This window comes from Lipophrys pholis (genome assembly GCF_963383615.2).
Source record: "Lipophrys pholis genome assembly, chromosome: 3".
Lineage (NCBI taxonomy): Eukaryota > Metazoa > Chordata > Actinopteri > Blenniiformes > Blenniidae > Lipophrys > Lipophrys pholis.
In genome coordinates, this window is record NC_137627.1 from 20,715,819 (window position 1) to 20,859,997 (window position 144,179).

Below are 144,179 nucleotides of genomic sequence, written 5' to 3' on the forward strand. Positions count from 1 at the left end.
GAGATTTACACCATGACACCTGCTGTATCATGTAACGAAAGCATTGCATCATGGACGTCGTCTGTCATTCTGCAATGATCTTCTTTTTTTTTTTTCTTTTTTTTTTCCCACGCTGGCTCTGCGCCGATGTATTTAATGATGTGTTGTAGTGTTGTTGTGTACTGTAGGTTTCACTTGGCTTGCATCACTCCAAAACTGTCATTTAACTTAAGAATCAGCAGTCATTTCAGGTTCTTTTCCACCTCATTCCCCATGAAAGTTTTAACATCTGCAATGGACTATTAGTGCTTCAAAACCTCCAGGCACACTTTTTACAATGTTGAAAACAAGGTATTGTTTAATATTTAGACTAGCAGGCCCTGTCTAGGGAAGAGCATGAACCAATAAGACCACTTGAAATGGCTTAGAGATGCCTCTTACCTGCACAGATGACAACGTTCACAGACATTAAATACATAGAATGTGACTGTAAACCACTACCTTTAGCAATAAGGTGCTAGCAACTGATTACTGCTATTAAATGAAGTTGTTGAAGTTTGCATTATGTCAGTTTGGGACTTATGAGACTGGTGATGGAGCTACTGTCCTGCTCCCTGAAGAAGCTGTGCGCTTTAGTTCAAGCTCATCGTCAGCTTGCATCACAGCCCCGAAATAAACATTAGCTCTCTGCTACTCTACAAGTTGGTCATTTATCTCGTCTGTTTTCTTCTCATTGCCCGTATGTTGATTAATTATTTTTCTCTCCGTGAATGGGTGTTATGAAAAACTGAAATTATCCCTATTGCAGGAGCGCGTGCAGCTGTGAAATGTAAAATATCAGACTATATTAGTGGCTGATTAACTTAGCCAGACTGAAATGGTGTGTATGTTCCACCTTTTGACTTCAAAATAACTGATGTAGCTTCAGCTTCACTTGCAGTAATGAGTGTCGACTACTCAGCCACTTTTTAAAGGGGAAAGGAGAAGCTGTGTTGAATTAAGAATTGGTAAGAACACCTACAACACTCAATGAGTTTAGAAGCTATTTCTTACGGCCAGGAGATTAGTGATCACAGCACATGCTAGTAAAAATGAACGCTAAGAATAGTTAGAATATCACAACTTATATAATGTGTTAATACTTTCAGAAAACACCATATTGGTCCATTTGTAGCCCTTGTAAATTCGAAAAACCTGACTGCTAACACTAACAGAGGAAGTGGAACGGCGGACAGTTGCTGTTGTCTTTCCTCTAATGGCCGTGATCGTCCTGCACATACATGAACAGGCAGGCCGACATCTTGCCTGTGACCTTCAGCCACCATAAATCGGACTTCAAGAGAGAGGGCAATGCCCAAAGCAGGATGTGGAGCGCAAATGTGTCCCTTTAAAAGCTGCCAGCCAGAGTCGAACAGAGGGAAGGAATGTTCTGGGCCCTTAACAAAACCAGATGCCCCGGCTTACTCTCCCTCGCACACATGCTCCGTGCTGCCTCCTCCCGCTCCCCGAGCTCTTACTTAACACCACAGATGGAACCGAGCACTGGGCAGACTCCTCCAGCTCGTCTGAAGTACATCGTCTTCTTTATCGACGACTTTAAACGCCAGTCTGGCTCCTGGCTCCTTGTCTGTGCCCCAATCTCCTTATCTTCTTGTCTGCTCCTCGTTACCTCTACGCCCTCATGCTTGGCAGACCTTCGCCTTCCACCCTCCACCCCCACAGTCCTCCTTCACTCAGGTGACAGAAACACAGGATTATTCCTCTCCCCCTCCTATACATCCTCTCCAGGTAGCACTGCCAGTATCCTGCATTAATGCGTCGTAACGTTGCATTAGGAGGGTCATGCCTTGACCTTGTGTGTTGTGTGGGTTTGTATCATGTCAACGCTTTGGCCTCCTGAGCTGCTCTGAGGGAATTGGACGACGGCTGCATTAACAGATTGCAGAAATGGGGGATGGGTGAGGAGGCGCATCACAATTGAGACGTTTTCACCCGACGAAACAGGATTGGACCGGCCCCGCACTCGGCGAGGAATAATATTTGTTTGTGTACATGTGTGCATCCCCCCCCCCCCCCCTTTCCAATTCAGACAATCCTAACTGTGCCACTCAGTCTGGGTGGCCTGTATCTGTGCCAACAGTTTCTCCAGCTGTGGACGGTGAGAAAGTGTAACAGAACGGAATGAACAGACAACTGCTGCGGACAGAAATATGAATGAATCACAAATTACATCATCTCAGGTCAAGGTGTGCCCCCCTTTAAGGGAATTACTTTTATTGCAGGGTTTACGAATATCTATCTCACTTTCAGAATGATTAAAGGTACTCCACCAGAAGACCGAACAGAACAAATGAGGTACATGTATTATATAATCCAAGTAAAGTACACCTTCCAAATATCACACATAGACTCAAAGATCTCACGTGGCATGTACGTATAGTCTCATAAGTCCTACTTTTTGGTTGATGTTGGACTTTTCAAGTAATCTCACATAAAATATTTTGTAGTTAATTTCCATTTGGATCAATACTGCTTTTTTGCTGGCGTTAAACTCTCCCACCTGACCTCACGGTCATTCACTATATCTTATTCTGCCATTTATTGAATCGTCATTGGATTACATTCAGTTGTAAGAATGTCTTTTAATAAATAAAAGTTAGTTTAAAACTCAACTTTTTTGTTTTCATGTTGTGAAAAGTACTTCTTCCTCACCTTTGTGTCAATCTATAGATCAATTATAATGTGCTCATTATTATTTACTCTGTGATTTCCTATTATTATGCAAGTGAAAGTTGAAGTTGTATAAGCTGTGAAAGAATGTGTGTGTTTCGGTGTGTAAACCTCCTCAAATTACCTTTTAATAAATGAAGAAAATCGATTAACAAGATCTGCCTCCAAGGAGACTCAGTACAGTATTACATTGAAAATAATAAATAATGTTTTTACATGAATTTCTAGGAATAGGCAACACTGTGTTCTTTACTCAAGACATCTTGTGTGTAATGGCGGGTTTGGACTTACATACGTGTCTGACGCTGAACTGCAGCATTAGCGATCCAGCCTCCAGGCTTATGGACTTAGCAAACACACTTCCTGCTGGACACATACATTATACTGCCAGAGGGAACATAAATAATAATCTGCTTACAGTGTGAGCTGTTCCGTGAGCAGTAATAGCAAGCCCTTACTCAAGCAATTTACTGTATGTGAAGATGTGACCGTCACGAGTTCGACGCCATGCTCTGAAGCTGCGGCGCTCTTTTCCTGCTCAGTCGCTCGCTGAAATCATCATGATTAGGTGTCGATGAAGACACATTTCTCTGTGAGTTTGCACGACACAGTGGAGCCACTTCACTTCCTAACTGGAGCTTCAGAGAGTGCCCTTTGACTGAGTATCAAAAAGCAAAGATTAAACTAATAATATAAATAGAAAGCCACCCCCATGATCTCTAATGAATATCATTGATTAAATCCAAGCTTTTCATGCTATGACATGACTCCAGGCCTGGGGGCTTTTTTTCCTCTTCGATTTGTCAATTTTCTACTATTGGCAAATGTTTCCTTGTTGCAGTCCTAATCATCATCACCAGGGTCGGTTATTGCAAAGACAACTCAGCAGGCTTTAATCTGTCTTCGCTGTTGAGGTGCTAACTGGACTCTGACAGACAAGGAATCCAAAAAGTGCCAAAGCATTTCTTTCACACAAGTATAAAGACACAAATAAACAAGAAAAAAAGGTATTAGTTGTGGTGCATTTAGTTTTGATAAAGGTTAGCTTCTAACAATGATTTACAGGTTCAAACATTTTGAAAACAAGAAGTTAATTTAGTAAAAGTTGCATTCACATATTTTGTATTTGATTCAGATAAAATGAATTATTTCAATCTTTTTGTTTTATCCAGTAAGTTAATAATATATTAATATTATAGTAACATTGTTTTAATGCTTAGCACCTTTTACAAGATATTTTTCCAATTTAGATATACATTTAACATATTCCCAATTATTGTTTGCTTGAAAGCTCAATTCCATTACATTAAAAGGTTTCATAAAGTTAGAATGTGGGTCAATTCTATTCTACTGAACTCCAAGAATGGATTTGTCTTTATTGTCTAAAATAATGTAAAATGATCAGTTGCAGGTCCATCAAAAGCCAAAGGTGAGCGCTCCGCCTCGGTGAGGCGGATTTGGGCCCCGGGCGCGGGGCTGCCACTGCCCTTTAGCACACGCAGTACGAGTCACATCTCTGCACAGCGTGCAAAGACTCCAGGCCGCTGACTTTGACCCCTCGCTGTTAGTAGATTAACTTCAGATCATCTGCCCCTTCCAATGAAGGTCACAGAAAATGTCCTGTGGTCTATTCCAGTGGTAGAAGCGCTCTGCTCTCTATCTGTCGCAGAGATATTGTCCCTCAGGACGTCTATATAAGATCTGATCTTTGTTCCCTATCACCTCTCATCTAAGAGTGGTGCTTTCAGCGTAATGGCTAACGGAGAGATACAGTAGGTGGTGTGTTTCATACAAACACACAACAATGTGCTAATGTACAGGATGCACATATTCTGGGAAAAGTTAATAGGCTGTGTAGTTTAAAATAGAACCAAAATGAGATTAACTTCTTTTTTTTTTTCTTTTTTTTCCCCCAAGACATACGTATTCTCCATTGTAGTGTCTGTGGCTCAGGCCTCGTCCAGATCTTAAGTCAAAGCAGGAAGAAGATCCAAGGCCAGGTCTGAAGAGGTTTACAAACCTCTCCTAAATTCTTCCCTGTGGGTGAAATCATGTGAAAGCTGCTTAGCCAGATTATCCCTGCCTCGACGGCAGCTGGCAGCGAGATCCTTGGGAGTGCACCTGACTCAATACTCGCGGTGACGCAACCGCAGCCTGTGGTGCGGCGTGCTCCCACAATCCACAGTGACCTTTAGCCCCAGAGAGAGACATGCAGCTTGTGGTTAAACACATGCAGGAGCTGAACAGGAAACTAACGTGCTAATCAACATATGGGCGATCTGATTACACAAACCTTAGACATGTTTAATCTGGAACAAATTAGGCATGGCAATCAGGTAATTGGATTTGTTAAGGAATGTGTTTAAAACAGCTTAGATTGCAATCATGAAAAAAACATTAGAATATTAAATAATTATGAGCCGTTGCAAACACATTTTACATTTCTTTTGAACAAGGTGATTATGAGTAGGACTTGTTATTTGGTCGTTATTTTGGTTTGTTGACAATACAGATGATTTAAATTTATACAATATAGCACCTTTAACATATATATTAAAAAAAAAAATCTGGTATTAATGGCGAGATTTACAATTATTAAACAAAAAAGTCAGTAAAGCAACAAGAATGACAAACATTTGTAGGACAAATAACAACACTTAGTACTCGGTGTTGGTGAAAGTGTGACACTGTGTCTGATTAAATCAGCATAAAAAACACTTTTTACTGCTTTGGCAATTATTTAGTTTTTAATTTTATTCACCAATCACGCCAAACAGCAGTGAACATAGTAAAGTAAACTCTACAATAAAATGTTGGAGGAATATAAAACAAAAAAAACAAACTCTCACATGAGCAAGCGGAAATGAAGTCTGGCGAGGGCCAACTTTTAGCGCCCACTCTTGGTTTATGGTTTTTAATGTTGATGCAAACGAAGTAGAGGTGTCCAGGCAGGATCAGCACAACTCTCAGTTCACTGTGATTTCCAAGAGGATATTCTTGTTGATGAAAATAACACAGGCAGACACAAATGACCGCACACAAAGGCTGCAGTTGATTCGACAAGAAAACAAAAAATGTTGTAGCCACTGGTGAACAGAGAAAATATGGATCCGACACAAATATATAAACAGAAAAACAGTTGAAGACGAAGCTGATCTACAAACTGGGGCCACTGAAGATGGTGAACGGACAACTCGTCCACCAAACTGCAACCCCGGACAACTTGTCCATGTGATTCCGGACAACTCGTCCATGACTATTTTTTTCAGCATTATGGACGAGTTGTCCTACAATCACTGAAGATTGTGTCTGACGGTCAGCCATAATAACACAAACTGAATTTGGTATGGCTGCTTTAGTGTAATAAATATGGATTATTAGGTGTGTATTTTTTCCTGAATAAGCAACATACTGGGAAGAATTCAAACTAACAGACCAATCCACAAGGAAAGTGATCGGCATCTAAAAACAGTTGAGTTGTTTGTGGTTTCATCTGTATTTAACACGTTAACTTACACAATTAAACGTCATTTTTCTGGTTGCAGGCATTGACCTCTCAACCCAATCGTCGCATTGCGGAGGTAACCAGCAGCGGTTATGAAACTCAAATGTAAATATTCCTGCTGGCACGGCTTATCAGTGCTACGCTGAGGCCCCGTCTTTGTGCATCGTGAATGCATGTAAAGGAGGAGGTGCAATTTGTCAGCGTTATGACGCAAATCAGTGTGCTGTAACTGAGATCTCAGTAAATTAGCCAAATGAGTGCAGTCATTATGTCTTTTTTTCTTGGTGTCGTTAAGTCAGAATAATCCTTCCTATTTGTGGTGAAATGTGGTGACTCTGTTCATATTGGTAACGTCAGTGTACTCATTTTTAGTTGTAGGATACGATATGAGGGGATGTCTTATGATCTTTATTCAACATTATTAGCATTTCATGACTGAGCCTTACCTCATTGTGTATTGGAGAAGATGGGAAAAGGACAGGAAGTGCAGATTTCAAACAAATAGTCATCTTTAATTAATGAGATCAGTTGAAAAATAAAAACAACAAAATCTAGACTAATATAAAAATGGCTAAAATCCATAAGTCGACAGGCAACATGACAAGGACAACCACGGAGCAAAACAGGAGCAAAGCAGTGAGGGAAAAACAACAGATAACAAAGAGACTAATCTGAGGAAGATTAACAAAAATTCAAACAAGGACGCAAGAAGACGCACAAACACACACACACACACACACACACACACACACACACACACACACACACACACACACACACACACACACACACACACACACACACACACACACAGCTCATCAACATGTAGGAGGAGAACGACGGAAAGGTGGAAAACAAAACCAAAAATTATCAGGACATGAAACCAGACAGAGGATAAACCCCGGACAGGTTACCAGTTTGTCACAAGACAAGCAGAGAAACAAACAACTACACACACACACACACACACACACACACACACACACACACACACACACACACACACACACACACACACACACACACACACACACACACACACACACACACACACACACATACTCACTTTCCCACCCATTAGCTATTTCGGGTCACCAAATAACCTCACAAGTATGATTTTGGACTCTAGAATGAAACCGACCCAGAACAAAACCTCAGAGAAGCACATGGAGGACATGCAAACACTCAAGCAAGCCTTCTTGCGAAGAGGCAATAGTGAATTGTGCCTCTAAAGGAAAACAACAGAGCATGTAAACACAAAATAGGAAACATTGTGAACTGATGAACTCACTTGGAAAAGGAGGAAAAGGGGCGAAACATCTTTCAAGATATACTTTGAACAGCTGACCCGATTGATTTGCTTTGAAGATCCTCCTTTTCCTGGAAGATGACAATATACATAGACATTATGTTCATAATTGTATCTGTTGGAAGAGAAGAAATGTGTCCGAGTATCATTGTGTGCTCATATAGATAAGATACTAACAATATACACATAGAAATACAGTGTCCGTTCAATCTTTTTTTTTCTTTCTTTATCCTTCCAAGGACTTTTCAATGATGAGCCAGAAGTACTGTCACTTTGTGAGAAAAACACAAGGATCTACATTATCTAAAATACACCTCCTATCAAACTCGCAATTTTGTTTAAAAGTGAACAGACACATTAGGTTTTACAAGACAGAATAAGAGACGACAGAAGAAAAAAAAACCCACTGAGACAAAGCAGGTGAGAAACGTTCAGGTAAATGAAGGTGCTTGTTCAAATGCTTTTCATTCCTGGAAAAAAAACTACAATTATAGGATATATTACACAACCACAAGCTGAATGTATCAACACACTGTCTAGACAACAGCTGCAGTCTCTTATTTGAAAAATACAAGCAAAAAAATCTGCAGAGAACCACATGAAGTAAAAAAAAAAGAAAAGGCATGTCATTACTGGAGATAAAGATGATATAAGATTCATTTATTTATCTATTGTGCCCTTTTCCCCCCAAATGAATTGGATCTTGTCTTATGTTAATCACGTTCAATTTAAAAAATATCCACTAAATCTATACATACATACAGTTTATTTCCAACAACGTACGATTTCCATCAAATTCTATCATTTATCAAACTGTGTTTACATGAAATGATTCTTAATTTTACACTTCCGTTAATGTTTTTCTCATAATTCTTCTCCAAATATTAAAAGAGTTGTTTGCAGTCTTGCCTCACACTGAGGAATCCCCGGTCTGAATCCAGGTTTCAGGCCTTTTTGTGGGGAGTTCACATGTTATCTCTGTTTGGGTCGTGTTTGCTCTGCCACGGACTGGGGGCCTGTCCAGGGGGCACTCTGCCTTTCACAGTCAGCTGGGATCAGTTCAAGCCCCCGGTGACCCAAAATTATATAAAGCACTACAAAAAATAGTTATCGGGATGAAATCACACTAAGAAAATGGATCCACTGGCACTCATATTTCTCCAGCCACCTTCTGAAGCTCTCTTTGATTGACAGTCATGGTTCACCATTATCAATCACAGATTAGTTAGTTTTTCAATGGATAAGATATTGTAGTTGCATGTACAGTTATATCAAACTGTTCAAGTTTATTGTTTTGATCAATGACCACACTAGCCTGATTTGTAAAAAAAAGAAAAGAAATTGAGACACAAATATGACAGCAACTCGGTGGTGAAAACTACCGGGTAATCTGGGAAATGGCAGCAGCTGAAATGCGGTGAGGTCTGGTTTCCCTCACAGTTGTTTTAAGTGTAGGGAATTCATCATGATGGCCCTCTGTTTTGCCTCATTCAACTCTTCTGTCGGGGGTTATTCATTGAAACTGTCTTTAAAGCTCTCTGTTATATTTCAGTGCATAATCAGAATAATCATTCATCCACTGAAACCCATTTATATTAGAAGAAAAACCACTGACAGCATTCTTAGAGTCTCTCCGCTTTCAGACGCAGTGAAAAATAATCATCATATCATGAATGTTTTGATTGTTGGAAACACACAGATGTAAATCCAATAACAACCCAAAAGAGGTTAAACAGAAGCCCTTCATACTGAACATATTTGTTAAATAAACAATAAAAAAATTTAATTTAATGTGACTAGAAAGGTCAAAGTCTGATTTCAGCCAACGCACAGTTCAGGATTGAGAGATTATACAAAGTAGCCTTCACCCACTCACCGTGGCGCTTAAGCCAGAACGCATCCTGTCTCTATGGGGCCTCTACTCGTGATGTGTTCTACACATTGCAGTTGATACTTGGCCGGCACCGTCCTCCCAAAATAGATGGTAGTTCCAGATAGGTGGGCTGTGAGGAGAGAGAGCGAGAGAGAAAGGAGAGAAAGAGGAAGAGGAAGTCAGAGTGGGATGCAGGATAACACATCAGACCCTGACTGAAACGAGAAGGTGTGTGTGTGTGTGTGTGTGTGTGTGTGTGTGTGTGTGTGTGTGTGTGTGTGTGTGTGTGTGTGTGTGTGTGTGTGTGTGTGTGTGTGTGTGTGTGTGTGTGTGTGTGTGTGTGTGTGCGTGCGTGCGTGTTCATTGGGTGACGTCACGACCGGTGCTCTTGTCAGTCTGGCACTCTTCAGTCAGCGCTCATTATGTAACACTTCGGAAAGTCTGACCAGTGGTGGCCAGACAATCTTGTTAAATGGCTGCGATGGGTACACACACACACACACACACACACACACACACACACACACACACACACACACACACACACACACACACAATGAAACATGCAAGTGTTAAATCACCGTTCCTCAGCACTCTACAGATGAAAACATCTTCACTAAGAAGACCACCGGGTCACTTTTCCTTCCGAGCCCCATAATGAGGCGGCGCACAGACGTCCATACATGTCGCTGCACTGAAGTGGGCCTTAAAGAGCAGAGGCTTACCCTGCAGAGTTATAAATAGCTGTATGGCCTGCACCTTAAGACGGTTTTGTCTGGGTGGAGGGCGCTCAGAGTTCAATGTAACCTGACAACTTAATCCCTTGTAAGAGAGAGACAGAGCGAGAGACGGACAGAGGGAGATCAGTGAACGTGGGGTCGTCTTGGATTTCTGAGCTACTGATGCTTATTCGCACTTCCAGGATAAACGCCAACACGGGTTCTTTATTTGGATACAGATGTGCATATCGTGGGTACATTCACTTCTCAACAGTGTCACATTGTTGAAGGCCAATATAGACGTACCAACCTCCTTACATGACTTCTAGTGATGTGATTACTGAATGTTTGCCTGCGATTATTCTTGATAAAAAATAAATAAATAAATAAAACAAAATTATTCATATGATCAAAATGCATATTTTTGGAGCTGAATGTAATGTATGTAATGCCATAAGTGTAACAGGTACAACAGTAGCAGACCTACATATAAGCACCTACCTACAAACATCTCACATGTGATCTACCAGTTAATTATGTGACTTTTTATCGTATTATACAGCATTTGTGCCACAATAATGAGCATGCAGTGTGAAATTGTGAGTGCAGAAAACATAAACTTGAGCAAAGAAATACTTAATCTGAACAAACAAAAATCTATTTTGTGCTCAAAACATTTTTTTTTTTTACATTTTTAACTATCCATATACACACACAACATTTTTCATTCGGTTTTATTATTTGCATCTCTACACTTGCTTGGCCTTTCTCGCTTGCTGGACTTGGCACAATGCTACAGATGTGCCAAAACAATACCTAAATCAAATGGAATTTTGCTGTTTGTTCTGGATTATTACACATTCTCAGTGAGTATTTTTATTACTGATTTACATCAAATAAAGGACTACATTTTTAATTGTTCGGATTAAGTTTTTCTTTGCTCAAGTCTTTTTGTCTGTGCTCAAAATCTCACACCCCACACTAAAGATTGTTGCACAATTATAATTCCATAGACTTTAACTCTTGATCCATGAGGTTTGGCAGCTTAGCTATACTTCAATTTTATCTGATGTGTTTTGTCTGGTCTGCTGTTGAAGGAACTTTAACGAAGGCTCCGTTTAAACCGTAACCTTTTCAAGTGAAGACAGAAAGGTTGTGTTGCGTTTTGGGTGTTAGTTTGCATAACAACGGTGCTCGAAGCTGCTGAAAACACAACTTTTTGAAAATGCTCCAACTCCGTCTCCATGGAAACAGAGAAAACACGACTTTTCTGAAACGCTGCTCGTGCACATGTGCGTCACGGACGTAGTAAATAGTGACAATAGTAACAATGGCGGCCCCCAGAGTGTCATGACTCCCAGTCAGTGAGACATAATAGCGATTTAACGCTGTCGTCCGTCCATACGAATGTCCGTGTACTCCCAGTGGTAATGATTATAGCGTATTGTTCTCCATGTGCATGTGTGTGGTTTCATAACAAAAACAAACAACAACAACCACTTGTGGCCCTACATGAAAACTGCATTGTTTTATAATATTTGTGTTTCAATGGGCATTGATTTTTCAAAACATTGCCGTGTAAACAAAAAACGTTTTTGTCATGAAAACGCAAAAATTATCAAGTTTTCACTTGAAACCTTGTCATGTAAACGAGGAGTTACTTCACTGTTCAAGGGATTTAAATGTTAAACAAGTTTTAATGTTACAGATGGTGTACGAAGGCTGTCGGAGCAGGACTGGCCTCTTGATGCCTCCTAGTTTCACAAATCTTGCCTGTAGGCCTCCTTCATTCTAACCAGACTGCCAGAGGACACAGAGGAAATTGCTCCTCAGTATAATGCTCTAAACGAAAACCAGTCATAACAATATGAACAAAAAAGGTTTTTGGGGCTCAGAGTTTTAAATAAAACCTCATAAGTAATTGTAACCTTGCTGCAACAATACTATTTTCAAACTGATACCATCTTGGTTTTTTTTTTCAATGTGAACATGATGTTGCATCACAGTTTTTTTTTCTCATTTTTGTGACAATGTTGCAACTCATGACAAAATATAGTGTAAGCAATTTTTATTCTTTTTCAAATTGAACAGTCTACAATGTTTTGCCTGCAAACAAATATGAAACAAATCTTTAATGGTAATATCGGGATTTCAGTCATTTCTCACTGCAATACGAGAAAGTAGGCCAGCAAAGCATCAAGTTTTCCTCTGATTTTACTCAAGCAAGAAAACGGTGGAGGCTGAATCCATCCTCCAGTGTCACCCTTTGGAAGCGTGCCCACTAACAGATGCAGCTTTTGAATGTTTGAAGTGGAAAGGTTCAGCAAGCAAGAACATTACTAGATAGTGGGAGAGAGAGCGGCAGCTGGATAGATGGGTAGAGAATAACTGCATGTCTGCTCACCACATGCAACATCGGGACGAGTGTGGGACGAGTTTTAGATTGCATGCGACAACTTCAATGGAATGGAGGGGGGTGGGGGTGGGGGGGGGGGGGGGGGTGGATGGGAGGGGGCGGGGGCGCATCACATGCATGCTTGAGGAAATTGTCAATAGTTGCTCACGAAGAAATGAGGAACAGGACCAGGCTTAGCCTCCTTCTATGCCCCCCCAAAAAAGCACATGGTCCACATTAAAGTCGGTCATCCACTGCAGTCTACCCCCACAAGGGCGTGACCCCCCCCCCCCCCCCCCCCCCCCCCCGCCCGCCATCAGTCTAATGTCTGGCTGTTTCAGAGGGCTTCCTTGGTCAGGAAATGACATTGGGTTTGAAACAGGACTTCTGAATGGATAATCTCTCCCGGGAGTGTTGGCAGAGGCTTCCAAGTTCACTGGGTTTGTGTTCAGCCATGCAGACTGTACCAGCGGGCCGTGATACAGTAAGGCTGAGATCGATGCATTATTCACATAACTCAGTTTAGCTCCAGAGCTCCACGAGCAATATAGTCTTGTCCCCTTTCCAGAGATATGCAGAGCACCTTGAGGAGGCTGAAAATCAAACGGAACTGTGCAGAAGCTTTTCTTTTATTCTTTTTGTGTCAGATTTATTTGTAAGTTGAGGCGCTCAGTGAATACCTGATTCTCTTTCTTTTGTATTTTTCTCTAGATTAAACTAACGCTATCAATGCAGTTTTAACTCACAGCAACCTGATTCCCAGACAGGCAGACGATTTGTCTTGAGGACAGGTCCTAGTTAGGTCTATTGAGGTCAGAGAGGATGGCTATTGAGCAGCCCTACTTTAATCCCTTGACCTGGTCTAACCAACAGATTAGACCAGATTGTTTGGGGGGAAATTCACAGGTTGATCCGCTTCACTTCAATCCCATTCAATATCCCGCTTCCTCCTCTCATACCCTGACTGGCTGAGCAGAAAAGGTCAATACCGCATCATCACATAGCTTGATCACTGCGGTGGACTACTTTAAACAATGAGTAATGACAGTGGAGCAGGCGGGATTTCACAAAGAGGGTGACTTAACACAAAACCAGACAAGGGCAAAGCAATATCAAACCAGAGCGCTTCCATTTGAATGACCCAAAAAAATGGAGATTGTGACTTTTCTCTTAAGCTGAATATTGGCAGAAAATGTCTCATTTTATTTTTTTTAACTGACAGAGCTGATTTGGGGGCATATTTTGTGCTGACTGAAAAAGTATAGCTGCAAGTGAAATGTTGTATGTTAAAGTTTCCTGTTCCCATTCCTGTTCAGTCATTTCTACATTATGCCATATTCCCTCCAGACCTCAAAAATCATTTTCTTTGTCACTTGCAATTGTAAGTTTATGCTTTTCAAGTGGAAATTAAAAATAATGTCATGCATGTGGTTTTCATTCAGGGCCGACTGTTTGCTTCAGAGAATGATGCGTAAATTAAACTGGTTTTATTGCCTCTAATATTCCTGTCTTTACATGCTACTAAATGAAGACCAGTCACCAAAATGAACATTTGTTGACGTGCTTCTGTAGCAACGCTGCCATACGGCGATAACATTAGAATTTGGGGCAGGCTCGGATGCACGTCACACAATGTGTCCACTGTTGAAAGACAGTATCCTAAGACCAATGATTTGTCTCTGTAAACACACTTCTTTTGGATTTCTCTGTCTAGCAAGTTGTGGAGAACGACGGTGGCAGTGGATGTCCTGAGAGCGACGTGAGCTCTTGTTGAAGGTAAACAGTGGGATTACGTCCCTACAATCATGTTAGGTCTGTTGGGTCAATTAACACCATTAGCTCACGGCTTGGCACAGGAGGATTTGCCTTCTTTGTCAGTCTCTCCTCCAACTATACCCTCAATTATTAGAGCAGATATAGACGTTCAAACTCCAAATGAACTATTTAATCAACAAATGTGCCATGAAACCAAAAAGGTTAAAGCAATTAAAAGACTATTTTAACATGGTGCATATTGTGTTTCAATGTACAGGAGTATTTTCATTGTATGAGATGTAAAGAACGCCTCATCCATAAATTGTAAAGAGAGGCGCCACTGATTTTCACCGTGGAAATTCATTTACTATCATAATTGTGGAGGCAGCGTTTGTTTTTTCAATCAATTCAGTTCAGTTCACAATTTGGAGGAAAAGAAATAGGACAAATTTGAATCAGAATTGAAATTGCTGACTGATGAGAGATGTCCTTTGGTAGGTAGAAATAGACAAAAATGGTATGTAAAAAGGAGAAAAACCTTTAATATTTAGGCTTTTAGTAGACTTTTCTTGTATCTTTCAGACAGATTTCTGAGGTAAAAACAAAAACAGAAATTATTAGACTTGGGTGTACAAATTAAGAATAAATGTCCTGTTTGCTTTGGACTGGTTGGACTGTGTCCACTCACAAGGCTGAAACCAAAGTTCCAAACCTTTACAAACAACCGGAAGACAAATGGCTCAAAGCTATTAAATTCAGCCATACAGAGACTGTGAGTCATTGGTGGCCATTCATCAACAAGGACGGTGACAGATAGTTTCAGGATGGACGCGTTATTGCCCCATTCAGCGTTCAGAGTCTCTTTACTCTCTGATCAAAGTTATTAAAACTACCACCTGTAACGTCATTGTTGCAGCTCTCTATCAAAGTTTCTTTTCACAAAATTATTACCATTCTTAATCTCATTTTGAGGGAATTTGAATGAGGCTTGACGCACAAGGTCAAGAAGAAAGATCTGTACCTGCACATTCTGTGCTTACATTCTTCAAGAGAATATGTAATCTCCTGCTGCCCTTTACTTTGAGTGATTCCTACTTTCCCTCAATGCAAGAAATGCCCAAATGTCAATTATATTATCTTAAAAAATAAATTCAACTATGATTCATATGTTTAAAAAACTTTTTTCACAGCCTCAGAAGTCTGAAAGCCATGCAACGTTCAACCAATGTTCTGGCTCATTAAAATGAAGCTGCCATTATTTGTTTGCTGACGGTCTCCAAATGCAACCAGCAGTGACGTCGTCACACCAGAATCAAAGTTATCACAGTTGACCTGAAAACAGATCGATGGCACAAAAACGAGTGTCAGGCTTGGCAGAGGTCACATCACAGTCGAAGTCTTTAAACATTCATGTTTCCTTGTCATAAAACAAGTTCAGTGATTGTTCCTAAAGAAGAGAAATTCTCATCAGTTGTTCTACACAACAAACTGGATTCTATTTAACGACAATGCTGGTTACGTATCGGCTGTTCGTTTAGATGACAACCAAGCTCGGAGTCGCTGCAAATCGAGCTTTTAGAAAACGCTCTGGCTCAATGAAAACAGTGAAAACTTCGTAGTAAATATGGCTGGAATAAATAGTTCTGCTCATGTGTGAGTAGATCAGCAATAACAATGCACAGTGTTGTTTGTGATGTTCAGCCATTTCATTATTAAGTGCACATTTACTACACCATCATCCTGAACACATGTGGAGACACATGTCTTCCATATAACACATACTGAGTGGACCAATATGTCAGAGAAAGCCATCTTAAAGAAACTCCACTGTCTGTGTGTGTACATGGGTGGTTGTATTACAAAACCACACCACCTACTAGTGGCATTACAAGGACACTACATCATTTTCGGCGTTTCTAGCAATCATGTGTGTACAGCATTGTTTTCAACATGTTTCTGTCTGAATGAAATACTTTACTGAAACAAAGACGCACAAATAGTTTGGTTTTCCGTTGATCTTTGTCATGGAAACATGACCTAAGACAATGGATTGCCTCAGGAAATGTCATGTTTGAAACTGCTACGTTCCTATTCTACTGTTTCGCCACTTAATAAATGTGCTTTGTGCTTTGACCTCCCAGATAGACACAATCAGAAAGAAGGCACAGCAGAAGATGTACTTCCTGCATCAGCTCAAGAAGTTCAACCTGCGCCAGGACCTGCTGGTCATGTTCTACACCTCCATCATGCAGTCTGTTCTGTGCACCTCCATCACTGTCTGGTTTGGATCTGCAACCAAACTGGACAGACACCGACAACAGCAGACAATCAGGACTGCGGAATAGATCATCGGTGTCGACCTTCCCACCCATCCAGGACTTATACCCCTCACCCCCCGGACAAAAACTGTTGAAACTCCTCCCCTCCGGCAGGCGTTACAGATTACTGTACGCCAAAACAGCCCGTCACAAGAACAGTTTCTTCCCCAGGCTGTCACCCTGATGAACGCTACACAGTCACAGAATGTCAGACCTGCCGCTGTGGAATAATGCAGGAACCAAACTGTCAGTGTGGATGTATATATACGTATATTATTTAATTTAAATGATCATCTACGCACTCTATAATGGAAATACTGAAAGTTAACTACCTCATGTTTACCTCATCATCCTTTTGTACTATTCATCATCGCACTATTATCTATGATCTTATTTAGTATTATACATATTAGTCTTTAATTACTTTTTAATGTATTTGTACAAAGAGAGCACAGTCTACAGAAGTCAAATTCCCTGTATGTTAAACATACCTGGCCAATAAAGCTGATTCTGATTCTGATCAACTGTCGGTGAGCATAAGTGACCCTAAACCATAACCGTGCATCAATAATTGAGTAATTAACTCCATGAGCATACAGACTAGAGTGTTTCAGCAGAGTTTGACATGAAATAGCATTTTTTTTTTATCACAAAAATGAAGTATTTTACTGGTGTCAGAGTTATAATTCTCTCCACAGCCTTTAATATCATTTGTCAGTCATGTAAGGGTCCACTAGTTCTTTTTTGTTTCAGAGTAAGACCTTTGTAAAAAAGCATCATGTGAATTTGTGTATGTTTATTTGATATCCTGTGAATATGACACAAAAACCAGAACCTCCTACATTATTTTATCTTGTTTCCTTGTTCCTGACAAACCCTAAACTCCTTTAAGTTTCCTATTGTGTGTTTTTGAGAGACGTTAGTCAGGAATAGAATCAAAATTTAAGTATCTAAACGGGGAGAAGTTAAAGGTTAGTTAAAGGTAGCGAAAGGATCATTTCAAAAGTATTCCTGAGAATACCCAAGGACCTCCATGAAAGCAGGTTTTTGCAGTTATTTAATAAGTCAGTGTTTGTGCTGTGTGTCGCTCTTCACCAGCGGTGAACCAATATCTCTTGTGCAAAATGGACTTCTGTGCATCACTGTGTGCGTATGAAATGGCGCCTGTATGTCCTGTATGAGTACGTTTGTGCGCCGTGTGCATTTGCCCTTTGTCCTTGATGCTATGTTTTCTGGTATGTAGCTAAAGGTCGGGGCCAGGCAGCGAGCAGGACTGCAGGGGCCCGATCGGGGGGAGCTGACGCTGTGAAGAGCTGCAGAGCCAAAGTCCGGCAGCTCTGACGGGAGCTGAGATTAGACCTGCCGCGAATATCAGCGCAAAAACAATAGATAAAAGATTACAGAGTATGCATGCATAAGGAACTGTGTGTGTGTGATTCAGACGCTGCACTTAAATATATCGTGAGGGTAATTTAAGAGCGGCACTGATCTGCACACCTCACGCATCGGAGCTAATGTGTCATTCTAGAAGCTTCCCGCCTGTCATTACCCACTGCATTTCTTCAAAAGAGTCCGTGCAGGCTGTTCCTTCTAAATTCTGCAAGCCGGGACACACAGCGAGAGCGAGAGGGAGAGGGAGAGAGAGAGAGAGAGAGAGAGAGAGAGAGAGAGAGAGAGAGAGAGAGAGAGAGAGAGAGAGAGAGAGAGAGAGAGAGAGAGAGAGAGAGAGAGAGAGAGAGAGAGAGAGAGCGCTCAGTGAGCTATGCAACCGTCCTCCTGTTGGCCAGAAGTAGCATTGCAGGGTCAAAAGTTCTGTGCTTCAGAGAGCAGTGACCTTTTAGGCATCGTATTGTTTCTTTACCCATCAGCAAAAGAAACACATGCCATCAAAAGCCTCACAGTTAGTTCCTCTGCTCTCTGACGAACAGTCGGCACAGCAGCAATACAGGACTGAGGCAAAGCAGATCTTCTTGATAGTGTTTTACAGCTTCTTCCAGTTCTGTGTCTGGGTCAAACACATAGGGCTGCACCGTTGTTCATTGTCCTGTTGCCATATTTTTTCAAATAAACATGCTGGTTGCCATGGCGAGCAGCTCATTTGCATCCAAGGAGACAAGCAAACACACAAGTCAGCTGTGGAGTTTTATACTTTAGTGTTTCATCTTAAAGCACTCAGGACTGCCATCATTGTTGATAAAGAAAAATGTAATTTAATGCTACTTATAAGCAACTAAAAGTGACTGTCCTAAACATACATAAAATCCAGGCCACAGTAGGAAGATTTCTGATTGATTAATTCAGAATTTTTACCTTCTTACCACCAAACATGAATGAGTTTTTAAATGATCACCGGACACATATATAAGATGCTGAAATGCTGATTTATTGGATCGACCTCCAGCTATTCTAATTTCACATTAGTGAAGTTACAGAAATAAAAAAGTAATATTGTAATGGGTCCCAATACACAACTATGGCGTCATAATATCTTTGTATCACAGTAGCTGAGACAATGGACTGTGGCACTAAAGCGGTTAGGAGCAGGATGTTGTTGAATACCTGCATTTCCACATTTAACAGTTCTGCAGAAAACCACGAACGGTGTATAACCTTCATTACAAAGAGCTATTTATATGTTTTACGAAATTTCTTGTGTGTGATTTTTAAGTTTACTCTCATACATACTACACCCGTCAGTGAACTGTTGAGTGGCAGTGTGACTTCCTGCCTCCTCAAACTACTGAACTTCGTGAACTTCCTGTCCAGAGAAACACTGTGGGTCTGAAATGAAGAATGGCCTGTAGCTCCTTCACCTGACTTCTCTTATTCATCCACCAATCTTTCTTTATCTCCAATAAACATTCACATGTAGATGTAATTCTGTTGGATCCACTTTCAGGAGAAGCTTCGACGTCTCCTGTTCTGTCTTTGTCTCAATGTTGTGAAACGTTACAGGGCTTTTAATCTCAAAGGTTTTCCCGTTCATGCCAAAGTTAATTAAAATGTGATACGTTGATCACATATTTCTGTATGAATGTTTTTTTTTGACATCATGTTCATACAGAAATAGGTCATCAACGTATCACATTTTAATTGTAGTCAACACAAACGCAGCATTTCCATAAATAGATGGTTTTCTTTCGCTGTTCGTATTTTTCACATCAGTGAAATTAAGATGCCAAATGTCACCAGGTGGGAAGGTCCCATTTCCCAGTTTACGGCATTCACATGACAACAAGACACAACATGGCGGCCTGCAGAAGAGGGGCTTTATTGCTGCTGTCAGAGTCCAGAAAATGGACAAAAAGGTTTATGAGAGCACAAAACACTAACAAAGAGAGAGGTGACATGAAGCTTGAGAAGTCGTTTTATTGTACACTCATGCCTCTCTGTTTGATGCCGTCAACACACCCGACAGCTGTTATGACGGTTGCTATAAAAGTTAATAATGACAAAAAGCAACTGTATTTTACAACTCATTCCTATGACGATGGTGTTGTTCCAACTTCCTTCCTTATTTACTTTTTGTAAATCAATACCACTTCGTAAAGCTCCTTTTTTGTTGCGGTGCTGAATTTCTTTTCTATATTATAAAATAAATTCTTCTTTTTTTTTTTTTGTTTAGTTTCTCATCTCCTGGATAACCAAGGAATGTAACACAGAGATAAACAGAATTTGTAGGATTTCATTGTATCTTCTGGTAAAACACAGAAATTCAAACTGATCAAGTAAAAGAGTAATATAGGCTTTTGTAAGTCAGGTGAGTCACTCTTAGTGTTTGGCGTGTCTGAATGTAGGTTGGAGGCTTCTCATATTTTCCTTCCATTTAGCACAGATCAGGCCTCCGGCGAAATGTCGTCACTGAAGATATTAGTGATTGTGTTACGTATGTACGCGCTCTCGTGTTCCATCTAAGGCCAAGAGCTCTGAGCTGGACAGCGTCTGTGCTCTTTAGAAAGCAATCCTTCTGTGTGTGTGTGTGTGTGTGTGTGTGTGTGTGTGTGTGTGTGTGTGTGTGTGTGTGTGTGTGTGTGTGTGTGTGTGTGTGTGTGTGTGTGTGTGTGTGTGTGTGTGTGTGTGTGTGTGTGTGTGTTGCAGGTCAGAGACCATCTCTACTGAAGTGGCCAGTGAGGCTGTGATTCACTGTGTTGCCTTCCACTGTGTCCTCAGACACACACACACACGCACGCACGCACGCACGCACGCACGCACACACACACACACACACAAAGTGATGGATGTCATGTGACATGGGGCTTTGACCCAGACCCTGTGTTGTGTTCATCATCATCCGAAGTATCTGAATCCTACATTTAAGATAAAATATAAAGTAACAGCACTCATAAGGCAGCAGCACGCAGGTGGAGCTGCTTTCTCTCTTCTATTGATTTGGAAACATACTGAGAAAAATCTGGACGGATGGAAATTTGACTTAATGGAAATATGTGACATCAAATTCAAGTTAGTATCTTTTTACAAAAATATTGAAGTCAAATTTATTTTGTTAAAAACTCAAGACACTGGGTTTTTTTTATGAAAATGAGCAATTTAAATAATGTGATCCAATCGTTTTAAATTCATCCACACAGCAAAAAATTATCTTATTATCTTTACTGTGTTTCATTTTGTATTTCAAAACATCAAATACTACAAGATCCATACTACAAGATCCATAAGCCATCAGTGTTCCGAACAGAACCAGAACAGACCAACAGAATGAAGATACACAAAGAGGAGAGCGATGTTGAAGTATTAGTGGTAGTTACACTACGAACAAGATCCTGAAACAGGAAAAACACTCAGTTCACGTTACTTTATTTTTCATTTAAAAAGAACTAAGTAGTTTAAACAAAGAACAATCTTGATCAACAGAAATAACTTGTGCAAAAAGTTGCCTTGTTTTTTTAAATTATATCTCGTAGAATTCTTTTATTTCTATCATCGTAAAAGTAAATTAATATTTGAAGATTATTGGGTGTACATATAAAATCCAGTAGATATGACTGTGGTTGACAGCTTCTCTATATATGGAAAGATCATACATTCTTATAAACAAGAACGACCCTGAAGGTCAAACGTGGGCAACAAATGTTCTAAATGAGTCCCGTAAAAAAGTTAGACTGTAGTGGAGGGTGGAGTCATTAGTTTACTACTGTTATGACTGATATAAATATACCACCTAAAAAAAAAAATCTGCTTGCTGAATAGTTTAATGAGCTTCTGTTGACGCTCTGCATCAGTCTGAAATTCACCTTTGAGTTCAGTAAATGAGCACTGAGATGTCCACATTTTGGTAAAAACCTTTTTTGTTTGTTTGTTTTAAATCATATTTTATTGTGTCCCTCTTGTAAAATTAATTTATTTTTTACCTGGATTTAGAAAAAAAAAAGAAAATTCCAGATCACCTCCAAAACTTAATGTTATCTTCCATGGCCTAATATCTATCTGTGGCGAAATATTCAACAAAATCTGTGCAGAAGTTCTGACGTAATCTTGCTCACAGGCTTGCAGACAGACAAATAGACACTGATGATTTTATTACGTCCCTGACGGATGTAAAAATCCGAGTGACAGTACCCAGTTCTGCTGTAGAGGTCATAAGGATTCAGATCCCAGGTACATGTGAATATACAGCGAGTATAAAGTGAAAGAAACCAGAGGAGCAGTACAAAGATCGCCCTCCTGTCATAAAAAAGCTAAAAAGCCAGTCCAAAGACCAGCTCTATAATCCAACCTGTCAGAGGATAAACACTCTTTAGACAACAAAGTGGATTATTTAGCACTGTGAAGGACTATCTGACGTATCATGTGCAACCGCCGTATTTGTGGTTTGCAGCTCTTTGTCGGGACTTCGTCTCCAAAGCTACCGGGACTAAATGATCCTGTCAACATTTCAAATGTTAACTGACTTTATGTCAAAACGTTAATAATAGGCTCATAGAAGAAAACAGCAATTATGATGTAATTCTCTTCATGTCTGTGTGTTGAAGTTAGAAAGCAGCCAGCGGCGTCTGTCCAGTCGTGGTAAATTTCTTAGGTGAGGCTTTTCATTATTATTCGATACCAGCCAGTGTTAACTTAATTTAAATACAGTGCGTCTATAAACCACATTACAACAATCTTGCCTTTTTTAGATTGAGAGAGGCCCCGAGTGATGAAACATTATGGTTCTTTGAAACAGCGAGTGAATAGAGAGCACTCATTAAGACTCTTTTATTAACATACTAGTAAACAAATACAAACAGATGCTTCATTAGTCCTTTTTAGAAAATGAACGTGTTTTTGTTGCTGGTTTACTTGAAATGACAGTTAATCTAGGTTTAGGGAAAACAAAAGGTATATACCAGCCAGCCTAATACTGGGCTGGTGAGCTGTTGCCTCGGTAGGTGGGTCTGACGCGCTAGGCAGCTATTGTTTACCTTTTTGCTTTGTGTCCATCAATTGAGTCCAACGATCCGGTAAGATACAAAAAAATCTCTTTATTTCAGTGCAAGTTATATTACCTCAAAGTTCAATTCACCAGAGCACAAAACACAAGCATATTCCGATAAACTCCGCCAGAGCGGTCAAAAACCTGTGTGCCCTTCCGGGGGCAACACCTGTCTCCTCCTTCATTGCCCCAGTCTATATGCGCATGACGTCAGTGACACACCCACACAGGTCAAACATTTGTACACAATCCAACAATATCACATTTGGCTCCTACAAGGTATATCAGATATATTTTCAAACAACACATCAGTTCATCTTTCAAAGCATTTTAGAATGTTTTGGAAAAAAAAACTTCCTGAAACTGAAAAATAAACAGCTTTTTTTAAGCTCTTGGATTTTCAGTCATTAAATATAAGCATATCTAAACATTTATAAACATTAACACAACCTGGACACATTTGCAAATTTCTGAAACACATTTCTGTTTGTGTGCATTACGTGCACCCTGGCGCCCTCTACTGACCAGCCGCCACTGGGTCCCATATAATGCAAAATTCACTTTATAATGGTTTTCTAACAGTAATATGTGTCCCCGTAGCCTGTGTATGAGACCCCTGAAGAGAAGAAAGTCTTTCATGTCCCTCACTTCCTCGCTCCGCCTTTTAGCGAATGTGTGCTCAAATAGGAGCGACTTTCCCTTCATGACATCATCTGGGGAAATAACCACTCCCTCTGGTAGTGGATACTCACTTTGACCCTCCCACAGGTAGGTGAGCACTACTCTCTAAAATTACAAGCGGAGTAGCATGGAGTAGGCGAGAACAGACACAGCTTATTGGCATTTAAAGCTACAGACACATAAACTGCCTGTTCTCAGTAGAGCTTGCTAGAGAGACTTTTAGACTCTCTGAAATTCTGGACCATGGCTGGATTTGGAGAGATACACTATGAATACAATGCTGTTGGACCTCGGAGAGCTATTTGAAACTGTTCAAAAACTGTATAATATGCAGCTTTTAAAGTTGAACTTGAACAATCTAGAAATCTGCTGCAGCTGATGTTTGGATGTTTGCATCTTTCCATGCTTAGTTCAAGTTTCCTGGAGATTATTTTTGAAGAAATATAAAACTATACAGTGTTTTTTATTATTTCATTTGTAAAATGCTCACAAAGAGAAATCCTGAAGAGGAGTAAATGACAATAAGTTTTAATCTAATGTTAAAGTAGCATGTTGACGTTGGTACAGTACATTTACTGCAGATGATCATGGACATCAAAAACAAGGTCTAAACATCAATGCTTCACATTTGCAGCGATTATTTTTCTCAGATGATAATTAGTTGTATTTGCAGACATCCGTCAGAGCCATTCATGAAGAAATGATTGCGTCTTTGTAGTCACATGCACTTTAGAGTTTAAAAGTAGAAGCACTTATAAGAAACGTAACCTTGGCTATAAAAGGTGATTCTAAGAAAAGTTAGATTCATATGTTTGTACCGTCTGTTTATATCAAGGTGAAGCAGCTGCATCTATTAGAGAGCAGGGATTGTCGGTGTGTGGGAGGATGAGCATCACTTCACTCCACTGGCTCCACATCAGTTGTCATCTACTTTGGTTTTATGCCAAGCTGTCATTTTCACTTGAGACTTCATGTTTTTCACATCATAAAATATGACCTCAAACAGGTATGGGGATCAATCAACAACAACAAAAAACCCTAACTTACAATATTTAGTTTGTATATGTGAAATAAGTGTTGAATCTTTACATTTAGTCTACAACCTTAATAACTATTACACTGATGCCTTTGCAATAAAGCTTATTTCACTTATTTTCATTTATATCCATTACTCTCAATTAATTCAGTTTAAAAAAATAAATGCTTTGGCAAATTGAAAGAAAGAATCCCCCTGATTTTCCCTGCGATTACACACTTCCCTCTTGAAGCTCTCCAAAGTAGGCCTGCATGCCACTGCTGTCAATTCAATTATAAGAACTTTTTCATTTTTTCATTTCATTTATTTCCATGTGTCAAACACAGTGGAAATGAATGAGTGTTGTCTTCTAAACCTGCTGACTGACGCCTCCGAGCCGTTCATCTTCTTTCTGCATCTGCTTGGTCAGCTCTGTGTGTCAGTCATGGAGGTAAAAGAGACTCCCTCCCTCTCTCTGTCTGTCCCTCCTTGCCCGCTTCTTTTTGACTCTCTCTCTCTCTCTCTCTCTCTCTCTCTCCCTCTCTCACCTTCTTTGTGCCTCTTTCCCACAGCAGAGGCACAAAAGGTTTACACATCCATAAACATTATGCTATGTGCGTATATGCTGTGCGTCATGGAAGGATCCCTCCCCTGTGTGTTATGTATATGAATGAAAGGCTTTTACACGGGGCATGGCTCCTCCCCAGGAAATCCATGACTGAACTTTCCAGAAATAGACTATTACTTGCTTAAAGTGGAACTACAGCATCAGCGGTAGCTTTCCAGAAGGACTTAACACGATTGAGACTCTGGGCCCGGCGTCCTCGTTGGCAGGACTTTCAGTTGTTCGACCTGTTGTCAAAGATGTGCATGCGTTCGTTTCAGCACATGGCTCATCAAATTTAACGCGGTACACACACACACACACACACACACACACACACACAGATGCACCTGGGCACGCACAGGCAGATCACCACAGAAAGGTGTAGGAGGCATGACGCAAAAAAGAAATGAGTCACTCTTATATAAAAGCGTCACAACGCACGCGGCCGTCATGGCATTGTCTCTCCGGCGGGTCAGATGAATTGCTCCTCCGCTTGTCCTGCATGAAAGGACCAGAAGTGACGACACCGGTGACATCAAATCACCTCGACCACTCCGAGATTTCCTTTCTGGCTCATAATCGAACACGGAGATGAATAACCCAATTTTAAAGCTGCGGATATGATGATGTAAAATGCTGTAACTATAGCAACAAAAACCTGTCATCCAAGAAATACCCACCGCCACCGCCACCACCATATGCCCATGTTGGATTTTCAGTGTTTCCAAACTGAAGTGGCTGCAGAACATTGATATGTCCTCATAGAATGTTTCACTTACAACAGTTTTACAAAAGTAAATAATAGTTTCATCCTTCTCATATTACAAATTTTCCACATTTTCTTGTCAAAAGCCAGACTGGGAAATGTTTATTTACAAATCCAGTCAATGTTATCTGTCTTCCTGAGGCAACCTGCTCAAATACCTCAAATATTTTCTCCCTATTTTGGTGTTTTTCCTCTAAAATTAGAAGTTCGTATCTATCCAATACTGAGCTGAAAGGATAAGATAGCAGCAGAGCAGGAATGTGCACACAGCTGGATTCAAAACTTCACTATTTACTTGCATATATACCAGTACTTTACTACATTTCATCACGTAAAGCAGTTGAAGCTTTGAAAGAATGGGAGTACTTTGTTCCACCTCAGGGCATTTAGAATCAGGCCAAATATGATCAAGAACAGGATCCGATCGCCCTGCTATGTTAAACTCCTCCACAAGAGGGTAGGAAACCTGCTTTTCCTTGGAGGGCTGCCAAGCACGCGCTGAACTGTTGCCCAATCCTGTGTGTGTGTGTGTGTGTGTGTGTGTGTGTGTGTGTGTGTGTGTGTGTGTGTGTGTGTGTGTGTGTGTGTGTGTGTGTGTGTGTGTGTGTGTGTGTGTGTGTGTGTGTGTGTGTGTGTGTGTAGGGGGTGTCTGAACCTGTATATTCAAGCAAAAATCTCCAATCCAGTTGACATTGCTTGATAGAAAATGAGACAAGCAAGCTTGGCTGATTCATGCTGAAATACTGACTGTTGCATGTTGTTCCTCGGAGGAAAGACAAAGCTGTAAAGTTATATAATCACGTGCAATGCCAAAGAGCAGTTATGGGGTTTTCTATTTGTACAATTAGTAAGGAATAAGGCATTAACACTGGGTAATGTTTGAGAATAATTGCCCCCTCAAAGTGCTTGCAGACTTTGTTAGCAAACACAACAGGGGCCTTGGATTACACACTCACACACACTCACACAAACGCACACTGCCCAGATGGGAGACAGATGTTTACTAGACCAGGTCAAGGAGTCCATACAGTAATTGTCTGCCGCACCATTTCTCAGTATTCTCTGTGTTTTTCAGATCACCACATGCACACAAATCCAGGAAATTTCCTCTGGAATGGAAACCACTTCCTATACGCTCACACATTTGTGTTTCTTTTCTTGTTTTCATTTCGCTTTTCCACGCGTGCGCACATACTTACACACACACACACACACACACACACACACACACACACACACACACACACACACACTGCTCTTCTGTTTTTGTGGTATGTTCTTGAACATTAGTATCAAACATGTGGCTCGTGGGCCAAACTTGGTCAGTAAGACCTTGTCCACACGAGCCAAAATGATCTTTTTTCTCCCGGGGTTCAGGGCATGTAGTACATATGCCAGGCCTTTAGGGGTGCTGTGACTCACCAAATACACCAAAAACGCAGAAGACTCCTGCTCATAGACTTCTATATAACTCTGAGTTTTATAGGTCTATGACCCTGCTCCTCCTCCGACTCGTGTCAGTCATCTTTTTTTCCACAGATGATCGTCCACACATCGGTTTTTAGAATTTTCCCCACTCTGGGACCCATGTTCAATAAAACCTGCTTTCGGGCTTCTAAAACGTTGTCTTGTGTGGATGATCGGCCAAAAACGGTGCGTTTACGTGAAGCGGGGTTCTCGTGTGGACGCCCCGAAGAATGTTCCTTCAAGCCAGCAGGAAGATCAGAAAAGTACCTGCCGTTCTTGTTCTGTCCACTGGGGGTCGCTGTTAAGGTCTGTGGAGGAAATTGGTCAAACTGAGACCCAAAACTAAAACTGCAGAAGGGATCAGAATGGCGGCAGTGAAAATGAGCAACTTCAGTGACAGTGACAACATGTCAAAGCCGCAGGATGTTGAGTTTGTTAAATACTGAGACGTGATGTGCTTTTACCATCATGACTCACAGTGGCAATGTTAGGATGTAGGAATTCAGATTGCCCTTCCATTTCTCAACAGATTTTGTGCAATAAAATGCAATCAATGTGAATAATTTTTGGACTGTAATTCTTTAAACTGTAGGTATTCACAAGCTATGATAGAGTCATACTTTCCTTACGAGCCAAAGTAGGCCTTCTGAAATGATGGCTTTAAATTTCATAACATATGTGTTTTATAATGTTTCTTTAAAGGGACTTGTAACCTGGTGCTGTTGCCATCTTGGCCAGGAATGTGGATTCTAAACGTCAATCAGCTGTTGTCAGATTGACATAATCGTCTAAAAACATAAAGAAAGAAAGAGAAGCCCTTCATGAAAGACTGATGACAATGTGTTTTTGTATGATTATCGCATGATAAATTTTTTCTTGTTCTGCCTCTGGGTTATTCTCTGCTTTCTGGAAGTTTCCAGGAAAGGTGTTGATGGTGACTCACCATTGGTGAGCAGTATCACCTGAGTCAGGGATGTAACACTCATAAGACGCCTCAGAGACATAAGGAACAGGAGGAGAAGTTTCTAATCTCATTATCTCCACCTTCCCTAATCCTCCACAATCATCCACACACTTTTTACATGCGTGTACCCCCCCCCATGCATCACAGACTCATTCATAAAATACATGCTGGGAATTACATTTGGATCAGGGTAAAGAGAATAAAACATGTCCGACATGCAGGACGCGATGCTGCTGGGAATGGAGGGAATCAAGAAAACCATCCTACATGGAGGCACCGGAGATATCCCCAAATTCATCACTGGGGCAAAGGTACTGTACGCCTCATTCACACATTTACACATTCACACATTTACACACGGTGGTCTGTGCAGACAGAACAATGTGAAAATTAGAAATTCTGGTACAAAACTGTTTTATCACTATTTTAGGATTTTTATGACTTATAAGCAAAATAACAGGGAATAACACAAAAGCTTGCATGTAATAAATCTAAATAGTGTCAATCTAATGATGTGTAAAATTAAATATGAATCATTCCAGATACACCTCAGGTCCACTGTGCATTTTGGACAGATCACATCAGGTGAGTCAAAACATAAATCAAAAGCCTATATTAATACTATTAATCTATTAAAGTAAATGTCACTTTACAAATATCTCAATTTATGTACTTTTTAAAAATGTTGACGTGAATTACAATTCATAGTTTAGTAGCGATTAAACGTGAACGTGAGCTGAGTTTAGACCATCATGAGACAGGTTAGTTGTACCCCACTGATGTTGTGTTGTTGAAAAAGTAATCCTGCTCTGTGACAACACCTCCAACACCTCCAACACCTCACATGGCAGCTGCCGCCATTGTTTTGTGTATACAACAAATTTGCAGATTTTTACTGCTTATTGAAGGGTTATAGGATGACCCACTCCTCTTACTTATACACTGACTGCCCACATAAACACAACTGAGACTGCCGAATAGAATTTAATAAAGTGGGATTATGCTTCTGGCTCATTTGTCTTTTGTTACTTTGATTTTTTAGAATACATTTGCCCAGATGCAAAGGAAAAAAATATTACATACTAAACAAAGGAACGATGAAAGGAAAGATGCTTAATCATTTTCCAGCAGTGATGTGAACTGAGTTTATCTAATAATACCTAAAAAGCACGTTTAGACGCTTCTATTCCAACGATCATGGTGCGTTTACTAACTTAAGGAGTGTACTAAAAATTTTAATACTTGCTTAACGACTGCAGTGCTTCCTGGTGAAGACGTCGGGGTGTATGAAAGCATCATTCTCTGGTTCATTTACTGTAATGTGCTCAATTTAAAACTTCCGTGGCTGAACCAGAGGCACGTGGAGAGGCTGGTTATAGTTCCCCAAGGCCAGCAGAGGGCGATAGAGGACGTGCAGTTCATCAGCACAGTCTTCGTCTACTACACTTAATGAATGTCAACCTAAAAGAGACTGTTGAAACAAAACCTTTAGAAACTGAATGCACAATATTTTTTCCAATACTTGAAAATTTAAAACTTGATTGATGCAAATTAAATAAATAAGACATTGTTTATTCTGCAGTAGTCCTGTGCAATCATTTAAGCACAGTGTTCTTATGCATCTTGGCACCTTATCACTTCTTGAAAAAAATTATTTTTACTGTATTGTTTTCAGACACTTTTATGTAAATTATGTTAGTGCTTGCTTAATTCTTACCCAAATGTTAGTTATGTTTACATACTCACACATATACGTCTTCTTTTATCTATACTTTTATTTTTGTTTTTTAACTGTTAAACACTTTTTAACCCTGCTTTTAACAAGACATGTATGAATAGAACGTATTATTATTCAGTCATCATTAGTCAGCTTTGTGGCATCGTGACTTCATTAAATCGCTCAGTCTGGTTTTGTTTGTAGAGGTTAATACAAAAATGCATGAAAAGCTTCTAAAAGAATCAAGGTTTTTTTTTTTTTTTTGCCCAGCAGGATGCACATGTTTCTTTTCAATTTCACTTTCCCTGGATATTATAAAGCCAGGCGGCGCTGGCATGCGCTTCCTCTCTCTTTCTGTGGCGCACATGTGACGCTTATGACATAAGATCTGAGTTAAGACGGACGTTGGTTGGATGAGCGTTTACTTTTTGTTTATTCTTGTTGCATTCAGAGTTGATCTGGATCCTCATTCATAACATACAACCTATGAATATAGACAGGACAAGCTCTCAACATATAAAGACATGGCAGCACAGATTTCTACACTAAATGACTCCAGATGACTGTTGGAGCCATAACCTGGTGATGGGAAGAAAACAAATCTTTATCTGTGCTTCTCTGTGGTTTCAGGTGACTTTCCACTTCCGCACTCAGCTGTGTGACGACGAACGCACCGTCATAGACGACAGCAAAGTGGTGGGGACGCCCATGGAGATTGTGATTGGCAACATGTTCAAGCTGGAGATCTGGGAGAGTCTGCTGGCCTCCATGAGGATCGGCGAGGTGGCCGAGTTCTGGTGTGACACCATTGTGAGTGCAAAAACACCACGACGTTCGATTCCCTTGTTTTTGAGGCAAAATTGGAAGACATTTTGTGGAAAGTGCGACTCACTACAGATGTGGACGTCACAAACGCTGCTTTCAATTAGAAACTATCAAAACAACACGACAGGACATGTCGATGTTATCCAGTTATGAAGTAAAAGCTGAAGTTGAAGACGTGTTTGTTTCAGTACAGAAGTGACTGTGTAACCAAATCACTCTGCTCACCAAGGTCTGATTAAATCTTATAAGAGACGTTCAAAGTGTGGGAGCCTCACAGCGTCTGAACCACACTGCACATGCAAATACATTTCAGTCAGACAAATTCACATTTTTCAAACTATTAAACAGAAAATAGAAAGCAGAACTCATCTTGTGTTTGTTAAATCCTTCAATTTCAAATATCTGACAGTCCGTGACTGTGAACAATGTCTTGTTTGATTTGATTTGATTACAATAAACTCAATAAAAAAAAGTACAAAATGACCATGTTTTATCAAACACTTATCGATTAAATGTTGTTGTCTAAATCCTAGAAAAAGGTCGACCCCCAAATATTCCCGCCTCACTGCTCGTCGGCGCCCCCCAAAGGAGGCCCATCTCTAACCCTGACCCAGCATTTGACCTTTTCACATTTTGTACAAAACTCATTATTTCATTATTGATCACGTAAAACCACCACAAGCAGGGGATCATACCAACAAGCATGTATTTAAATCAGGTTTGGGCTGATTTTCAATGATAATTTCAAATTTGATTATTATGGGCTTATTTTATGCATGACCACTTCCTGTTACAAGACCAAAGCCACAGCTCTCACCTGATTCTGTCTATAACTTAGTCCACAACACCACGTCTCTACAAACAAAATAGGTCATGTCGAGTGGAATGATGACAGTGCCAACAAATGCAGAGATTTTAACATTTTTAACATTGTCACAGCAGAGCTTTTGTGTGAACAGTCACAACACACGTCAAATTAAGTTTATTAACTCCAATATTAAAGAGCACGCTGCCTCTGAATGTGTGCCTATCCTGCATGTGTACCTTATCTAAAACTGAGTGTGTGCATGTGTGTCTGTGTGTGCATGGCACACTGTCAGAGACAGATGGGTTGAGGCACACTGTCATTAATCTGCAGCAGCCTCACTTTTCCCTAATCGGCTCTGACGACTGCTGAGTCAGCACGACTGACTCTCCTCCACTCTGATTAGATTTGATGGGGCTTAGTGAATTTATTTCACCCTGAACAACACGGCGACGACACACTCTCCACTGGAAATGTCCTGCACTATCACTGAGTCTTACATTTTCAACATTTTTATTCAGATTTTAGCCACTGAATCTTACATTTTGGTCAACGTTTCATTGCTTGACAGTCTGAGAGCCACGAAACGCCTGATTGACGTGCAGATTTATTCCAAAATATCACTTCTTCCAATACAGCGTAAATGTTTATCAATTCTGAAGTTGAAATGTCAATATTTACTTTGTTCATTTCATCAATTTAAGCAATATTATTCAATTTAAAGCCTATTTTCTGCTTTCATGTGGGATTGGTGATGCTTCTTTTTTATTTCAATAAATTAAATAAATGTTACACTTTGTGGAAACTGACTTTGCTCAATAGTAAAATAGTTTTGGCACGGCTGAAGCTGCTTCCTGTTGAATATCTCTATTAAAATTAGAGAAAAATGTAACTAATGTGACATGTCCAGCTTATTATCAACAGAAGTGAATTTCAAAGTGACATACACCATCTTTATAAAGAGAAATAATTATATTGCTAAATGAAATCAGGATGGAGAAAAGGAAACTAACAGCTCAGTGAATTAGTTTATTTCCACTTGCAAGTATAAATATCAAAATATTTAAAAGAGAATTCTGTTTCAGCCTTTCTGGTCGTCTCCATCACCGTTGGTACTCTAAGCAATTACAAAGGTTGGATTAGAAATAAAACACAATTACAACATGGAAAACAAACGTGTTGACCCAGTAACTGTAACTGTTGGTTCTTCCCAGTGGTGAAATGTGTGTAAAGTGCAGAAGATGAGCCAGAGTTCGACATTAGACAATTTAGGCAATTGATAAGGGTGCCGTGGCCTCCAGGGGGCGCCAAAACATCAAGTGGGAAAATTGAACTTCAATATTATTATATTACCTCTAGTTATTACTAGTATTACCTCATTGTATTAGAAAAGCTCACAGTGATTCAAAAGTAAAACAATACTGATTAACAGTACTACAAATGATAATACCAAATAAGTCTGGACGAAGGCGTCAGCGTGGAAATTGTACTAGATTATTAGTAACTGGGGGAAAAAAATCAGGAGAAACTGACTCACGTAATTCTAAAAGGATGATTGCTTCCACTGCTTCTGCTGCAAAATGGTTTTTTTTTATTTAAAATAACGTCACAAATTAAATAGGGAAGAACTAAAGGAATAGAAAAATGCAAAAAACTTGCTCAAGCAAAATCATTTCTTAAAAATAGTTTGAATATACGTATTTTATACAGATTTTTTTATCGAGTTATTGCAGTTATGTTATTGTAAATGTTGCTTAAGAATAGTTGTTGTGTGCAAACTGTGTGGTTCTTTAAATCGATTGATGCTGATGATAATTGTTTATTTACTTATTGATGATTTTTTGCGGTGAAGCAATTTATATCGTATTTCCCATTTTTTGTATTTATTTGTCAAGCATGTAAATTGGATTACATGTTATCTTATAAATCCGAGACAATGGTACAAACAACGCTATTTGATTTATTCTGAATGTAAATTTCCAATGGAGGAGGGGGGGGGGGTCCATTTGGGACACCCAAATATAAATAGTGGGGCCACAGTGGGCACAGCGGCATTGTGGGTTTTATACTCGTCTCAGTTCAAAGCATAAACTTGGAGCATCAGCTATTCTCACTTCTGAAATAATTACAATCAAAATCATACATTAGGATAATGAAAATGAATCTTTTTGTTTTGCTGGTTACCAACTTTTGCATGATCAGAAACGGGGTCATCTTGTGTTTTGACCCGATACTCTTGGATTATCTCGCTTCTCTTCAGCACACTGGCGTTTATCCGCTTGTGTCAAAGAGCATGCGACGCATCGCCGAGGGCAAAGACCCGGTCGACTGGCACATCCACACCTGCGGCATGGCCAACATGTTTGCCTACAACAGCCTGGGCTACGACGACCTGGATGAGCTGATGAAGGAACCCAAGCCGCTCTACTTCGTCCTGGAGCTGCTCAAGGTGAGGAAGGCGGGAAGCGAAAAACTTGGCCGGCAAGCAGATTCCACACACGAGCCAAAGTTTAGGAAGCACATCTGTTTTGGAGCGGGATGACTTTTATGTGTCAAGACAATTCAGTGTAAAGAAATAAATCAATCTGGCATTTTTTTTTTCTTTCTGACTGAGGATGGATAAATACTTTGTTTACGATACTGGACATGTCGAGGCTCGCTGGAGAATTTCATAACTTAAGTACCAGTGTGTGTGTGTGTGTGTGTGTGTGTGTGTGTGTGTGTGTGTGTGTGTGTGTGTGTGTGTGTGTGTGTGTGTGTGTGTGTGTGTGTGTGTGTGTGTGTGTGTGTGTGTGTGTGTGTGTGTGTGTGTGTGTGTGTGAGACGATCAGGTGCAGCAGCCCAGTGAGTACAACAGGGAGTCCTGGGCCCTGAGCGACGAGGAGCGGCTGAAGGTCGTTCCTGTGCTGCACGGCCAGGGGAACAAATTCTACAAGCAGGGGCGTTACCAAGAGGCCACTCTGAAGTACAAGGAGGCCATCATCTGCCTCAAGAATGTCCAGACACGGGTGATTAGATCCACGCTGTGAGGGTCAGGGGAGGTTTTGTTGTTTTTTCTTTTTCATTTTTGGAAGAAATGCTGATCTTTCAATTATTAATCATTACGTTAAAATGTTGTGAGTGTAATGGAGCGAAATTAATATTGTAAACAAGCTTTGATCTAAATACAAGAGTTAGAGTTGTTGCAGACCTGATATGAAGACTTACCAGATATTTAGTATTAAAAGCACCCCACAAGCAAGTTTAGTTTAGTTTAGTTTAGTTTAGTTTAAAGAGAAAAAAAAACCAAAAAACAATACAAGAACAAAAATTTCTAAACTTCTGAACGACACGAAGCAGATATAAGAAAAAACTTATGTAAACCGCTCCTTTGTATCAAACAATAAGTTTAACATAATCATTAAAAACAAAACAACAAACAAAATGACTATGCAGTGGACTCTCATTCATTTCAGAGTTTTCTCATATAACCAACACTATTAGTAATTATTATTTTTACTTCACTTCTTTGTATTTTAATAATATGCTGGTTTTCATTTTTAAATCTTGCATGTGATTTTCCGTTAAGATGGTCCTAAATATTAACGGAACAGTTAAATCTCATCAAAATTTCCGTCCCTTTTAAGTAATATTTACTTTCTCTTTTCACAAATCAGTTCTGGACATCGACTGGTAAAGTTTGTTTGTGAGCTTTAGGTATAATTTGCTGAATATTCTACTATATCGTGAAATTTCAATAAATTTGACTAGATCAATAACAGGTTTGTTGGATCTCTATATTTTTTTTTCCACTAATTATTCTTATGGCTCTTTTCTGTAAAATGAAAATTGACAGGATGTTTGTCTAACAAGCCTTTCCCCAAACTTCAATGCAGTTGATCAGATACAGAAGAATCTGAGAATTATATAACATGTACAATGCCTAGTTATCCAACGGATGCTTTACTCTGTGTAATACGGCAATGATACCTTTGGGAAACACTTAGAAAACCTCACATCTCAGACTTTATTTATGACTACACACCAAGAGGTGTCACATTTTACTGAACTAATCAGATGTGAATCCTGTGAATCTGTTTTCCTCTTCAGGAGAAGTCGTGGGACGTCCCGTGGATGAAGCTGGAGAAGATGGTCACCACCTTAACGCTTAATTACTGCCAGTGTCTGCTCCGCATGGAGGAGTACTACGAGGTCATCGAGCACACCAGCGACATCGTCAATCACCACCCAGGTTTGTCACTCACAGACACTAACACAGGCGCCATAAAGCTGAAAGACTTCTCATTTGTTTGCTCTGTTTTTTAACCTGTGTCCCATGGATGCAGCAGATCAACGACAGGAGAGTTTCAGTTTTGGACAAAATAATCTAAACCCAGCCAGTTGATTTATTAGTGAGAAGGACTGTCGTGCAGCATTATAGTTTATTCTGTGTTCCATATGTCGGGCATATTTCTTAGAGAGTGTGTGAAGCTTTTGATTACAGCTGTAAATGTACATTTCATGTATTTAATAAAACCAGATCCAATAAAAGGGTTGGATGTGTACACTTGTCCATGGGCAAACTAGATTGAGAAATTTAAACCAATACAAGACAATATACAATCTATTGTATTGTATTGACCCTGTGCAAAATAAACAAACGTCAATAAAAAAAGAGTCACTCAGAGTCACTGGTGTCCCTGTCCATCCGTGTGGTTTTTGTCCTCCAGGTGTAGTGAAGGCCTTCTACCTGCGAGGAAAAGCCCACATGGAGGTGTGGAACGAGGCCGAGGCCCGGCAGGACTTCAGCAGGGTGCTGGATCTGGACCCGGGCATGAAGAAGGCCGTCAAAAAGGACCTGGCTGTGCTCAATATGCGCATGGAGGAGAAGAACCAAGAGGACAAGAACAAGTATAAGGGCATGTTTTAATACTGAGATGGTGAAGCAGAAGTTTCTGTAATGAATGGTCGCCGCTTCCCGTCCTGACCTACACAGACTGAGACTCTCCCGGGCGTGTGAAAGACCCTTTAAAAATGCAACTGCCTAATAAATCGGGAAATTGAATTAACCCTTCCCTTTCACACTACCCTTCTCTTTCTTTGAGGTGAAAACAATAAAAGTTGATTTGAGAACTTTTCGCTGTTAAAATCTCATTTATGTCACCCCGGGTTATATTCAGATTGTTTTTTTTGTTTTTTTTACTGCATTCTATCATTTCTGTATTTGTGCGATATTGTTTACCACAGCTTGCCAAAATATCACTAGAAGCACAATGTTAGCAGACACACACCAACGTACAGAGGCAGGAGTAATGATGAGTAGTTTTGTCACTGGTACACCCAGAGGAGGTCGTGGACCTCAAGGTGGGAATCACTGTGTCTAATGCAGCATCCACTGCAAACTGAGATTCTAAATGCACAAAGTGCTTTTTTTAAAATGAGCATAATTACCACAGAGCTGGATGAAACGAAGGGCATCTTTTTATTCTGTTCCTCTCGGACTGCACTGTCACCACTCATAGCTTGGCATGAGGATTGGCGAGTGTAGCCCCAAAACACAGTAATATCCTGTCGAAATGAACGTTTCACCAACGTCACTGTCCATTGTGTTAACACTATGCTTGTCTGTGTGTTTGCCCTCTGATGGGCAGGCGCCCGGTCCAGGCTATCTTGATCAATAGATCAATAGTGGGCCGGGATCGGCTCCAGCTCTCCGTGACTCTCACAACAAAGTGAGTATAGAAGACAGATGGATTTGTTGGATTTTGTTTTTAAATGTTCCCATGGTTTGGCTTCCAAAAAGATGCTGGCTGTCTCCCGGCTGAAGCCTCGGGCCCCGACAGTGACATGGAGAAGAAGGATGTTTACTACATGGAAAACATCACAGCAAGGTTACAGATGAAAACAGAGATATTCTTGTCTAAATGGTCATTGATCGTGTCTTCTCTTTCCCTCCGACCAGTGTGGTTCTGATTTAAATGTGAACAATCTAATTTATTTTTATCTTGAATAACGGATACTTGGACAATAGAGATGGACAAAGGATAACAGACATGGTGATTAAGACATCCAAATAAGTGTCCCCAGGCCCTGATTCAACACGGGCACTGTTGCATTTTCCGTGTTGACTAAGATAGTCACTATATTGTTCGTATCACCATTCAATGGCATTACTTTAACTCCGGGAATTGCAGACCCATTGGTCCTCCACAAGGTGGAGCTTTAGCCACAGTTATCCATCTGCATCAGCCCAACTCCTGCCTCCAAGCCTCAGCAGTGTTTGCATCTTCATCAGGGACTCATACACACAAGCTGCTCTTTCTTCTTCTTCTTCTGCTCTTCGCACATCAGCAGGAAGCATGCCAGAAGTGAGGGCGTGGCAAAGCTTTACCCCCAGGAAAAGGGAAGAGTCCTCACTGAGTGCACAACATGACTGAACACTGAATATATACTGAATATAAGATCAGCATGACATCACAGTGAGTGCTCGGTTTTCATTCAGGGAATCCCCATTCATCACTATGAGCGCTGCCCTCCACCCCCACCAACACCAGCACCATCTCGGGCCACAGTGGAGTGCAGCAGCCACCCTGGGAAATAAGGCTGACGCTAATGCACCATCTAATGATGAGGGGGATCAATAAGAGCAGATCAAATAAAAAGGGAAACGACAGGGAGGATCACGATCAAACATCCTGCCATCCCCTCGCAGCCGCCTCTCTGCACGTCTTGCTGCTGAGAACATCCCACTCTGAAGGCAAGAGACTATAACCGCATTGGGCACCAGAAGCAGTTTATCTATAGAGACTCTGCTTTTTAAATACAGGATAAAAAGACGCACTAAAATGACACAGCTAGATTTATTTAGCGCCTGTTAGAGAATTGACTTGCACAGCGTTGATTTATGATGTGGGACTGTGCCTCCGGAAACCATGGGACCACTGTGAATTCTGCATAGCAGCACATTCTGCCGCTGGCTCTCCTCCATGAACCTCTGGTGCTGATGTTGGGAGGAGGAGGAGGAGGAGGAGGAGGAGGAGGAGGAGGAGGAGGAGGAGGGAGCGCAGCTTTGTCCTGCTCCAGCATGGGATGCGTCAAGTTACGCGCAGAAACACAGAGTCAGAGTAGAAGCACGAGGATCCTGCAGCCAAAATAAAAATCTAGAAACGTCAGATTGAAATATGGAATTTCAATATCAAACTAACACGCACTGATTTCTCCAGAAGGTGTGGAGATAATCCATTTAATCCATTCTGTGTCAAACTGACTTCAATCTTATTCTTTCAGAATAATAAATTAGCCTTTATTCTTCCCATTGTGTTCTCACAATGCAAAGCAAAATGTGTTTTACCCTCCAAGTGAAATATATTTCACTTCCATGGGAATTTCAGAGGTTAAATATTTCAGATTTATTTCAACACATACTATTCAGCCATTCACAAAACGCTTGTTTGAATCCATCTGATTCGGTGTCTATTTTAATAACATGCATACCCTAAACCTTGTAAAGAATATTGTAAAATCTCAACAATACAATTGGTATTAAACTGTCATATTATGATTATTTCACATTGTGTCTAGAGAGATAGATAGATGGATGGATGGATGGATAGATAGAAGAGTACATCATTCATGAAATACACTAAGAGCACAGTAAAATCCACTAATAGTACTTTACAATCCTATAAAAATACTCTAAAATCCACTCAAAGCACTATGAAATACATCAAAGGCACTAAACTTACATTTGCAGTCCATTATGCATTCAGTCATTGTCATTGCACTGATACTTTATAAAACATATTGCACATCAAATGTGTCCTTCTGTATTGGGTGTGGTGATTGCTGCTGAGTAGAAACTGTTCTTATATCGGTAAACTATGGTTTAAAATCTGTATGAGTTTTGTGAGGTACAATAAACATGACAATTTCACGAGGCCTTCCTCACAGCGGAAGTCCTGCACTTGATCATTATAGTTTTCTTGCTTTACGCGCGCATCGTTTTGCCTCCTAATTTAGTAGGATCAAATTAGATAGAACGACTTCACAGAAAGCGACTTATAAACAAAATTAATCCTGAGGTTATGACTGCCTGGCAAAAAAAACAACCTAGTAAAACGAATTTAATTGTATGGCTGCATCCGTTCACACCCCGGTGAATGACTGGGGGCTTTTGTTTTGTGATGCGACACAGGAGATGCTGAGATCAGATGTGCGCACTTTACGCACGGTCCCAAGTTTGAGTCCAGTCACTAAGGAGGAGAACTAGAGGAGAGAGGAGCGCATAGTGGACACACACGCTTCTGCTCCATCCTCATTTCTTTCGATAAAAGAAAAGAAAAACTAATTTGAGCTTCTTTTCAGTGAAGGCGGATGAAGACGGCTGCAGGACGTCCTGGATGGATTTTCTCAGAAATGAGTTGGAGGTGAAGGAAGGAGAAGGAAAGTAATCCAAAAGGAGGAATGAGATCTGGAGGAATCACGCTGCTTTCTCTCATCTCTTTTCGGGGAGTCATCCGCCTCTCCTTCTCATTCTCCTCATCCTCTTCTTCCTCATCCTCTCCGGGTTATTCTTCAAACTTGATCCTCCAGCCTGACGGATCGCGGGCGTAAAAATCTGGATTTGGGTGTATTGCGGAATGTGATTGCGCCGTGTTTTCTACCCAGCTGTAAAGAGATTTCAGACTTTAATTGTTTTTAAGTGAGACTTGACCATGGCCATTAACACGGACACCGACTTCCTCAAGTCCAACTTGGGTCAGGGCGGCGGAGGCGCGCAGTCCGCGGACTTCCACGAGACGGAGAAGCTTCTGACGGTGACCACGGACCCAGGGGGCAACGGAATGAAGATGTCCACCTCCTTCACCGCCAACACGGCAGGAGAGAAGGACCCGGAGAGCGACTTGAACGGCCACGGCATGGCGATGCGCTCTGGCTCCGCCGGACAGCTGGCCGCCGCCGTCCCTCTCTCCCCGTCCAAGGCCAGCCTGAGCCGCTCCTCCACCGGGAACGCCACCGTGCAGGAGAACGAGAAGCCCAAGGACTACCTCCTCGTAGTCATCTTCTCCTGCTTCTGCCCCGTGTGGCCCGTCAGCATCGTGGCCCTGGTCTACTCCATCATGGTGAGTCGGCCAGGCTTTATTCAGAATAATGGATCAATCAAAATAAGGGATCAATCAAAATAAAGAAAGAAAGAAAGAAAGAAAGAAAGAAAGAAAGAAAGAAAGAAAGAAAGAAAGAGCACGGAAAAATTCTCATATTGCTGAAACTCTCATAAAATAATAGGAGTGAAATCGACATTTTTAACCCTAGTGTGATGCTGAAGGATATTTCCATACTTAAAAAACTTTAGTCTCTTAAGATTGTACTTCGTCTAATAAATCGCCACTTCCACATACAATTTCTAAAATTGTAATATATTTATTTAGTAGTACTGCAATGCAACACTGTGTTATTTAAAAAAGCACAGTAAATATAATCCATTAGGCATATTAGGTCCATACACTGTCACTTGCAATTGGTTTAATGTGTGGAGTGTTGATGTTAAAGCAAAGGTTTTCCCAATGTTTTCTTGTAATTGTGATAAATGCAGATGTACTAATGCTTAGCTAAAGTTAGAAGGGCAAACACAATGAGGTTTAGGTTTTTATTAGATAAAATCACATGATGTAAATTGTACTTAAATGTGAGTAACATTACTGTGTATGCTCACAAATCCATTTAATAGTTAAACTTTTTGATCAGTGTTTTATTCAGCGAGTAATATTATTTTTTGACAGAGTACATTTGTTTACTACATGTGTTACTAGAACATGATATTTGATATACTTTATTGTTTGTCTGATTATGTGGAATTGAGTGCCATCTAAGTAATGTACTGTGCCAAAACCTTCAGTACTCTTTTCACTGATGATGGATTTCCGTCATACTGCCAAACTGCTGATGTTTTTTTTATTCCACTTTGAATGTTTACTTTAGATAAAGGTGTGTCAATACGTTTGTTTTATTATCTGAATAAGATGTCCTACTAAAAATCACATGTTTTTGACATGCAAGTAGTAATGTATATATATATCATTGCAGATGAAAAAGAAAAAGTTTAAGTTGACAGCTAAACATCATAATTCCACAAAGCCCTGTGTAATGTAACTGTAATCAACAGTTCAGAGTGTAAATAGTTTTGGGTTTACAATAACAGAGACAGAAAATCTGTAAATTGTCACGTTTGATCAGCGGTGAGAAACACTGACGGTCTCATCAGGCCCCTTAAAGCTGAGGACTTCAGGGATCTCGGGTCGGCTGCTGCTTCATTAATCCTCTCACATAAAGTCTCGGGACGCTGGAAATGCTGATGGAGGATGCAGCTGACATGCAGATGCTTGATGCACCACCTCTGTCGACGGCTCTCTCTTCAAAATAAATGCAGCATAAGGGGCAGAAACCTTTAGTTGTATTGCACCGTGTCGACTCAGCACATGCTCCACATTTGAACCGAACGTGTTGTGGTCTTCTGCAGAGGAGAGACGCCTCCAGAAAAGACGGGGGGGCCATAGTTGATGGCTGTGACACTGTAAAGTTTGGAAATGTCCCTCATATCCAAGTGAAACATCTGTGTTGGTTAGCTTGGAGTTTGCATGTTCTCCTCCATGGATTTTTCCTGGCGAGTACTCTAGTTTTCTTCCCACAGTCCAAAAATGACTCGAGGTCAATCGGTGCCTGTAAACTGCCCGTAGGCAGGAACGTTTGTCTGTGTGTTCCCCAGGGCCATGTATTTAATAAGCGGTATAAAAGATGAATGGATGGATGGTTCGATTTCTCCTCATCAAATATGAGCAGGTAAAGTTCAATGTACCCCACAAGTGGGTGACATTGACGTAAACCTAAACAGATGCGTGAAGAAGTCTTAGACATCCTGAGAATTTATACCACATTTTGACAGGAATCACAAACTTTACCCTAAAATGATTAAACACACATAAGCAAACATCAGTGGTAAAAATTTCAGACAGACCTGTGTGGTTGTGTAGTAAAGTGTGTAACTGTGAGTAGCAACACTGGCAATGCCATCTGAATATTTGAAATACTTCATGTTGACTGGTGTTCAGTTTTAGTTCTCACTTGATACTCATAAATGTTTGTTCAATTAAAAAAAAAAAAATCCTCCTTCAGAGGCTGTAAAATGTATTTGATACTTGCTGGCAGGATTTCTTTCATCTGCTCTCTGAGTGAGGTCAAGGCTAAGACTGAGGCTATCCCTGCCAACAGAGGACAAAAGGTAGAGTACATCCTTGATAGGGTCTGGCATCATTTCACTGTCCTGCTTCCCTCTTTCTACATCTCATCCTGAAATTCAAGCCTGATAGATTAGGAAGCAGAACACCAAAAAAAAATAAAAATTACATTTTGAATAGCAAATAGTTCAACACATTTTCAAATGAAGTTGATAATGAAGTCTAAATACATGTTGACTCGTCAGCTAAAATGTAACATAACAACTATGTCATCTGACCACTGGATTTCACTGTAGTTGACCTTTTTTTTCCCCCAAAGCCAGTGTCGTCCTCTGTGTCCTCATGAATAGAACGTTCATAAAATACTAAAAACACCAAGCATTAAATTTCAAACAAGTCGGCCAAATCATATTTGAGATTGCCACGCCCTCCTCCTGTATACCATGACTGTCTCCATGGTAACCAGTGTGTTTCCTTGAAAGTGGGACGACAAACAACGACATCGCCCAACATGTCTGACCCATGGTGAGACCCAGACCCAGAACTGAAAAAAATGTATTTACATTGTTGTACACAGTCACAGTGTTGTTTACCCCAAAAAATGAAGATCTGCTTCACCACAGACTATATTTAAGTTCACTATTTAGAGCGAAACTTAGATTTCGTAAATTCATGTTTTATTTCTATTCATTCCTATTTATTCCCATAAATTCCTCTTTAATCGCATAGAAAGTTTCCAATTTTGAAAATTCCCAGAATGCAACTCTAGTCACGACTCCCCAGAGTCCAAATACAAATAAGTAAACAACATTAAAATGCTCACAGTTGCATCCTCTGGTCTTTGACGGACAGCGGTCACTTTACCTGGACTGATACATGTTTTGATGCATGTCCTGAATTGTACTGACCAACAGTCCAATTGTTAGATTAAGACGGGAATAAAAATAATTCAGACATCAGGGTTAAGCCCAGACTGATGTGGATTTTTTTGTGATCAATATTAGAGAATGAAACATTCAGATAACCGACATATCGGCTGATTAAATTTTTTTTGTGCTGGAGTGTCGGGTCAGCGTGAATACATCAGCTGGTAATCACGTGCGTGACATCAAAGATGGCGACGTCCGCTCAACGTGGCAGCACCGATAAACACATGGCCGGAGAATGAGTTAACGTATCAGTCAAATGTGAACGACTCATTGAGGCAGGTCATGGGAAATGAGAGTCCTATTGAGATGTTTGTTTTCACAAACTGACTAACGTGACATGAAAGGAAACAAGAGCGTCCCCTACTGGATACGTAACACGAAGACTTCAGAAAAACACCATATTCCCTAAATTTTTATCGTGAAAAATAAGGGTTAGGGTCAGACAAGTTTTGGTCAGATATTCTCTGATGGCTCTAACCGTCTGATTAATTGGCCTGGTCCTAATCTGGGTTCTACTTGGGGGCTGGGGGCTAAATACCAAAACACAACATTTACTTTTGGGCTTGTTGGTGGAGACACTCGGGACGGGTTGTGTGTGTAAAGCGATTTGACTTGATTATTATTAAAGACAGGCATTTTTCTGAACAGTGTTTTTTTTTTTTTTTTTTTTTTTTTAAATATAAGGATTTCTTGAGGACTGTTCTCTTTATTTTGAAGGTTAGATACGTTTTGGAGCTCTGGACACAGTTTCATTTGGTGCGATTCAGAACAATATTCTGCCCTTTGGTCGTAAAAGTTTGCAGAACTCTACAATAAAAGATCATCAAGATGTGTAACAGCTTAAATGCAGCTGAGAAATGTGCTGCCTGCCTCTGCTATGTTTTAAGCCTGGAAACAACCACGAAAGAGGCAATCACTCAAACTGAGCAGCACAGATGAATAAAGCTGTGACAGATCCTTGCTATAAATGTCTGGATCTGTTTTACCAGCGATCTTTTAGTGCCATCAGTTATAACTCCACCGTGTCAGGATTTTTACTCCTGATGGTAGCTTCGCTCCGATTGGCACAACCATTTGTGTTTTTCAGCGCACTTTACTTCTGACACTGTTACGGCGGCCAAGTTTTCAGAGCTACGGGGAAACAAGGCAGAGGCAATGCAGCAAACCCATTAGTTCTGTAATATCACTCCTGTGGGCGCTACCCACCAAAGGGAATATCAGGCGGTATCCACAAGACAGCCTGTACTTCCCTGAGCCATCATCATGAACCCACTGACATTCACAATTCAGCTGCTCGCTAATGGCATTGAGAGAGGGAGAGAGGGAGAGGGAGAGAGAGAGAGAGAGAGAGAGAGAGAGAGAGAGAGAGAGAGAGAGAGAGAGAGAGAGAGAGAGAGAGAGAGAGAGAGAGAGAGAGAGAGAGAGAGGTTTGACAGAGGACAGAAGAAACTAAAGTGAAGGAGGGAGAAACTGGAGCTGGCCACTAACTCAATAGAAGGCGAGAGAAGTCAATTTAGTTTCTCTGCAGAGGGCAGATTGCAGCAGTTAGCCAGTTCTGTGGCAGCATTTAACAGTCTCTCTCTCTCTCTCTCTCTCTCTCTCTCTCTCTCTCTCTCTCTCTCTCTCTCTCTCTCTCTCTCTCTCTCCCTCCCTCTCTCTCTCTCTCTCTCTCTGAGTTCGAACAGGAAGACAGAGGTTTCACAACGTGCCGTGAGCAAATTAATCAACAGTAATGTAGTTGATGCCCCATGATGCCGCTCTCAAGTGCAAGCTTACTTAGTGCTAATATCCTCCTCGCCCACGTGAAATGGAAACTTCAGTAAAGTTAAGAGTCAAAAAAAAAAAAAAGTCTCTCTGAACTACAGCCAATCTAATGGTGGCAGACAGCTCGTGATGTCAGAGTTGTCATCTCATAGAGGTGATTTCTGAGTTAACTGCTTGCAGATCATCTGAAAACAAACACATCTGTCAGCGTCACTCACTTCCCTGCAGGCGAGTTTACTCTAAACTGCTCACGGCGTGCGGTCTCGCTGCTGATTGCAGCCAGTGAATCCTTAACCTAGTGACATTTAACCACGAGCAGGACGGCGCAGCGACTAACATGACGGCCATGGATGGAGTTGTGAGGGACATCCACCGCAGCACTCTGCAGCAACACATTCTGCACCGAAAGAAATGCCGACCAAGGCGTGCTTTACTGGAGAGGCTGGATCGGACCAAGGCACGGAGAGATGATGTTTCAGACGAACTTGAGAAACTCAAGAAAGAACCTGAGGGGCTGGAGTTGGCACTGCAAAGTGAAAGTCTTTTGGGAAACGGAATCAAAAAGGAGACTGAGAAACTGACTCTCATTAACTGATCTTTGAGAGAGGAAATCCATGGATTCCTTGAGAAGCGCCAATTTGTCAAAAGTTTTTAGGCCAAGAAAGAGGTCGTTGTCCAGGAGAATGTTGCTTAAAACGCAAAAATACATATGCTGAACTGGTGTTTGAATCTAATGTCCTCCAGAAAAAGGAGAAGTCTTTCAGAAAAACATACAGCAAGCTCTTCAAACAACTCCTGAAAGAATAGGACCGGTCAGAAAAGTGGGATTCACTTAAAAAGGAAATTGTTGACCTCAATCAAAAAAAGAATGACTTGACAAAAGAAATTGATGGTTGTAACCAGAATCTTCACAGAAGTAAACGGTACAAAGAAGAGTACAAGTCACTGGCAACAGAAAACACGTCTCTGGAGAAAAAGCTCAAAGTGCTGCAGGCAAAGCAGTCAGAACAAGAAGCTTTGGAGAAAGAGAACAAAGCAGTGGAGGTTAAAAACTGACCGCCCAGACAATCTATTGTTTCACTGAGAAGGATTGTGTACAATGATCTCTGAAAGGTGAAAAGGCTTTGAACTTGTGGCGCAGTAGTCCGACAGTGGAGAAAGACGCACCCATTCGGCAGCACAGCCTTCTACAGAAATAATGTAGAAGGATGGAAAAGCAGTTATCATAAGAGAGCCATCGGAAGAGGAACTGTGCAAGTTTGAAATTGCAGATAGCAACATACAGCCCAGCATCCCGAAAGAAGAAACTGAAGACCTGCGGCCTCATGCATCATGAGGGCGTACTCACAAATGTGTGCATATGGATATTCCCAATGGACCCATTGAAGAAGAAGAGAATTTTTTTTTAATAAGATATATTAAGATACTGTAATTATGTTTAAATATGTTTCTGTGTGTGTGTGTGTGTGTGTGTGTGTGTGAGCAACTTGGGGCTATGAGGAAAGCCGCCCTGAGGAGGCGGGGCTTAGTAACAATCTCATCAATTACTGATAAACACTGTGAGTGATTGACATGAAATTAAACAAATCAGACTAATTGCTGAATCTGTCCTCGTGTTTTTTTGAAAGTTTTGCGATGTGACAGACCTCAGCTGACGTTATTTGCCGCCTTATTTGCATAAAGTTGACTATTTTCAACTTGATCCAAATTAGCACTGTGGACACATGATTTTGACGCACCAACGCATCCAGATTATATTGGCATTGGTAATATTTTGCTTATGAAATATTGGCATATCGAGTATCGGCGCATAGCCAATATCTTGCATCTGCAATTTCAGCCCATTGAGATGTTGTGTGCTGGAACAGATCCCAGCTGTGATGGACAGGCAGACAAACACAGAGAAACTCAACACACTCACATTCTTACCCACGGGTAATTTACAGTCAACAGTTAACCTGAAATACATGTTTTTGGATGTTTCAAGAGGAAACGAGAGAAACCACGTATGCATAGGGAGAACATGCAATCCCTGCACAGAAAGGCCTACGAGGATTCTAACCCCTGATATTGACCATTTGTGGTGAGAGCGAACCACATTCCCTCCTGCAGAGACTGCCGGAAGCTATGGAAGCCCCCCCATTGTAAATAGTTCTTTCTGTTTATGCGCCAGTAACAAACATGGCGGCCCCCGTAGTGGTATGACTTGCGGTCCGTATTCTAGTTTTCTAGTCCATATCCGTTTAATAGTTGAGACTCACCCCTGATAGCATCTGATTTCTCATCAGTCTGTATGAATGTCGGGTTCTCTCGATTTTGTTCACCTTTATACCGTATGGTTGTGTGCACATATGTCAGTGTGGTTTCATTACAAAAATAAGCAACAGCGCCCTCCCATGGCCCGGCATACTAACTACAAACAAATTAGGTGTTGTCACGTGAAATGTTGTCGTGTAAACGGGGCCTTAAACAGCACCTTTTGTACACACAGCATACAAAACAAATACCGCGACACTCTGTAAACTGTAGAATTATACACAACTCCTCCCCACACAAGAGAAATTGGTATAACACACCAGAGGCAGGACAAATAGGAGTTAAAAATCATTTAAAATAATGTAATGAATTGGTATGCTGATCAATTGAAATAGCAGCAGTAGTCCCAGAAAGAAATAAAAAATAAAGATATGGTTGACTACTCAGTAGAAATAAAAATAAAAAAACCAACACAATCTTTAAAAGTTATAGCTCTTCAGTTTGCACTTTGTGCAGCCTTCAGGTCATCAGACTGTTACACAGAGGAGGATCACAGCGATGATGGGGATGATTAAAAACTCACTACCTGATAATATTACAACTATAATCAAGAGCTTTATAAACCGGTGAAAGGGTCTTCAGCTGCACCTTGATGTAAGACGTAGTGCAGCCGAGTCAGAGGAGCTGCATCATTGATGAGAACATCCAGTGACCTGGATTCAGGCCTGTTTGCCCCTTTTAATAGTCGCATGCATTTATGTAACGTTTTCTGGAAAACCTGCAGTAAATCATGAACTTTATTAGTCAGATATAACATCGATGCTCAAACTGCAATTTAGAAAAAACAATGGCAAACCCAACAGAAACTCAGCATAAGCCTGAGCAGCGTTTTAGTTTGCTTTGGATCAGTGTGTTGGCCTCAAACTCCACTTCTATCAATCCTGTTTTCGGCAGCAGTTGGCACTCGATTTAAGTGAAAAGAAAAAAAGCGAGAGAGACAAAACCCGATGAATCCACTGTACGCGAGCCTGCTCAGCACAAAGCAACAGACAATGTTGACTAACGAGTGAACACGCTGGAGCATTTAGCTGTAACACATCCAATTATTTCTACCAGGACGTGAAAGTAATGTGGCTGCTGGTCTTTCATTTTTCGGCAGTGAGGAAATTGTGCTTCTCTCGTGGTTGTGCAAAAGTGTGCGGCATGGTCACATTCATCATAACTCTATAGGCTGATGAAATGCCAGCGTTTTGTATATTCTGGATTTATTTTTTAGCGGGGGGCTTCCTGTCGCCGCTGACAGGATTCATACAGTCCCATAAAAATCACTCCTAGTCCATTGATGCTATATAAAACATTCATAAACTACCACAAAGTATGAAAGAAATGAAGCTTTTAGCGACAAAACTTCAAACAACAGATTCCCCAATGAACTTCTCAGTATATTAATCAACACACAGGAACATTGAATAACTGCACGATATGGAGCGTTGAATGTATCTCAGAAGAAGAAATCCAACCAAAAAGCAGGTTTACACCCTGAGCAGGTGGCCAGACCATCACAGAGCAGACACAGAGAGGCAGATGAACAAATTCACGCCAAAGTGCAATTTAGAGTCACAAATTAACCTCATCTATCGCATAGCCATTCAAAGACGATCGAGGCAAGACTGTAGAGAAAACACGAATAAGCCAAGGGAGAATATGCAGAGTTCAGACAGAAACACCACAAGAATCAGAAGGTGGCAGAGAGTGCTCACCACTACACCCCCAGGGTTGATTTTATTCTGAGAAATCTCACACGCCATGATCACTTAGTCTCAGCCGATCAGTAGTAACGATCGTCTTCCAGTGTCACTGCAGCAGATCGTGACCCGCGTGCCTGATATGGCACATATTTAACCTCCAGGAGATCATACAGAAATAATTATTACTAGCGGGGGGAAAAGTACTGAAATATTGTAATTGAGTGAAAGTATGTTTACTTTGTCAAAAGTAAAAGTATCCATCGAAACATCTACTTGAGTAACAAAGTAGTTCATTTAAGATTTCATTTGAGCAAAAATTACTTGAGTAAAATTTAGAACTTGATGGAGGTCACGCCTACTTGTATACAAAAAAATGACGAGTCATGAATCCAATCTAGCAGTAGTTGTTTTTAATCAACTTTCATTTGACATAACAATAACGATTATTCAGGAGGTATAAGGTGCAAACTTGCTTCAGAACAGCCCATAGAACATTTTGAAGTACAAGTGGCATAAGTTCATCCATTGGTTGTTGTTTTTTTCTCCATTTAATTTTTTACCCAGTAATTTCCAATGTAGTACTTCTTTGGTCAAAATGTACTTGAGCTCAAGTGAAATAACCCATTTCAAAAATGACAAATTACTCAAAATAATCCTCATCAATTACAGTAATGCGAGTAGAAGATTTAAATCATTTATGATATATCCTATGTCTACAGACAGGTTACAGTAATACTTACATTACCTCTGTTGTTTCTTTTCATGTGTCACTGACTTGTGTGGCGTCGTCCACGCCAAAGAACACAAAAAAACTTCAAGTCTTCATCCTACCTGTCATGGAAGAATGAAAAGTGGAGAGAAAATGAGTGTTAATACCATAGTGACTCTGCAATCAACATGTAAGAACTTAGTTTGCTTATGTTTTAATGGCTGAAAGGACTAATTTAGACTGTGATCTGTTCAAGCATGAGTCCACCCTATAAAAGAGTCAAGGCTTTTACTGCATTGGGATGCGGTGCATTGCTAAGAACGGGGTGAAAAAAATAAAATAAAAAAAAGTTACATCCATCATCGTCTGCCATCACTTCCAGCAGCAGACGCACCTAAAAGTCGACTTCCAGCTGGCTGCCGCCATAGATCTCTGACGGACGCTCTGGTGGGGAAGGCTTGCGGCTGGCAAACATGGAAGATGTGCAGTCAATTACGGGGATTGGAGAGGCCGGGGTAATAGGTTTTTACAGCCTGAACTAGCCTATCCCGGTAATGGGAATGCCCCAAACTGCAGGAGCATTATTGCACGCTCTGCAGATTTGCCTGTAAAATATGGACTTGCAGTGCTGCACTGGCGGGATGACTGTGGGGTGTGTGTGTGTGCGTGTGTGTGTGTGCGTGCATAGTTAAATGACTGCTTATTAGCAGTCAAATACTGCAGACATTGTGGGAGAGCGTTTCATACCGTCGTCGCCAATTATATGAAGCTCATCAGAGTCCCACAGAGCCAAGTCAAGGAACGGGATTTACTCATTGTTTTAAATTGATGCTGGTGATAATGTCATTGCACCGCTGAGAATAAAAGCGGATATGACTGGAAGGCCATTGTGTGCATACCAATATGCAGCGTTCAGAGAGTTTCTGTTGAACCGCAGCGGCTGAATGGATGCTGCATAAATGGGTGAGGGCTGAAACAGGAGGGAGTGTCGCACCATTATGGAATAATAGTGCAATATGTAATGTAATACATTTTCAACTAATTCTGTCATAACGCCTCATTTTGTAATAAAATACATTTTCTAATAAACTTTGACGCATTTTGTAACAACTTGTTGCAGGAGTTATTCCAAAATGCGGGTTAAATGACTAAATGCACTCAGTGGCACTTAAAATCTGATTTCATTTCTTCAAGAAAATAGAAATGGCAAGTGGAAACACTGATTGACTTGTAACTTTAATGCCACAATGGCAGGTGATCTAAAAAGTTCAGCCGGATTTAAAACCCTGAATTCTACCATTGCTATGTTGGCAGGACATGAGCAAAAGCAAAGAGGGACATATAATTCTAGTGCAACTGAATTCAAGATTGTTTTCTCATTATTAAGCATAGACCCATGTATATGGATAAAGGACTAAATGTATTATATAATGCACCAAACTATTACATTTTCTTAAAAAAACGTGAAACACCCATCTTTTGTTATAACTGTTGCAATATGTAACAAGTTATTACAAAATATGGCAAAGTTCATTACAAATGCGTTTAGGAATTTTATTATAAACTGCAGCAGATTATCACATAATGAGTTGAAAATGTATGACATTATTACTTATTACACCATTATTACATAATGCAGCGCTACAGAAAGCTTCCTCAGTCTCAGAAGCAGCAGCATGAAGCCGGTCTCACGTGCAGAAAAGCAGTGTGGATCATAATAATGGTCATCGGTATATTTCCCAATAAATCCTACAATGTTGTAATTTCAACTTTTATTCTGTAGATTAAAAAAAAGGTTTATAAGAATTGCTATTTATCCATCTTTTCCTAATTTTTTGAGGCTCTAGTTGTGTAATCGATGCATTCATAAAATCAACTTGTCTTAATCTATTTTTCCCCTCTTCAGTTTTCCCGTTTGCGAATATTTGAACAAACAATGTCACACGCTCATTAATCTCTGAATGTCCACTCCTGGTAGTCGATTTCCTGTAACTGTAGTGTCCAGTCTGTCCTCAGTCACACTGTTTGCGGTTCTTTTTTTAGTTTATTTTTTATTTACTTCCTTATTTTTTATTTTCTGACATTAAGGTCTTTTATCTACCAGCTGCATCTTATGTTTCCTCTTTGTGTGTTGGACGACATCCAGGAGCAACTCTTGATACCACCTAGTGATACAGTTTGGTACTACAACACTGGCTGCCGTGTCTTTTGTTGATTATTTGAGGTTATTCTTGACTTTGGTCACAGAAATCTAGTTGAATTGCTTGATGTGAACATCATTTATCCGACTTTGTTGTCTATGTTTCTTGTTCAGTTATCAACATGTTACTTATTAGTGTTTGTAGGTTTCGCTCTGAACAGGATAGCATTTTGAATGTGCCCTGTGAGATGACTATTTTCTTAAAGAAGCAAGGCACAAAGATTAGTATCCTTAGTGTACTTTTCCTCCCGCCAGATTTTCGGCACATAACTCGTCCTGCACTATTGGGAGCACATATACAATAATCACTCCAAAACGTGTGGAAAAATCAGGATTGATGCTGTGACTTTTGTTATTGATTCTGCAAATCGTTTCCGCCAAACATCACAAAAACTTTGAAAAATGTGCAAATCAAGGCGGCGATAGGGGATTTGAGGAAAATGGGAGCACATATACAAGCAGAAGTGTGTGCTGTGACTTTTGTTAACGATTTGGTAAACCGTTTCCCTAAAAATCTCAAAAACTGCCAAAGAATTGACGAGTCAAAACAGAAGGGATTTTGGTGAAAAACACAAAATGGAGGGGATACTGGTCAGCGGCGAGCGGCAGGCACACACAATATTTCATCTGAAATGTTCTAGTTTTATTTCTTATTTTATTGCGTTCATAAAAAAATGACTAACGGATTCTGCATTAACCCTAACCCTAAGATGCAGTGTGCTATTGCTGTGAACTAAGCTGTAAAGTCGAACGCTGTCTCAGAATGCCGACATTGCAGTGCTAGCTCATGTGAGCTGTGTTTTCAATTCACAAGCTGAGCGAGACACGCCGTTAAAATTCATGAGCGACAGGAAAGTGCATTTTATAGAATGAGAACTGTGTCGTTGGGACTCTGACACATTTGATCATCCAACCGCATTGAGTGGCTTTAAATTTTAAAGGAAATTTTTGTGTTAAAAAAATGACTAAAAGCCCAGCTAGCGGCCTCCAGAGGCCGTGATACGTCTTACACACAACCAGACAGTCATACATTTCACCTCACTTTTTTTGATAAATGTCTTAAAAGTAAGTTTGAGCTTTATTTTCATCACCGTGGCAAAAATGGCTTCATACTGCGTCTGCACCAAGCTGCTGCTGGCTCTTTATTATTAATGACAACAGAAAAAAGGAGCACTTACGTGTGTGTGTGTGTGTGTGTGTGTGTGTGTGTGTGTGTGTGTGTGTGTGTGTGTGTGTGTGTGTGTGTGTGTGTGTGTGTGTGTGTGTGTGTGTGTGTGTGGTTAGTGGGAGGCACTCTTTGGTTGACTGATTAATGTTGCTATTGATTCACAACAAGAGGACACCTGCCCATATTTGTTCTCTGAATGGGAAACCCTATCCTCTTGACCATTGTCTTAACAATCGTCTGTACGCACCTGTACACACACACACACACACACACACACACACACACACTTGCTAATGTTGAAATTATGAGCAAAAAAGCTACAATATTTTTGTTTTAATGAAAAATATCCAGTTCATTGCTTGAGTTGCCGTGGTTTTTTTGAAAGTATGGTGCAGACCTCCTCTAAAGGGCGCCAGACACTTATCATCCATCATATCCAGTGCAGGGAGACTGTGATAGCTGCTCAAATCAGTCCAAGATATCAAGAAATAAGAATATAACATAAATATTAGAGCTGTCCAAATTTACATGCTAACACGGATTAATTCATGTTCATAATTAATCTGATTAAAACATTATAAAGCAATTAACCCCTCTGCAGTGCAGAATGAAGGTGTGTCCACATTATCGGTCAATTTCTTGCTTCCCATTCATTATCTTTGTCAAACGCATCACAGCACATGCCGAGGGAAGTGCGTTTTGACCTGCGTTGCGGCCTCCAAATAATTACAATAAAAAAGAGAATCCTGTCAACTTTATGGAAGTGAAGCGGGGCAGCGGTCCAAGATACGTTTTTTTTTTAACATGAACTGTTAAAGGTGTTTAATAATCACCTTAAGGGCAAATATATTCCCTTCTTTCTTGAGTGATTTCTCATGCAAGTTAATATAGATTAAATATTAATGTAATTTAATCATGATAATCTAAATTAATCCACAGTAAGCCTGTGATTAATCTGATTAAAAATTGTAATTGTTTGACTGCACATATAAATATATATCAAAATTGCAGTAATATACAACAATATCAAATGCTCTGATAGCAAAATAATGCATGAGGTAAAAATGAAAGAATAGAGGGTGAAAAAGTATTAGGTATAAGTCTAGTCATGGTTGTGGACGGTCTGTCAGGATGTTCAGCTCTCTCACACCCAGAAAGGAGTTCAAATTATCCAACTTAGAGTTATTGACCACTGGAGTCAATTCATGCTCACGATGGGTGAAGGCAGAGTTCATCCTTAACACTTCCACAGAGACACAAACAACGACACACACTCACATTTACGGGAAATTTAAAGTCACCAGTAAACCTCAAGTGCATGTTTTTAGACTGTGGAGAAAACTCATGCACACGGGGAGAACATGCAAACTCACAAGAGACTTTACATGACTGGTACTGATTTCAATAGACCACGGTGTGCAAAGGTCTTTGGATCTGGAGGAAATACAGTAGTTACAGTATTTCCACTAGCCACGGTGCATAAGCAGCATTTGTAGTTTCAAAGCTCGGATACTGTTGATGAGCTCTAGCTCGAAATGTGAGTTTGATGCCTAAGAAAGCTTTTTTTATACTGTATTTTGGATGTTTATAGTATTTTTATGGAAAGGCGTTTAAATAGTTTTACTGTTGTTCTAATATTCTACTTCACTTAGAGCTCAGTTTTCAGTTTTGTCAGTTGATGTGAGGACCTCACTGCAGCAGCACACGAATACTCTGGATATTTATATATATACTGTATATATATATATATATATTTTCTTCTATGTTTACATTTTTTTATTTGAAGATATTTTGTACATTTTACAGTTTTACATATTTGTTTTTTATTGTAATGAGATTTTACTCACTTCAACCATTTAAATACTGTTTTTAATATAAACACAGTTTTTACATTATTTAGTAAGAATCGTTTTTAAGTTTCAGTTTATGGCCTCGGTCTCGGGTTAGACAGTCTTGACTGCAACACAAGCATGCCAAATAAAAACTTACTGGATGTTTCTAGTTTGAAGCAGTAAATTTAGACAGCAGTTATGCATATTATTGCCAAAGGATCTGGACAATGAACATTAACAATAATATCAAAAAATGTGAACGACGTCATGAAATCCAAATATTTAACTATAATGACTACTTGATATGACACAAGGTTCATTTGGGATTACAATAGAAACCACATGTCGAAGAGGGATGAACAAATATTTCATGGAGCCTTTTTGAGATGCCGAAAAAAAACCTATTGTGTATTTTCTTACAGCTTGAATCTATAACTGGGGCATATGAAACTAAAATGCTGACACAGAAGCTTTCTCATATTTCTCTTTCCTGTGCGTTATCTGATCGATGGTCAATCTTATCATCTTTTTCAGTTGCATCTTTTTTGTCATTGGGGTTTCTTTCTAATCAAGCTAAATAGACAGTGTTTTCTGAGGGAGACCTCCATTGATTTACGGTGCTGATGTTGCTTTTTTCTCTGTGATGTGAGTCCAGATCGATACGGACTCTGCTGGGATTCGGTCCCAGAGCTTCACGTTGCAGTGCCGCAGGGCAGAAGCCGCACAGTGTCCCTTGTGTGTTTAGAGAAAAAGACGTCTTATTTGACTGTCGTTGTTGGGACCCGCAGGACTGATATGGCTGGTTGAACTGCGAGACGTTTACTATCTGAGTTAACGATCCAAACAAATAACTCGACGATCAGGGTTCAGATCGGGGCAAATAAAAACATCAATCATGATCAAACATTATCAATAAAGTAAGTTAAATATGTTAACCTTGACAAAAGAGGCTTTATGAAATGATGCATTGACCATAGTATCTTATGCAACTGCCAAGTTATTGACTTCTAAGGCCTAAAAGGAGCCACGATAATGAATAGTGACGGTATTCTAATAATGTTTTAAATCAAGTGATGTTTTTAATAATAGTGCAGCAAAGAAAAAGTACACATTTCTTATTCACATTTTCAAATGTGGAGTGACAGGGAAAACTCTGCCGCCACCTGGAGCCTCGACACCAACTCAAAGGGCTTGAAAACCACTGAGCTCAAGTGAATCTACCTCATAAATATGACTTTCTCTCAGGTGAACACATGAAATCCAGACTGCAGTACGACTGCGTTTGTCACTGATTTAAGAGCAGAGCTGGCTTCGGTGGAAAACCCCGGGGTTACACTGTCCCCACCCACATACGCCACGGCGGGATTAACTACCAGAGACAGGCTGGAGACAGAGAGGCTCATGGGAGTGAGAGAGCAGAGCGACTAGTCGGAGATCAGGGAGGATGGAGGTATAGCACTCCTCCTCCTCCTCCTCCTCCTCCTCCTCCTCCTCTCCCTCGCTCACTGCAGTGTAATCTTATCTGATAGTGAGGCTACCCCGACTCTGTAGCCTCAGCACTCAGCCAGAGAGGCAAGACGCAACGAATGGTTGTTTAATATGGAAGAAATATATTGTTTGTACAGTGACAGAAGGTCTTAAAGTACATGATGGCAGCGCGTGGGCTTTTTAAAGTCTGCAGGTTATTTAAGAACCATTGTTCTCACATGTTCAAGCTTCCTGTCTTATCTTTATATGGTTGCTGCACAGACTGACATCTCCACACTCGGGTTTTTGTGAGACTGTTCATTTTCCATTGATTTACTGTATTAAATGAAATCAGCATATCCTAAAGTAATGTCTTAAAGTCTATACGAGACAAAACAACAACTAAGGAAAAAGAAGAAAAAAAAAGGAAAACAAATGCCTATTATGAAGTGAAGGAGGTAAAAGACAAGTTAACAGAAAAAAGTAACAATAATCTCATCCTAAATAATGTCTTAAGGAGAGAAAAATGTACTTAAAAATATACGTTAAAAGTAGTGTCTGTAACATTAAGGAGTAATTGCAAAAAGAGATAAAGAAAATTTTGTTGGAAAAAAATTATGTTTTAATATCTTCAAGAGAAAAAAAAATAAATTAAAAGAGGAAATAAGAAAAAATAGAATAAAAACTGTTGTCTTAAATTAATGTGTTAATTAGTTCAGGAGCACAAAGGTAACTAAAAAAAAAAAAAAAAAAAGGGAAATAAGGACTAAAAAGGAAACAGATAGTGAATATAGAAGATAAAAAAAGTCCTGAAGACATAAAAACACACCTGATCCTTTTCAGCTCTTTCTTTAAACACTGACCAGCAGACAAAACTGTAAAAATATAGTGTCAAATAATAATAAAGTGCAAAGCTAAAGAAAAGGGTGTTTTTCCTTCCGCTGATGTGCTTTGTTCATAAATCTCTGATACAAATATTGTGTCCCCTCCTTTCGTCCTCCTGTCAGAGCCTCTTCAGCTTTTCTGTCATCGTTGGCATGATAATGGTCTCAGCAGCTCGTCTCCACAAACATAAATCCAGGGACGAGATAAATCAAAGAGTGACCTTATATTGGCTTACATAGGCTGTATTTTGTCCTCAAAATCTAATACCTTGGTGTAATTTAATTTGAAAGTCAGTATTCTTTCCTTTTAATACCACACTATCTTAATGGGGGAAAGTGCCTCCCAGAAATGAAGCTGTGTAATTCAATATAGATGAGGGCGGGAGGAGGTCCATTTCCTGCTGCACTGCACCGCCGATGCGATCAGCACCACGGAGAGCTCCTCCGGCTTTCAGTCCTCTGGAGCTCGTCGTTGTTGTTGTGAGAGTTTGACTTTAGAGTTCGGTTACATGTAATCTCTTCACCGACTTCCATCACTCTTTGCATTTTCAGTGTTTATCGTAACGTGCAGGCACGGGTTTTAAAAGTGTGACGATTGTGTTCCTTGCATGCTTTTTATGACAAGTCGTCGTTTTTAATTGTGTTTATAACAGCGTTATAGGCTGCAGCTCCCAACGCTTCACTTTTGACATTAAAGCAGGTTTGCAAAATTAAAGTTGGAAAATGTCCATGGGAATAAATGGGAATTAATGGGAATTAATGGGAATAAACAACTAAATCAAAGTTTGGCTCTTGATAAAGAATTTAAATATAGTTGGGGGGGAAATACATTTCAGCATAATCCTGACTAAATTAACCACATTTCATGTCAGTACAGTTGAATATGTATGATCAAACCCAGTTTACTGCAGAGCTGTTGAGGCCACGCCCCCTACATGCACTGCACATTCCTCCATCACATGCACACATGAGTTCTAGAATCCTGGACCAGATGTTTGAGCCCACACCACAAAACTATTGAAGTCACACATTTCGCCTTGTGGACTACACAAATTAAAGTAAGTTCTGATGATATTATGTGGTGACATATTTAACACATTTGATGTGTGGATGTTTAACTTAGTGTAAATGTTCGAGGTGTTAAATTTAATCATTTCTACCATGCATCGCGATGCAGACGTGGACAATTCTTCATCGATGCTGAAAAAAAAAAAATTATAATAAGAAAAACAAATATTTCCAATATTTTTTTTTCACTTTCGCTTTAACATTTCTTTCTTTATCTTTCGCTCTTTTTTCTCTTATATATCCTATTTCTGTCCAGGTTATGTTAACTTCAATTACATTTGTTCAGGATTAACTGTCCTGTTCTGTCTGTTTGTCTTGGGAAAAAAACAAGGGACAAATGAATAAAGACTAAAGTGGAAAAAAACCAAAATCCAAATTTCCCTAGCTTACCTTCCCATGAAAATTTACAGGCAAACTTTTCCAAATTTTTTCCCAAATTTTCCGCCCCTTTGCAACCCAAAGCACATTTTGCATTATCAATGTGTTTCTGTTACAGCTAAACTAATTTTATAGTGTAACGTGCCACTTTTGTCATTTCATTATGATTTAGTCTTTTTCAGGCCAGATAATGGCCACACCCCCTGACCCCATTTCTTTTGTGCAGATGTGCATCAAGCAAGCTCTCTGGCGCCCCCTGGGGGTGAGGCCCTCGGGGCTTCCCTCATTTTGTGATGTGATGGGAGTTTATGGCTGAAATGAAAAATGTTCAGTCGTATTTTGAGGTAAACTCAGTGTGCACACAGCATGTTGCCTTCTTCTCTGTAGTAAGATTAGGTTTCGTTCACTGATGTGATTGAATGATTATTTAATAAACCGATGCTAGACTACGTGTTTTTTTAAAAGAAGAATTATAGATGTGGGCCTTCCAAATCTGCTTATTGTACTTTGCTCATTATTTATCTTTGTAGTTTTTATGTGTACATTGTTTACATGTGGTGGACATAATCATTTTTCTTATTCCTTTTTAATGGTATTTATAATTGTACATAACTTTTATTTGTGACGGTTGCCTGTTAGCATGTCTGATGTATTTAGTGTGTCATTTGAAATGTGTGTGCTCATTTGACGTTTGCATGTAGTTGTTTTTTTTTTGAATGAGGTGATGAATTTCGTTGTGCTATGGTAAACAAAGTGTGACTGTGCATTGATGATAAAAATGCATGTTAATCTTATCTTATATTTGGGCCTCCCATTGTCTTGACTGAGCTCGGTTCCTGGTATTTAATATTATTTTGAGCTATTTAAAATGTAAATACACTTGATTGTCAGCACTTTTTTGATCTTGGGGTCACCCACAGCTCAGGAAAGCTTCTGTTACCATTCTGTTAGTAAAACTAAGGAACAAATTATGTGTGGAGAGTAAACAAATATCACACTTAATTCAGGTACCAGGTTTAGTCCTGATGACGAGGGGTTGTTTGTTTTATGGTGTTGCATTGATTGATTGATGTGCTGTAACCTGTTTGGGTGAAGGGATTAAATGATACTGATGTTACATTAGGAAAAAATATTGTTTGGTGTGGGAATAAATACGTTTACACTTCTCCCTATCCCATTCTGAACATGTGTATCCAGATTAGCACACAATGAAGACAGATTATGTTCTCTCTTCTACATTTGCTTATTCCTCTTCAATGATTTTCTTTTTTTCTTTTTGCTTATGTTGTTTCTTTCTTTACACATTTGAAGTAAAGATAAAGATAACAAAGTCAACAGCAAAAGTAAAGAAAAGCAGTTTGGCACTAGAACAGATTTCTTCAATTCTTTCAGGGTCGTTGCTTCAATTTGAGCTAAAAACAGCTAAAACTAATGGCCACCAAACATGTCAGCACTGAAGTACACTCTCTTATACAGGCTGAAAAAGGAGACAACATTTTGATAAATGATTATCCCAATAAGTCTTTGCAGTTTGAAACATTATAATATCAAATATTTTTGAGTTGAATCAGGTTTTTCTTTAGGCCTTTATGGATGTCTGTTGGTTTCTGTGCAACACAAAGAGAACGCAGCGTCTAAGTGAGAAGTAAATCATTATAGGAAAAAAAATAATAATAAACATGGTTGAATGTTAAAACAACGTTCAAGTTGAAAACAAAACAGATTCAGCGGAATATTGGTGACACCACAGTTATATGAGATTTGAGGTTTCGGGACTCCCACGTGAAAGCAATGCACAGAGAGAGAGGATAGGCATCCATCCATCCATCCATCCATCCATCCATCCATCCTCTCTCTCTCTCTCTCTCTCTCTCTCTCTCATACATAAATCAGCCTGTCTCCATATCTGCAGTCTACATAAAGCAATATACATACAGCATTAAAATGATATACAGCGCCTTCACACTGCTGCGCTCACCTACTCCGTCCAATTGGCTCTGCAAGTCACATCCTTCCATCAATCCCAATCTGTGTGTGTGAAATAGACAATTTCAGCATTGACAGTTGAAAATAAATTATTGTTGGGGTTTCACCTCACGGCACCACGGCAGATCAGCATCCCAGTGGTAAGTGTGTGACGGTTTCTATTTAGAATAACTTTACTTGCCGGGTCATGGAAACCGACCTGATGAATACGAACTACGAACTGTGTGACTCGCGGTCAAATGGCAACTTTCCATTATATCACATGTTTTCAGTCGAATTTCCTTTAAAAGATAAATGTCTGACTTGAGAATCCCACAATTAAACAGGTGAGTGCAGGTGAGTTAGTAATGTTTTCAAATGATTTGATGTTTGTATTGTTTCAGAAGTCCGGGCTCGAAAGCTTCTCTGTGTGGCGTTTGAATGTTCTCCTTTTTGAGACTGTTCTCCGGGTACTACTTTAATTATAACACTGAGGTCAAGAGTGTCGAGGAAGTTTCATCCTTCCTCAGTTGTGAGCTTTTAACAATCATGTCTTGCTGATTCTTTCAGTACCTTGTTTTTTTTTTCTTTTGTGTGTCTTCAGTCGAGAAACAGTCTCCAGGCGGGGGACATCGATGGAGCCCGGAGGCTGGGCCGTCTCGCCCGAATGCTCAGCATCTTCTCTATCGCCCTGGGTTTGGTCTTGATCATCGCCTACATCTCCTTCGCAGGTAAAACCGAAGCTGCAAAGCCAAAATATTTCAAGATGCGGCGACGTCACAGAGGATGTTCGGCCAGTGGAAGTCAAATGAAGAAAACAATTCACACCCACAGTGTGGCTTATAGATATGTAAGATGATATTATTAGAATTTGGTGTCGCTCACACATGCAGGCCTTAACAGCAAGTGTTCAACAACAAAGAAAACCTACTGCATTACGATTACGTGGTGATATACGACACCACCACGCTGTGTTTCCTGTGTCCAGACGTGACACATTTCTAAGCGGTGTGTGTGTGTGTGTGTGTGTGCGTGCGTGCGTGCGTAGATGGATTGATTGATTGGAGCCGCAGCGACTGTAGTAAGTCCGTTGTGTAGAAGCAGCAGCTACCCTGAACACTGAGGAGGCCATACCTCCAGCATCTGCTGGTTTTAATCGTCTTTCAAAGCACGTGTTTAAATAAACTGTTACTTTGGAGCGATTGCGACAGTAGTTTGTTGCGTGTGATGTAATATCCCACAGGTAACCTTGTGTACTACGCTCACAAACAGTCATTTTGTACAATATCCAACCGCTCACGGCGCCATTACTTCTAATCTGCACAAATAGAAATGTTGATTTTTAGATGGAACTGAAGAGAAACCTAATTTACACACTGCTCAAAGCCTCCAGAAGCTCTATATGTCAATAGTGAATATAATGAGATCAAACACAGTCCTGTCTAACCTGTTTTATGACCCCCCTTCTCCTTCTCTGTCTCTCTCTCTCTTTTTTTTTTAAATACAGCAACCAAGCGCTGACATGGAGGACCTAAAGGGAAACAAAATGAAGCAAAATCTACTGCTAAGTCAAGGAAAAAGTCCATTCCAAAAAAAAAAGAATGACACTATTCATAACTTCATGTCATACTGTAATTACATTACCCACAAAAAGCAAAATAAGAAGGCCACTCGTGAGAGCGCCGTCGTGCAGCAAGTAAACAAAGTAAAAAAAAAAAGAAAGAAAAAACCTTCAGAGATGCATGCATTAGAATTCAGTAACTTTTGCTTGACGAGAATAACAAAAATCCCGATGGAAATCATTCAGGTGAAAACAGAAGAAAAAGAACATGTGCGTCTGCGTGTCGCCAGAAGGACTCAGTGACGTTTCTGTCTGGACTTCTGAGAAAGAAGAGGATCGCCTGCGCAGGAGGGGAGACTGAATGAATTCCTCTTACGTCCGGGACGGGAAAAAAACCACACAAAACAGTTTCGTCGTTTGGTCCCGAAACCTTTTGGACAACTTCATATAATACTCATGTATTCTTCACTGAACCTCTGCATTCTAAGTATATACCGCTGCAAAAATATTTGACATTATATATGAATCTATAGAAATATATACATTGTATATGTACATTTTATAAGATGTTTGTATGCCAAGTGGTGCTGGGTTTGTTAAGACTGTCACAATGGCTGCTTTGACAGCATTTGATCAGTGAAAATTCAAGGGTTCGTAAAAAAACAAACAAACAAAGGGAACACAATTTTGAAGTTTTGTGATTGATTTCAGGTTTTTTTTCACTTAAAAAAAAAAAAAAAATGAGACCAAGTGCATGCCTGAATGTAGATAACCCAAAGCCTTCATTTTGACTGTTATTGGTTATTTCTTAATGAGTTGAGGAGTCCGAGGTTTGCACATGGAAGAATGATAGTGTACATTACGTCAGCATGGCGGCTGCAGGACAAACAGTATGATGACTGTAAACCTCGTCACCCCCCCCCCCCCCCCCCCCCCCCCCCCCCGCACCTACCTACGTTTACTCTCCACACTCTCTGAACATTGCCTTCCTCAGACAGGGACTAAAAGGCATGCCAAATCTACCGCTCTCTTGAACTCGTTTTGTTTTGCGACACCGACCTCTCGGCGTTCCGTCTGCGCACCTTCATCCTGAACTCAAATTCCCCTTGTACATCCCCCTCCTTCCGGCTCAACGGCTCCTCATTTTGCAATTCTTGCAATGTTTTACATCGACTGTTCAGCGCTGCCGTTTCACTGAATGTTCTTTTTTCCCTCTCCTTGTATTGATATGAAATATATTTATATGGGAAAATATCTATATATATATCTATATATATATGCAATATGTACGCATGCTACAGGCCAAACAGGCTCTCTCACACACACACACACACACACACACACACACACACACACACACACACACACACACACACACACACACACACACACACACACACACACACACACACACACACAACACACACACACACACACACACACACACACACACACACACACACACACACACACACACCCACACACCCACACACACATACACACACACACTTTTACAAGTAGTTTGAATGGGTGACCAAAAAAACAAAAGCATTTAAAAACAACTTTCCTTTAAGAAAAAAAAAATAATAATTTAAGCACGACAGATGGTCTGTATTCATTCCTTTATCTGAGAGAATGCACTGTACAGAGTCCTCATGTGGACACGCAGGACTGTTGTATTGACTTAAGACAGGCTTACGCTCCAAGCACAGAATAAAATCACTCTCATCCTCCGCTTTAGTTTTCTTTCTGGCATTATCGCAAGTTTGCCTTACGCAAAACTAAATCAGGAAGCATTTTGGGGGGGAAAGGAAAACTGATATGAACTGGAGTCATTTCTCCATTTCCAATGATTGTTTAATAGCTCACTGGAGTAGAAGAAGAGAAACACCAGCTTGACCACTTAAAGGGTGACCTGAACTAAATGGGGTCAGTGAACGAAAACAGGCTTTTTGTTTTTTCCCCACTTTCATTTGAATTCATAGCTGTACATACAAGTCACTTCATCCAAACATTTTCACATTTTAAAGCAGCAAAATCCAAAGATTTCCCATTTTTACTGAGTGCAGGATACTGCGCTGGCGTTACTCCAACATTAAGATTTCTCATTTCTGAAACTGGCGGTCAGAAGCCGACTGTCCAGCCGAAGCGCTGCCCTGTCAGTAAAACAGTTCAAACCTTTCATTTGGATGTCTTAATGTTTTCTTCTTCTTTTTTTTTATCTATCTATTTCCCCAGTGTACTGTATGTGCCAGTTTTCATCTCTGTGGTGTACATTTTGCATGTGAGGAATAAACGTTACCATGCATGGTCCAAGTTCTGCCTCCTGACTTCCAGGAAAGAAAAAGGTGGGAATGAATTCAAAAGGACTTACTGGTTACTACACACAGTTGCAAAAACACAAAACCAATCGGAAATATGTTCAAGTATGCTACAAATGTGTGTACCAGCTTTACTGAAATGGTTTATTTCTTGTGGGCTTGACTACAACGGCACTCCAAAACATGTACGGGGTGAGATGTAGGATCGAACTGCAACTCAGAGTACCAACTGAACCACAGTTGTTCCATAAACTGTCACAATCGTGTATTTAAATACATGTTAAAGTGAGAAAGCTCAGACTTCAGTGGCTGCAGGTCTCTGTGTGGTTCCTGGAAGCGGGGCAATCAGAATAATGTTGGCCACCGTCTCACTGAGCTGCAGCAGGTCGCAAACTGAATCTGGGAAGGAATTTACTAAGTATGTTATAATACTCATTTATTTAAAATTCTTTTTTTTTTTTAAATTGCAGTACGAGCTAAAAGTCATGAGAATGAAAAGGTTTAAGCCTTCAGCGCGTCAGTCTGGTCTTCATTCAGGTTTTGGGTCGTTCGGCTCGATGGCCGACAGGCTGAACTGGGGACACGCCGCATCATCAACCCTCTTGAATAAATGTCGCGTGACAAGACCGTGGAAATCGCCACACTTTGGGATGTTTCATTCTAAATGCTGTACGAATATAAAAAGTACCAATTCGGTGTGAATCCATGGGGAAATTATCGTCTGCTCCTGTATTTTCTTGCATTATGTGTCCAACCAGTTTCATGTGATTAGATCAGGCCTCAAGAGGCCAGAAAACAAAATGTCTCGTTTTCAAACGGGGTTAAAGGAAATACTGCAAACAGGGCCGATGTAAGATCAATGTGCACGTCTGAAATAACAAAGAAGCTATTGTAGACGTGACAGATCAACATTTAAATTGACACTATGAATCATTACCTTGAGGGAGCGTTATAAAGGAACACAAGAGAAGATGGTGTTCTAAGTGCACGATGTGGAAATGTTTCCAGCTTTCATTGGCGACGGAGTCGGAACGACTCACGGAGCTTCAGGCCGCCGTCTGCAGTGCTTCTCACACTGGATGAACTTCACCGCACCGCTGTAGCTTTCATTATATCCAAACCCCCGGAACATACAGCAGGGCCTGATACACGACTCGGCCTCGGGGAGCACAAACACCATTCATCACGGCCACGGACCGACGGGCGCAGAGGGAGGGAAGGAACACTGGGGAGAAGAATTATTAGCAGGTTTTCAACTTTTACAAGGGAGTTTTCCTCACACACCTAAACAACCCCCCCCCCCCCCCCACACACACACACACACACACAAACACAAACACACGCACACACGCTACAGAGCAGTGACAAGCAGAGACTTTACAAACTCATGGCTCATTAAAGCTCTCCTTGAAAGCCATTCACATTCACACTTGTCAATGGGTGAATGAAGCCACAGCAGCTGCACAGCAGTTTGCCGTTTATCACTCTCGCCTCGGAGCTACTGCATCTCCAGTTAATGTCCGCGCTGCGGGCCTTTCTGTGCAGTTTGGACGTCTTCACAATGGAGAAAATTAGAGCGAATCAGTCTCATCATGGTATCTGACTGTGGTTTTTACTGCGAGTCTGCTCTGTGGCGGGGGCGACCTGCCCCGTGTGTTTCCATCCTTTTGCCACAGTCAGCTGAGATTGGCCACAGATGAAATGTTATAGTTTTTCCACACTTTGTACAATTGTGTTCAATGTGTTTGTCCACACCTACTGCACAAGTATGAGAAAAAACTCCTGTCAAGTTCCTTCAATAACTGAATGCAAGTCTAAGTAGAAAACACAGTTTTGAAGGCTTTGTCATCATTCAAAGTTGTATTTTGCAAAATTATAAAAATTTATTTGTCGCACCTTTTCGGCATTCATTCCCTGGTGCCGTTGGTGACAGTTAAAGAAAATATGGAGTTTCTGTCTATGGACATGCCTAAACTCTTCCCACTGGACTGTATATGTAATTTTAGCTTCGATATTCATTTCAGTGAGTTTTGTAACTGAAAGTGAGATCCAAAGAGTCAGGTTTCACATTATGCATTAACAGAGATAATAAATGTGTCGTGACGCAGTCAGAGAGGAAAACCTCTTCTCTCATGGGGGTTTGGTTGTCGTGTTGAACTGAAAAACATCATATTCGGATGGACTTTCTAACACGTCAGACATGTCATTCACCTTTTAGAAAAGTTACTAAGATATTACAGTATAATTAACAGCAGTACGACACTACCACAAGGAGTCAAGAATGATCATATTTCTTTTTATATAGGATTTTATCATATTTAACTGAGTGCCTATTTTGATTTTATTCTTCATCTACGTCATGATGACCCCTAACAATGTAAAAGTGTTTTTGCTTTTGTTTTTTCCCCACTTCTCTCTGCTGCTGTGTTAATGTTGTCACACTGGTGACTCTTTAAAACCTCTTCTCCAAAGATCTCCTTCATTCCAAAAGGCCGGGCAGTGAACAAATAGTGCGCGGGAACAGTGTGCATTTCTCCGTCACCTGAGCATGCCGATACACTCACAGTAATTATATACAGCAAAGAGATCTACTTTGCAAAAAGTACTTCAAACCGAGAATTTGCAGAACTGTGCAAAAGCTTTGAGGCAAAAGACATCATGTGCAATACCATCAAGAAAGCGTCTTTGAATTCTGCTGCAGAGGTTTGTGATCGCGAAAATCCAACCAGCATCATTGAGAGCAAAGACTCCTGGGAACGAGCCAGATTCCAGCCAGTGTACCTGCACAGGAGACCCGTGGTTCAACCTGCATACGAGGCTGTGTGGAAATGGTGGATAATAATGGTAAGTATTAATAACTGCCTAAGGCCTGCCTTGTTTCACTTTTTATTAGAGATAAAAGTTATATATTTAGTGTCACACACTTCTTTTGTACATACCGATATGAATAATTTATTAATTCACATTATACAGCCCACATGAAAGATCGGTCCCACTCCATTAATTAAAAACAACCAATGAACTAAAACTTCTTTCGCCTGTAGAAAAAAAAAGAAAAAAAAAAGATCACAGTCTCAGTCTCTTCATACAATTAATCCGACGAGGTTTCTCTCCAAGTGAGTTATCAACATTTGTTTTTAATCTAGTCTTCCAGGTCATTTTGGTCTTGAATCCCTTGTTGGTAGAAGAACATGCAAGCACCAGCTCTCAATGTGTTTCCTTGCTAAATACAGTCCGAATGTGTTTCAGTCCCAGAACTGGACCGACTGAATGTCTTCTGTCCTTTAACCACCGAGACCGAGCTCGGTCTCCAGTGTGTCCCCCTTCGCTGCAAAGAGCCCGTGAATTCTTCTGGACTGATCCCACGGGGTTCAGTGAAAGGCGTACAGCAGCAGGAGAATGGTGCAGACGCCGATCACAGTGCCAAGGATGAGCGAGTCCCTTCTCTTGCGCAGGTTGATTCGCTGGATGAGATTGTTGATGGTTGGGAAACGATCTGTAAGAGTGAAACGTTAAGGACCCATAAATGCTCAAACTGATATCTATATAGCATTTGGTGAAGCTCCAAATAGCCTCCTTCTATTGAGGGAGAAAAAAAGCAATGTCTGGATCAATTCCCAAAAGAGCATTAGCAATTATTGTATTAATAATCCCTTGACTTTAAACCATTTGGCTCCACACACAGTCGAGCACGAGCAGAATAAAGGATACTGGCCAGCGTGTTGACCCTGCTCTGTATGGATTTCAGCATGCCCCGTTGGGAGGTCATGTTCTCCTTGGTCGCCATAGCAATGCTAGGAAAAGAAAGACAGAAACAGAGAGGAAGAGCAGCCATCAGTGCTTTTCTTAGTACTGTCATTGAGTCAGCGTGAGACCAAAACTTTCAATCCACTGCAGGACTTTTTCCAAACAGTTTAAAGAGTGAGAAGTTTTAAAAGTGCAAACTGGACCATCGATCCCGTTTCAATAATCTTCTGTAACCGTTTTATCCCGACTCAGGTGACTCATGGCAGCCTACAGTCTTATCAGTCCAGAACAAAACACTCATAGCCAAAGTGGACAGTCACGTAACCTCTGCACAGTTTAGGTAGAAGATGAAGTCTGTCCTGGCTGGTTTTTCTCCCGGCTGCAGCTTCATCTTCAGTAACAAACAGGTCCGTCTTTTGGGAACCTTCACAGGGAATGTGACCCTATTCAGATTTTTTAGCTCACAAGTGACCCAGGCCTCCATCATATGTTGTGACTGCCTCGTCATTTATGAGTGACTGACGTCACGGAGAATCGCCGGAGGAAGTGGCTCCGCCAAAATATTAAAAGCTGTGCTCTCTCTTTTAACCCCTCATTCTCAGTCTTCACTCCCTCCTCTTTTTGTCTGGATTTGGTCAGACTGTTTTTCACAACCACTTGAAAATAGATCTACACGCACAGGCCCGTGTTGCCAGTCACATCTGGCAACCCTGGTGCGGACCATCCATATTTACTTCCGTAAATAGCGCGCTCGGAGTGACTTCACACCGCCTTCTGCACATGCGCTCTGGGACCCGAAAACGTCTGATAGTCTGGTCGAGGTCGCCTTTAAAATGTAGTGTGAACGATCAGGCAAAAAAATGGAATCCCAGCAGAAAATTGGAATTGAGCATCAAGACCTGCAGTGTGAACGGAGCCACAGAGAAATAAATCGCTAACGACCTCTACCAGAGAGCAACTCTGCATAAGAATGCAACAACAGATCACTGAAAATAATAAAGCTGGTTGACTACACTGTAAAAAAAGTGCATCGGCCACTTACAGGATAAGATATAACTTGGTATCATCATAGCTGATATTTTTCTTCTTCTTTTAATTACTTCTATGGTCTTTTGAATGAACGACTAGAGAGAGATAAAGTTCTGCTCTGTTTCCTCCTGCAGTGTGTTGAAGAGGCTCTGAGTTTCCCTCTCGTTTACTCTGACAGCTGTGAGGTTTATGCGCTGACCTACGAGGTCCGTCACCTGCTGAACCTCTGAGGTGTCCACATAATGGACGTCCAATTAGGTGACAACTGACTAGTGGCCGTCCAGCATCACTACACAGCAGTAAATTCCAACGGTCAACTAGTCTGAGCAGCTCCTTATGTCTTTGGATTGTATGAGGCCAAACTACCTGTAGAAAACCCAAGATGGCCTCCTTATGGGGTTGATATGCAACGCAATCCTGTAAAGTAGAATTCCAAGAATGCACTCACAAATCCCACGACATATATAAATATCAACACATAACTCTCCACAAGTCATTTTGCCACCATATTACATCTGATTCATGGTGGGATCCCAACTGACTATGAATGAAGGCAGAAAACAACCTAAAGTTGTAGCCAGTCCATCAGTGAGCAAGTCTTGAATTAAACTTAAATACTCAATGCCTTCTACTCCTATAATGTTACTCCACTGTGTGCAGCCCAATGCAAATGTAAGTATTCTCATTATAATTTCAGGTTTATCCAGTCATTTTTACCCCCCTGTGTCTAACACTTTGCTGAAGGACTCCAGATGATTGACAGTTTCTAAGTGTCAATTGGGCTGCATGTTTTCACACCATGTTTATAAGCTTGTGATTCCTTCTTTCTTTTTCCAGCAGGTTAAGCTTTGACTGTATTCATTGTTTTAATTGATGTTTTTTTTATATGTTCAAAATAAACAACATTGCCAACATTCAGACATTCAAGCTGTCTGCCCATTAGATTTAAGCACAGTTTGCACATTTTGATCACCTCTTGACATCTCCAAGCACATTCATGCTACAAGAGAAGGCTCATCGTGGAGTATATTACCCTAGTATCGTATAATATTCAGCTTATTGACATCATATCACGTGGGAGCCCTCGGTGTGAGGCTCGTAGACGGAAGGTATAGAATTGCTGGGTTATTGTACATCTCTTGTCCTCAGCAACTTTCAGGGCAGGAAAGTGCAGCTGGGCATTTGGCAGCAAAAGTTTGGAGCTCTGTGTTGGCCTCCTGTGGCATCTGTTACACACAATAATCAATAGAAGCTACTGAGCCCACCTCTGAGCCCTGCACCTCATCCGAGGTGGAGAAATTGGGCTCTGAAGACATCCTCTCACTTATCTCTGCACAGCTAAGAAGATATCTGGAAATATTCTGGTGTTTCATTAATGGAAATTAACTAGGAATCATTGGCTTGTGAATGGACCCTACAACAGTTTGGAGTATTTGGTGATACAAACATTTTTCACATCCAACAAATGTTACCAAATGTTGAAGTAAAATTATTATATATAGGTATGAGCTTTTAACACTGAGAAGCTAATCAGATTCACTTACTTTATGAAATACTTTCTCCATGCTTGTTCTTCACGGAATACAGTATTAATAAATGTATTTTGACCAAATAATAGAAAATATTGATTTAAAATATCAGGAGAACTGTGGTACATGTGTTTGTTTTTCTCACCATGCTGGTTAAACTGCAGCATTCCCATCGGCAAGCAGTGGCCATGAGGGATAATATCCCACAGTGGCAGAGCCCCACAGGAGCCAAAGTCATAACAAAGTAAACGTATTAGCACAGTTATTTACTCGTTTGGCTGCGGAGGCTGATGAGCAAGGGGGTGGTCTGTATGCGTGACTGAGCTGCACATGTATTATCAACAATCTGCTCACAAAGCCACGGCACACAAACATGGTGTTCCTACAAGAGACGACAAAATCCCAATGACGTCACTCAAAACATTTAAAAGTCATGATATTTTTTAAGTATGGGAAGGGTTAAAGGTCTTTAAGTAATTAAGGTGAGTCAATGTAACATCAATTATGTCACAGAGACACTGCTGCGAGTTTGTCCCGCACAGCAGGTTTCACTGGCAACGGGGTGCAAGTGTGAACTTGGGCAGGTCAGGTCACGGCATCTCCTGTGGTTGGAGATTGCTGAGGGGACAGTCCGCAGTCTTGGCGTGGAGCGGCACTTCTGGGCTCATGTTCTCCTCCGTCAGGAGGAAACACTCTGCTGACTCCAGCAACATCAACCAGCATTTATCTCAATGTTAACCAGCTCAGGAGAATCAGAGCTGCAGGATGAAGACACACTTTGTTTGAAACTGGTCAGTGATTGATCGAAGAGTGATCTTAACTCGTCTTTGAATTGGTCAATTAAAATGGGACTGTTTTTACTTTTGAGAATATATATATATATATATATACATATATATAAAATATGGATTTCACCAGTATTGTGACCAGTGGAGCACTTTGGGGTTCAGCGTCTTGCTCAAAGGCATGTGGACAGGGGGAGATAGGGAATCGAACCCGTAACATTGAATAATGAGCCCTCTATGAACCGAGCCACAGTCACCCCCCATTAATTGAAGACTTGATAAGATATGTATCAATCTGTAGAGAAATGAATTGGCACAGAGAGCTGCCACAAGATGATAAGAATGATTTACAATGTGCTTTTCATGAATTAATGAATGCTTTCTGCATGTGTTACATCAAACTCCGTAAAGTACTGAAAATCAATTGCTAAATCTTGATGATTTAGTACATCAACCATGAATATGTCTTTCTTCCTAATCATGTCTCTTTTTTTTCCCAATTAGAACCCGAGACCAAAACGACCTGCCAAAGGTCTGAACTCTGATCTTCCCTTCTCTCTTCTTTTGTTTCTGTAACGACTTAATGACTGAAAGACCAAACAGCTGCACAAGTGGAAGAAAGAAATGCAGGTAGAGATAAATGACAAAATCCAAGTATTGAAGGAGTCCTCAAGGTTTTCTGTGTGAGGTTTATTAATGAGCAACATATTTAAAAAAAAAAAAAAAAAGCAGAGTTTAAAGGAAAGGACCGAAAAGGAGCAGGGAGAGATGGATGATAGCAATAAATGTGCCAAATAGGAGGAGCTACACAGTAAACACTGGGTAGATACTCGCTCCCAACTAAATGATCAGCGTGCCCAAAAAGCGACAACGCTGAAAGATTAATTATAGTCCAGGTCTAAAATAATAAATCCAATTACAAACCATAAACTAACACGACGATCATGTCGTTTGTTGTAACAACTATTGCTGAATTTAAAGGATGCAGTTCCATTTTCTGTATCGATTTTATGTTAAACCCAAACAACTACGGGAAGGTGCTTACTAAAATAAATTCCTAAATTCATATGTAAATTCATGTCTTCTCACCCGAGCAAGACGGAGATCGGGTCTTACCTTATCGTGTCATCCATCAGTCGGTCCGAGCTATACGCAGAGAGAGGGGGAGGAGAGAAGAAGAGGAAGACACGTGTTAGTTATGAAGCGAAGCAGCTTTAACATGTTATGGTCATTTTTAAAAAATGACACCTAATGGTCACAAAGAATTTTGACCTGTATGAGGGTTTTCTCCAGGTAAATGTTCTTCCTTCTACAGCTAACAACTCTGAGTAACCTCTGTCTGTCTGGAAATGGATTTAATGGTAAATGGATTTCACTGATAAGGCACTTTTTCACTGCTTGAGCGGTCCCCAAAGTGTTTTACATTGTTAATCACGTTCCCCCATTCACACACACCAATGGAGGCGGCTGCCGTGCAAGGCAATATATGCAATGGGAGCAATTTGGGGCTCGAGGACACTTCGACATGTGGACAAATAGGGAATCGAACCTGAAACCTTCAAATAGAGAGATGGCTCGCTCTACCAACTGACCCTGTCCGTCTCCTGCATGAGTCAGATAAAACAGGTATAGAAAATAATCTGCTTATATATACGGGATGAATGTATAAATGTCTTGTACGAAGCTCGGTGATAAATTTCTGGTGAGACACTGCACAACAGGTTTTCTCATATGACCAATAAAACTCAAAGGGAAGGGAAAGAATCAGTTTCAAACATGCACTAATTGACCAAAAATCTCAAGCTTATGCATTAGCAACAACCACAAACTCATAAACAGGAAACTCTCACACATTACACATACATTAGGGAAAACAGTTGTTCTGTTGATGACTTAACCTCATGAATCTGCAACGTATCTGCTGGCTTTTGTCCGACAGAGAATACTGGAAGACACACCCACACACACACACTCACACACACTTAATATGCTGAAATACTATTTTTATGTCTCACGTTGCTCATGAACAACAAAGCTCTCAGCGGTTTGTTTTGTTAATGTAATCAATTTGGATAATGTTCCACAGATCTGAAATAAACCAAACAAACGACCCTGAAGGGATTTTGCTTCATAGTTCCACATCCATTCACTAGCGCCACATCTTCAACTCACTGCCCGATGTGTGAGCTCCACTAAGCTTTATCTGTTTGAAGACATGAAAGGAAGGGTTTCCTGAGATTCCAGCTTTTCCCACCCAAAAATAATTGGCAATTGTCACACGGTATTGCTACTTGTCAAATTCTTGCAACATTGATGTTGCAAGAAAGGTGGAGCATTTGAGCAATTTGCCAGGAGTTTGCACACACGTCTCCCAACGCTCGCTCAACATTACAACGTTTGAGAAATGTTCTTGTTCGCTACTATCAATAGACCTTTTTGGAAATCTAGAGCTCTCCCACCATTTGTCTTCAGATGTGCTACAAAATGCGGGAATTACGTTCGCCAAGGGCATAATAAAAATCATATTTGTTTGTCTGTCTGTCAGCAAGATTACCTCAAAACAACTGCACTGAAAGATTTTCACCACGGATCAATATCAGACCATAGAAGGTCCCATTAAATCTTGGAGGTGATCCGGAAACATGTTGGCGGCCGTCACAAATCTGGGATTGCTCGTTTCTTGTGCAATCAATTTCACGTCAAATCAACTGGGAAGGGTTCAAGATTAGTTGGAAGCATCCACAACAACAATGAAACCATCTTTCTGAAAAGAAAGTTGTGCAAAATCCCGGGAATACGTTTGCGAGGCCCTGCGACTCACGCAAGGAAATCGTTAAGGCCTGTGACTGTGACAAATATTTTCAAAACTCCTTCAACAAATATGCTTACAAGCTGAGTGCTTTAAGCCTGGGATGTTGCAGTCAGGCTCTAGTTCATGATCTTTAACTGATCATGTGTTCTTGGCTCTGAATCAACTTTAATTTAATCCGAGAGGGAGAGAAAATCATACAGCTTTTCATTACATATTTTATTAAATCAAGTGTAAAAACAGATACTTTTCTTTTAATCGCATGGTAACTTCCAAAGAAAGATGGATGAGGAGTATGCAAATCTCCGTACATTTAATGGGCTGCCCCATCTGTGCCCTGCAGATGTTCTCTTTTTAAGTGAGCTGGAAAAAAAAATTAAAATACCTCCAGGCTCTGCATATGCACTGCTGGCAAGTAACTCTGCTGATCAAACAATTTTGGGCAAGACCACAAGAGTGAGACCAGTCCTGATACTGTCCTGGAATCTGCCACTGACCAATGAAAAAGATGATTAACTTTACACCATCCAGCTTAATGCCATAACAAAATTAGTTCAAATCACACTACTACTACTACAAAAAAGAAATTATCAATGTTGTTGATATCTACATGAATAGGTCATAAAACATGGTCTGATCTGCATTATTGTCACAAATATAGATGAATGCAATATACTTAGTCCATTACCACCCACCAACTATAATTTAGGTTGATTACATAGATAATGAATATTTAAAAAATACTGTGAATAAAGAATCGATTTTAAATAAATGTGATTGTGGTACAAAGGAGATTGGGGTCATTGTCTGTGCTGGTCTGCCACTCGAGACGGACAACGAACAGTAAATTTCATTGAGCTTCTATTACCATCGTTTTTTTTTGCATTTCAACCCAATGAGATCAGCATAAATCCATTTTCAATTGTGTCTATGTCCCAAGCATATCTACTAAATTCTCAGGGGCTTTTCCCCCCCAGCAATTCCATTTCATTTCCGTGCACATTCATTTAAAAGTGGGTCCTGGAGAATGAGGGCGTTTGAAGGACACAGAGTTGTCGTGCATGAACACACACTGCTATCGCTACCATAGGAGAGTTACCCTGAGATCTGCATGAGTACATCTTGCAGACACAGTGGAGCAGACACAGTGTGGCAGACATTAATTGGACAGGTTGTTTATTTCGCAGGTTTTAAGTGGCATGAGGTCAAACATACTCATGTAGATACACTGGGAAGCTGGATGATCTGGTGTTCGTGGGTCAAAGCAAGACGAAAGGTCCCAAATGCCTTTCTGGTAACAGTTTCATATTATAAATGTTGCAGTTTTATTCCCCCTGACAAAAATTGAGTCATTTATGAAAAGCTAATGATGCAGTGGATTGGAAAGTGGCACCACAATCACAGTGAAGGCTGGCAGGCACACCTTTATTTGACTAAGAGAGACATTAGATTAAACCGCATTCTATCACAGGCAGTAGAACTGAAAAAGATAAAAAGCCATCTTGAGGCGACTGTGGTTCAGTAAAGTGGAAACAGTTAATGACTTGAATAAAAAAAACATCATGATGGACATACAAACAAGCAACACAAAACAAACTCATCTGATAATATTCTTCCCTTTATGTCACAAGCTCAAACCAAGAAGTGGAGAAGTTGAGATTACTTTTTTTTTTTTTCTTTCCTGGCGTAGATGAGATGAAGCATAACATTAATGCATTCTCCCCTCCATACAGTCTGCAGCCAAAGTGGCGAACTTGATAGTGCTATCACGTTCATGTATTAAAGGGTGTTCCATGGTTTCAGCTTTGAGTGGTTTCTTTCTGTTTCCCCTGTTCAGTCGTGTTTTGCTGCAGTCATTACATTGCTCATTAGCTTCAAGCTAATTGCTTTTCCCAGTGTGATGAATATACACCCACGCTCTCCACAAGTTTTCCTGCTCCCCTCACAGTCGCACCAACGTATGACATGGCAAACTACTTCACGCTTACACCCTTCTAATCTGTTTTCATCCATTCAGCCGTGTGACAATTTACCTGTCATTCTGGAGGGGAAAAAATACTTCACCGATACTCCTCGTGAGTAAATGCTCCGTCACATTGGCTTTTAGAACAATATGAGACAACTAATAGAATCAGCCCAGTAAACTGGAACATTAATTACTGTGCCTGGGAAATAGTCTTTCAGATCTTGGCACCAGTTTGCAGAGCACAGACTGCATCAGCAAAGTGGAAAAGTGGTCGCAAATCAAAGCTAAGAGCTGATTCAAAACCTGCTGCTAAATACTCAGCAGATCTCCCGCAACGAAACACAAAGACGAAACTGAGCTTTGTCGCAAAATACACAAAGAATACCATATGGTGAATGCATAAAATGCACCCAAGAAGACCACGGCAAACCTGGGACTGGGGTAACAACCAAATTTAAAACAAGAAAGAGTGGAAATCAGTTGAGGCCAGAAGGGAGGCTCATAAAACTCGTTTACAAACAGACGAATTGCGTTCAAATGGTTCAAGAACACAAATAAACAAATACGGCCTGAACAGTTTGCTGGTGCAGCTTCATTCATAACAACAGTTTGGGAACAACAAATGTTTGTTTACTTGGTGATTTTTGATGTAGTGATTCCTGCCTGCATACTCCCACCAGATGGTAAAGAAACACCTGAGGTGAGCATTTGGCCACAACTTGAACATTTGACACTTCATCATAAGAAGAAAAGAAAAAAAAATTATTTTCTCCCAACAACAGAGTACTTTTGTCTTGTTCATATCTTTACTGAAAACTGCGCTGGTCATTCATCCGCTAGTCGTCCATGAATGTAATTAATGTACCATATTATTTATTTATCACGATCAACTATTGGACAGAAGATGATCGACACTCACTTTGATATGCTTTCTGGATGAATCACCGAGTCTGAACCAAACTCTCTTTGGCTTTAAGGTTCAACCCAGAGGAGAGGAGCACTTTACCATAAATCCTCAGAGTTCTCTCTCCACAGATTGCATTAGCATACAAGGGAAACGATACTTTGGATCAGACTTCACAAGATGGCAACAGGCCAGCTGGACGAGAAAAAAAAATTGGGATCTCAACAGAGCAAGCGAGAGAATAAGTAAGAAAAAGAGTGTAGCGGGTGGCGACTGTAGGTGAATGCTGAGGAGCAAACGGAATTACTCACAACGTTTTGCATCTCCAGCATCATTTCATGTGCCCCTACACTCTGCGATGCAGATTATATGGTTGTGTTGCAATTAAAACCTTGCACAAAGTGAGGCTAAAGAGTGGAGGTGTTTTACTTGCCGGGTTATTTTTCCCATAAATTTCAGTCATTTAAATGGGCGATAAAATGACCTGGAGCAATTACAGTATACACAAGGATTGCTGCATGATGAGTCAACAAAAAAGCCTGAGCAGGGAAGTTATACAAAGCCCTGCAAATGTTGATCGTTCATTTATGTTCACTTTTGCTTTTTGTGATTTGAATCGGTTCAGCAGCCATTACGTTCTTTATGACTGCAATTCCCAAGTATTCACAACATGCAGGACTCTGCAGCAGCCAACGGGACCTGCAACATTTGCATGTCTCTTCTGGTGCACAAGCCGACACAGAACAAATATTTAGGGTAGTATTTACAAAGTAACTAATATGGAGGTCATGTTTTTTAAGAATCTATTTAAAATAAAAGGAAAAAATATATATATATCATCATTATTATCAATAATAGAAAAATGCATTTATACGTGTTCTTTAGTTCCTGCTCCAGCAGGTATCGAGTCAAGCCCGGGACCCCCTCCCTCCCACCTGGACATGCAAGGTACAACTCCAACCAGGGGCAACCAGTGGGCACGAACCACCTCACCTCTCAATGTGGAGGAGTAGCAGCTTGACTTTGATTAGTGAGGAAGAGTGAAGCTGTCACGCAGGGGAGACCACTACATTGAACTGCTTTGTAATCGTATATTTAATCCTTTAGGTGAGGGTGGACATATAGACCAGTAATGAGTAAATTGAGAGCTTTCCTCCATAACTGAGCTCCACAACAGTGTCTCAATCATGAAGGTTATTATTCTATCATATAAATAATACAATCCTTTTAGCCTTTTTGACAAGGTGGATGCAATTCATACATATATTACAGTTTTTGCGGGACATTTAAAGAAATTGAGTTTTGTATTGAAAGGTTTTATAAAGAAAACTATCAAGTCATAGAATGAAACCCTTGTACTGTAGCATGTATGACTAAATAGGGTTTAGGCACTTTTCCACTTGGCTTCAGTACAATCTCATGCAAAGTCAATTTAAAGATGCGGGATGATGCGATATGAGAGACTCAGTTATGCTGTTTGTAGCATTAACTAAAGCTTCTTTATATCCCACAGATGAATGATTCCACAGTTTGAATTTAGATAGACAATTACTGACAAAACTAAACATTTTTATAAGTTTTGAATTGAAGATTTGGTGTTGGTGGTATGTCAACCAGGAACCCCACTTATTCAAATAAACGCAAATGTCAACGTGAGGTGTGATTTGGTTTCACAGTCACACCACCGCCATGTCAAAAGCTCCTGTTTGACAGGAAGTCCTTATCAGAGTGACCGCAACCATTAGAGCTCTCCAACAAAATGGAGCGGCCCTTCCCTTCCTTTAGTTTATTCATGAAGACTAACCTTTATGGCAGGGAGAGATGGAAAAAACGGCTATCCGGGCATGAAGAGAGAAAGGCAGAGATAGGGAGCAATGTTAAGTATAGAAAGAATATTTAGCGTTCAAAGTAGATTTCGCAACTAAAAGTTACACTTGACTAACACTGTAAGTGACAGATCGGTAACAATACCATTACCAGCAGACGTGCAGGAGTGGCCGAGTGGTGTGGAAACACATGCGGCTCTATTATCGCCATTCAAAAGGAAAAATGTCAAAACAAGCACATCTATGCCTGTCTTTCTCAATAGATTAATAGAATAGAAATACTTTATTATTTACAGAGGGAAATTCGTTAAACCTTGACTTGATGGGAACTTGAAAATGAACACAAGAAGACAGGTTCGGTTTTCAACTGGAAAGTCATTAGTTACAGCTAATGACTTTTCTGTTGGGAGTGTCAGTTACCTTTATGATGTATACTCTTGACGCAGACATTAATCAATGCCTCGTACATTGTGAAGTTTTCTAATCCATCATGTATTACGTTACTACTTTGGAGCAAAGACACTTAATATAATTATCAGCAGGATAACGAGAGTATGGGAAAATGCATACAACTGTATAATGCCACTCCCCCAAAAGTCCCTATGACATGGTTTTTGTTCTTTTAATTAGACAAACAAAATGTTTTTAAACAAATTGAGCAAAAATAAGTGTTCATGCTAGGGGTGTGCCGATCACACTTTTTTGCCCCCGATACGATCCGATTTTTCAGAATTGAGTATCGGCCGATACCGATACTTTCCAGATCCGATACTCACATTGCTATTGCAAAGATACTCAATAGTCTATTTTTGGAGCAACTAAGATGCAAAAAGCAAAAGCACGATTGGCAGAAGCTTTGTTTAGCTAGAAATTATTGTACAACTCACTTATTGAATCGAAATTCTTCTCTTTCTCTTTAGTTGTTGTTGTTGTGAACTGAGGGTACATCCACACGACGAAAAAACTATCTTTGTTCTCCCTGGCCTTCACCCAAAAAACTGTCCACACCTCACTATGAACACGGCTCAACACGAGGCTTCAGGGCATGTAGTACACATGCCAGGCCTTTAGGGGCGCTGTGACTCACCAAACACAATAAAAAAGCAGAAGAAGACAGACCACATAGAAATTTAGAAGTACACTTCTGCACATAAACACATAAACCTAACTCTAACGTAACTCTAGTTTTATAGGTCTATGGCCCCGCTCCGCCTGCTTCTAGCTTCTGCAGCTCGACCGGAGCTTGTAGTCCGTGATTGTTGTGGTTATTAGGTGACGTTGCGGACCGTGTTTTTTTTTTTTTTTTTTTAGATCATCGGGGTGATCAGCTGGATTTGCCGATCCCCGATCACTCACAAATCACCAATATCGGCCCCGATCCGATACCTATCGATCGGATCGGGACATCCCTAGTTTATGTAGAAATCCCAGTGCTGTGAAAGAGAAGCTTTATTTCTCTGCTTGCTGGGAATTTGTGAATGTTCTAGCTATGATCAATGGTCTAAGGGTTATGTTCAATATTAAGAACAAGAGGACTTTTCAACAAAGGTCATCACAAACTGTGTGAGGAATCACAAATCAGAAAGGCAAACACTTTCACTCAAATATTTCATCCTGTGTCTGTGTTCCTCTTACACTTCAGATTATTGCTCTGGTCACTAACACATTTCCCATTTCTCTTTCAGCTCTCTTTCCTGTTATAGCGCTCTAATAGGATCAATCACGCGTAACTTGATCCTCATCTCCAATCTCCTCTATCCTCTCCCATGTTTGCCAATGGTCAGGGGAAGCTTTATAAGATGGGTTGTGGTTTAATGAGATAATTTTATCATCAATATCATAATCAATTGTGGTGGACTGGCACAGGTTTTTGACAGTTGGGAATGCGAGTGCACCAATCCAGAGTGAGTAGAGCTCACGACAGTGTCACTAGCTATTCTCATTTCACAGGTCTACAGACTTACAGTCGTCTAAAAGCCTGTATTGTACCTCTGTTTCCTTGAAGGCTATCATACCTCTATATGTACGGCATCCCTTTATGTGTACTCATCCCTCCTTGAACAAAACACTGACAAATAGTCAGCTACAACGCCCTCCAATACATGAGAAACCCACATGGTAGCTGTCAGTACAAAGATTACAGTGTGTTTGGCACCTAATATTCACACTCAGTACTGTGCAAAAGTTTTAGGCCAGCAGTAAGAGAGATGTGTTAGTTTATTTTAATCATTTGCATTGGAAAGTGGATTAGCAGGAGAGAAATCACCATTTACACGACAACGAATACGAGTGTGTCCGCAAAACTTCCTTCACTTTTGGGACGTCCGTTTACACGACACCGGTGCAGACCCACTGTTTCCGCAAAGTTTTTGTCCCAGCTCCCAAGGTGGAAAGATTCTTTCACGGTCGCTATTCCCTCCTGCAGAGACTGCCGAAGGCTATGGAGCGCTCTTACTGCGTATGCTCATATCTCCCCCTCCCTCCCCTTCCTTCTGCTCATCCAGCTGTAAACAAACATGGCAGACCTGTAGTGGTTTGACTCGCAGTCCGTATTCTGGTTTTATCGTCCATATCAGTAGTTTAATAGTTGAGACTCACCCCTGATAGCATCAGATGCGTCATCAGTCCATACAGATGTTCTCTCCATTTTCTTCACTTTTATAGCATATTGCTCTCTACGCACATATCTGTGTGTGGTTTCATTACAAAATCAAGCAACAGCGCCATCCAGTGGCCCGGCATACTAACTACATCATTGTCAGTGTGTCCACTGCTGCAGTGTAAACGCAAAACCTTTTTTTAACGGATTAGTTGTTGTCAAGTGACACGTTAGTAAGCAGCTTCTGCTGTTTTCAGCACACTTGAGCACTTGAGTATATAAGCATGGACTTTCTGTGTTTCAGATCATTCTGTCTCTTCATGCAAACACACACTGAGGAGATTGTGTTAAGATCAGGGTTCCGTGGGGATCACACCACCCTTGGTCGCAGAAGATAACTCTTAACAAACACCAGCAGTATGTTTATGGATGTTTCCTCTGCTGCAGAATAAATAAATCTGGAGCCAGTCAGACACCTTTTCACTGGTGTTACACGATGGATAACTCACGCTATATTACAGCAGTCTGAAACTTTTGAAAACTGATGTATACATAGAGAGACAAGAAAAAAATACACACATATGTATACAAATACCACTGCATAATACTGTATATGTACAGAACAAACCAACAACAAAACGCAAGACAAGTCTGAACATGAACATTAATAGACAAATATTAGCCAGGGTGACTGAGAGCAGCTTCGGCTTGTTTTGAAATGAACCAAGTATTTCATGGGGAATAACAGGAGCATTATTTCTTATTATTGTCGATGAGACCCGAGGAAGTATAAATAGCTTTTGTGGTTTGCTTGTGCTTACATGAGAGTGCGTGTTTGTACGCAGGTGCATGTGTCCTGCTGACATTCAATTTTCCTTTCCACACAGGGTGCATCTCACACCTCTCACTCACACAGACACTTCCAGCAGTCAAACTTACTATCACATGCTGTTCTGCGGAGGATGAGGCCGAGCCAAATAATAGTGGGACGCTAATGAGGGTGTTGGAGATCGTAGTTTGACCTATCATGTCACAAAAATACAATATCTAACTTTTGAGACCTATAAAGTAATTGTGAATTGAGATATTAAATCATATCTGGCATTAAAATCATAGATGTTTTCTATATAATTAATTGGATCTGAACAAACCAGGAATTGGCTAAATTGCACTTAAGAAGCAAACTTACTAAGAAATACAAAAACTCTCTGTGGTTAGAAAGGAAAGCTATAAAGAGATAAAATGTCAACAGTGTACCTGTGCTCAACAAGCAAGGATCAGCAGCAATGATGATTTACAGTGCTATTCTGCCTGAGCTGCACCATGAAGATCAGTTAGCCTCGCTTAGATTTATCTGAACGTGCAGCTACGAAAGAAAAAGCGGCAGTGCTTTGTCTTAATGCCATTATATATTATAAACTGTAAATCTGCTTCAAGCAGCTGGGGCTCAATAACCGACAGTGTGTGAATGGACAGAATTAAAAATGCTGGAACATCTGAATCAGGTGATGACGGGCAGTGTGACCTGAACTTACTTTCTCAGGTGCTCATGCTCTTTGAGAAACAGCTCTGTTCTCCTGTTGTTGACCCCGGAGCCACTCTTGTACGTCCTGGGGAAAAATAAATTGCAAGATTTTAATTGAATCTTTTCATGAAAGATGGGTAAGAGAAGCTGATTTATAAAAAAAAAACATAATAAAGTAAAAGATGTAAATGTTTATTGTGACCAGTGTAGCTTTTTCCTTTGTGTTGGACAGTTTTACAAACATTGTGACAATCAGACACTGCCAGAGAAAGAGTCTTATACAGGCACATTGATAAGTTAATCATTTTAATTACAACTAAAAAGCTTCAAGCATTTTTATAGCATTTTTTATGTCTTATGTAATACTTGAGATGGTGTGTTTTTGATTTTAATGACTTATAAGCTAAAGAAAATGTACAGTAGAACATCACTAAAAAGAAATTTGAGTACATGAGAATTACATTTATAATATATGAACATTTCGATGTATAAATTAGATTTTTTTTTTTGGGGGGGGGGGGGGGGGGTTCACCATCTACAACAGCACACACAATTTGAATCCACATTCCTTGTCTTTTAACATCGACGGACAGCTACAGACTGAATATCACAAGCAAGTTACTTTCTTAAAGTGCAGTGACAATAAGCTCTATATGTCATCTATCAGAGGTTAGAATCCTTCTCAATACACATTTGTACATTCACTGGAGTTGCACGAGGCTATGCTGGCACGTTAAAGGTGTTGATCAACGTAATAGTGTTGTTGAGCTTTGCTGCTTCACACAAACTGCAAACACGTGTGGCTTGTAGCGATTCCTTACAATGATTAATCCGGTCCAGTGACAAAAAGCACTTCCGTAACTGCTGTGTAGACCGTTCTCCTGCAGATAGCCTTACTGCCAACACCCCTGCATACGTTTTACAGTAAAAGCCTTCTTGTGGCTCACCAGCGAAGAGCTTTGGATGTAAAGCAGTGGCAGCACGAAACGTTCAGGTTGCATCAGCAACGAATTAACATAGAACAAGCAGCAGCACTATTATGATTGTAGCCCAGCGGCTCAGACAACATATAACTTTGTTTACTACAACAACATCAGTGGAGACCAGAGGTGATTATTCTGCTATCGAACAAGGTCAAACACCACATCAGGCTTTGACGCAGAGGTGTTCAGGCCTTTTTTTATACCATTAATTTCAATTAACATCACTAAATCAAAGCAACATCCAACTTGCATTCAATCTAATCGAAAGGTGCAACAGCTGACTTAAGCTGGCCGCATCACTGACAGTCTGAAGGGTGTGGACAATAAATCTCGATTCTCTCTCCCTTAGCTCTTCAGTCCAACCTCCCCACCATCTGCCAAGCACATCTGATAACTGCAGCAACAGTAAATAAATATGCAGAGCAGAAGGCTTTAATTATGAAAATGTCCACTTAAATAATCAACGCTCTAAAAATGCTTTAAAAGCTCATATGACTAGAAATAGTGAACAATCCTTTACCAGGGTGCACAGAAGATAGGTGGGCGTCTGTAATAGTAACTTCAGTCCTGCTGCTAACACATTATATTTTGAACCAAATTTTTCATTCAACCCAATAGTACTTAACCTGCGTCAAAGTGTGAGGAAATATGTAACATATGCAACGTCACAGCAGATTATCATACAAACACAGGTTTATGAAGGACCAGAAGTTAACTGTTTTCTTTGTTGTTTGGGTTTACAGTGTTTATGCAGCTGAAGTGGATGTGTGGATGGGCTAGTATGAAGTGCACTGAACTAACATAACACGCACATTCTCTTTCATTCCTATTGATTTCAGCATCCCTGAACCGCTGACTCCTGCCCGCAGTTTGGTAAGAACAAGATGGAGGAGGGAGAGTGGTGATTGTGCATACACATACCATGCATATACCCTAAACATCAACTTCCACCGGGCTAACAGAAAGTGGTCCACAAGTAAATGTGGCTATTTCATTCTCACATTCACAGCCAATGGAAGGAAAATAAATAATACACGTAGCGCACGCACAGCACACACCCATCAGCGGCTGCCGTGAACCCGAGCCCGTCACCCCAGCGGTGGGGCTGATGCCTCGGAAGGGTAGAATTGCCTGTAGTGACAGCGAGCTTCATCACTCTGCTATGGCTTTTTAAAAGGGCACCAGTGTAAATCACTGGCTCGCTGTCATTTTTGTTGCTGACATTTAGAATGAAAGCAGGAGCAGAGGGAGTGTTGGGACTGAGCTGAGCTCAGCCTCGTGCTGCTATTATGAATGGCACAGCAGCACACAAGAAGTGTGTGTTTGTGAGTGTGCGTGTGTGTCCTGGTGTATGTATTGCTGAGAAAGTCTAGAGTCACATTGTCAAATACAGTATATAGAAATGGTTCCCATTTCTTTTCATTAGCATTGACTGTGTGTGTGTGTGTGTGTGTGTGTGTGTGTGTGTGTGTGTGTGTGTGTGTGTGTGTGTGTGTGTGTGTGTGTGTGTGTGTGTGTGTGTGTGTGTGTGTGTGTGAGCTTAACATCCAAGGTATCAATGGGGAACAGTGTCCTGGACAAGTTCTTTCAATGGCCAAGACCTCTACTGCCCTCTACCTGACAACCTCAGTACTTCACTCCAACCACAAAAAACGTGACGCAATGTAGTAATAGTTTTGAGCCTGATTTTACTTCCATTGCTTGCCAAGAAAGAATCTATGAATGTAAGACAAATACTTTAATGTTGTACTCTCGAAGAGTTTTTAGATATTTATTCTCTTTTTCGAAAAAGCAGTTTTATGACAAATGCACCTTTTTAATTTCGTATGGCTTTCCTACTCTTTTACGGTCTTCTTTAATCATTTTTTTTGCATTGTTTAGAACATCTTGAAATTGGATCCAAAGGAGAAAGAGCACTGTCATCTGGAAGAATGAATCATACAGCACAAAGAAAAATCTTTCTGTGTTTACTTACAACAATTCATATTGCAACCCTCGACAAAATGATGGCATGTCGCTTGTGGAGCGAGCAACATGTAGGTCTAGTTTAAAAGTTAGAAGGCTTGCTGTGGTCATGGACTTGGACCTGAGTCTTACCATTAAAGAAGTCAGCTTACTACCACATGAAGAATATAGCAAAGAAGCAAAAGAGCGATCCTCTTAGTCCGATGTAGAGAAAATAATGTCTACATTTATCTTTACCTGACTTTCTTTTCAGTAATGCCATCTTTTGTGTCACTGATTTCTTTCCACTCTTAGAAATGTAAACAAAACATTTTAGCTCTGTTAGTTCCCTTAACCTTGACACATACGGACTTGATATGCGATCCATCCAACAATCTTAAGTATTCTTGTTTTTGATATATTTTCAGGTCCTGCCTCGTTTCTTTCCCAAGACCAAACAACAAAGATCAATGGCAGAGTTTAAGTTAAATTGGTTTTCAAGAGGAATTATCTCATGTAAAGCATGGCTTATTGCACAGTGCCTTATTAGGAGCAATTTCACCCCCGCTACATGTGAGCTTGATGGTTCCCTCATTAGCAGCCGGTGGCCACATTAGTCATGGTTAGGCTGAGCATTGGGTGAACAGCCCTGGCTCATTTTTATGCATTAGATTCATTAGTACCAAGCTGATGTCGGGTCAGTGGCACTCCTTCCTAATGTGATTTAATGAGAAGACTGAGAGAACTGTTCCATGTAATGCTGACTTTGTGGAATGGTGCTATCTGTTCATAACTAACTTGTACTTGTCTTAACAAAGAAAGACTTGCTAAAGTTTCAATATAAAAAATCTGACATTTTAATGTGCTGATCCCTGGCATAATAAATACCGCAACACTTTTTTAGGTTGCTTACATTATGATACGATGGCGGATGAAAGTTATGATCGTCTCAATCTCATCCCTCTAGAACAGCAGTTCTCACATGTAATTATATTACATTAATACATAATTGATATAAGAATTCATACTTGGAATTTTCTATTTAGTTACCCTCTAAAACAATGCTACCTTTGGCATGGACAGTTGAAATGCCAGTCTTATTTCTACCCTTACAAACTTTTTTGTGAACATTGTTTGTTCACAAGTCTTTATTTCTAACTCAGTTAATTATTTCATTGTTCAAAAGCCTTTAGTTCAAACACAACTCCTTTCCCATAATGTGACGAGTGTCTCTGATGGTGTAAGAATCCTAGAAATGTCAGTGGCAACAGCACTTGTGGACAAACAGGCTCTCCAGCCTCAGTGAGTAAAAAGCACCATATGTGAACGTCTCAATAGGTGTGTGGAACTTTCACAATTAAATAATACAAGCAGAGAAATGCATCTGCTTTAAATGTTTGGAGTAATAATCTATGGAGGTCTAAGAGTGCCAAAATTAGATAAATAAATACACTATTAAATAATCATTCGACGCATCATTAATTCATTCAAACTGTGAAAATGTAGGTTGTTTTTTTTATTATTTATTTCATATAAAATATTGGAAGGGTTTTTCATTTTATTTTAATATTTAATACTATATATTATATAGAAACTAAATCACTCCCAGCCTCTGCAGACAATCTCAGCTGGATTGAGTGGGATCAATATGAATCCTGCAGTGCTCACTGTATGCTCACTACAGCGGCTCACGGATCAATAAGCCATTACAAAAAACCCACAAGAGCCATGGTCTGGGGGAGCCTCCATCGCATTTCAATACGCTCACTCACAACTGAGCCAATCTGAGAGGAGGACACACTTTCTCAATGCAAGGCCACGGCGGTCGTGAATCGTCTCAGCTTTAATGGCAAACATTTTTCATGAGTGTGCCAAGAGGAAGTCAAGGTTCAACTAGCTCCCTGCAGAATAAGTGAGGATCGTGAATAACGCCTGGCAGTTTTTATGCCCGGACAACCAATAAGAGGAGAACACAAGCAATGCATCAAACCAGTATTATTTCTTTTGAATATAATAAAAAGCCTTTCTGGTTGTATTTTCTCATATATACTAACGCGGAAACATTTCAGGCATTTGTGGAAAAAAAGCTGCACACTAACAATGTTTTAAAATAATGAAGTTAGTCCACAGAACTCCTCTGTTGTTGAATACATTCAAAGCCTATCAGATAGATGTCTTTCCTATTGTATTACTTAATGGACAAGTGGCACTTTTACATCGAATTTTACACTCAGTTGTGCAATTACATTTATAATGGTGAATGTAAATAATCCATAGACGCCATATTTTCATTAGTGTGACACATGCAGACCGAGCCTGATCATAAAAACATGAGTTGTGACGTGCAGTGAGAGGAAACTCACTCAATGTCTTTTCTGACAGATCCTAGAAGATCTTCCCGTTCCCGAATGGCCAGGAAGTTGCCTTTGGTTTTGTGGAATTCATGCGTGTAATCCTAAGAGCAAAAAAAATATATATTTATATACATTATTATAAAAGGACAAAAATAAAAACTTAAAGTGTATCAAAAGAACAAAAACTGGAAAGTGAAATACGGAGCCATGTGTGAGCGACATGGATTCCTCATGGGACTCACTGACAGACTGCTATGAAGGAAAATATAAAATGAGAGGTCAAATACAAACAGACTGTAGAAAACATTGGATATGATGTACCTGTAGGATGTCTCTGTGTCTCTGAAGTGTGTGCATGAGAGCAGCATTATGAGAAGCAGTGCCTGGGGTGTTTGTGTACTCCGCCATCTTGTCATTAATTGTAGTAAGCTGAAGAAAACAAGAGGGAAACAAAATGGGTAAATAAGAGCATCAACAAATTATGCAAAACACAAAAATCAATAATAAGCAGCCCTTCAAAAGGCGCACATCATATTACAAAGTCAAATCAAAACACATCTAGAATAAACCAGGTTCGGTTCTGTACGTGGGGAGTTTGCAGAAACACAATCCATCTTTTTAACAGGAAATCAATACTGCATCAAAACATGAGCGCCAAAGAAGATTCCACTATTGAGTTTATAGGTCAATATTTTGATGAATACAGGTGACACTTGATATGTTGTCAACTTAACACAATATAACAATTAGTATGCGTGTCAAAAAGTTAAAACGGCGGACTGTGCTTCTGTCCAATCAGTGAAGACCGTGCCGTCAGGAGGTACCTACTTTTAGCGTGTCTGTGAATTTGGTTGTGTTTTCTTAATTTTGTAGTGTTTTCTGGATTTTGTAGTATTTGTGGATTCTGTAGTGTTTTCTAGATTTTGAAGCATTTTCTTGGTTATGTAGCATTTGTTTGGGATTTATATATATATATATATATATATATATATATATATATATATATATAGTGTTCAGTGCTTATGTTGTAGTATTTTGCACTTACAGGTGACCGCAATGGTGACCCAAGTGCCATCCCTTCCCCCAGTGTAAACTAAATTCACGCCACTGTGACAATAAGCTGATGAAGCAGTAATGGAAGACAGATGGATGAATTAATTTACACTTAAATGTTTTCTTTTTTTTTCATGTCCACACCGTGCCATTAACTTTAGGAACATATACGACACGACTGTTGTTGTTTACAGGGTAACTCGATCAATGAAAACTAACAAAGTTATATTTCTGAGACGGAGCACAAACTACATGGAAAATGGACTCTTTCCTGATGAAAAACAAGAGCCTTGGCAAATATCCAGTCGCCTTCTTATTGCAGTACTTTTGCAGGCGTTTCACGGGAAGCAAGCCAGAGAGAATTTACTTACTCTGGCCAGCAGTTGTTCAATCTCCACTGACATGGTGTCAAACATCCTGTCCTGCGTAGAGTTGTTCAGCAGTGGCGTGGTGTCCGACCTTGGGGAAGGAAAATCAAGAATGGAGAAGAAGTAGAAAGCGACGCTAAAAGTAAGTGTAATATGGTGTGAAGAACACAGAAAAACTGTTATATTTTTATCTACTGTATAAATATAAAGATATATATAATGATGATTATGATGATGTTATGGAAACTGAACACCCAGAGTCACAAGATGTATGTTTTTGCAATTACAAAAAACTGTTCATATTGTGGTTTACAGAATAAAGTAAAAAGATGAATAAATGTATATTGTTAAACCAAGAATACATCTTAATTTAAAACCCATCCAATTTGTTTGCAGCATTAACATGGAAATATCCTATTTTTCAGCTGGGCAAAAACAAATATGTTTTAAAACCTGATTAATGGCATTTCTTCAAGTAATATTCAACGTTAAATTAAAAAAAGAATGTACTGTGTATTTAATTCAAAAAAACAAAACAACCTGCCATATAAAAACAAAACCAGCTGTGATACCAGCAACAATTACAACTTATAAGGTGATTTTAAACAAGAATGTTCCCTTCACAGACTTCACGGTGTATTTCTTAGAAATTTGAACTTAAAATTATGAATAATTTATTTGCCACAACTAGGGCATTAATGTTATCATGGAACAAGTTATCTCAGAGTCCAATATCAGAATAATAATACTGTATTGACCTCGAAAATGGGTGTGAAAGAGTGGAGTCATCTAAGATTTAGCTGCTGGTGTTAAGCTGAATTCTGTCAGGGGAACACAAAGAACCGCGGTTAGTTGATGGGAAGGAAAGGAGCTACAGGTACTGGACAGTGTTGTTACTAAGCCGTTTAAAGGCTTTATGTAACCGGGAATCAAGAGATGATCGACAGAGTTGCACTGTCAAGTGTGAGTCTGTGTCCCATTGCAGGTTTGCTCTTATTTGTTGAGGTGCAGCATGTAGCCAGTCCCAAATCAGTACTGCTCAACATCATGTCTGTGGAGCCAATGTTAAAAAAAATGTATATGTTCATGTACGATAAAGTGATTATTGGAGTTACATATCTTATCCCAGCAAACACTGACTAAAATACATTATGACAGCAACACACTGCTGCGACCTTTATTGATAAAATGTTATATACTGCAAATCTAGCTACAAGCAGTGAACTTTACTCCTCCGACACACAGCGTTCTTTGTTGGAATAAGCCTAAAAACACTGCTGCCTCAGGCAAACATTACTACACGTGTATTTAAGAAGACCTTACGTTTCTCCCCGGCGTCCATCCCTGGAACTGCTGTAGCTGGTGCACAGTTTGCTGAATGAGACCAATTTCAAGTCAAGTTCATTCTCCAACTGTCTCGCCTGCTTTCGCAGATCTGAAACAACAGAGGAGTCGAGCGTATTAAATTAAGATATAAGAATTGATGAACAGAGCAAAGATTTTCAGTTAGTTAGGATGTGTGTTTAATACTTCATTCTCAGGAGATTCTTTACAAACTATAATGACCATATGAAAAAGCCATGAGCTGAAAAGATTTTGTTACGTTATGTTACCTTATATGTTTGTGTTTGATTGCTATGATGGTGTATTGCTCTTAAGACATACACAATTTTTGGTCAGCAATGTCACAGCTTAGATCCTGTGAAATAAAATAAACTTGTTTACGTGTGACATACCCTGTATGTATGGTACTTCTTTACTAGCTTTGTGAGACTCTAAAAAGTGTAAAGTTGATGAATGAGTCTGGATTGGAAAAAAAATATATATGATTTCTGCACGTGATTCTTAAAGCAGCTCTAAACTACTGTTTATTCTTTAGCAATACCAATTTGTTGGTTTTTTCTTGTCGATATTCTGTGGTCTTTTGCTTGTCTGTAAACAGTCCCTCCGTCTCAAAGTGCTATTGTTATTTATCTCTGAAACACAATGGGCTGAACTAAGTTGTAGGCAATTACAGATTGAAGAAAACAATCGCTGCTATGCTTTAGTTTACTACTGTTTGCATGTGTACACTGTGGGTGTTTGTCACGTCAACACAATATGGTCGAACCATAGCCAGAGCAACATTAATGTCCAAATGGGAAATAACTTCATTCAGCATCTCAATAAATATGACAATAATGTAGGAAGCGCATAGTTGTCTAACATCTATGGCAGCTGGCACACCTGGTGAGCTGTTATATCGTTTAGCAGATTTAACAGTTAACTCAATAACTGAAGTTACAAAGCGACATGCTAGTTAGCTAGCGGCTAACTAGCTGCCTCACTGCTCCAGACACGCACGTTTAAACTGTCTTTAAACAAGTCTAATGTTATAATAGCGGCGAAAAGGCGTTTAGCGTTATGAATTAAGTACGGGGTTTCGCTTCGTGTGTTATTTACTGTAAATTCAGTGTAATGTTGCCTCCGTACCTTCCCAGTAGTTGCTGCTTCCTATTCCTGCCATCTTTGTTGTTCTGCGACGTCACGACGTCCACGCAGAAGTTACGTCCTGTTCATAGGGTATTCCTATTCCCTCAGTCAGGACTGTCAGGAAAAGCCGCCCTCAGTCAGAACAGCAAGGTATCCTTTTAGTATTCCTCAGTCATGTCTGTCAGGCATTATAAAAACACTCAAACTGCTGTTATCTAGTCGCAGTTTGAAGGGAATTGTTCTTGTATGAGTATTTAAAGCATGTTATTTTACTAATACGTTTCAACAATTTAGTCCGGATAATCTACTGTGTTACTTTTACATGTATAAGTGACTTCTGAGTATGCTAAAATGTGAGTTGAAAATCTTGTGCATTTTGGTAGCAGTATATGTTTATACTGCCACAGCTATTGGTTTTCTGTTTTGTTTCCAAGGCCTTCATGACTTGTTTTTCTTGCATGTCCCATGTACTGTATGGCATCCCATCATTGTTACATATGTTTCTGGTATCACTGTTTACAGTAGCAAAAAGTGGGATATTGTTTAAACATTATTTGGATTTATCAAGTCAAAGAGATTCATTTTCTTTCTTTGGGAAAAAATGTCAGACCTCACATTCTGGAACTGTAATAAAAATCCCAATGATGAAGGTAAAACAAAAGAAGTAGGTGTCAAATATAAACAGTTTGAGGCTGTCCAGTGGCTCTGTTCTGCTGTTGGAGGCATTCTGCTGACAGTTTGACTCCACTTGGCCTCTTATAAGGGAAGGGTGACTGAAAATCAATATAAAGTTTGTTCTGAGTCATTCCTATCCTGATACAGCTTCCTAAAGGACACGAAAGCTCACTGGATCATTTAATGAGCATGAAAGTTATGTTTACGATCGCCTTCAAGTCTCCACTAAAGTCATTTACAGATTTGGGGCATTCCAATAGACAACCCTGTATTCAGATTGTTCCAATAATTTGTTTGAAACTGTTGATACCGTATGTATTTTTCATGATATCAGTCATATCTCACTCTGAAAAAAATATTTCTTTTCATCTCATTATTTGATACACCTAGGCAAATTATATTTTGCATATTTTGAATTTACATTAACTTGTTCCATTATTTATTTGTATGCAGCATACAACGATGACACACATTATAGCCTATCGAGCCTAAACTTATTTCCTGAATCAGGATCCAGTTTCAGGTTTCCAGGTAGTGAAAGTCACATGTTTATTTTATGGACAAGATGTTTGTCCAAATGAGGAGTGACACAAAGGGGAGCCTTTAATTTCCACTGAATACTCCACATCACCCCCAAGGAGCTTGATAATTTAGGAGTTTGTGGACAAATTTAAGATTATGAAGTAATTCAATAAGATCAAGTCCCACAAAAAAAAACAACCAAAAAAAACAGATCAAAAGCAAGAGATCTTGTGAGATTCTTTATTTGTGTTTTGTTGGGTTTTTTGGTGCAGGGCAGCACTTTGTGACAGCACTGAGTTTCAGATGTATTCATCTGCGCATAGATTCATGAAACACATGGGTATTTGCCAACTTTACAATCGGTAAACTTTATTTACAGCCGATTCAAGATCATAAAAAAAAAAAAAACTCACCAACACTGCGTTGCGACGCACACCACTTTCAAAAATTCATACACGCACGTTCACAAACACAGGATAGGAAAAATAATGTACAAAAGACAAATCTCTGATGAAAGTCGTTGAAAAACGAGGGCGAGGGTGTATTGCTTCAGTAGTGAGAACCATGCAGAGTGGACACGTGACTGATGAACAATCCACCGCAACAATGAGAAACCAGTCAGGAAAAGTCAACATGGTTTTTATAAATTAAATGAAATTTAATTAAGGTATCGTTTTGGTTTTTCTGGGCTCATGATTAGTGAATCATGGCTGCTCGCGCTATTGTAATAACGCCACTTTGCACAGAAACCCACAAAGCATTTTAAAAACATTTCATACAAATGAAACCACAGGTGCATCTCAATAAATTAGAATTTACTGGAAACGGTAATATTTAGTCAGTTACTTCAATACTGATGAAGTTTTAAGTGTATACAGTTTTCAATTTTAACTGCAAATATGATGTTGTAAAATATGTTCGAAAAAGTAAAAAAAAAAAAGGATTTTATGAAATATTGTAAAGATTTGATATCCTCCACCTATTTCATAGTTTATCAGCTAAAATGATAAAGAATCACAGAAGGCTTGAAATATTATCATCTTTTGAAGTGATTGAGAAAAAAAAGTAAATTTTATTCTAATTTGTTTTGATGCACTTGCATGAAACTCACTGCACTGTCACTTCACACAAGCAATATTCAACACGCAGTCAAGCAGACCACATCCTTCACTGCATGGGTTCTTTTTCTTTTTACAAGAAAAGGAGGAAAATCTGCATTTATTTGCCCTGGACCTTTACAACATATACATACGAGTGGCTCTGACATCGTCTGCTCGACTTTGACCATTTACTGACTGACCCGTCACATTTGTAATCCAAAATATAGTTGGCAAAACAACCAAAATATTTAGATAAAAACTAAATGACTTAGAAAGGGAGAGATTACACATATGGTGAAAAATCCCATGTGTGATCAGACCCAGAGCACAGGTTCAATGTGGCATCCATGAAAGGCGGCAGTAATTTCCCACAACAGATTTCAAAACGAAACTACAATCTTTTCATGATTAAACTTTTTGAGATTCAGGGTTCCCCCCCCCCCCCAAAGACAATGATATGGGTCAATCCCTGCGCTGCAGTTAGTGCACGGAACTTCCATGCATATATCTGAGCACTCTCCACAGACACAGATTCTCCCATAAGTTTGTCCCACAACTGAGCAACTGCAAAATCTCACCATCAACTACTGAGCCCAGAATAGCCAGGCGAGAATCATCTGTGCAGAAACAGCGCAGCAGCAACAGTCCTCATTTCTCTCCTTTCATAGCACCTGAGTATCGGACGGATCACACTCCACGATGGACCGAGTACTTCCCTAATCTATTATGTTGCTCTCTGTTACAATTTAAAGCCCAGGGCCCGTAACATGTATTGTAGCCAAGGCACTGGATTCCCTCTCCCACAGGCTCAGACACTTCAGTGTAATTATGCAATGATGGATCAAGAAACGGAAATAAAAGCGTGGTGATGATTTATCAAAGACGAGACTGTGGGAGAAAAACACTTCCACACCCACATAAGAGGAGTTCCTTTGGATGTACTGGATGGACGTCTCAGCAGCACTGGACAAATAGTGGTTTCTGTAAATGGCTCGGAATGGGAAAAAAAAAACCCAACAGCGATAGAAATATGAGCAAGCACAACAGTGGACTAACCAACCCCTTTCCTTGCCCTTTTTATTGCATTTTTGTTGTTTTTTTCCCCCAGTCTGCTAAACCAGCCAAGCAGACAGAAAAAAAAAAAAACTCTTCAGTCGAGAAACCAGCAGGCTATTCCGAGTCCAAAAAAGTGTCTTTGTCACTTTTACGTTAGTCTTAAATAGTGAAGCTGCTCAGATGTTCAACCGGCTCCTCCTCGGCCAGAGCTTTGAAATTGGGAGGCCGTTTTAAACTAAAACACTGAGCCAAGAGCCACATGCCTTTTAACGTCTCAGATTTTGTTGGCATACAGAGTCTCTTCGTCGCTTTCGCTCTCGTCCTGAAACTCGTGGGCGAGCAGCGATTTCTTGGAGCCCATGGAGGTGAGCCGGATCTCGTCTTCGTAATCGTCGCGGTGCTGCCGCAAGCGGTGAAAGCCGTCTTTTTGCCGATTAGACTTTGCTGCACATACGCACCAGATGATGCACGCCGTCACCACCAGTGCCGTCATGGAGGCCGCTGCCGGGAAACAAAGAGAAATGCAGAGCTGAGGCGTTCTGCCGTCATGTACACAGACTGAGGCTAGGAAGGAAAATAATAGTAAAAACTACTTTTGTCTTAGTGACACTTACAAGCCAGAGAGTTTCAGAAGATGATTTTTCCCCAAATGATTTAATCTTTCAAGTTCCCAGAAGTCATGATAAAATTTAAAGAGTTGATTTTAACTGGAATTATTATTGTGTCAAACGGTACCAGTAATAGTTAGACTGTATATAAAGACATTTTAAATTGAAAGCATCTAATTGAAAACTTGTGCTCTAACTGCAACAACTAAAGATTAACCTGAGAAAAGATGCAAAAATATCATAACTTTACCATTTCAAGCTTTGCATTGATCATAAAATGAACTACTGACCACATTAGAGCTTTACCAACACTAGTATATAAACTAAAGCTGCCATAGTCAAAGAAGCATGAGCAACTAATGTGTTGCCAGGAGAGTTCGCGCAGTCAGTGACAAAGAGACTCCTGGGTGATACGCTTACCTGCACTGGCCACCACAAACTCTCTGGGGAGGCCCAGGATGCTGTTGTCCATGTCAAACTCAATGATGATTGAGCTCGCAGCTTCATAGGAAGACACCGCGACCTGCAAGGCAGCACAAAACACTTTAAACTCCAATGAGCACGTTTCAACTTCCTGAATCCCTAAACGTGAATCTGTGTGTCAAACGTAGAAGCGACACTTTACTTTTGAAGTTCCTAAAAACATGTTTCAATTTCACCCCCACCCGCCAGCTTAATTTTGAAGTGATGAACAAAATGCAACAAAAAGTGAAGAAGTACCAGATCTCTGAGTTTTTCCCTGTCTGCTGAGGCTCTTCACACAAGTGGAGTGGTTAATTACCTTATTAGCAAGTCTCATGTGTGGCAGGTGGGACTGCTTAGTGTGATCTGGTCAGGATGTCTTGCCTGTCTGAAATAGTGCTGGCTAAAATAATTTGCTGAGTAATAATTTGGATGAGATCGAAATCTCAGGAATCTGAGACATAAGCTTCAGTAACCTGCCTGAGTATTTAAGTGCAGCGTGTTAAAATGGGAGCGCTACATTCAGAAATCTGGAAATAAGGATTTCAAACTCTAATAAGTGATGTGGGGCCTGAAAATACACCTCAGGCTCTGCAGCTACAGGGTAAGTGTACCTCTTCATTCTGTTTTCCAGTACCAGCAGAGGTTTACGTAGGTTTTCTGAATATACTAAGTCTAATGTAGCTTTTACTTCCAGAGGTATGAGATGTGTACTTATGAGCTCAGGCAGAACGTTCGATGCCCTAAGAAGTATGGCGAGTCAACCAAGAGGAGGAAATTCGTGCCTGCTTCAAGTTGTGATTTGGACCATGTTTCTGAACAGACAGAAACAGACTCTCAGAAGCCTCTGGATGATAGATATAAAAGAAATGCTGCCGTTCTCCCAGATCTCAGTCCACCGTGCAGCAGCAGCAGCAGCAGGTTCGACATCGAGACGACCTCCAGCACTGCAGAGACGATCTCCAGCGCTCCTCTACTGATCCACGGGTTCACAGTACCACAGTACCAGCAGACGTACCACTTAGTTGCGGATCCTCTGCTCTTCTCTCCTCGCGGGAAACCCGCAGCCTACAGTCTGAAGCTGGGCCGAGTCATCAAAGAACGTCTGTTTCGAGAGGTGGCCTACCCGCTGTTTCAAGATTTGGAGCAATCAAGTGGAAAAGTGGAAGTGACGGAGAGGTTCTGCGTGCTTCGACCCACACCTCACATAGACGTCAACTGATGACCCTCATTTCCTAAGACAAGATTATCCAGTTCTTTATCAGCACCTTTTTTTTTTTTTTTTTTTTTTTTTATTCGAGTTCCTGATGTGGGTTGTTCACCATATTTTAAATAGCAGGTAATATGTTTGAAGTTAAGCTGAAAATGATGTTTCTCTTTTGCTGCAAAATTAATAATAAGGAAGAAATAATAAGCTATGAAGTGTCAAGTACATTTCAAAGTGGGAAATATAGTCTCAATCCATTAGATTTTCTAGTTTGCCTCAACTACAGGATTGCTGTGCTCTGTCTGTGTATAATATGAACACGAAAACAACAACATGCTTCTTGTAAAAACCAGGCCGGAGTTTCTCTAACATATAGTTCCAAAATCCAGACTTGACTTTTGTTACACTGAATATTCAAACCCTAACAAACTAGAAACGGGCCTTAAGGCCTTTTTATATTTTGTAAGTTCTGTATATCAATGAACCATTACATTTGATGTTGACTGCTATCACATACAGTCTTGTACATTATAAATGGCCACTTCAAAAAATAAAATGTTTAACCTAAAACGAGCATAGTCTCATGCATTTGTTGGCCACATTGTAATATCTGCCAAACTCTGACATGACTGAAATACAATTTTTCTTTTCCGAAAACCTCAATATGACTCAGGCGATAATGCTGAGGCTAACAAAATGCATCTTCCATCCTTTTGTCACTCCATGAGGACTAAAAACAACTGTTCTGATGACATTAGAGGGCTACCACAGCTGTAGTTTCCTAAATAAACAGCATATAACCGTACCTTTTGATGTTGTTGCTGGTAACCATCAGCTAAAGCTCGAATATTGTGGTTGCCAGGAGCCAGGAGTGCATGGAAATAGCCGCCTTCTGTTGTTACAACCTCCACTCCTTCGCCGAGCACAATGATGGCCCCGGCGATTGGTTTCCCACTCTTGTCTCTCACCAGACCTCGCACCCCTTTATGGACCTGGGTGGAGATTTAAAAGAAGGAAAATGAAGCCTGTGTGTTGGGATAACTCCCAAAGAGTCTATTATATATCTCTACATGCCATTTGGACATTTGCTGATATAATCTTGTGCCCTACCTCCACCAGCATGCTTAGGAGAGACTTCTTGTTCTCGGCCCAGAGTGTGGCCAGCTGCTCGGCAGGGGGGAACAGGCAGCAGCCAGTGTACACTGTGATTTCTGGACAGTGGCCAAAATCCATGCTGAAATCCTGGAAGGACACACAACAATAATCCTTTAATCAATTGAAATTCTCAAATAATCACATAGCACACACATGGTCAAAACATTTTACAAAAAAAAAAAAAAAATGTCAAAGACACAAATACTGCAAAGTGGAAGTGTGCCAGTGTTTACAAAGACTCACCTTCATGCTCCCCATGTGACTTTGTCTCTCTGCTGCCCTCATGACTCCATCTGGGATATTGCCCACTGTGTTCCAAAATAAAAGTTATCTATTAACTACTGTAACAGTTTTCATTGGTAATATTTAACATGGGAAAAAAAACAAATATTTAATGAACATACTCTGCCCACCATTTCCATTGTTGGAACATCCAGTGTCCCCGAGGTGCATCTTGGGGTGGTTGTTAGCGTACATGGTTGCTAAATATTTCAATGTCCGTTCATTAGCAACTGGAAAAAGAAAAAAGAAATATAACTTAATACACGTCTGCATAAAAAGAAGCCTTGATATGTTAACAAGGGAACAAGTTGTTATTAATTCTAAGTTTCTTTTCCTTTCAAGATTCAAGACCACTTTTTTTGTAATTCAAGACATAATGTCATGTCAAAATGAAATTACTGGCATGGCAGTGTTAAAAACACAGATTATAATAAACAAAATGAGTGATACAAGAACAAAATCTGGAATTTCGCATGTAAAACTTAGTCAAAGTTTTCTGTGAGATCTGAGGAAAATATCTGAAGTTTTGCTGGGAAGCATTTTCATTAGTAGCAGCATCTTTACATGTGACATGATTAAATAAATCTAAATGACTGCAACAACAAGTCTCAACAGTTTATTTTTTTTGTTTTTTTTAAGGATATGGTTTTGGTGTATTGTTGTCAAAAACAATATTTCATTGCAGAAACTATTGATTTATCTAACACCAATAGGCATTTTTTGACTGGACGTAAGAGCCTACAGACACAAATATAATCTGTGTTCACTGATCTCCAACAGCACATACTAAGAATAGTGATCTAAAAAAAAAATAATTAGATCAGGTCTATAAATAGGTCTGTTTTCTACACAGTGGTATTACCAGTCTGCACAGGCTTGTCATAAGGATAGGTGGCAACGAGGGAGCCTCCGTCCAGGGCAACAGACAGGGTGAAATGCTTATCCAGGATAAAGTTCATCATTGCTCTGGTCTCTGGCTGGGCCTCCTCCTTTCGCTGTGATGCATTACCTATAGAAGCAGAAAAAACAGTGAGACAGAAAACCGAGGTTTTGGAGCAGCCTTATGATGATGCTTTACATTCAAATCAAATCCTGAATCTGCCAATTTTATGTTTGTATTTCATATCTGTTAAATAGATATTCACAGCGCTAACCAAAGAAGTCTCGGTCCAGATCTCTGGCGTTGAAATTGGTTAGGCCCTGGGTGGATGTGCACTGCTTCTCAATAGCCTGCTCAAGCCCATCAGGGTTCACAGAAGGCACGATGAAGATCTGAGTCTCATTGATCAGCTACAGAAGGAGGAATTAGAGGAAAATGTTAATTACAAGCCAGGGCAACATACACACTGTATATACTAACTATTTACTGTCTTTGTTCAAAAGTGTGAACAGAAATGCCCATTGGCTTGAGTGCTTACCATTAAAACTAGATCTCTTTCTAGTATGCTAAAAACTAATATCAAAATTTGTAAGCACACGTAAGGTGACGGACAAGTGGTCCTTCAGAGCAGAGGACACCAACCCCAAAACATACAGCCATTGTTATCTTTACCCGTCATTAGTTTAGAGAACAGAGGGTCCTGGGAGTGATTGTGTGGGCCCCTATAGAGGCCCACCCTGTTTACCAACTGGGTGGAGTCTGTTTGTGTTTACAAGAAACAACGGGATTTCATTAAGCCTAAACCTTCAGGAGGTCTGCGATTCATTCTCCAAGATGTTAGGAACCACCTCCTCACAGTTTCTACAGAAAAGTCTGAGCAAGTGTATTTAATACATAATTATGCTGTTTGGATGGCAAGGAGTAAATACAGATTTTTAATCTGTGAATTCACTTTATATTTTGTTGTGCGAGTGATAAAAATGCCTCTGTATTTTAATTCTTCCTTATTGCACGGTCATGAGATAATAACAATAATAATAATAATAATAATAAATGACAGTAACACTGTAATTAGACTCAGTTGTTGAGGCCATAAAAAGATTGCGCGATACAATCTACAGTAGATTTGTGTAAAAAAAAAAAAGCTTTGGACCTCACCCTGGTGATCGCTGAGTTCTTGCCATAGTTGATACACAAGAAGGCTGCAAACTCCAGCAGCAGTGCTGTTCCCACCGGGGCGTTCCCATGGATCCCAGCTACAAAGCGGATCTTTGGCTCTGATGGGTCGACTTCTCCTGGGTTGTTGGAGATTTCCAAAGCCCAAATGTTTCGGAACTCCACACTTTGGCCTAAGCTGAAAAAAGAAGAAAACAAAAAAATACAGTTGTACAATATTGTAATACAAAATCTTTCAACAGCAAATGTTATCATGGTGTCAAAATAGGTTGATCTGCTCAAATCCAAAAGCAACCTGCCTGTGCAAAAATGTAAATTTTGGAAAGTTGAGTGTGAGGCCTCGGAGAAAAGCAGAAAGGTCTTTGGAGCGTCTGTAGTGGAAGTTGCTCTCTGTAGCTGTGCTCCTGACCAAGTCCTCCAGACCTTGACCCAGTGACAGCTCCTTGATCAAACTTTCAAACTCTCTCTCCGATGGATTCTGGGTGGCTTGAGGTCCGACGAGAGACTGGCTGTTGCTGTCCGAGTGCAAACGAGTCAGCCTAAAGTCCACCACCTCTGCTCGATCTTTGGAAACGGTGGCGTAGATTGTCACAGGGGTGTACCTGGAAGAGGGATGATATGAAGGGATGATGAACAATGGTGGAACAGAAATACACAAGACATGTCCAAGCCCATTCTCAGCTCTTCTGAATTAAAACTGTTACCCATCGGCAGAGGCAGTGATGGAGTAAGTCCCAGGGATCAACAGTCTCCAGTAGTCTCCACTAGAAGCCGTGGTGATGTTGTGGTCTATTCCAGCCACACTGATGGTGGCATTGGGAATTCCTTTACTGTCCCTGATGTCCGACACTGTGCCTTTTACTCCCATGTGAACCTAAAGAGACAAATAACACAGCCAATAATAGTTGGTATATTTTTGTAAGCGGAAAGATTAAGAGAATGTGTTTGTTACCTGGTTTATAAACTGAAGCAAAGCTCGTCGGTTTTGCTGCCAGAACTGCGGCAGTTCTTCAGCTCTAGGGAATTTGACACAGCCCAGCTCAATGGTCACTTCAAAGCAGTTGGTGTTCAAGTAGTTCCAGTCCTGCATGCCACCTGGAGAGAAAGAGCTCCTTCAGACATCAGACAGTTGAAGGAATCCAACGAAAGCCACAGAGTGAGGAAAGTTGATGACTGTAAATATGGTTGTCAAACCACTAATGTTCAACAGGCAATCATTTGGATTACAGTTTAATCATGTTTGGAAATGTGGGCAAATCACAGCCTTGTGACCACTTACTGAAATCCTATAATAATCTGCTCGCTCTTTATGCAAACCCCCTCAGCAACCTAGTCTTTTATTAAACAATAAGCTGACTGCCCCAACAATCCTGACTTGGACAAAATAGCCCCAAGATGGACAAATTAATATATGTGAATAACTTGTTCCTCTCTAGGACCATTATTTTATACATTCTTGTTATCCCCTTTGTTCTCTATTTGTGTTTTAAAAGTAATTGTATCTTGTTTATCTGTTTTAAATTACCTATGTCATATTAATATCTGGTTTTAATCAGGCTACAGGTTGAGGTTGGGAGTCATTCTGTGCAGAGTTTGCATGTTCTTCCTTTAAGTGTGTAGGATTTTGTGAGATACTTGGGTTTTTTCCCGCTGTTTAAAAACTCACAGAAACTGTCCTTACACTTGGCACTAATAACCATTGTTAATATCACTTTTAATAAGATGTGTTTTCACCCTTCATTGAATTCACTGCATTGGCAAAAAGAGGTCCGAGCAATACTTAACATCGACACATCGAAAGACAATGTGGATGAAGTGAAAATATAAATAGAACAGTGTTTTAGATGAAGCGACAAAGCATGAAAGGTGAGGGCCATACCAGGAACAGTGTACCACTGGGCACCGTTGGTGATGCCATCCTCAAAGTATTCACCAGGGTACAGCTCTGCACAGGGGTGTCCTTTGTGCATCAGGCTGTTCTCCTGCGCACACAAGGAACAACCAAACAATGAGCGCTGTTGTTGAGGCAGTTTTTCAGATCAGAGATCAGATTTACAAAAATAACCATGGAGATTCAACAAACACTTTATTTTCCGACGTAAAACACATAATCCCACAACTAGACATTATCTCTACCTAAAATAGATGTCACAGTGTCACTTTACCTCTGAGTAAGCTCTGGCCACCTGCTGAAAAACCTTGTCATCAGGAGACCTGCTATAATGACTTATCCCCGCTTTATCATCATCATAGGGGTAGTTGACGACCAAGGAACCTGAAAACCAAAACACATAGCTAAGACAAAAGAAAGTCTATAATATATGGATATATTATATTAAGATTACACTACTAATTAAAACTGAATATGAAGCCAGAACTTGAAATCATTTCTAATGCTTGTATAAGCAGACTAAAACATGCCCATTCATGATATCAAATGTGGTGTGCCCCAAAGGCTCAATTTTAGGCCCAAATCTTTTCAACTTATATATGCTTACACTTGGGGATATCATCAAGGAACAAGGCTAATTAAATACCTTTATAATTTGAGTTCATGGTTCTTTTAATGGTTTTTAAAGGTTTTGATCTTGCGGCTTCTTATCTTACAGATTTACTTTTCCCTTATGAACCATGGTGACTCCTCAGGTCCCCCAACACCGGCCTCTTAATAATTCCCAATCTTAATAAAAAAACTACAGTAAGGCTGCTTTCCAGCACTATGCACCTCATTTATTAAACAGCCTGTCAGAGAGCCTGAGGACTGCAGAGAATGTTCATGTTTTTAAAAGACCTCCCTTTTTAATAAGGCTTTTGACTTATGTCCTCTTATTACATTTTCATTTATTTTCGATTTGTATCCCTCCACTTTTACCCTGTAAAGCACTTTGTGCTGCATTTTTTGTAATAAAAGTGCCATATCAATAAAGTTTGATTTGAAATGTTTCTTCTTTCTCTCTCTCGAGGAAAATTCAACTTTAATGTTAAAGCATACATAATATTGCAAACTGTAACCAATATTAACAAAGTACTACACAAAAAGACAGTTAAAGCATTGTCTAAAAGGTTAAAGACATGCCTCCATGTAGATTGGCTGACAGGACAAAAGGAATGCTTTTCAGCCAGTTCATGACTGCGAGGGTCTCCGGCTGTCTGGGATCCGTGATGGTGACAAACTGGTCTGGGAAGTTACGGTTCAGGTCAAAGTTGTTGCTGTTGTTGCGACCGACATAGCCAACTATGTCACCTGTAAGGGGAGACAAGATGAGTTTTCCTTCATGTGAAACTAATGCATTTTCTAGCTCGAGGACAAACTGTATATCGAGACATCAGCTCCACCTCCCCCACACTACCGCCTACATGTCAGCGGCAGCTGAAGCCTCCATGAAATGAAAAAATACAGTTTCAAAAGTCTTGAACAAGAGATGTAGGTATGTATAACCCACAATAAGCAGGCAAAACCACCATCGCAACAGATGTGTAACAGCTGCTCCTTCTATTACACAGAGGAATTATTGTAACAGCAGTGCTTGAAGACTATCACAAAGTACAGGGAAAAATAAGGAAACAGAGCTTATTTTTTCCAAATAAAGCTACATTTATATAAAATGTATTCCACATTTTCTTTTAAATATTGGACATACAGCACCTTAAAATCTTACAAATGCACCAGTCACTTACACTTGACCCATCACCCAACACTTAAGCCTTTAAAGTTCACCAGGGACAATTTTTTCTGATGGTTTTGGTCTCAAGTTACACCTATGAAATTATAATATTCACAGCTGGATTTAGTGTTTGTAAACAGATAACCTTATATTACACGCTAAAATTGTTTCACTAATGAAAAAACATCCAATTTAATGCTGCATTTGGAAACGAATCTCCGTCAACTTGAATGTTTCTTTGATTCTTCAAGTTTTCCCCACACAGGAATGCAGACGAACCCGCTTTCAGCCTTGTTTTACTTAAAATGGCAGCAAATTTCATAGCAGTTCGTTGGTACCGCATACTTAAGAAACACTCCCTGAAAAGATAACATTTTGTTTAAGCTCAAAAACATTCTACTTTTTGGACGTCCTAAAACAGAAGTGTTAAATCCTGGACGTGAATGCCAACTGTCAAGGATTTTTTTTATATCCTGTTGTTTTTTGAGAACTTAATTAATTACAAAGCTCAGCAGAGAGCCTGATAACAAGCTGCTATTTGAAAGGTATATCGTATGATAGGGATGCAGGATTGTGCACCTTTACAACCAGGATTCAACATATCTGTTTAAAAGTGTTGTTTGTAATATTTGTTTGGCATACTCTACTTTTCAAGACTCACACTTTTAACTTGTAAAGAAAATGCCCTATAACATGATCTTTTAGGAGTTTCCAGATGGTGCCCCTTTGTCATTACTTCACTGCTTTTTCTTTCTTCTTCTTACCTTCTATGGATACCTCATAACCATCAGGGTTCATAGAGGGCATGATGTGAATGCGGGTGTTGTTGACGAGATGCGTGACCTCCGGATCAGTGCCGTAGTTACGGCACAGGTACTCAATGAGGTTGAGCAACAACTCTCGACCCACCACTTCATTGCCGTGCATGTTCGCCACATACTTGAACTCGGGCTCACCTGGCAGGGAATCAGGAGTGAAACAGACAATTAAAGAGTTGTACTCCCTACTTGTTCTTCATTACACGTGAAAACGATGCATCATGACACCTCCCACTCAGACATACCATGCTCGTGAACCTCGGGGTTGTCAGAGATGACCATCACATAGAGCTCACGCTCTTTCACGGAGTGGCCAATTTGGTAGAGATGGGTAATAGCGGGGAATTCACTGCTGTACTTGCGCAGAAAGAGCTCCATGTCCGCAAAGTTGTGGTGACGGAATTCTTGCGGCTGGATGGGCTGTACAGATGGAGACGATGACGGGCTGCTCCTGTTCTCCTCAGAGAAAGCTGACAGAGTCTGGGTGGCGTTAGACGACTTTCTGGTGGGAATATCTGAAGTTGTAGTTGTAACAGTGATGCCACCTTCAGTCTCTCCAACCGCAGGTGGCAGGGTGAAGTTGAGTTTACTGGCTTTGCCCTCCGTGACCTGCACACTGAAGGCCGTCACTGAAGTGTACCTGCGGGCAAAAAGAAAACATACTCAAAGATGTGAATTCTACTTTGAGTTTAACATCCACAATGTCATTACTTTAGTTTCCTTTGAAAAAAGTTCACCAGAAACTCAATGAGAATTAAAAGCAAAGGCATCAAACATAAAACCCCGTTCATCATGGGTCACTGCAACTTAATTTAAGGTCTAATCGTATTCTTGTGTGTTATTTTTTTGATGAATAGCCTCTGCTAGTTAAAACGAGATATAGGAAGTATAGTTAATCATATTTCTCACCCTGGGGCCATGGCTGTGATGTTGTAAGTTCCTGGCAGCAGGAGGCGGTAGTAGTCGCCATACTTCCCTGTTGTCAGGTTGTGTTGAATTCCTTGCACCACAATACTAACATCACTGAGGGCGCCGCCACTGATCGCATCTTTCACAAAGCCCCAAACACCGATGTGCACCTGAAGAACGGTAGAACTGTAAGCTTGAAGATCAGAGGACTGAGTTCTGAAGCAGGTTTTGTTCATGGCAACACATCCAAAACACACACAAACCATGTTGCTGTTTCTCAACATGATGTTAATTATAAGCTCTACCTTTTCCATGTAGGCTAGCAGGGACTCCCTGTTCAGATCCCATTCATTATGGAGCTCAGAAGCAGGAGGGTACTTGCAGCAGCTCAGCTCCATGGTGATTTCCAGGCAGTTTCCATGGAGGTAGTTATAGTCCTGCATCCCACCTGAATACAGTCCAACAGTGCAAGAAACAGAGCCAAATGGAGGGCCAAAGAAAGGTTTAATAAAAATTATTTTTAAAAAAAAGCAAATAATTAGGTATAATAATCAAAAATGTGATGTGTATAAAACATGTCGATAAACAAAAGCTTTTCAGTTGGAGCCTTCTGGTGCCTGATCAGTTTATAAACAGAGAAACAAACTATGTGGAAAGACTTGAGCCTGTCTTTGTCCTCTCAGGGCCATGGTTTAAACAGAGTGTTTGGTGTGGCAATAAGCCATGACATCTGCCGTTTGCCAGTCATCTAACCCACCAGTAAGGCAAACAGCAGCACACAGGCTGTTCAGCTGGCCATCCCTGTGGAACAACAGCAGGCAGTCAGAGGCTCCCTGGATGGAGGGTTGCCATGACTGCCTGCTGAGCGCCCACTGGAACCATTTCCTCATTTTTTCTTCTTTTTTTTTTTAAAGCATGTGAAAGAGCTCACACAACACTGAAAATAACTTCGGCAAGGCAACCGTGTCACATCGCTCTCGATGAGGAAGGCAGAAACCGCAATACAAGATAAAAACAAGTTATCTTAACACACACATTTTACTTATTCATCTTACACGCCACATGGTTACACTACATTCGGCAGTGAACTGCCAAATAACACAAGTCTGATAAACGCATTAGCCTGAAGGTCATATCACTAACTTATTTCGAATCACAAGGACACTTAAAAAAAACAATCATTACAATCTATCCCTCTCAAGTTCAGGAATAAATAAAAAAAACACTGCCAAGTGAGTTGTGGTAAAGACTTAAACTTCGAGATCAGACATACAAAATACACACCACAAGCACGAGTTCTTCAAAGTCATTCCCGGTCAAACAGCAGCAGCTTGAAACTTTAGCCAGTGACTTTCTGACGAGTCATTTGACTGAAGCAGGAAAAAGGCCAAGACAGCAGAACTAATAAGCTTTTGGTAATCATCAGGCAAGTTTTAAAACGTCTCAGTTCAGGGTCAAGCAAGTTTACAACCCCTGAACAAAAACAACAACAAGAAACCCCACCAGACTTTATGCAATAAGTCTTAATGTTTGTAACGTCTATAAAAACATCACATTCTAAAGCAAAATCCCTGTATGAGACGATGTTTATTTCATTTGAATACATTAAGTTTTAAACATTCACAAATACACATTTACTTGTTCTTTGTTTCCACTGCAGTTCAAAAGGATCATTTTCTTCTTCGTTCTGTCTGAACAGCATCATGAAATCATTCATAATTTTCCTAAAACACTTTGCAGCATGTTGGCCGTAGAGTAATTTATCAATCATAAACTAATGGTTGCACACGGAGGACTGCAGACACTGATGTTAGATGTGAAAACAGCTGGGTTGGGGAAATTCCCTCACGACTTTAACCTCAGAGGCGCCAACAGAGACAGCAGGGTGCCAAGCCAACCCAAACATTACATTGGAAATAACTCACTTGTTAACTATGAGCTAATAACACAAGATTTGCATTTAACTGCAAAGCGTGTGGACATTTGCATCCAGTCTCAACATGACATCCCGGATATCATGCTTTGCCTTGAGCTTTCAGTGGCTTTAAGAAGTTTAAACAAAATTGCGTGCCATTGTCCTATTCAAATGAAGGTTTGAATAGCTCATGTACAAAGAGTCTGAAAAACAAACAGAGACTACAGGAACCTCAACCTTAAAGATCCTGTTCAAGTGCCGGATCCAGTGGCACACCCTAAACTCAACAGGAAACCGCCAGTCAGGCAGCAGAGTTAAAGTCAGTGCTGGTAAAAGTGCGTCCATGAAACCGCACGGTGATGTTTGAAATGCTGGGGAGCTTCAGGGAGTGATGCAATCCAACAGATGTACTCTGCTTATGGTCAAACCCTTCAAATGATCATCATAACTAGTGATTTCCCGCAGTATAAGCATCATGCGACCGAGTCATGCAGTGAAGCAATATGGTGATATGAGCTGTGAACACACTCACTCACCTCATCAGCCCTGACACAATACAGTCACATATCTCTGTTATAGTATTTACAACACTCAGTGTAGTACTCGTGTCTCTTGGCAGCTGTTACCACTTGAAAAGGAAGCCTTATTTTTCACATATTATTTACAATGAACAGGCTCTATAACATAATTTAATAAGTAGCTTAGCAAACACTATGTTCCAATAAAGATCTTTACAGGCTCTTTAAGAACAGAAAAATGTGTTCTCTTTTCCTGAAACTACTACCTTGGCAGTTCTTGTAGCTTGCTCTCGAGTTCTCTTGTGGTGTCTATCAGACATGTGATGGTTAATGCAAAAAGCAAACAAGGCAACTTCGTTTACTGTTCTTTTCCATCTAATATCAGACCGCCTGAGCTTGGGGTGTTGCGTTTCTTTTGTCACCTCAAGAAAACAAAGAGGTTTCCCTGTTCTTTCAGAGAGCGTATTGAGCTTCACTCCATCCCACAGCTTTGAATGAACAACCTATAGACCGCTACCGAGTGACATCAGGGTTCATGCGATTTATGTCCATGCTGCCATATTGGAAGACAAGCCAGCGAGAAAGAGGAGTGCCTGTAGTGGAGATGGTCAGAGAATTGTTAAGGTTAACTTTAATGCGGTCATCGGCTGTTTAAAAAAGATCCTCTTTGTTTAACCCACCAGAGGGAAAAATGGAAATAGTTTTGCTCAAATCCAGTGGCGTTTCTATATGTAAATACTTGATGGGGCAAGACGTGAAAAGGTTGTGCACTGGAAATAGCCGATAAAAAAAAAAAAAAAAATATTCAATTGGAAAAAAAAAAAGCCAAAATAGGGAATTCAACCTGGTTCTGCTGTTTCAAAAATAGAAATTCCTCCACTAGACCACCAGCAGGTTGCTGGTTACCTCCAGTTTCTCCACTAAAGTAAGAGTTTCAAACTCTTTAAACTTCAAACTCCTACTCCTGTAAATAATCAACCTAATTCATTTCTATTCTAAACGGTTTGTTAGCTTTAGCTGGGGCTTCGGGCTTCAAGCCCCACTCGGCATCAAAATCACGTGAACTGAATGAATGGAGCCACAGCTTGAGCATGCACACTTACACTTTACTGCATGCAATTCACACTGCATTGTGAGGGAGGGGCGAGCCCCACTAATGCACCACCGGTGTGGATCAGGAGGAAACACAGCCTGAAACAGCAAGGAGACCAATAACCAGGGAGTACAGTCCTCACACAGTAATTACGTGTAATTTAGGACATTTTATTCACGGACTAGAAAATATTGTAGATAACCTTAAAAAAAATTAACATACTTTGCATGCAGTTCTTTCTGATGACACCCCTAATGACCAGTCGCCCCTGCTAAAATCAACATTATTATTTTCTATTTCGATTTTTTACTGAGGTTAATTTGAATACTTTAGAAACTTTCTCTTCCATTTCTCTACATTAAGTTCTTCTTTCATCACATTGAAAATATGACGGACCCAGCCACACACTAACTGATTGTATGCGTCTACGCTTTTGTTGGCTTTGAGCATTTGAAGAGAAAACCAGATAACTTACTATGTATGGATGGTCGGATGTCAACACCTCACTCCCACTCAGCGCCAGTGTATTCATAAAGGTCAAACCTATCAATCATAGCCAGTTTCTCAGCATACCGCTACCTTTCAGCAGGTCCAGTGTTTGACAATAGTCTAGCATACATAGATGAAAACAAACGGTCACCAATAACCTAATTAAAATATACATATCACTGATGAACCAGCTGCAAATTACCCACACTATCGCTAGCTTCCAGGTTTGTTTTCCAATATGGCGGCATATTTTTATACTTCCGGTAGTGTCACTCGTAGCTGTGGTGTTAATTATTCGTATGGCTGTGATTTGGTCATCGGCATATTTACACATTCATACAACAGTGAAAGAAAGAATTAGAGAAAGAAATATTCCTAATCTCTTAATTTGTTCCGTCTCCACTAATACAGAAGCGCCACTAATCCACAGAGAGATTGTTGCTAAACAGCACAAAGGTTTTTCGACACGATTCTTTGTTACTGTATTTCTACATTTCACTCCTTTGATTTGTGTATTTCTATTTGTACATTTCTAATCCATGTGCAACCAAAGACGCTCGAGAAACACCCTTGCCTAAAGTGTTATGTTGGTAAGCTTAAGTTTGCTGGGATTGGCGTCATTACTGACATTTGAGCTGAGAGGCAGTGATACAATGGACACTGTTCCTGTGTCATGATACTGGATCATTACGTTCATAAAAGCTCACTTCCAAAAGTGGAAATTAAAACACTTAAACACAAGTAAGTGCATAACATTTTTAAAAGAAAAAGCTGCAGTGACAGGCTCATAAAACCTTGGGTCAAACTCACGTACACCTGAATTAGACGGCCAAACAAACATGACCCAGGCTTCCAGGTTATACCCGATCATGATTTCAAGCTCTGGCTGCCAAACAAAAAAATCTACTGTTCCCGACTCCTCGCGCTGGCACTTTGCCCGGGCCACTCATTATGCCACACAAAGTCCTAAACGTTTTCATCATCTGCCATTAGCCCACTTACAGCAGTCACATTTGGTCCAATGGAACATGAGCAGATCCCAGTATTGTCTATTCAGCTCTTTTATGCCTTGTGGTGACTTTCTAGCTTCATTAATAGGCCGTGTTGACTATGTGGACCTCGGCTGTATAAATGCTGGCCTGTTTTAGTTGAGAAACCACAAAAAAAAAAAAACTGTGCAGTATTTTTAAAGCCTTCTTGTGCTTCTAGTTCCTTGTGAGAGAAACACTGCGGTCCAGGCAGACAGTCGGTGAATAATCTACAGCTCCGGTTACTGAAGCTTTTAAAACGAATGGCGTCGCATGCATTCGTGTAGTGTCAAGGTCAACATGATCCGCAACAGAAACAAACCCTATTTCAAAAGGAATTCCATTAGCCAAAGTAAGTTACAGTATTTACAATAAACTTAGGTGGGTAGACACAATAAAACACCTTAACCCTCATTTCCCACATAAAAAACTCCTAATCCCAATAAAAGTTTTTTTAAAAAATCATATTGGTAATTCATAGTACCATAAGTTACGAGTTACTTATAACATTAAAAAAAACTATTCTGAGATTTACTGACCAATATATTTTGAATTTTTGATGAGAAAGTAGGCCAGCAATTCATGAAGTATTCACATACAAAAATAACCGCAGCACAAGAGACATGTCACTTCTTTGAAGCTATGATTTTTCTCAAGGCAAATGTATGCAAACAGAGTTATCAAATAAAAGTAGCAGACGTCATGCAGTAATCACATGCTCCAGACACATTACAAGAGCTAGGTTGTAAAGTGGTCTGTTACGGGGTGAAGCCGTTTCTCAGCCTGAGTCAGACAGAAGCTGTACTATGATTGGCCGCAACAACAACAAAAATATTCTGACAGGGTTTATGCACTCCGGAGGAAGAGTCATCCCCGAGGGATTTTAAATGGTCACAATCAGCTGTCTGCTGCTCTAACATTTAGTTAATAACAGGCTTGCGTGGACAAACGCAATGAAGAGTGCACTTTAAGCTTAAGCGTTTCAACATTTGCCGCATTTTGACATCAAGCGAACTCAAAGCCAGGCCACACTGCATCGTCTTAAAACAACTTTTTGGTCAATATCCGTTGCTGATACAGGATTAAAATGGGTTCAACAGCTTGTAAACATGCTTCATTGGGTTTCATAATGATGGAAAATCATTAAGTCAGTGTGTGGTGTGTACCAAAGAAATCTGTAGAAAAGTGGGTCTTTAAAGACTTCTTGAAGTCTGATGAAGCCTGTAGCTCCAACCAAAGAGCTGTTGGTGGACCAAACATGGCACGTGATGAACTTCAGAAGCTCAGTTTCATCACTGCTCTTCATTATTGATTTGCACAATGCAGGAATTGACTCTTGTGGACATTTGGAAATTGTGAACCGTAGCTCAATTTTTCTCTTTTTCCAGCTTTGACCATGTGACTGCACCACAATTGTACACAACTGGTATGTGAAACACTTTAAATCAGTGGCTGGAATGTAATGGGGAATGCCTGGTTTGAAGATTCACATTTTGTTTGCAATGATCTAAGATGGAAGAAAAATCAGTTGAGGCTCAAGTTGATAGACCTTGGGTCCAGAAAACATGGAGGCAATAGGCTGATTAAACAGGTTGTAACGCCAACTGTACCAAACCTAGATGGACTGCGAATAATCAGATATTGAGACGGAACATTCTCCACTTTTTAGTTGATGTGATATTAAGAGTATACACTAAATAAAGAGTCCATACAAACACCATCCAGAGAAACTTTTCTGCCATCCATGACAAATCTAAAGGTTTAGTGAGCGATTACAAAGGCTCTAAACGAGATTTTCCTTCGAACCAACATATATAATCAAGGAAACATATAATCTTGGTTTTCTTGTTCAGGGACAAATAACAAGACCAGAGGTTGAACCACATGAGACGTTATCCATGGAGGACAATCTGCTATGTCTTAGGACTCCTCTTGTTTATCCTGAATGTTCTGAAGGTCTTTCATAGGCATAATGAAAATAATGCTTTTTTATTTCCTATGATCAACATCAACAACTTGTGGTTTTTCACAGTAGTATGACGACCCAATCACAGAAACTCAGCATTTCCAATAATGAAACTTGCTTCTCTTACCAGGAACATCGTACCAATGTGCCCCATTGGTAATGCCATCTTGAAAAGTCTCCCCGACACTATCTGGACAGTAGGGCTGACCCGTCTTCATCACAGGGTGGTTCTGGGAGTACGCCAGGGCTAAGTGGCGGAACAGAGCGTCGTCCGCTGACGGGCTGTAGTGGTTCTGCCGCTGGTGGGAAGCCGAGTCATCAAAAGGGTAACTGGCCACCATAGTGCCGCCATGCAGATTGCCCGACAGCACAAACCTAGACGATGGCAGATTCAAACAGGAGCAAGGAGAGTTTTACAGATTTACGGAAGTCACTGTACAAACAAAACAACGTAAAGAGATAAGAGGAAAACATGAAATCTGCCAGATGAACCTCTGAATTATTGAAGTCTGACTGCTTATTCCACACATCATCACTCAATCGACACTATAACACAACAGCAACTTATCTTATTGGCTATTTTATTGTTTACGCTTTTAGATTATTGTGTTTTCATACTTTTGTTACTTTTCATATTTTTATTTGAATGCAGTCTTTATGTTCCACTTCATTTTAACACTCATTCTTAGTTTCTATTTGAATTGTTGTCCCCAAAACGATTCGTCAGTATTTATTTTGTCTCGTCAATTTATCCATCTTCTTCTAAGATGTGGATGAACTCGCATCAGAAGTGCTTTATAGATAAAGTTTGGTTGATTGAGGAAGTCATAATACAGATGTGATCTCATGTTGTACTGGGATACATTTTGGACCGTATTTTAGAAGACGGCATTTTTTATATAAACAGATTTAAAACATACTACTTCGGAGCATGCTGTAGAAAAAGGCTGTGATACAAATTTAAAAGGGACTGTTTTGCTCAGTTGTCCTGTAGCTGCCTGCGACTTACACTAGATTAATAATTGTGCACAAGTAGTGCTTGAATCTGATCTTATCCTCAGTCTAGCACACTGCTACATTATGGAGCCTCAGCACATGCTGTTCTTGTAAACTGAGTCATACCTGTTAACCACTGAAATCCCAATAAAACAGGAGACAGCGCATTACCTCCTTCAAACATAGAAATGAAGAACGATGGTGACCGTAGCAACGTGAACCTTGTTCCCCTCAGTCCAACCAGTCCAACCAGCCGGGTAGAAATCCAAGTATGAGTTTTCTAGGTTTCACAGCCATATGGCATATAACAGGGGTCTGCAATCTTTATGACCATAAGAGCCGTTTTTGACACTCGCCAAATCAAATTTAGCTGGAGCTGTTAAACATGTTTAACCTTATTGATATATGAACATGAACTCCATCATATGATGCATTTATGAAGTTTTAATTGAAATCTGGGATGGTAAACATTCCATTACATTTAAAGCTGTTTTTGGCAGTTTCTTGCCCCATAAGCCATTTTAATTGTGTGGGGTTTTTTTAACACATCTTTTTAGCTTAGTGTTAAAAGGCCTTTTGAAAATTACTTTGAGTGTAAATGAAATGGAGACAAGATCAAATGTTTGTTTAGGTATAACTTAGTGAAAAGAAGTGCCAAAGAGCCACATATGGCTGTCGAATCCTGCCTCAATACAAGGCACAGCATGGAGATTTGTGCAGATTAACTTAGTGTGTTTTACAGCAACACTGACACGTTGCCTTGGCAACAAAACCCACCACAGCTGGACCCTTTTGTCTTCAGTGTGCTCAGACATATCAAGCTACAAACTCACTTTTCCTCCTGGATCCACTTGATTAGAGCCACGACCTCTGGGACTTTGTCCGAGTCCACAGTTGTCCCATCGTACTGGTCAGGAAAGCTCCTGTTCAAGTCCATGTCTTTAGCGTTGTGGCGACCCCCGGCGTCGCCGCTGCAGTCCCCCTCATTGGACCTCTCGAAGCCGTCGGGATTCATGCTGGGCATGATGTAAAGATCCGTCAGGTCCACCAGCTCAGTGACACGCGGCTCCACGCCGTAATTGGCCAGCAGGTACTCCACAAGGTAGACCAGCACCTGCCTGGACACGGTTTCGTCTCCGTGCATGTTGCCCACGTATTTAAACTTGGGTCTCCCCGGCGTGTCTCCGCTAGGGTCCTTGGTGATCCGCATCACCCACAGCTCCCTGTCCTCCACGGACCGCCCGATGCTGGACAGGTTTGCTACGTGGGGGTATTTCTGGGCTAAAGACCGTAAGCGGTCAGTCAGCTCGACATAATTGTAGTATTTGGCGTAGGTTTCCTCCACCGGGGCTGCGATGCTTCGTGTCCGGTGCAGCCTGGCGTCGCACCGGGACACAGCGAGCAGGAGAAAGGCGAAAAGTGACAGCCGCACGTTCAGTGTCGTACACGGCTGTTCCGAAATACGTACCATTTTGGGTTACGGTCTATGGCTACACCATCCGGACGTCTGGCTTGAGAACGCAGACCTCTGAGGTTTGTTTTGTGCCTCTGCAAGAGGAGTGTTTTGTCTGTCGGGGCCAGTCTGGCCTGACTGTTTCCATCTACTTCCGCTAACCTCAGTGAGTCAGGGCCACGTGATGACGTCACATTTTAAGGTGGGCTGGGAGAGTTCCACCTTAAATTTCGTAGTATATTTTTAAGTAAAATGAAGACAAATAAGAGTATTGTGTAAAAATGAATCATGTACAGTAAGTTATTTCAACACGTGTAAGATATCCAAAACATCTCGTCAACCATTTAATTAAATTGGTTTTTAAAATAATTCATGGCATATTTATTTATTTATTTGTTATTTCAATTAATTTAATATTTAAATATTAAAGTAGTAATTTAATGGTGTATTTATTTATTCATTTAATTTGGGAATTTTTAGTCCTTCATAAAATATAGTCAACAGTTAAAAAAATGTCAAAAACAAAATTGGTATTCAATGGTTTTCAATGTTTTATGCTCCTGCATAATTTCCAGATATGAAGTGAATAATGACTTTCTTTTCGTGAAGAAATAGCTTTTGTTTTGGTTGTGAAACTTTTGATTTTACTTAATTCTTTTCAGCTTGATTTTTTTTTAAACATATCTTGATACTATAACAACAGCAACTCTATTTTTATTTTCATTTTTCAACAATACTTTATATGCACAAATGTGTGAACAGTAACTCTCTTTTTTTGCTTTTATAAATGAAGGGAATTTGATCCTGAAATCTTTTATTCTCACCAATAGGAGACGGAAGGATCATGATATCCGCAAGATGGTGTCTTTGGCATACAGTGATTTGTTTCCATTTAGATTCTAAATGGACTAAATTATATTATGTAATCATTGTAGTTTTTGGTGGTCGTACCTGTGACCTTCCCAACACTTCTTCCCAGCTTGACTTTGTTTTAACTGCCCACCTGTTCTCGGGCAATGCTTGTCCACTCTAAAAACCCTGGAACATGTTGGATATGAACAGTTCATCCACAGGCTAAACCCACTCGTTATTGTTGTCACTTGGATGAACTAGTGTACGAAGCAAAAAGCAATAAACTACATTGTCTATTCAGTAAATGTGATTTGAGGTTTAGTTTGTGGACATGTCACATTGACCTACCACTCTTTGTTTACCCAGACTAAACATTTTAGTAATAATTTCTTTAATCTTGTGTCTTTCTAATCATTCCCGGTATGCAGGATATTGTAAAGAAAACCACAGTACCTTGTTTGTAATGTCTTTTCGATTGGAATGATGCATTTATGTGATAAATAAATAACATAAATGCCCTGCAACTGTACTGAATATTTCTACTCTACTGTATTTTTTCATAGTACACAATTGACAAACCAAGATTTTTCTAAGCGGGTTAATGTTTGAAGCATCAACAGCTTTTGAACAACAATAAATCACCACTGAGGACCACAGCATATAACAGCATACTCTTGTAATTCTGTTTATTTTCAGTTGCTGATTATTTATTTCATTGATCACTAGTAACACCGTATTTACCCAGGAATGCGAGGAGTAATAACTCTAAATGACACCACCACGCTGCTGCACCTTGAGGCTCGCTTTAACTGACCTCCTCCTCCTCTCCCTTCTTCGGTGGGAGAGCATCTTTTCAGTGGCTCCTCAGTTATTTTCATGACAAATTTTTGATTCCTTTTGGCAACAGAACAAAACAAAAGTGCTTTAAACATTGTGATGGTGAAGCGTGAAAAGGTGCTGGAATGACTGGGTGAAAGGAGGAGGAGGAGGAGGAGGAGGAGGAGGAGGAGGAGGTAAAGAGTGGGAGAGGAAGCTGCAGCTCTCATTGCTGGATGCGGCGCAGCGACTGCACCTGGAAGGACTGCGCATGGGAGCCCCACTCTCTGTAGTGTTTGTATTTGCCACCATGCCGGTCACTTTCCATGATGTACTGGTAACCACGGTAACCTGGAAACTGGTAGCACACCCAGCTGGAAGAGGAGGAGGATGAGGAGGAGGAGGAGGAGGAGGAGGAGGAGGAGGAGGAGGAGGAGGAAGTGGAAGTGATGAATGCATTGTCACACGATACAAACACTTTATTTATTTTCAAAATTAAGTATATATTGACACTTTCAGTATTTCTAACTGTAAATTTAACTATACATGTATACAGTTTTCACCATACCTCTTTAGTTTTGAAACCAAATGTTATTTTGATAAATGTTTTATTCTGCATTCTTCATGAAAAAAATATATATTTCTGATAACAGAGGAAATTCCTGCTTTACATCTGATTTTGATTCCAAGAGAAACTGTTGTTGCATCATTATTTTATAGCACACTTCATTGTGCAAACTTATTTATACTTCTACTCAAGTACAATTTAGGCAGTTTAAAAGTCAAATGGACGTCACTTACAGCGCTTTTCAACATGAGCAGTCCGTAAGCGCTTTACATCGTTAATCACATTCACGCATTCACACACCAATGGAGGCTGCAGCCATGCAAGGCGCTGTCAATCCATTTGGAAGAAATTTGGGGTTCAAGAACACTTCTGCATGTGGACAGGTGGAGATCGGAGTCAAACCAACCTTCCGATTGAGAGACCACCGCTCTACCAACCCAGCCATGCTGCCCTGAATTAGTACTTAATTAACTGACAAAATGCTGCCAGTATGAAATAGTTTTAGATCCAAAAATAGCATTTCAAACATTTCAACCAGTCTGTTGACCGTTCCTCTTTAAAACTCTCTAAAATTTCTTTTTATAGATTAAAATCTTTTAACTCACTCGCTGTCTCTATTAACAGCTTTACTGGAAAACGTTGTCACCTGTCACCTAAAATCTATTAATATCAAGATTTTAATCACTTTATTTCTTTTACTTCAGTTATATCAAAAAACTGCATTAAGGAAACTGTCCTTTCCCTATGGAATCTCTGCTATAAAGCACAAAAAACATACTGCTGACGCGCAGTTTGTGAAACCAACACAGCAGTAAAAATGGTATCAAACATTATCCATCTATCTTTTTGACCATTTTATCCAATTCAAGGTCACGGAGAGCTAAAGCCAATCACAACACAACGCTGGGACTTAATAAACCTGGGTGACTATAATACTCTCTACTGTGAGAATCAGTCATGTGAGATGAAAAGCTTCATCCTGTAGAGAAAAAAAATTGCTTTGTTGCACATAAAGAATCATCACCAATTCAATTTGTAATTTTTCAATTCTGTTGGCTGTTTATGTGGGAGTGTAAATGTTTATTTATTCATCCATTCATTCATTTAAAAAAACATGTTTCCTTATGATGAGTCCCTGTGTGAATTATATTTGGATTAACCAGCTATTAAACCTTTGGATTAGTTTTTCTCATGATTATTAGGCGGTGGGTGCCATGCAAGGTGCTCACACCCGATTGGGAGAAACATGAGCTTCAGTCTTGCCTGAGGACTTTTACGCGCAGAGACAAGTTGGAATCAAACTGAAAACGTTGGAATTGCTCAACCAACTGAGTCACAGCCAATCTTGATCTGTTCTCACTAATCATTCTGTCATTTATGTCATGGAGCACCCTGAACTGCACTGATCCACAAGATACAGCGTGTGAGTGATAAGACTTACGCGCCACTCTGAACCTGCATGGATCCAATCTCGTTGTTGCCCCACCCCATGGCCTGCAGAGACGGGTAGTCATCATTTATCTCCCACTGGCGCCCGACGAAGTTCTCCTTTTCAAACACAACCATCTTGGACTCCTTATGATTCTGGGGGCAAAAAAAGAAGCATATCCAAATGGAAGATATACTCTTTTAGATTTGCATAAATAAATAAATAAATAAATAAATAAATAAATAAATAACATTGCTGAGTCAGCAAAGACTATGCCCCAAAGAGTGCTTATTCATTTGACCTAGACAGAGAGTAAGGTCATGTTGCCCTACAGTCTATTTTTAACTGCAGCCAGCGGGCAGCATAAGTCACTGTGCAATCATCAGTCAAAAGTCGCTTTTGTGAAATAAATGGCATCCCGCGTGCTTGTTTTGGATTGTTTTCTCAAACGAAATTAGAAATCTGAAAGAGGGAGAGAGTTCAGGACGGGGACGCACAGCGCAGCAGATGGGGCAGAAGGACATCATCCTCTCGATGTGGTAGGCGTTGCTGCCGCTCCACGACTCCCAGTAAGGATACTCTCCTCTCTCCAACACAAACTGCTGTCCACAGAAGCTGGAGTGCTCATATCCTGCCCATCTGTCACCAAGCAGCAGAAACATGTCATCAGCATTACCAAACAAGTGGATATCAGTGAAATGATCACAGTTTGGGGGATATGGGGTTTATATTTGTATATCTTTAGCAAACACGATTGAATAGTGAATGTTCATGCAGAATAAGCTGAAGCTCAGCAGATGCTGTATGAAGCATTTCCAATCATTCCTGATGCAACCAATTCAACTGAAGACAAACTTTAGAGGATTTCTGCCGCAAAGTTACAAATGCAGTTTTTCCTGCAGTTCGTTTCCTCCTCTTGTGAGAATCGGTGCTCTTTGTTTCCACTCACGCTCCGCACTCCACCTTCAGGGAGCGGATGTTATCCATGCTGCACTCCATGATGTTCTGGCAGGCTGAGGTAAACTCCAGACGTTTGCCCTGGAAGTTCTCCTGGTCATAGACTGTGATCTGGAGAGGACACGAATGCATACATGTAGTATGCACAAGTCGCACGCACACACCGATGTGTGTATACAGGCATGCATCATTCACATCATCAGCTCTGGCATGAAATAAAAAAAAAAATAAAAAAAACCTTAATCAGCTTTAGTTAATCATCCATTACAAGATATCAAAGTTACCTTCCATGGTCCCAGTGGGTTGGGATTATTCAGAGCCATGCTCCTGTGTGGATCAGTGTTGATTTACCTGCAGAGCAGAGAGAGACATGTTTTTTTTTAGTTCTCAAACACCATACAGACAACTCCACCGTAGAGCTGTAACAAACCACTTTGATGTGGTTAACATGTGTTTCTTTCCTCTGATGACAGTGCACGATGTAACTCGACTTCATAACAGGTGTGTCAGTTCTACCGGTTTGACAGGACTATCATGACAACACAAAGTATAAAAATAGCGAAGAACACATTCACTTTTGCAATTATTCTTTGTTGTAATTTATTCATGTTTCTATTTCACAAACCAGAGATGGCACTTGGCGTCAACATCAGCCAGAAGAAAAATATGTGGCTGACAGAAGTTTCTCCGAGCGGATTTGCCAAATAAAGTTAATGTCAAAGGTTTGTGGATAAACATGTGTAATTTTGTGTCCTTAAAAATGTTAATTTGTTGAGATTTTGCTCATTAAATGTGGACTTTTTCATGATATACTTTTTCACACTTAAACAAAAGGAAATATTTGCCATTATCTGGAGGTTTTTTCTTATGCTCACCGGTCCATCGACTCAATATCCAGTATCAGTGTACTATTTCATACTTCAGCTTCAAGCCTCTTGTGATCACGTTTTGTGGTAGTATGTTTGTTTCAAACTTAATTTGTCACAACAGATTCAATCATGACCCACTGTATATAACAAAACAAACGACTTCATTATGTTTGGGTTTGAAACCTTCCTTGAAGCGAACTCAATCCTCACACTTGAGGGAGCCACAGCAACGACGCAAGTTTGTTCTTCCTGTGCACGGTCAGTATGTGTGTACATCTGCATGTCTCCCCCTTAGTCTATATTGTTTATGTGGATCAGCAGAATAAACCAAGAAAAAAAGACACAAAAATGTAAAGTGACAACGCACAAAGCTGCAGACTGAGGGGGGGGGGGGGGGGGGGGGGGGGGGGGGGGGTATTGGCTTACCTGACCGGTAAAAAAAAAAGCTGCTCAGTGCTCACAGGGGGGCTCCACAAAAACCACGTCCTGACCCTGGAGTAAACGGACCTATTTATACATGCCGGTGCTGGAAAGCATCTGGACCTGTGGGTCGGGGCAGGAGTCAGCACATTGCTGCTCCAGTCATTGTTCGGCACTGAGCTGCTGGGCTTTAGTGAGCTGGACTGGATGGAGGGCACCGTGCCCAGTGCAGATAAGCACCATAAGTCCCAAATGGTCTGTGACCGGGGGGCTGGACCAAGGCCTGTCTGGCACAGCTGGGTCCAGGATCATTACAGCCTTGCTAATGTCTCCGGTGCGAAAAGAAAAGCGGAGTTCAGAATTTAAGTGGAGCGCAAATGAAGGAAGTAGAAATGTTGGGGAGTCTTTAATTCTTTGAACTGAACTTCTGAACAGAACATCTGAAGGTGTCTAACAGCAGAGCCTGGCTTTGACTTACCGAGTTCATTCAACACTGTGCTTCATCCTGTCCACCTCTACGGACCCCATGTCTCTGGTCCTTCCAACTCACACACACACACACACACACACACACACACACACACACACACACACACACACACACACACACACACACACACACACACACACACGTTCTTGTCTATGCATTCACACATACATTCAGAGCATACCTGGGACCTCTCTCTCTCTCTCTCTCTCTCTCTCTCTCTCTCTCTCTCTCTCTCTCTCTCTCTCTCTCTCTCTCTCTCTCTCTCTCTCTCTCTCTATCTCACACACACCCACACACACACACACACAATCAATAATCATAATGGTGTACATTGATTTCCTCTTCAACATTGTTAAGGGTTTAAATCTCTCTTCGTGGTTGACTTTGTTTTTATTTTCTAATTGATGATCAACAATCTTCAAAAGGTCCCAAAATACATGTATTTGTTGGTACAGATTTTGTAAATTAATGACAAAAAGAAAGATCAAAACAGATTAAATAAATTACCAACATGCAGACAGTAGTCGACAGCTGTGCTGAGCTAAGATGTCTTCTAATACAACACAGGCACTGTAAACACAGGGTATCTCATATTACTCACATTAGAGCAGTTTGTTGCTGCTTCTCCAGTAAACAGAAGTTAGGTGAAATAGTAACCGTTATGACCAAAGCTTTGTGTGATAGTAAAGCTTGCAGTCATCTCAGAGGCAGAGAGGTCTGCAACTACTTATGATAAAAGCAATGAGTTACGAGCTCACAGAAGCATCAGTAATAGCAGTAATCCGTAAAGAAGAGCATTTAACAATTTGAGTGAATGCATAAAAAAAAAAATATATATATATATGTTCTTCACACCCATTTGTTTTGCATATTATGATGAAATAGTCAGGTTTAGAATATTAAAACAAATTCACTTGAAAATGTTTCTTGTTTGTCTGCATGAATGGTTTCATAAACTTTACATACACTATAGTTGCAGCAATGTGGGTACATGATCATGAAACACCGTAATAAATAAATAAATAAATAAATAAATAAATAAATAAATAAATAAATAAATAAATAACTAAATAAATAAATAAATAAATAAATAAATAAATAAATAAATAAATAAATAAATAAATAAATAAATAAATAATCAGAAAAAATGTGTTGTTATTGTCTCATATACTATAATAAAACAACACAAATGCCGGTTTATTGATCTACTCAAAAAGTCATAGATTACATTGTTTGTTGTTTTTCCTACTGAAGAGTAATATGTTGCCAATAAAGAATGAGAAGTAATTTAAAAAATATACATGCTTCTTTTGCAAGCCCCAGTTATACAGCAGGAATATGTTTGGAATAAAAATCCAGGCAGGTTTAATTTGTTTGTATTTTGTATGGAGTGTAATTTACTTTAGTTTTACATTGCTTGTGATCATGGCACACGCATTGTCAATAGTGTTTAAAACTGTCACTTTACCTTAATAAAGGTTGCTGATTCCTGAGATAGAGCAACGGAGTTGCTGAATGTTATACATCAGATATGGTATTATTCATCAGAACCTTAGAAAGCAGGGAAACAAGGCATGACATAGGAAACTGGTAGAACCTTTGGTACATAGTAAATGTGGTTTCTTGTGATTGTTGAGTTACTCCATTTTCACATCGCATAGCAAGAAAATAGTTGAGGTACACATGAGCATGAACATGAGAATGGATGTAAATGAATGTACATATAATATGTATGTATGGGCTGGATTATATCGTGCATGTGGGAGTGCAGCCTCACTGCCAGTATAATACACCAAAGAACATCCAATAATCACTTGTCCAAACAATAGCTATACAGCTCCTGCAGTCAGCACATTACGCATGCAGGGCTCAAAGGCTTTAGTCTGCCTGAACCGAGGCTCAAACAAAATGGAGAGAATATGGAGGTGGAGGTCAAAACAAAACCCTGTGAAACTCAAGAAAATGAAAAAGGAAAAGATGTGAAGTTCTTATATAAAATTAGAAAGCGCTGATTGTGTGGATATTGCCTAAAAAACTAACGATGCGTTCGAGTGCGTCTGTGTGTGCAATTGTAAAGGCAAGCAAACTTTCTGCTGATGGCAGTGACTGCCCTGCATCCCCTACAATAGTGCGGGACAACAAAAGAGGCAGCCGAGTCAGCACGAGTTGTCCACAGATAAGAGCCGTGACCTCTGACCCCCGCCCCACGCTCCAAACAGCCCCACAGCCAATGAGGAATCAGCATTCAGCCTCTGTGCACTCACTGGGGATGTGAATGTATATATATATCCCCACTCAAAAGGCCTGCGTCCATCACTTTCTCCAAGGGTCGGCCCGTTTCAGCCTTCAGTTGTAACTGTAAGTTTCTCTCGAAAGGTTTTCCAACTATTTGTGAACTGATAGGATCGACAACTGAGGGTATCGTCTTGAAGTTTAATATTGGACATAGCAAGTGTTAAATTATCATGGAATTGAACAGTGTATATTTTTATGTTGTGGGGTGGACTGGTTCACTTGAGATGAGACACGTTATTGAGGCTGGTTTGTGACAGTTTTCTTTAGAAGCTCATAATGAAAAAGAAGACCTTGATTAAGTTGCTCATGTAAAGTTACTGAGACTTCAGCAGGGGAAATTTTCAAAAGTGATCAGTCAGTCATCTTTACAGAATAGATAGAATTCAGCTTATAGGACACTGAAGTTCGAAAAGATCGCAAGAATAATATTACAAAACTATATGAATTTCGTGTTGCACTTAAAAACTAAACTTATCTGTTTACCGGTCAGTTTACATCCTCACCTTCACGACCAAAACAATTAGATTCAAGCAACTAAAATGAGTTTTCTCCACCTCACTCTTGGTGACGGAGGGAGGAGCTCGATCTTGGTGGGTAAACACCCAAAGCAGAGCTGCTTGTCCTCCACGTTGAGAGGAGCCAGTTTGAGCTTGTTCAGGCTTATGACGAGGATGCAGATTTGGTACCGGGCACAGCCAACCGGGACGGACTGAGACGTTTGCCTCTATGTGGATTGAGGGATGAAGAACATAAAAAATACTGTTTGTCAGTTTGATGTGAAATTACAATATGCTTTTTTTTTTTTATCGTAGGTTTTAACATTCAAACATCCAGTTAAGTCTTTTTCAGAATGCAGACAAATTACATTCATTCTGATTGTGCATTCTAAATAGTTTCCCATCTAAGACTTTAAGTTTTCTGCTGTCATTTCAACCCTAAGAGGACGTCATCCAAACAGACACATTGCTATAAACCTTTGAAGGAAAATGGACGCTATTTTTTTTCTTGTTTCGAAGGTGTGAATCTCTTCATGTTAGCTTTTATTGCTTTCAGATATTAAGGGGTTTTACTTCAGCTCATGAAATTTGCTGAGGGATTCTGGGCGGCTGTGACACGCCCCTGAAATTCAAATGAATATGAACGATGGTTAAAGTATCCTCTTTATAACCAGAGGCATCCCTCTACAATATGCACTGGTGTACAGGCTTTATTCCAGAATGAGTAATCATGTCCTTCAGGATCTGGCTGACTGAGCTCTCCCTTTCTTCTCTTCAGATCTGATCATGTCTCACTCAGGTGCTCAAGGCAGTATTGGCAGCCATTCTGCCGGCGGGCTGCGCAATCACAAGGTATTTCAACAGATTTTTTTCATCCCAAGTAAGTAATTAGTTCTCCTGCTCTACTTATTGGAATTCAAACATGGGTAACTCTTGCCTTTCAGATATACCTCTATGAATGCGAGAACTTCCAGGGTCGTAGGATGGACCTGTTCGCTGAGTGCCGTAACCTGATGGAGAAGGGCTTCGAGAGGATTGGCTCCATCAGAGTGGAGTGTGGACCGTGAGTCACCACACATATCAATCTAACACAAGGCCGTAATACTTTAACTCTTCCCCCAAATTAAAAAAAGGATTTCTGTCTCTGTTGCTTCAGCTGGGTGGGCTACGAGCAGCAAAACCTGACCGGTGAGATGTTCATGCTGGAGAAGGGAGAGTACCCCCGCTGGGATACCTGGTCCAACAGCTACAGGTGTGACCGCTTCATGTCAGTCAGGCCCGTCCGAATGGTAAGTCCTGCTCAGGGATTAAATTGTATTTTTTTTTTCTCAGTAATCACCAGGAACACCCCCCACCCCAAAAAAAAAGAATAAAATTTTTTTTGTAAAACTCCATTGGGAAAAACAAGTTGATCGCACACATACACACACATACAAGTGAGAGCGCAAAATGAAAAAGAGAGAAATACGCAAATCAATTTTATTTTATGCAAAAGTCAAAACATAAAAGTATGTTAAGCAATCATTATCAAAAGAAGTGAAAAACTTTTTTACATTCCTTTAACTTTTAGAGTGGTAAATCACATGTTCACAAGTAAGGCAGCTTTGTTTTTTGTTTTAGCTTTTTTTTTTTTTTTTTTTTTTTTCAGAATTTGTTAATTGACAAACCTGTTGACACACCAATGAGCAGGGCCGTTTGAATGTGTGAAAGGAGAGTTATCAAATTTTCTCAGTATAAAAACAAAAACAAACCTCACTGTCAAGTAACGAGCCAGCCAACCCCAAGCTAAACCCTTAATGTCCATTATAAAGGTATTATCTGTGATTTTTGATAAGATATTTCAAATTTCTTTATTGTTAGTTAGTTAGTTAGTTAGTTAGTTAGTTAGTTAGTTAGTTAGTTAGTTAGTTAGTTAGTTAGTTAGTTAGTTAGTTAGTTAGTTAGTTAGTTAGTTAGTTTTATTTAATTCAGACAAAATAAGACAATAAAAGAATCCAATATAATCCAAAAATAAAAGTTTTCAAACTTCTAAATCAACAAAAATAGAAGGAAAAATTGACTTATATGAAGTTCCACTTTGTATTGAATAATTAACTTACAATGATCATTACAAACAAACTACAAATAACAAACACAATGACTATAAAGACCAAACCTAAATCATAAACTTCTCCACTCATTTCTACTGTGTGCATGTAAAAAGTTACTCACTAATAAAGTGCTGTATTTCTCTTTCAGGACCCCCAGGACCACAAGATTTGTTTGTACGAATGCCCAAATTTTGAGGGTCGCAAGATGGAAGTGTGCGACGAGGATATTCCAAGCCTGTGGTCTTATGGCTTCCAGGATCGCGTCGCCAGCCTCCAGGTCACCGGTGGAACGTGAGTGTCTCTAGTTTTTTTGCTTTTTCTCTTGGTTGGTGGGATACGGTAATCTGAAAGGCAGCGGAGGTGGCTAAAAGGTGCAGAAGGTCAGATTCACACAACTTGGTTATGTGGCCGATTACAATGAAAGTGAAAACAACTGACCTCATGTTGGGTTTTTGGGTGTGTCAAGAAAAACACATAGGTTATTAGATTAGTGATCGTTCCATAAACTCTAGGAAAATTCAAGGAAACATACTGTTGACCGGTGTTGAAACAACATCTTTGCATACAGTAGTATGAAAAAAAGGGTAATTTTTTCAAAATATATCGTATAAAATTGTCACCAACGTCTACCTTGAAATATGTCAAATATGGGCTGACACTTGTATTGTATAATACATAATACAGTATATGTATGGCAAATTATAGTTTTTTTTAAGAATTGCCATTATTAAAACATTATAAAGTTGATATATTTTATTTTTCACAATTTTCCAAAATAAAAAAAATTCTTAAATATTCACATAGAGACATGCTTTATGAGAGCCTGCAGAGTTCTACACAGTTTTTGCCTGCATGCATGTGAGACTCCTCAGCATGACAGTAACTAAACCAGTGAAACCAGTGTACCTTGATGAAATGAAGACCCTTCCCAATGTAACTCAAACTTAATAAGAACATCCAAATATTGACAGCAACAATGAATAAATCCTAATGTTTGTCTGATTCTTTCTCACAGCTGGGTGGGCTACCAGTACCCTGGCTACCGTGGTTACCAGTATGTGTTTGAAATGGGTCCTTACAAGCACTGGAACGAGTGGGGAGCCCACCACCCCCAGATCCAGTCCATCCGCAGAGTGAGAGACATGCAGACGCACCGCAGAGGCTGCTTCGAGATGACCGCATAGAGGAGGAGGGAACAGCAAGGGTTCAGGGTTCAGGCTTTTCATGCTGCTACACACCCCTTGGAAGTTTTTCAACGGCCACATAGCTTCACGAGCTAGTGGCCCCCGAATATTGTTATTGTTTTTATTGGTTAGATTTAGAGATGGGGTGAGAATCTCCCACTGTAACTGTCACACCAGTAAAAACAGTATCAATGCTCTCTGTCTACAGACCTCAGAAACAAGCTAAGATATATTGTACCTATGGGATGATTGAGAATTAGTAGATTGGATAGTTTGTGTTGACTAGTTTGTTACAGTGCTATTTGCAACCATACCTGCAATCAATCAATTCTATTTTTATTTACTTGCTTATGTGTTTCAAGCTGAAATAATGCTAATGAGCCTGATCATCAAAGCACCCTCCTTCTCCTGAGATCCAACGTTTTTAGAGAGTTAAATGCCAAGATTATTGCTACCATGGACAGCTCTCGGCTCTGCACACGGCCTGCAGTGTGTTATCTGGGCAGAGGGAGGCGCTATCTCCTCACTGCAAAGCGGAAAAAAAACAAACCCTGAGTGACTCCAGGAGGATGTTATTCAGCCCACGATCAAACCAGAGGATGATGGCTGTACTGCTGATGTCATCATGTTTCAGCTCATTGACGGCTGTCCAGACGATTAGCATTTTACACTTTCTCAGGGAAGCTGGCATCTGAAAAAAAAGAACTTTCCAATGGAAAATCAAATAAAACATGTACATGAAACAGTGTCATCCACCTTTGCCTCTCTTTTTTATATGTTGAAAAACATATTCTAATATGCTTTATGGCTTTTCAAGTTTCTCAAGTTGCAGTGATAAACCTGGTGCACTTTTACAAATACCATTTGTTTTAACAATTCAAGTAAGATTTGTTTATATTTTTCTTCACTCCACCCCCCCCCCAAAAAAAAAAATATATATCACATATTGGTATGAAGAAGCAACCCTACAAATTCAAACTTAAGGATATTTAACCCTCCTCTGGCATCAACAAGGCATTTACGCCCACAGAACTGCCGCTCACTGGATATTTTCTCTTTTTTCGTACCATTCCCTGTAAACCCTGCTGGTTGAGCGTGAAAATCCCAGGAGATCAGCAGTTTCTGAAATACTCAGACCAGCCCATCTGGCATCAACAACCACGCATCTGAGCACTGTCACCCAGATCACATTGCACCGATTAAGAACCTTCCTGCAGGTGGTGAGCCCACGGGAAGGTGGCGCCCGAAGTGGGACACAAACCCACTACCCTGAGCTTGTGAGTCTCATGCTCTACCAACTGAGCTAGCCGGGGGCCTTAACCATGTCTACATGCCTAAATGCATTGAGTTGCTGCCATGTGATTGGCTGATTAGAAATCTGCTTTAATGATCAGTTGGACAGGTGTACATAATAAAGTGGCCAGTGAGTGTATATTCAAAATGGGAATAGTGTCACTTGCAAGACATATGTGTACAATATCAACAATTGCGTTGTAGGTATAATATTATTTTACATTTTAAAGTTAAAAGTACTCCTTGGGTTCAGTGAGTGGGAGTAATACAGTCCTTACGAAAGCAAAGTACATTCTACAAATCTGACCAAAGGAAATCTCCACACATTTATGTTTCTTTGTAAGTTTTCATCTACGTATGGCAGGGTCAAAGTGAGAAATTCAGATGATAGTTCACAGGCTTTCTGAGGCCTCATACACATGCTATACATATACTGTTGGAAAACAATTATAAAGTCCATAATAGAGGACCTTTAAAGTTCATTTAAGTTAAGCCCTTTCTTCCATCTACATCCCCTGGTTGTCTACATGTATTTCTAGAAACCATGCTGGGTTTCTTCAGTCATTCTGTTAACGCCGACATGGTTGCATGAACAGCTTGGTTTCAGAGGTAATATCTGTCTCCAAACAGCCTCCATGCGGGAGGCAGCAGAGCTCATATTGGAGGTGAGAAACTACTCAGTGCTCCGGACGTGCACGCGCTATGACGAGGCGCGCGCAGACGGTCGGACTCGGCCACGCACCGCTGCTCGGTTTAAAGCCGCAGGATTTGGATTAAATAGCTTGTGAGAGAACCGATGAGCCTCGGGTGCGGGAGGGAGGGTGGGAGGGAGCTGATTTTTATCTTTTACCGGATCGAGAAGGGGAGGAGGCACGGGGGAATGAGTTATTCTTGTAGGAGCGCTGTTCGCCGTGCGGCGTATTAACCAGCGCGCAAACCGAACGGCTCCGACGCACGACAAGGGCTCCTGCGGCGAAGACGCCGAGAGTATTAGAGAGATACCCCCCGCCCCCCCCCGTCCCCGTCCCCCTAGCACCGGCTCCCGACAGGTCGATCAACCCTCTGCTGCTGGACATGAAAGTGCAGCAGGGCTGCAACTCATCAAACATGGGGATCCCGGCTACTACCGAAGAAGAGCTGCGCAAAAACACCATAATAACGCCCGAGGATGTGCTCGGGCTGCAAAAGATCACCAAGAGTAAGTAACCTGCTGTAATTGGCACGATTAGAGCCTCCCAGTAAGAGGAGATTAGTGTGCTGTAGCCATGTGCAGCTGCCTGCTTGTTCAAAGTGCCTTTCTGCACACATGCATTGGTGTTATTGGTTGAGTGTGCGGGAGCTTTTGTATTGGTACCATGGACAGCGACTGTCTGGATGGTTTTATATCACACAGACATACACGCAGTGGCAAGTCACCGTCTAGGAGCAGTGATTGTCTCCATCAAATTGCTCTGCAAAGTTTATCTCTGGTACTTACATAGTGTTTGAGGCTTTGGTTTGTCTTTGTTTTGGGTGATAATTCATTGAGTCACTGGAAGAGAAGCTGGGTGTGCTGGAGCATTCTGTAGTGTGTAGTTCAAATCCTGATGTAAAAAAAAGAAGAAGGAAACAATTCTACTACTCCCTCACCTCAGTACCTGTGGCTCTGAGGTAACAAGTGGTCAAAGATGGCATGTTCCTATTATAGATACGGGTCACATGGGCTCAAGCAAGGGAGAAGGACACTGAGAAAAAAATATTCTACTAGATCTACTTCAATAAAACAAGGCAACTTTTTTGCGTAATCTATTTATTTTGATCAGGCAAGATTGTTCTTTGTTTAAACTACTTACTTTTTTTCGAGTGAGCTTAATTTTGTCTTTGTTTATCTTCACATTATCCGTCTGTGGCGCTTGGGAACACTGATGGATTATGGGTATTGTAGTATTTGGCGTTTGGAATACTGAAACACAGTAAACACTGTAAACCCCAAAAAATGGACGGACTCATTGCATCAACTTCTTCAACACTCAGGCAGTGTTGGTTGAAGCAATGAAAGATTAATTAGGGTCATAAGGTTCCAATTTAAACGTTTGTTTAAAATATCTGAGGAGTTTATACACTATGTTTTCTGTTTGGTATAGTTTAGCAACTAACCAAACATTTTGAATAAAAATACATAAGGGACTGGATTATACAGTGAAATTATCCTTTGAATAGCAGATTTCTTGATCCACACAATGGTTCAAATTAAGTAAAAATGACATCAGTTGGGTGGGTTTCCACCCAATTTGGCTTCTTGAGGCATCTATTGGTGTTACCTTTTTTCTTTTGTGCAGTTGTGTGCTTATGATGTGTTCTTTACTATGCATATAATAGTTTTATTTATGGTTTTAAAATCAGTTTCTACAGAGGTTGACATTTGGGCTGGTTTTTATTGAGGTGGGCGGGTGTGTTTGGCCTGGAAACAGTAAGTTCAGATCTGGCAACCCTGGCAGCTCTGCTGTTCCATGTGCAAAGGTTTTCGGTGGATTTATCGCTATGGCTCATGGAAACGTTGTTTTTAACCATACCAGTTTGAAGCCGAATCTAACATCTGACCCAGAAGGAGAGGCTTCTGAAGAAGTTCAGACTCTGTGGCTGCAGCAGGAAGTTTCAGAATAATTAGTGTTTTGTTAAAGTTACTACCCAGTAGCTAACATTACCTCCTGCTATCTGTAAGGGTAACTGCTATGTTTCATCAAATTGTACTGAATTCATTTAGGGTATCAGTAATCTTTGTAAGTTTTTATCCACCTGTAGGAGGGTCAAAGTGAGTGTACACTACCAGAGGGAGTGGTTATTTCCCTTCATGACATCATCAAGGGAAAGTCTCTGAATCGCAAGTGAAGGAGATGACAGACTTTCTTTACTGCTGGGGCCTCATACACAGGCTATGGGGACACAAATTACTGCTAGAAAACCATTATAAATCAATTTAGCATAATGTGGGACGTAAAACTACAGAAACAAATACTGAGCTGGGTTATTTTCATATTCAACTCCTTGTTGCACTATATTTTGTTCCTTTTTTATCTTGATTTTTTTCTCAAAAACTAAAAGTAAAAATCAAATATCGAAAAAGGCAATCCTATGGATCTCAATTTGTTTTCCTTGGAGTCAGGCGGATATTCTTTTTTCTAATTGTTGCATCACTCATGATGGTACATTAGTCTCCCCTCTCCACCGATATGTAATCTGGATTATGTCAGGATGGATGGAACACAGCAGTCTAAAGTGAAGGGGACACACTCCAGGTAATTAATGGAGATTAGAAATACCACGCATGTGTTTCGTACTAACTCATTAACTGGATTTTGCTCCAAACGAAATTATCTTTATATAACCCGATAACAATGACGTGATTAAATAGTAAAGATGCATTTTCCCAACCAGTTTCTTTTCCTTTAAACTGTGCCTGGATTGTATTTGTATTTTATACAACTACTACTGAATCTATTTCCATTTTTTTGCACTCAGGCATGAAAGCACAGGGATGTCTGAGACAGAGCATAAGAAACACTTACAAAGATAAGCACCGCCGTGTGAAAGAAAATCACATCTGGCGAAGACGGCTGCAGAAAATGTCTCATCCTGCAGTGTAAATGACTTCTCCACTCGTGCTTTTGGGAAGTAAATGCCACCATTTCGGGGCTCCAGTCTGTCACGGTGGTTCAGCACTGATAAGTGAGGCACGGTGCTTCATTGTCACACAGGCAGAGCGGCAGAAGAAATATAATCCAGGCTGACAAGAATCACCGCTGTGACATGAAAAATGGTAGACTATCAGTTTATGGTTTGCATGATGGGTGATGTACGGCCTGCTCACAGACAAACAGAGAATAACACTCTGCTGCAACAATTCAACATTACATCTCTGTCATTTTCTACCCCAAAATCAAGAATGACCAAAACTACTGATGGGCAACAGAATAGTAAAGATAAATTACACAAGGTTGTAAAAGAAACTTAAATATTAAAGGAACTATCACAGTATAACACATTTACTATATGCATTTATTTACGTTTTTGACATCATACTGTGTTAAATTGTAAGCCACTTATATCCACTTTTCTATCGTCCGCCATGTCTCATTGAGAGTGAACATTTTCTCTTGATACATAGTTAAACTGAATCTCTTTTTGAATATGGTTTACATTTTTACGTCATAAACGCTGCATTTTTTCGGATATAAGAACCCATGTTGATGGGTCAGGTTGTTTATGACCACTTGAATTATTTGAAAATGTTAAGCTGTCATTACATTTTTCAAAAATAGTAAAGTAAATTCTGCTGACTATGAAGTTTACCCTTGTTAAAAAGTGTCATGTTCCATGGCTTTGATAAGCTGCTGTTTCTGTTGTGCATCGGTCAAGTTTTATTTAAAATTCTATTTTGGCAGATATTCGATTTGTACATTTTCAACACCGCAAAAAGTACCTTGTGTAATTTCTCACTGGTTCACTATGGGCTGGTCAGGCACAGCAAAAGGCCTTCATGTGGCCCTCGGGCCATATGTTGCCCAGTTCTGCTCTAATGAGAGACCTGAAATGATGGAAATAACTAACTTTGATGAAAGTGTACAAAGTTTGATCAAAACAGCACCACCCTTAATAAAATAAATCAAAATAAGCTATTATGATTTTATAAGAACATATACAGACTGAGACTAATTCACCATGACAGAACATTAGATTTCTATTGTACAATATATTGGAAGAAGATGCTCAGACATTCCCTGGAGTTGGACTGGGGCTATTTTTGAGTCAAAAGGATCAATGATGTGTAATTTTGTTTCATCTAGATAATTTACTCAAACCTGTTTTGTTCCCTTTATACTAATGGGTGATCAATGATATGGCATTAATAAATCAGGGACAACGAGCGTCGCTTTAGCTATGCAGGGTGGGATTGCCAGTCTGTGATGTCTGACAACACAATGGATACAGCTTTAATTAAAATTGATTGGTGCAGCCGGTTCTTAATCTCTCATGCACAGCTGTCACAAGGTTATTCTTTCGGTGTGATCTGACAGGGAGAGAGGCAGTGTGTTACCTCCACATCGGTCATACACACACATATTGTCATTCTCACTCGAGTTTAATGTGGATTTTTGAACCAGGCTGTCATTATTTAGCTGTTTTGTTAGAGTGAAGGTGCAAAGCTCTGTGCCTTAGTCTGAGTGGGTGATTGAGCAGTACTGATTTAGGCAGTTATGGAACTGTATTTGTGCCATGCAGCCAATCCTGACGATGTGCATTTTACTTATCGATTTGAAGGAGAAACATAACCACAGGAAGGAAATATGCAGCCTGTGTGATCAGTAATTCTTTGGGCTTATTCAGATTTTTGGTGCTGAAGCGTATCAAGACAGGCCAACATGCAAAGAAGCCTTCAAGCATCAATATGAGGTAAATAGGTTCTTCCCTGAAGACTTCATCCTTTCCAAAGGAGCATTGATGGTAGAACATTGGCTTTTAGCACCCTTGAAATTCTGCAGTGTTGATATCAGAAACCCAGGCCAGATGTTCCCCTGCTACATCCATTCAATAACACATAATATGTTTAAATATGCTGATGGGATTCATGTTAAACTTACTGTACCAATCCCCTTGGGGAGATTATCTACTTCCCACCCATCCTCTTCATAGTTCACCTTAACTACTGCTTCCTGGAGCAATTGCTGCTGCTGTGCAGACCCTCAGGGTTGAGAAGCCTTGCTCAAGGGCACAGAGTAGGGTTGAAGAAATGGTTTTCATTTTCCCCACTTTAATTTTCCACACACACACACACACACACACACACACACACACACACACACACACACACACACACACACACACACAATGTTCTCTTCCTCTCTGTTGTGTTACTCTCGCAGGTCACTGGTATAGTGGTTTGCACTCTTGCTCATAAGATCTCCAGTTTGATTCTGAGCTTGTTGCCCTTTTCGGTGCAGTTTGCATTGTTCTCCCTGTGTATTTATGTTGGGGTTTTTTTTCTCTCCAAGTACTTTTGTTTCCTGCCACAATCCAAAGAGTATCGGGTGAACTGGGGTCTCTAAACTGCCCCGGGTGTGAACGTGTGTCAACCCCATTACCCTAAATTAGTTAAAATGGGTCAAGAAAATGGACTAATACATGAATTCTACGTTTTGAGCATGGCGTACAGTGAGCAGCAGTAACCAATGATAATGAATTGGTCAGGTGATTACTATCACAGACCACCATATTTCTTTTCAGCCTTCATGGTGCCATAACAAAACCCTATCCTGGATGCAGCTTCATATCCAGAGAAGAAATGAATCATTAAATATAGCCTTCATATTTCCAAAACAGTGAAATCGTTTACCCCTTTTTCCCCCCTTTGGCTTCATGATTCCCTGTCATTCTCAGTCAAAACGCTTAGATCATTGTGTACGTTCACACAGAAAAATTTTTCCCCTTCAGTGGTAGCTGGTCGGGAAAAGATAAGAGAGGAGAATCTCATCTGCATTCAGCTGCAGATTGCAACCTCTCCGTGAACCTCGCCATTTTCCAGTTTGCCTACAGGTGCTGTTAACAGAGAGACATTAAACAGCCTGCCATGCACAGGTGCACTGTACATTATGAACATTAACGTGCAGCATTAATGTAATTTTCTGCCTTCAGCTGTGGATTATTATAAAGAGAAGACAAATAAACAGCTAGGTTCTTCCTGGTGTTCTCAAGATCATTTCAACACAAGGTTTCAGCGTTGATGAACAGGCACACAGTCAAACGGAAAGAAAAAGGCATGCGAAGTCAATCCCTGTGGCTGAAAGTCAGTAACTCCGAGCTAATCTCTGGGATTACGAGGCTAAAAGTGGCAGCTCGCTCGCTCTTTATGAACGCGACTTTGGTGTCAGACCAGCTTCTGAAGGCAGGAATACATCATGACTCAAGATTTTGTGCTAATTTTACTCTGTTTGCTTTCAGCAGGAGCTTTTCAGGACTGCATTTCTATTCCTATCGAGTGGAAATAATTAGGTTCAACAAAAGTCTGATGTGCTGATGACTGAAATGTCTAGACATTGGTGAGAGAAGACTCATTGAAAAAAAAAATTTAAACTTGAATAAGGCTTCAGATTTATTTAACTGCACAGTTGCAGTAAACGTCTTTAACCGCCTCTGTTGAGAGGTAACGCCATGCTTCTCCACAGGAATACGAAAAGGTCGCGTAATCCATCATGTCACATATTGTAATTGGAGTCATTCATGACACTTAACAGCTTCACATTTCACACCATCTTCCTCCCCTGTGCTGCAGGGTTGTAAAAACAGGTTAAAAAGAAAAAAGGCAGACCCTCCATGAGTGGAGGTATACCATCATCAAACTCCAGACGAGGCGCGTTTCCCATTTGCATACCACTGATACCAAACCCCGAGACACTTTCTTTTGATTTGCTGCTGCACCTTGTTGTTGTGGAGCAGGCAGGTGGATGAGGGGAAGGGAAAAGACGAGTTAATCGAGCTGGCACGCTATCAGAAGGAGTGTTGCTAGGTGACGGTGTTGAAGGAAGTGAAGTGGAGCACTTGGAGCGTGTGTGTGCGTGCGTGCGTGTGCGTGCGTGCGTGCAAGTGAACACAGGCTTTATGGTGTTTTGTGAGACACTGAACCAGAACTGTCACTTTAAACAAATTGTTTATTGTAAAAGGATTTTTAGAGCAATCATGGCAGTTATTTTAACAGAGGAAATCGGTGGTAGGACTGTGTAGTGGTGTAGTGCTTGCCAAGTTGGTATTTGTATAGCGAGGTAGTCCCTGGTTTGGGTTGACTTCCTGTGTGGAAATTTGCATCCTTTTTTCTCAAGAGACCTAAAATACACATTTTAGCTTGGTGTTTATAAATTGCCCATTGGTGAAATGGTGATTGATTGCTTGTCTCTCTCTCTTTGAGCTATGATGAACTGGTTATGATGGAGAGCTGAATGAAAGGCTCAGTAGGCCAGACGCTGTAGTCCTTGATGCAAACTGTAAACACAGGGCAAACCCATATGATGCTGATGATGCTTCTGTTGCATACTGGGACGTTTATCTCTCCAAAGGTATTTGAGTTTTCAGATATAATCATTTTCTGTAACTTGTAGCTTTGTTTACGTGTAAACAAAATGTTTTTGCTATGTAAACGGGCCCACAGACGAACCGGCAAACAAGACAAATGATAAAAGCCCAATATATACTGCTGTCCCCGGGTGCAAACATCACACACTCAGGTGAAACACATCAGGGCAGGGAGCAGCAATCAGACAGAAGAAGAGCCTGAAATGAAAGTGTGCATCATGACACAGGCAACCTGTCTAGGACCCTAAGTTTGATCAAATGATATAGAAGATGGTTAGATGGGTATATGAATCAGAGGTGGTCACTCCTGGTCCTGGAAGGTCACAGTCTAATATGATTTAATTCTTCACACACCGCAATGCAAGAATATTACATAGCATTCTCTGTTTTCTTTATTCCTGACCTGTGTGCAGCCTGATGGTTAGAATCTTCCCTTAAAGGAATGATAAAAGTTGCAACAGATCATCTTTAAACCTTGAAATGATTCAACCAGGGACGGATTGTTTGTTGTCAAGTTGATTTAATTTTTATCTATCGAAACTCATCCAAGAGTTCACACAAAGCATATTAAAGATAACCATGTGAGTAGCCACCACAAGGCTGAGATTAGCTTCAATTGTGAATCGTCCGCCAAATCGTATATGAAGGATGAAGTACTTTGAGTACTTTAAACACCACTGAACAAATCACAATGGTTATTGCTGTTTCCTTAAAGTAAAGCCAAGAAAGCACAAGAGCTAAACAAGCTACCTGTAACACTATGTCTACAAGTCATGGTTCTTTATATTAGCAGGTATTTCACCACCCTATCGCCGAAAACATTTATTCCAACAAGCAATTGTGCAATATCGCATAAAAGCATTTGACATGAGCTGCACGCAAGTTCACCGTGTTGATGTTTTTCAAGGAGGCACATTTCACTCTTTTCCATTGACACGCTGTCATTTTCACAATGAGGGTTGGATATCTTGCATATCTTCTTTTCATCTATCCAGTCGTCTTCTTCACTGTTGTATCCCATGTCAGATCACTGGAGGGCACGTCGGTGGTATGGTGTGGTACAATCCAGAGAAATCCCACCTGTGTGAACATAGAAAGGCCAGAATCAAACCGGGATATTCCCACTATGTACTGAGAGCGATAGTCAACGTAATCCTTGGTCTGTATTGCTTCTTGTGGATTCAGTTCACATTTCTCAGTAAACTTGAAAATCACTGGGAGCTCATTGCCATGCTGCTGTTTATTACACTGATTATTGGAGCCTGAAAACCCGCCACTTTGACAAACGAGAATATTTTGGCCGAAATAAGAAATACTGCATGTAATAATCCTCAATTATCCCAAAGTGGAAGCCAAGACATCTGTTCTTACTGTGGAACTGGCACCCTGGCTTGCCTTTAAAATGACTGTGACAAACTGCGCACGATAAAACAGGCAGCCTTCATCAACATATTCAAGATGTTTCACAATTCCTCTGCCACGCACACTGTGCTCATTTTTCGGATTCCTCTGTCATTTCCTGTGTGTTTGTTCATTCCTTCCTAGAGAAAATGAGCCACAATTCAAATCAGTTTGTGTAGTGAGCCCTCCCTCTCCCCCACCGCAGCTAACACCTCATTTTGTTGTCACTAAACACTGCGCGTCGAAAAAGGGACGATTTTTAATTTTTTAATTTTTTTAATTACTGCCACAAACCTCTGAAAGGCAGCACAGTCGACGGTCTTCAGTCAAGCTGCTCGATGTGCAGAGGCTGTGAAATCAAAGTGCATTTCGCGGCCTCGCTGGAGCTTCTTCTGACTGTAGCAGTGAAAATTGCGCCGTGTTGAGTGAGAGTGACTTCATTGGCTGTGTTATCAGACGACGTGCTCCATCTGTCTTTTTCAGTGGGTTTTGGCGAGTGGCCATCTCTGATTCATGAAATACATCTATCGGTCATCTGCCCACGACGAGATCAAGCTGACTGACAGCCACACAAGACGGCTTCAAAGTGCTTTTCATCCTCAAAAATTGTATTTATTGCTATATCAGCGATGATCGGTTCATTGCATGACAAATATTTTGTCCCTAGAAATGTTGTTCTTCATAGGCTTAATCTGAGTTTATTTCCTTTATGTTGTTAATTTGACCTATTCTATTATTTACTTTATTCATGGCTGATAAGATGTTTGCATAGAAATGCATGCAGGAAACCAGACGTTATCACGATGGTAAGATTGTTTGAGAGCTATTTTTGTTCAATTCGCCCTACTAAAAAAAACAGCAATGTGGATCACAGGTTCATTCATGTATGTTACAATCTCAAACTTCAATAAATACAATTATTTTAAATATATTCCGCATAATGCTAGTGCAGCAGCTTTACAATACAGACACAGTTTAGGGGTTCCTGCCTCACATGGTCCACCCAAAGGTTCAACTCAGGGGTTGGAAAAGTGTATAATATTTACAAGCATGTATTGAAATTGACTGGAACTTTATACTACAGTACTGTACATACTCTACTTCACTGAGAAAGCATTTCTTCTAATCTGCCAACAAGATAAAAAAAAACACAAGGGAGTGGCGGTTCTGTCTGTCTGTCTGTCTGTCTGTCTGTCTGTCTGTCTGTCTGTCTGTCTGTCTGTCTGTCGGTCACATTGATTATTATTTGTTTTAGGTATTGTAAACCATATTGATTAACCGATGAAAACCCCTGAAAAATGTGATTTTCTATCCATACAGGATTTAAATATGTAAATGATGAAGCATCTTTGGGTAAAGTTTAGTATTAAGTAATAACAAGTAATAATACAAGTAAGTAATACAGTAGTAAGTATCTCAAAGTCAGATCAATTGTCCTCTTGCTTTAAAATCAAATTCTGGTCACCTCATCTTTTCATTAGTACTTAAATACTAAATAATACTTAAATTTACATTGTGATGCGTGTTTTGGCTTTTGTTTCAATAGAAATATATAATACAGTATGTACGAGTTGTATCTTAAACTTCATACAGCTAGCAGACAGTAACCCACATATAGCCCCACACGTTACAATCTGAACCATTTTTTTTTTTAATTAAATATTTTTTCCCCCAAGTAATGGTATAGGATTGTGGTCTGAATGGGAATTATATGAATTAAAATTTCTCATATTACTCCAAAAACTGTTACTGGGTTTATTTCAAGGTAGAACATTTCAAATACACTCATCTTGATTGAAGTTAGAGACAAATGTTTTCATTCCTTCCCATTAAATTAGCTTCTGTTTTTATAATAGATTATTTTAAAGTGACCCTGCAGAAGACAGGACTGAGATTTACAATGATCACAATGATTAAAGTTGTCCGGCATGACAAGAAAAGTCCATAGAAATATGTGCTTGTTTATTCAGTTCATTTGTTCCCAGGCTTCACTTCACAGTCTGAGCAGGATTGCAACGTTGTCGCATATCAAAAACATCCTCTTTAAAAATAATATTGAGGCTCCAATTACATACAGCTATTTTGAGCTTATGATACAGAGTGGAAGCGCTTCGCTCCCTGAGTCACTGGCATTATAAAACTGTGTCTTATTAAATAGGATTATCGGGGCCTATTGGTGTGTATAAATCATGCTGTAGATGCTCGTATCTGTGGTAGAAGAAGACCAAGCATGCAGTGATGAGTTCTGAGAACTCATGGGAGTTTTGCACAGTGTTATGTAACCATATATAATCCAGTTTTTGATTGACTTCCAGTTAAGATGATGATTTGACCTCTTGGGGTCACCACATACTAACTCTCTGCAGTTATTGCATGCAGCCCTTATAGGAGGCAGACGTTCATGCAAATCCAGCGTTAAAAAGTTTTGCCTTCAAAAGAGAAGCAGTCCCCGACCAGCAGTAGGCTTAAAGTAATGTTCTCAGAGCAGATAAGCACCTGACATTAACTATAATGACACTAGAGGGCACTCCATCGAACGGAAGCTCTTTAACCCTCTTACCAGTGTTAAAAAAAAAACATGCATCATAAAGAGATTTTGCATTTTGGAGTGAGAGCAGCGTCCCCTGGAAACCTCTTGTGCCAAGCTTGTGACATTCACCATGGAAACATGGAAACACTCAACATGGATACACAGTGACAGCGCCGAACCGCGAATCACCACCAGAGAGGTGCAAAGTTCAACACACTGGGCATGAGCAGGAGGAGGCACCAGCTTCACTCACAAAAGAAGGGTGTAAAAATATAGCAGAGTTCATAATTCAAATGAAGTCTGTCGGTTAATTTGATGGTGACTTGATGGGAGAAACAGTGGAAAACAAAAATACATATCATCGCCCCCATAGCAAGAAAACCACCAGTGTGAGTGTGGACTCCAGATAGTGTTTACATGTGAGTTTTTGTGTGGATGGGTTTCCCTCACGTTTCCTCAAATGGTCCAAAAGCATGCAATTGAGGTAACCGTGTGTGTGTGTGTGTGTGTGTGTGTGTGTGTGTGTGTGTGTGTGTGTGTGTGTGTGTGTGTGTGTGTGTGTGTGTGTGTGTGTGTGTGTGTGTGTGTGTGTGTGCGTGTGTGTGTGTGTGTGTGTGTGTGTGTGTGTGTGTGTGTGTGTGTGTGTGTGTGTGTGTGTACCCTATTTGCTCCAAGAATCGTCTCCACCCTTCTGCTACCTCAAATTGGTTAAAGTAGCATTAATGATGGCTCGATGGATGGATGGAGAAAAATATATATAATTTTATTTTGTATTATACCTGTAAGTATATCAGTGTGCCTTTTAGACATATTCTTACCTCACAAATTTTAAAAATGCAAGATGATAGTCTGACATTAATGAACCCTAACCCTAACCCTGTTTAATATGTGTGTTTTATACATTTTACAGTGTGTTTTTGTTTTTAGACACTAAAGCATTAAGTATGAGCCTTTTGCAAAGTAATTTCATTCACTGATCCACCTGTGGTGTATATTTTTGAATGACAATAATTAAGATCTATCTATCTATCTATCTATCTATCTATCTATCTATCTATCTAAAGCTACAAGTACATTATTCACACCACAACATTCTAAAAAAAAGACTGTATTCTTCATAAGAACTACACAGAGTGTTGGTTCTTGCTCGCAGTGACATTCAATTCAACTTACTGGTTTGGAATATCTGTTCAAGGCAAATT

At 40.2% G+C, this 144,179-nt stretch overlaps 7 protein-coding genes across 10 annotated transcripts in view; 4 read left to right on the forward strand and 3 right to left on the reverse strand.

Moving 5' to 3' along the window:
• Nucleotides 1–28,561: 28,561 nt before the first annotated feature.
• On the forward strand, nt 28,562–36,977 carry aipl1 (aryl hydrocarbon receptor interacting protein-like 1). The gene is made up of 6 exons (XM_080458975.1): nt 28,562–28,824; nt 30,861–31,040; nt 34,121–34,309; nt 34,692–34,868; nt 35,950–36,091; nt 36,570–36,977. The coding sequence occupies exons 1-6, from the start codon at nt 28,720–28,722 to the stop codon at nt 36,767–36,769; spliced, it is 993 nt and encodes a 330-aa protein (XP_080315101.1). The 5' UTR covers nt 28,562–28,719; the 3' UTR covers nt 36,770–36,977.
• A 3,109-nt stretch (nt 36,978–40,086) lies between these two features.
• Nucleotides 40,087–63,214, forward strand: trarg1a (trafficking regulator of GLUT4 (SLC2A4) 1a). Its single transcript, XM_080460510.1, has 3 exons — nt 40,087–40,961; nt 62,043–62,169; nt 62,946–63,214. The coding sequence occupies exons 1-3, from the start codon at nt 40,554–40,556 to the stop codon at nt 62,957–62,959; spliced, it is 549 nt and encodes a 182-aa protein (XP_080316636.1). The 5' UTR covers nt 40,087–40,553; the 3' UTR covers nt 62,960–63,214.
• Nucleotides 63,215–68,189: 4,975 nt separating this feature from the next.
• gosr1 (golgi SNAP receptor complex member 1) lies at nt 68,190–93,278 on the reverse strand. Of its 2 annotated transcripts, XM_080460512.1 has the most exons (9): nt 93,214–93,278; nt 92,065–92,176; nt 90,745–90,832; nt 89,642–89,749; nt 89,330–89,421; nt 84,050–84,124; nt 73,527–73,556; nt 69,032–69,114; nt 68,190–68,816 (listed from the first exon to the last, which is right to left on the reverse strand). In XM_080460512.1, the coding sequence occupies exons 1-9, from the start codon at nt 93,245–93,247 to the stop codon at nt 68,692–68,694; spliced, it is 747 nt and encodes a 248-aa protein (XP_080316638.1). In that variant the 5' UTR covers nt 93,248–93,278; the 3' UTR covers nt 68,190–68,691. The 2 variants fall into 2 exon arrangements, with proteins under 2 accessions (XP_080316638.1, XP_080316637.1); XM_080460511.1 differs by lacking the exon at nt 69,032–69,114 and having other exon boundaries at nt 68,201–68,816; nt 93,214–93,263.
• Nucleotides 93,279–94,634: 1,356 nt separating this feature from the next.
• Nucleotides 94,635–117,354, reverse strand: cpda (carboxypeptidase D, a). Of its 2 annotated transcripts, none has more exons than XM_080459444.1 (21): nt 116,567–117,354; nt 114,865–115,112; nt 108,034–108,176; nt 107,729–107,898; nt 107,065–107,459; nt 106,766–106,957; nt 105,413–105,580; nt 104,502–104,611; nt 104,216–104,318; nt 103,289–103,431; nt 103,041–103,210; nt 102,636–102,938; nt 102,319–102,514; nt 101,435–101,570; nt 101,143–101,289; nt 100,412–100,510; nt 100,242–100,306; nt 99,954–100,085; nt 99,650–99,835; nt 97,595–97,697; nt 94,635–97,067 (listed from the first exon to the last, which is right to left on the reverse strand). In XM_080459444.1, exons 1-21 carry the CDS (start codon nt 117,202–117,204, stop codon nt 96,841–96,843), a joined length of 4,074 nt encoding a protein of 1,357 aa, XP_080315570.1. In that variant the 5' UTR covers nt 117,205–117,354; the 3' UTR covers nt 94,635–96,840. The 2 variants fall into 2 exon arrangements, with proteins under 2 accessions (XP_080315570.1, XP_080315569.1); XM_080459443.1 differs by having other exon boundaries at nt 94,636–97,067; nt 100,403–100,510.
• A 1,346-nt stretch (nt 117,355–118,700) lies between these two features.
• Nucleotides 118,701–122,273, reverse strand: cryba1a (crystallin, beta A1a). Its single transcript, XM_080458968.1, has 5 exons — nt 122,093–122,273; nt 121,801–121,919; nt 121,349–121,490; nt 120,864–121,006; nt 118,701–119,228 (listed from the first exon to the last, which is right to left on the reverse strand). Exons 1-5 carry the CDS (start codon nt 122,129–122,131, stop codon nt 119,081–119,083), a joined length of 591 nt encoding a protein of 196 aa, XP_080315094.1. The 5' UTR covers nt 122,132–122,273; the 3' UTR covers nt 118,701–119,080.
• A 3,599-nt stretch (nt 122,274–125,872) lies between these two features.
• Nucleotides 125,873–129,653, forward strand: crybb1l3 (crystallin, beta B1, like 3; the record flags this gene model as incomplete). The annotated part of the gene is made up of 6 exons (XM_080458981.1): nt 125,873–125,945; nt 127,158–127,231; nt 127,324–127,442; nt 127,536–127,668; nt 128,618–128,760; nt 129,485–129,653. Exons 2-6 carry the CDS (start codon nt 127,166–127,168, stop codon nt 129,651–129,653), a joined length of 630 nt encoding a protein of 209 aa, XP_080315107.1. The 5' UTR covers nt 125,873–125,945; nt 127,158–127,165.
• Nucleotides 129,654–131,662: 2,009 nt separating this feature from the next.
• Nucleotides 131,663–144,179, forward strand: part of unc119a1 (unc-119 lipid binding chaperone a1) — a 20,245-nt gene continuing 7,728 nt past the window's right edge. Inside the window, exon 1 of one of the 2 annotated variants that reach the window (XM_080459021.1) lies at nt 131,663–132,144. In XM_080459021.1, the coding sequence (XP_080315147.1) occupies nt 132,021–132,144 (124 nt within the window). In that variant the 5' untranslated portion in view covers nt 131,663–132,020. The remainder of the gene's footprint in view (nt 132,145–144,179) is intronic. The other variant, XM_080459020.1, reaches the window with a different exon arrangement.

Coding starts and splice junctions, on each gene's coding strand:
- gosr1 (XM_080460511.1), bottom strand. CDS start 93,247: ATGGCAGGAATAGGAAGCAGCAACTACTGGGAAG. Junction 90,833..92,064: donor GATGGACGCCGGGGAGAAAC/GTAAGGTCTTCT, acceptor TCCTTCCCCAAG/GTCGGACACCACGCCACTGC. Junction 89,422..89,641: donor GACACAGAGACATCCTACAG/GTACATCATATC, acceptor TTTTGCTCTTAG/GATTACACGCATGAATTCCA.
- trarg1a (XM_080460510.1), top strand. CDS start 40,554: ATGGCCATTAACACGGACACCGACTTCCTCAAGTCCAACTTGGGTCAG. Junction 40,962..62,042: donor CCCTGGTCTACTCCATCATG/GTGAGTCGGCCA, acceptor GTGTGTCTTCAG/TCGAGAAACAGTCTCCAGGC.
- aipl1 (XM_080458975.1), top strand. CDS start 28,720: ATGTCCGACATGCAGGACGCGATGCTGCTGGGAATGGAGGGAATCAAG. Junction 34,869..35,949: donor TCAAGAATGTCCAGACACGG/GTGATTAGATCC, acceptor TTTCCTCTTCAG/GAGAAGTCGTGGGACGTCCC. Junction 36,092..36,569: donor CATCGTCAATCACCACCCAG/GTTTGTCACTCA, acceptor TTTGTCCTCCAG/GTGTAGTGAAGGCCTTCTAC.
- cryba1a (XM_080458968.1), bottom strand. CDS start 122,131: ATGGCTCTGAATAATCCCAACCCACTGGGACCATGGAAG. Junction 121,491..121,800: donor CTGAAGGTGGAGTGCGGAGC/GTGAGTGGAAAC, acceptor GCTTGGTGACAG/ATGGGCAGGATATGAGCACT. Junction 121,007..121,348: donor TCTGCCCCATCTGCTGCGCT/GTGCGTCCCCGT, acceptor TTTTGCCCCCAG/AATCATAAGGAGTCCAAGAT.
- cpda (XM_080459443.1), bottom strand. CDS start 117,204: ATGGTACGTATTTCGGAACAGCCGTGTACGACACTGAACGTGCGGCTG. Junction 107,460..107,728: donor ATCACAGCCATGGCCCCAGG/GTGAGAAATATG, acceptor TTTTGCCCGCAG/GTACACTTCAGTGACGGCCT. Junction 106,958..107,064: donor CCCCGAGGTTCACGAGCATG/GTATGTCTGAGT, acceptor ATTCCCTGCCAG/GTGAGCCCGAGTTCAAGTAT.